Source organism: Symphalangus syndactylus, chromosome 5 (genome assembly GCF_028878055.3).
Source record: "Symphalangus syndactylus isolate Jambi chromosome 5, NHGRI_mSymSyn1-v2.1_pri, whole genome shotgun sequence".
NCBI lineage: Eukaryota > Metazoa > Chordata > Mammalia > Primates > Hylobatidae > Symphalangus > Symphalangus syndactylus.
The window spans coordinates 30788789-30930044 of record NC_072427.2 but is presented as its reverse complement, the minus strand read 5'-3'; the positions used below and the strand labels follow the sequence as shown (position 1 = coordinate 30930044).

General features: G+C 49.4%; 3 protein-coding genes and 1 pseudogene across 13 annotated transcripts; 3 read left to right on the top strand and 1 right to left on the bottom strand.

The window, feature by feature from the left end:
- Positions 1 to 1585: 1585 nt before the first annotated feature.
- On the bottom strand, positions 1586 to 3418 carry RPP25 (ribonuclease P and MRP subunit p25). The gene has a single exon (XM_055277752.2). The coding sequence runs from the start codon at positions 2859 to 2861 to the stop codon at positions 2262 to 2264; it is 600 nt and encodes a 199-aa protein (XP_055133727.1). The 5' UTR covers positions 2862 to 3418; the 3' UTR covers positions 1586 to 2261.
- Positions 3419 to 40793: 37375 nt separating this feature from the next.
- On the top strand, positions 40794 to 67809 carry SCAMP5 (secretory carrier membrane protein 5). Of its 4 annotated transcripts, none has more exons than XM_055277750.2 (8): positions 40814 to 40949; positions 55821 to 55870; positions 58024 to 58078; positions 58906 to 59034; positions 62881 to 63037; positions 64161 to 64262; positions 64711 to 64828; positions 65082 to 67809. In XM_055277750.2, the coding sequence occupies exons 3-8, from the start codon at positions 58072 to 58074 to the stop codon at positions 65274 to 65276; spliced, it is 708 nt and encodes a 235-aa protein (XP_055133725.1). In that variant the 5' UTR covers positions 40814 to 40949; positions 55821 to 55870; positions 58024 to 58071; the 3' UTR covers positions 65277 to 67809. The 4 variants fall into 4 exon arrangements, with proteins under 4 accessions (XP_055133724.1, XP_055133725.1, XP_055133726.1 ...); XM_055277751.2 differs by lacking the exon at positions 55821 to 55870 and adding an exon at positions 53301 to 53368 and having other exon boundaries at positions 40832 to 40949; XM_055277749.2 differs by lacking the exon at positions 55821 to 55870 and having other exon boundaries at positions 40794 to 40949.
- Positions 67810 to 68431: 622 nt separating this feature from the next.
- LOC134736592 (small ribosomal subunit protein eS17-like) lies at positions 68432 to 69583 on the top strand (annotated as a pseudogene).
- Positions 69584 to 69671: 88 nt separating this feature from the next.
- PPCDC (phosphopantothenoylcysteine decarboxylase) lies at positions 69672 to 105409 on the top strand. 8 transcript variants are annotated; one of them, XM_055277741.2, is made up of 6 exons: positions 69808 to 69923; positions 74571 to 74777; positions 92234 to 92329; positions 93179 to 93307; positions 97298 to 97466; positions 97873 to 98475. In XM_055277741.2, exons 2-6 carry the CDS (start codon positions 74592 to 74594, stop codon positions 97956 to 97958), a joined length of 666 nt encoding a protein of 221 aa, XP_055133716.1. In that variant the 5' UTR covers positions 69808 to 69923; positions 74571 to 74591; the 3' UTR covers positions 97959 to 98475. The 8 variants fall into 8 exon arrangements, with proteins under 8 accessions (XP_063494801.1, XP_055133716.1, XP_055133717.1 ...); XM_055277740.2 differs by lacking the exon at positions 97873 to 98475 and adding an exon at positions 104479 to 104728 and having other exon boundaries at positions 69842 to 69923; XM_063638730.1 differs by having other exon boundaries at positions 69842 to 69923; positions 97856 to 98475.
- The last annotated feature ends 35847 nt before the right edge of the window (positions 105410 to 141256 follow it).

Genomic DNA, 141256 nt, shown 5'->3' with positions numbered 1-141256 from the left:
GAGACGGAGTCTCACACTGTCGCCCAGGTTGGAGTGCAGTGGTGCAATCTCGGCTCACTGCAACCTCCTCTGCCTCCCGGATTCAAGCGATTCTCCTGCCTCAGCCTCCCAAGTAGCTGGGATTACAGGCGCCCGCCACCACGCCTGGCTAATTTTTTGTATTTTTAGTAGAGATGGGGTTTCACCATGTTGGCCAGGCTGGTCTCAAACTCCTGACCTCGTGATTCGCCTGCCTTGGCCCCCCAAAGTGCTGGGATTACAGGATTACAGGCATGAACCACCACGCCCGGCCTCAGGCTCTGCTTTCATAGTCCCGGTAACCTGGCAATCAGTCACTTGTTGTCTTGGAAAGTTGGCCCCTTTTCAGAACCAAGATCAGTCTCCCTTAAGCTTCTACCATGCAGGACCTTGTCCAAGTTTGATCACTGCCTTTAGATGTTGAAGTCCAGGAGAAGCTAGGGCATCTTGTCAGGACAGTTTACATTCTTTCCATGCTTCTTGGGCCACCCCTGAGAGGGTCAGACAAGCAAACCCAAACCCCTTGGCCCTCTCCAGGGACTCATCAAGAGCAGGAATTTGGGGAGAGCAACGAGGGACAAAGTCTGGATGACAAAGCTCACTGATCCAAAGCTCAAGCAGAGATACTGCGGGGGAGGGAAACCTCCCTAAAGAGCCCCTCCAGTCAGCCACAGAACGTATCTCTTGTCACCAGCAGGATTTATTTCAGGGTTCTGCTAGCAAAATGACTTATAAACACATTCTTCCGCATCTCCCCCTTTCCAGGGGTGCTGCTGAGTTGCATGGGATGAGATCTGCTTCTGAGATCCTGGGGCTGTATGCCACCCCCAACTCACCAGAGCTCTTCCAGCACACAGCAGCACCCCCACCCCCCAGCTGGCTTGGAGTTGGGCAGAGAAGCTAATGAGGCTGTTATCTCTCAACAGACAGCTGTGCAGGGCTGGAGGCAGCAGCTTATCAGGAGGCCTGCAGTGATTCACAGCCCAAGTCCCAGCTTCTCTGCTGAATTGTAATTTCCAGCAGTGGATTTGTGCTTAGTCTCTCTCCTCCCCCTTTCCCAAGGGTGTGCTGTCCTTTCTCAGAGAGAGGGCAGTGAAGGGGAGATCCTACCCACAGAGCTGGGGGCTTTGTGCCAGCCTTCTGGGTAAGGTTCAGTTTATTGTCTGGAGGCTGCAGGTTCAGGGACCTCAGCAGGGTCTGCCACCCTTTGCAATGACCTCCAGGAGAGTTCATCGATGCTCTCCTTCCACTCCTTCCTTCCCCTCCCAGAAAAACAATGTGCCGCTCCCTTTCCCTTAGTGGCGATGTACAGGGGGACATGGGCCCCCATTTGCAACAGCCCCTGAGGCCAGGGCCAGCCCGAGAGGGCGGAGTGGGGGAGGAGAGAGGAAGAAGCCAGGGACTGGGCAGTGCCTTGCACCATTTTGAAGCTGTTCTGTCTCTGTGCCTGACCCTGAAGACTCCAAAGGCTCAGGACGCAAGGCTGGAGGGGAGGGGAGACACAAGGGGCCAGGCGAGAGCTGTCTCTGCACAGGCGGGTGGTTAGAAAAAAAGTGGGAAACAGAGACATTTTTGTGCTTGTTTTATTGGAAGCAAGACTCCAGCTGCAGGGCTCAGGGGAGGAGGCCTGGAGAGTTCAGTCCTGGGTCTCCCTCTGGGCCAGCAGGGGGAAAAGGGGTGTTAAAAGAGCTAGAACCCTCAGAGATGCTCCTCTGAAGCAGGGGAAGGAAAACTAGAAAGGAAAACTGTCCCAGGGCGGGGAGCGGCATAGGGCCCCCACATCTCAGACTCTCCTACCCTCAAGCAGTCAATTCTCACCCCCTGCCTTCCTCTGTCAACGGTGGGGGTGATTCCAATAACTCTTCTCAGCTTCCATACTTCAGGTGCCCTTCGGGAATGCTGGGTGGCTTTAACCTTTGGGGTCCCAAACAAGTTTCCAGAATCCCACTGTCCACCATTCTCCCCAAAAGAAGGTCCCAGAAAAGGTGAAGTTCCGTGTCTTCAAGCAACACGGACATAAGCAGCAATCATCACACGAAGTTTCCCTAGGGTGGTCGGGGATCCTCTCTTGCCACTCCTGAGGCCCCTCTCTTGTCGCCTTAAGGTCCATGCTACCTGTCTTGAGGAGCTGTGTCCAGGTTGTGGGCTCTGGAGGACCGAGGAGTGAAAGGCTGGAGGTGCATCTGAAGGTGGAGGCGCTGGCGGAAGATGCTGCCGGACTTGGTGGCCTACAGTCCGGAGTTTCAGGCCGTCTGATCCTCGTCCGCAGCCCCTGGCTCGGGCTGCGATCGCTTCGCGGAGCCTTCTCCAGCTGCGGGTTCCCCTAGGCTCCTCTTGGACGTTGGCGCGGCTGGCGGGGACGAGGGACCAGGATGGGGGTTCGGGGGCTGGTAGCCGGGCTGTCGCGGATCCAGCGCGTCCTTGGAAAGTAGGATGGCTAGGCCGGGCACGTTCTTAAGTACGCTGAGACTAGCGGCCGGCTCGCCAGGCGTCTGACCCTGCGTGGGCCCAGGCGGGAGGCTCTGCCACACCTCGCGCACGCTCCGGTAGCGCAGCCGCGTGACCTGGTGCAGGCCCGCCAGGCGGCGCTTGAGGATCTCGGCGCACGTGACGGTTTTGGTGGTGGCCCGGCCGCAGCCGCTGAAGACGATGGCGCGCGTGGCTGGCTGCGCCATGCTGGCGGTGGCGAAGGCCATCAGGTTCCGGATCTTGCTGCCTTCCTTGACCCGCATGTGCACCGCGCCCGGCGCCAGGTCTGCGAAGGGGCCGGAGCCCGGGCAGCCCCCCTCGGCCCCGCCCCCCGCTGGCGCCTCTTCGGAGCGCACCTTACGGAAGTTCTCCATACGCCGTCGTCGCCGGGACCGCCGGCTTTGCCATGGGGCGGCCTCAGCCCCGGGGCTGCATGGCCGCCGGTCGCACCCTTCAAGGGCCGGCAGGGGTAAGGGCGTGGGAGCAGCGCGGACGCCGGCGGGCGGGCTGTGACGGCGCGATCTCGGCCCCGCTTCTCTCGAGCCGGCGCCGCTCTACTCAGCGCTCTCGGCGCCCGGTGCTCCGCGCCTTTAGCTGAGGCCCCGCCCCTGCCGCCAGGCCCCTCCCCTGACCCGGCCCGGCCGGCCCCGCCCGGGCCCCAGCCTCACCAGCCTTTCCTGGCGAGTCCGGATCCTCAGCTACGCGGGCGTGGGAGCGGGCGCGGGAGCGGGAGCGGACGCGCTGCGGGGCGCATAGGCAGGTGAAGGTGAAGTTCCACTATAATCGCCATCAGCGCTTTGCGAGCCAACCCTCACAAACCGGCAGTCTAAATAAAAGCTGCGCTTGCGGTGCAAACACCGCTTCAAATCCGGTATCCGAGCCCTTCCCAGTTACAACTGAAGGCCGCCCCTCGTCCCCTCCCAGGGAGAGATTTCCAAGAGGCTTGCTGGGGCCTCGCCCCTCCTCCCCCGTCCCGGGGAACACCCCCACCTTTTTTCTGCTCCGAAGTATTCTTGCCTCAAGGACAGCTAGTGCGCGGTCAGCAGAGTGCGGGAGGAGCTGGCTGCGGCTCCACTCCGCGCCTCCCCTCGGGCGACTACGTCGCGGCGTGGTCCTCGCCGGGCGCGGGAGACCCAGACTTCAGCCTCGCCACGCCTGCCCAGAGCTCGAGGCTCCCGGACCCCCGTCCACCCCTGGGACGTGAGGAGTGAGGCTTTGGGCCAGGCTGTTCCCCGAGGCGCGTGGGGAAGCGGGCGAGACCTCTTCTGAAAAGGCGGTAGGCTCGCTCCACCCATGCCCAAGAGCCCACCCTTAGAGCTGCGCGCTTTAGGGTGAGCCAGGCACGATGCCTTGCCAACGTGGCCGCCCCCTTCCTCCCAGGCGGAATTCGCTCAGGCAACATTGGCCCCTTAAGATCCAGTGGGGTCCTTTTCGAAAGGAGGCTGGGTGAATGCAGGTTTTAAAAAAGAGAAGGGAGGGGCCGGGCGCGGTGTCTCACGCTTTTAATCCCAGCACTTTGGGAGGCAGAGGCGGGCGGATTACTTGAGGTCAGGAGTTCGAGACCAGCCTGGCCAACATGGTGAAACCCCGTCTCCATTAAACATACAAAAATCAGCTGGGCATTGTGGCGCGCTCCTGTAATCCTGGCTGCTTGGGAGGCTGAGGCAGGAGAAGCCCTTGAACCCGGGAGCTGAAGGCTGCAGTGAGCCGAGATCACGCCACTGCACTCCAGCCGGGGCGACAGAGCAAAACTCTGTCTCAATAAATAAATAAATTAATTAAAATACAAAAGAGAAGGGATACCCCATTCTCCATGATGTGATTATTATGCATTGCATGCCTGTATCAAAACATCTCATGTACCCTCTAAATATAGACACCTATTATGTACCCACAAAAATTAAAAAGAAAGACTTTAAAAACAGTAAAAGAGAGAAAGAAGGGAGGAAGGTGGGGAGTTATATAATGCCCTGGGGGCATTATGGAGCTACTGGATGCCTCTCCGTCGGAAACACCACGGAACCGGGACCGAAGGAGAGGCCCGGGGTCTCCTGCCGGGTGAGAGAAGCATTACAGAAAGATGAGATTGGGGCTGTCAGGACTACTGATGGAAGGGAGGGGGTCTGAGAAGGGGCCCGACCCTCCCTAAAACTGCTCTCGGGCTTCGCGCGTCCTCCTTCCACCCGCCCTACGCAGTCAGGACTGAGGGACGGCGGCAGATCTGGTCCTAGCCAGGGGACTGTGACGGGGCGTGGCGGGGAGGGACACAGAGCGCTGGGGTGGGCGGGCAACCCGGAAAGTGCTGGGGGCATGACGGTGCCTAGGATTGCAGGGCCTCAGTTGGAAATGGGGCTGCCAGACGCTCTTATCCCTCCTCCCGCTGTTCTTGCCTCCTGGGCATCTGCAGCAGCTCTCGGTCCCTGATGTTCAAAACCAGGGTTTACCCCCTTACCACTTCTTGGGAGCGGTTCTCGGTCCCTGCTGTTCAGAACCGGGGTTTACCCTCTTACCACTTCTTGGGAGGGGCTGCGGCGCCTAGACCTTGGCACTCCAATGTGTGAATGGCTGACCCCCTCCCCATCTCCTGGTGGGGTCAGAAACCCTCGGGGTATGCTCCGAACCGGGATTTTGGTCTCGCTCCAGTCTCCGTGGGCCCCACACAGCGGTGGGGGCTACAGGCACAGCAGCCTTGGGACGATACAAAGACTGTCCGCAGCGCGTAGCGGGGCGTGGACGACCGAGGGCTGTGTAAGGTCAGGCCCTGAGAAAAAGCCCCCGAAAGGCTGGAAGTTACGTTGGAACGGGCTGGTTGTGGAAGGAGCGAGCTCTCCGTCCCCGGGAGTATGCAAGTTTGGGCTGCACGATCACTTGGAAGGGATTGGGCGGAGTTCTGTCATTTGGAGGAAGGGTCCTGGGAGCTTCAGATTTGTGTAGGGCGAGGACGGGGCGGTTCTGCGTCCGGCCAGGTTGGCCCTCGAGGACCCCGCCGTCCCCAACCTCCTAAACTGCTGTGGGCTGTAGAAGACTCGCATTCACTGCTCTCCACAATCGGTGAAGGGAGAACGCCGAAAAGGCCCGCATCCCCTCCTGCCGGTCCCCTCCCCTTCCCCCGCTCCCTCTGCAGCACTTAAAATGTAAATGTACATCGTGATTAGCCGCGGGGTCGCTAATTACAGCTGAAGCCATTCATTACACTGTCAGCGCGCGTCGCAGCCCGCCGGCTGGGCGCTCCCTCCTGGCCGCGGAGGGGCCGTGGGGGCGGGAGATGCGGGGAGTGAGGGCGGAAGGATGGGGTGCTGTGAATTAGGGTAATGTAACAGGCCCGGAGGAAGCTGGAGTGGGAGTGAGCGAGCAGCGAGCGAGGAAAACAGGGTGGGCAGTGAAGGACGGGGCGGGGTGGCGAGGAGAGAGGAGAAACGCGGGAGGCAGGAAGGAATTGGGGCATGAAGTAGTGAAGACACAGGAAAAGGGGCTGTATGAGGGGGGATACAGCGTAGGGGACAGGGCGAAGGGAGAAAAAGCTGCGAAGAGGGTGGGAACCCCAGGGAGGGGCCAGAGTCAGAGGAGGGGAGCACGGGGCTCAACTTCAGAAAGGCTGGTAAATAAAGTAGAGCATCAGTGGTGCACACCACACCATGGTTAGAAAAGTGGAATCAGTGAAGACGTTGTGTTAAAGGAGCTGGGTGCCAGCCATACACACAGTAGGGGAGCATTTATTTCCGTGTGTGTTTATAGATGTAAATGTATTTTTAAAATATCTGCAAGAAAACAGCACACTGACCTCTTGTTACCGCATCAAGTTTTCATTACCTTCTTTAAGAAAAAGACAATTAAATATGAATACAGAGTCTTGGAGCAGCTTGTATAAATGAGCTACTGACCCTGAAGCTTCAGCTTCTATTAGCTTCTTTCTGCCTGTGTGTGACCTTGGACAATTTACTTAACCCATTTGCCTTGGCTTTGTCATCTGTAAAATGGGGCTAATTATAGTACTCTACCTCACAGAGTGATTATGAGACACAGCCATCTTGGAACCTTGGCTGCTAAGTTCTCAGGAAATGTTGGCTGTTATTATTTTTCATATATTATTTGTGAATTTAAAAAAATTTTAAAGGGATTAGGGGAAAGAAAACTGGTGAAAAGGAAAAGAAATTGGGAAAGCCTCAGAAATAATAGCAGTTTTCACTCACAGTGAACTGGTGAGTGGCAAGCTAGACTCCTTTCACCCTGGGAGGAGGTGGTGGCGTAGCTGGGCTAGAGCCCAAGCCTAGCCAATACATATCTGTTAAGGTTCCCTGGGACCTTTCCAGCAGCACACCCTACTTCCTGTGGACAAATCTCTCATGTTCACACTGGAGGGGTATCCCTGGTACAGCCCCTCTCCTCTGTCTCCTGTTGCAGGAAGAGGATGAGGAGCTCTTAAAACCCCTGACCCAGGCCGGGCGCGGTGGCTCACGCTTGTAATCCCAGCACTTTGGGAGGCCAAGGCGGGCGGATCACGAGGTCAGGAGATCGAGACCACGGTGAAACCCCGTCTCTACTAAAAATACAAAAAAATTAGCCGGGCGTGGTGGCGGGCGCCTGTAGTCCCAGCTACTCGGAGAGGCTGAGGCAGGAGAATGGCGTGAACCCAGGAGGCGGAGCTTGCAGTGAGCCGAGATTGTGCCAGTTCACTCCAGCCTGGGCGACAGAGCAAGACTCCGTCTCAAAAAAAAAAAAAAAAAAAACCCTGACCCTAATCCCAGCCTCTTTGGGCAGGGGCTTGGGAGCATGCAAGTAGAGTCAGGAATTAGAAAGTTAGCAGGGCCAGAGGGAACTCAGATTTAGCAGGCACCCACCGAGTGCCCAGCATTGGGTCAGATGTGTTTAATCTCCATACTCTTCCTTTCCAGGAAGGTATCATCATTGTTTGACAGATGTGAAACTGAGACCCAGAGAGGTTAAATAACTTGCCCTACGTACCACAGCTAGAAAGCAGTAACCACAGATGTTTGAACCCAGAATTCTGACTCCCTTTACTATCTCAGCTGAATATAAGAGAAAAATAAACTTTTAAATGACTCAAACTGCCCAAAGGGGTTAGCTTTGGGAGATGAGGGTGTTTCCACAGTGGAAAAGATGTGTTGGTGATCTATTGCTGCATAAAAATTACCCCACAGCTCAGCAGCTTAAAACAGCAAACATTTGGCCAGGTGCAGTGGCTCACACCTGTAATCCCAACACTTTGGGAGGCCGAGGCTGGAGGATCGCTAGAGACCAGGAAGTTGAGACTGCAGTAAGCTGTAATTGCACCACTGCATTCCAGCCTGGGCAACAGAGCGAGACACTGTCTCAAAACAAACAAACAAACAAACAAAACCCCAACAACAATCATTTATTATTGTGAGATCGCACAATTTCTGAGGGTCAGAAATCCAAGAACAGCTTAAAGAGGTCTCATCTAGCTCGGGGTCTGTCATGAGGCTGCAGTCAAGATGTCAGCTGGACATGGAGGATCTACTCCCAAACTTACTTCACATGTCTGTTGGTCAGAGGCCTCTGTTTCTCCACTGGTCTGATCATGACCTGGCAGCTGGCTTCCCCTAGAACAAGTGATCAGAGAGAGACAAATAAAGAGAGGGACAGAGAAAATAAGCAGGAAGCTGCAGTGCCTGTTATGGGCCAGCCTCCTCTGAAGTTGCACACCATTTCCAGTTTATCATATTAGTTGAAGGTAGCCCAGCCTACATTCAAAGGGAGGGGTTTTAGACTCCATTTCCTGAAGGGAAGGGTATCCAAGAACTGTAGGCATTTCAAAAATCACAACAGAGCTGGGCACGGTGGCTCGCGCCTGTAATCCCAGAACTTTGGGAGGCGGAGGCGGGCGGATCACAAGGTCATGAGATCAAGACCATCCTGGCTAACACGGTGAAACCCCGTCTCTACTAAAAATATAAAAAATTAGCCGGGCATGGTGGCGGGTGCCTGTAGTCCCAGCTACTCGGGAGGCTGAGGCGGGAGAATGGTGTGAACCCAGGAAGCAGAGGTTGCAGTGAGCCGAGATTTCGCCACTGCACTCTAGCCTGGGCTACAGAACGAGACTCCGTGTCAAAAAAAAAAAAAAAATCACAACAGAAGGGGAGTGTTTGGGAGGCAAATTTAGGAGGAGACGGAAGAAGGAATCAACATATTGAAGCAAATACATGGAAAGAACAGTGGCCTTGAATCAGGAGAGCTAGGTTTATTTCCTGGCATACAGCAAGCACTTAATAGATGTTTAAGTGAATGCATGATTGACAACTTTTCTGAGATTGTTTTCACAGACATAATAGCAGTTACCACCCCACATGCTCTCCTGAGGATTGAGTGCGATTATGGGTATCAGAGCTCTCTGTAAATGTTAGTGCTGGGTGATGATGCCTGGAAGTGGATGTGGTCTGGGAGACAGGGAGAGGGCTCTGCCATACAAGAGCCTCTGCCCAGGCCAGGCATCTCTTCTGTCAGACCGAGTCCCAGGCCCTGGGATAGTGCTCTGATTCCAGCTCTCCTTCTCAGCTCTCTATCTCAGCTCCAGTCCAACCTCCTCACCATGGCTCAGCTCTAGGTATTGCTTTTCTCCTTCAGCCAGTCAGGACAGGACCCAGGAGCCTTACCATTGGCCAAGACTCTCGCCTTCAGGCCACTCTTCCTCTTGTGCTGGCTCTGGCCCCACAGATGGGGAACTGGGGTTTGCATTGCAGACCCAGTGAGCTATGCCATTTGAGGACAAGAACCATTAATCTTGCATGAAATTCAATTGCTCTCCTAGCAGATAGGCCAAGTCATCCGAGTCCTGAGAGGAAGAGGGGTGTGTGGGGCCTAGAATGAATGAGGAGAGGTGTCTGTGGAAGGGGAAAGGAGAGGAGGGGCAAAAGCATCCATGGGACCTCCTTTTCATTCTCCGCAAGATGGGATGCTGCCACTAGTTCCCTTATCTTCCTTCCAGACTCTAGAGGCAAGTGCAGCAAGAAGCCACTCACCTGGGCAACATTAGTGTTCCCAGGAGAGCTCCTATTCCTGAAAGACTTCCCCAGAGCCTGCTGTGATGCCCCAAATCCTCCATTATTGCTTCCCTCCTTAGGATCAGTTTTGTCCTCTGAAGATAAGGTCCCTCCAAAATGGGAATTGGTCAAAACGGAATAATCAGGATGCTTGAGAACCTTGGGATGGGAGGGAGATATAGAGCTGATAAAGTGAGGAATCATTATCAATTACAGCTGACATTTAGTTAGCATGTACTATGTGCCAGACACTATACTAAGCACTTTACATGTACAAACTCATCACATGCAACAAGGACTATGAGGTAGCTGCTACCCACTTCATACGTAAAGTAGAGCCATATCCAGAGACAGATGGTCTGGCTCCAGTGTCTGCTCTTAACCATGGCACTAGACCATTGCAGGAGGAAGGGAAGGCAGGGCAGAAAGCCACCAGCTATCATCAAGACCTCCCTGGCTGTCCATAACGAAGGGCACAGGACTCCAGGGCAAGTTCTGCTTTGCATTTGCCTGGTGTGGAAGGCATCAGGGCTGGTCCTTCTCCAGTACTGACCTGGGGCAGAGATAGGGAGCTTGGTTGGGTCTGCTTCCCTAGAAATATATCATATGCCCTTCAGGGTGCACTGAAGTTTGTTTGTTTGTTTGTTTGTTTGTTTTGAGACGGAGTCTTGCTCTGTCACCAGGCTGGAGTGCAGTGGCGTGATCTCGGCTCACTGCAACCTCCACCTCCTGGGTTCAAGTGATTCTCCTGCCTCAGCCTCCCCAGTAGCTGGGACTACAGGCACGTGCCACCACGCCCAGCTAATATTTGTATTTTTAGTAGAGACGGAGTTTCACCATGTTGGCCAGGATGGTCTCCATCTCTTGATCTCGTGATCCAGCTGCCTCGGCCTCCCAAAATGCTGGGATTACAGGTGTGAGCTACTTCGCCCAACTGAGGTTTTTGTTTACAACTCAGAAAATGCTTTCCCATCTGACACCCAGAAGCAGCTAATGGGGTGGTTACGAGTTTGGACTCTAGAGCGCCACTGCCTGTGTTGGAATCCCAGCTCTGCCACTTACTAGCTGTGCCCTTGGTCAAGCTATGGAACGTCTCTGTGCCTTGATTTCTTTCCCTGTGAAATAGAAACAATGACAATAGTACTTATCTCTTAGAATTGGCTCAGGTTAGGCTGGACATGGTGGCTCATGCCTGTAATCCCAGCACTTCGGGTAGCCGAGGCGGACAGATCACTTGAGGTCAGAAGTTTGAGACTGGTCTGGCCAACATGGTGAAACCCCATCTCTACTAAAAATATAAAAATTAGCTGGGCATGATGGCACACACCTGTAATCCCAGCTACTCAGGAGGCTGAGACAGGAGAATCACTTAAACCTGGGAGGCGGAGTTTGCAGTGAGCCGAGATTGGGCCACTGCACTCCAGCCTGGGTGATAGAGCGAGACAGAGCACAACAAAACAAAACAAAACAAAAAAAATGAAAAACAAAAAACAAAAAAAGATTGTCTTAGGTTATACCCCAGTACTTCCATGGGGTTGTCACCCCAGTTTTCAGAGATAGGCTAAATCCCTTGTCTATAGACTCAGCTACTGAGCATTAAAGCTTGTAGGGAAACCCGTGGTGGTGGGGGAATGGGATAAAAAAATAGAGGAAGGCAGAAGGGGGATGTTGATTTCCATGTGGCAGCCAGCACTGTTGGGCCTCAGCTGTTCGTTGACAGGCAGGACTGCAGGCCCAGTGGTTTTATTTTGATTGTGTGTGATTGAACATTTTCTGTTTCATTTCAATGAGAGTTGGCTCTATCAGCTTTTCTGAGGGTTACATACATAGAACACTTCTTCCTTCACATCTGGTTGAGTCAGGCTCATGACAAACAATGTAATTTCCTTGCTGTAGAGTCCCCTAGGGTCTGGAGTACTGAGAAGAAGCCAGGAAATTTTTCCCTTTTTCCTGGGTCACCTCTCTTCCTGACAGTTGTTCCTTTCCCACTTTCCCATGGTGGTGAGAGTGGAAACAGCATTTTTCACATGCTACGCTTGACACCTCCATCCACCAGCCTGCCAGCCTGGAACAGAGACCCCAAATCAAGCTGGATGAATTGGGGTTCCTCTCAATTCCAGGAAACACTTGGTCAAATTCCCTTTATGGCCATGAGGATAATTACAACCAGATAATTGTCTTCCTTCTCTTGAACCAATGATGAGGTAAATCAAGTGTGCCTGCCTTCTACTCTGAAGTAAATCACAAAGCACCCTGTATGTATTCTCCCAGAAGATAAATTTTATACATTTCAACAAGGAAAAAGAACATATTTTGTTTGCAAAATTCCCAGGAGAACTCTCTATCTCTCTCTGCCCAGCAATCATGTGTACCTGTTGATGAATGACCTGCCTGGTGAACCTGCTTTGGGAGAGATAATAGAGTTGTGATTGGATGTCACCAGCTCTCATCATTTCTGCCCTGGGAGAAGTCACGGGAGCAGGCAGAACTCTTCCCTCCAATGAAGCAGTTGTCTTGTTGTAACGACAGATCTTCTTCCTTCACTGGGGTTGTGGGCACATGTTTAAGATTCTGCCCTGCACCGGGCACGGTGGCTCATGCCTGTAATCCCAGCACTTTGGGAGGCCGAGGTGGGTGGATCACAAGGTCAGGAGATCAAGACCATCCTGGCTAACATGGTGAAACCCCGTCTCTACTAAAAATACAAAAAATTAGCGAGGCGTACTGACGCGCGCCTGTAGTCCCAGCTACTCGGGAGGCTGAGGCAGGAGAATGGCGTGAACCTGGGAGGCGGAGCTAGCAGTGAGCCGAGATTGCGCCACTGCACTCCAGCCTGGGCGACAGAGTGAGACTCCGTCTCAAAAAAAAAAAAAAAAAAAAGAAAAAGATTCTGCCCTGAAGTCCAAGTGAGCTACACAGGTCCAGTGTTTTCCAAAAAGAAGCCCCCAAACTCATGTTTTTATGTGACAGTTTCAGGTTTTTATTTTTTATTTTTTTATTTTTAATTTTTTTTTAGATGGGGTCTCACTCTGTTGCCCAGGCTGGAGGGCAGTGGCACGACCTTGGCTCACTGCAACCTCTCCACCTTCTGGGTTCAAGCGATTCTCCTGCCTCAGCCTCCCGAGTAGCTGGGACTACAGGCATGTGCCACCATGCCCTGCTAATTTTTGTGTTTTTAGTAAAGATGCAGTTTCACCAGGATGATCTCCATCTCTTGACCTCGTGATCCGCCCACCTTGGCCTCCCAAAGTGCTGGGATTACAGGAGTGAGCCACTGCACCCGGCCTATTTTTTATTTTTAAATTTCTTTTAGAGACAAGGTCTCATTCTGTTGCCCAGAGCTGGAGTGCAGTGGTGCGGTCATAGCTCACCGCAGCCCTGAACCCCTGGGCACAAGGGATTTGCAGGCACATGCCATGTGGGCCAGTTTCAGGTTTTTAAATGTTGTCGACTGTTTCAGTTATCTATTGCTGAGTAACAAATCACCTTAAAATCACAAATCACCAGGCCAGGCGCGGTGGCTCACGTCTGCAATCCCAGCACTTTGGGAGGCTGAGGCGGGCGGATCACGAGGTCAGGAGATTGAGACCATCCTGGCTAACACGGTGAAACCCCGTCTCTACTAAAAATACAAAAAATTAGCTGGGCGTGGTGGTGGCCGGTGCCTGTAGTCCCAGCTACTCAGGAGGCTGAGGCAGGAGAATGATGTGAACCTGGGAGGTGGAGCTTGCAGTGAGTGGAGATCGCGCCACTGCCCTCCAGCCTGGGCAACACAGCGAGATTCCATCTCACAAAAAAAAAAAAAAAAAAAAATCACAAATCACCTTATTTAGTGGCTAAAATAGCAATGATGTATTTTTTTTTTTACTATTATAATTTTTTTTTTTTTTTTAAATAGAGATGGGCTGGGTGCAGTGGCTCACGCCTATAATCCTAGCACTTTGGGAGGCCAAGGAGGATAGGTCTCCTAAGGTCAGGAGTTCTAGACCAGCCTGGCCAACATAGTGAAACCCTGTCTCTACTAAAAACACAAAATTAGCCAGGCATGGTGGTGGGCACCTGTAATCCCAGCTACTTGGGAGGCTGAGGCTGGAGAATTGCTTGAACCCAGGAGGTGGAGGTTGCAGTGAGCTGAGATCAGTGTAGCCTGGGCAACAGAGCAAGACTCCATCTCACAAAAAAAAGAGAGATGGGGTCTCACTATGTTGCCCAGGCTGGTCTTGAACTCCTGGGCTCAAGTGATCTGCCCACCTATGCTTCCCAAAGGGCTGAGATTATAGGCGTGACACACCATGTCCAGCCAATGATGTACTATTTCTAATGACTTTGTTTTGGCTGGGTTCAGCTGGGCAGTTAGTTCTTCTGCTCCACTTAATGCTGGCTGTGGTCACTCACATGGCTTCATTCAGCTGGGAGCTTGACAGAGGTCAGAACACTCAAGATGGCTTCATTCATATATCTAGTGCCTCTGCTGGGGTGCCTGGAATGCTGCGGGTGCTGGCTGGGCCTCTCTTTTCATGGACTCTAGCCTAAGCTTCTTTCTTGAGTGGCTTGATCCCAAAACAGTGAAAATGGGAGCTGTCAGGCCTTATAAGGCCTAGACCTAGATGTCACACGTTATCACGTCCTCTACATTCCATTGGTCAAACCAAGATACATGTCTAGACCAGATTCAAGGGATAAGGAAATAAACTGCACCTCTTGGTGAAAGGCCTGACATGTATATACAGGAATGGGAGGAACTGTTGACAGCCATCTCCGCAGACAATCTACCACATGAACTAACTCATGTTTTTTGTTTTTGAGATGGAGTCTCGCCCTGTCACCTAGGTTAGAGTGCAATGGCACGATCTCGGCTCACTGCAAGCTCCGCCTCCCAGGTTCAAGCGATTCTTCTTCCTCAGCCTCCCAAGGAGCTGAGATTACAGGTGCCCACCACCACGCCTGGCTAATTTTTTTTTTTTTTTTTTTTTTTTTTGAGGCAGAGTCTTGCTCTGTCTCCCAGGCTGGAGTGCCGTGGCGCAATCTTGGCTCACTGCAAGCTCCGCCTCCTGGGTTCATGCCATTCTCCTGCCTCAGCCTCCCAAGTAGCTAGGATTACAGGTGCCCACCACCATGCCTGGCTAATTTTTGTATTTTTTTTTTTTTTTAGTGAGACAGGGTTTCACCATGTTGGCCAGGCTGGTCTTGAACTCCTGACCTTGTGATCCACCCGCCTCAGCCTCCCAAAGTGCTGGGATTACAGGCATGAGCCACCGCGCCCAGCCTCCTTTTATTTTTTTAATTTAAATTTTATTTTTTTGAGACAGAATCTTGCTGTGACGCCCAGGCTGGAGTGTAGTGGAGCAATCAGGGCTCACTGCAAACTCTGCCTCCTGAGTTCAAGCAATTCTCCTGTCTCAGCCTCCCGAGTAACTGGGATTGCAGGTGCCCACCACCACACCGGCTAATTTTTTGTATTTTTTTGTATTTTTTTTTTTTTTTTTTTAGTAGAGTAGGGGTTTTATCATGTTGGCCAGGCTGGTCTTGAACTCCTGACCTCAGGAGATTTGCCCACCTTGGCCTCTCAAAGTGCTGGGATTACAGGTGTGAGCCACCGTGTCCGGCCACGCCCAACTAATTTTTGTGTTTTGTTTGTAGAGACGGGGTTTTGCCATGTTGACCAGTCTGGTCACAAACTCCTGGCCTCAAGTGATCCACCTGCCTCAGCCTCTGAAAGTGCTGGGATTACAGGCATGAGTAACCATGCCCAGCACAACTTTTATTTTTTTTTTTAAGACAAGGTCTCACTGCTGTCACCCAGGCAGGTGTGCAGTGGCACTATCACAGCTCATTGCAGCCTCAGCCTCTCAGGCTCAGGTGATCCTCCCACCTCATTTTTAGATTTTTTTTTTTTTTTGTAGGGATAGGGGTCTTACTATGTTGCCCAGGCTGGTCTGGAACTCCTGGGCTCAAGCAATACTCCTGCCTCGGTCTCTTAAAGTGTTGGGATTATAGACGTGAGCCATTGCTCTGGGCCAAGGTTGCAACTTCTACTTGAAACTTTCAGGGAATTCACCTGGAAATGCAGGGGCTTTTTTTTTTTTGAGACAGAGTCTCACTTTGCTGCCCAGGCTGAAGTGCGGTGGTGCAATCTCGGCTCACTGAAACCTCTGCCTCCCAGGTTCAAGCAATTCTCCTGCCTCAGCCTCTCAAGTAGCTGGGACTACAGGTGTGCACCACCATGCCTGGCTAATTTTGTATTTTTAATAGAGACGAGGTTTCACCATGTTGGCCAGGCTGGTCTCGACCTCTTGACCTCAGGTGATCCTACTTTGGGATTGTTTCTACCCATCAGCCTGAATCCCAAAGCTGCCTAGTTCCTAACCTGAAGGGAAGAAGGCCAGGTGATTGGCCAGGCGCAGTGGCTCACACCTGTAATCCCAGCACTTTGGGAGGCCAAGTCAGGCAGATCACCTGAGGTCAGGAGTTCGAGACCAGCCTGGCCAACATGGTGAAACCCCCATCTCTACTACTAATAAAAAAAAAAAAATTAGCCGGGCATGGTGGCACATGCCTGTAGTCCCAGTTACTTGGGAGGCTGAGGCAGGAGAATTGCTGGAACCTGGGAGGCAGAGGTTGCAGTGAGCGAAGATTGCACCACTGCACTCCAGCCTGGGCAACAAAGTGAGACTCCGTCTCAAAAAAAAAAAAAAAAAGAAGACCAGGTGATTAATGAAATCTATTTATTTTATTTTATTTTTAGAGGGAGTCTCACTTTGTCACACAGGCTGGAGTGCAGAGGTGCAATCTTGACTCACTGCAACCTCTGCCTCCTGGGTTCAAGTGATTCTTCTGCCACAGCCTCCCTAGTAGCTGGGATTACAGCCTCGTGCCACCACACCCTTTTAGTAGAGACAGGGTTTCCCCATGTTGGCCAGGCTGGTCTCGAACTTCTGACCTCAAGTGATCTGCCCTCCTCAGCCTCCCAAAGTGCTGGGATTACAGGCGTGAGCACCACGCCTGGCCTATTTTATTTTATTTTATTTTTTGAGACAGAGTCTTGCTCAGTTGCCCAGGCTGGAGTACAGTGGCACGATCTCAGCTCACTGCAACCTCCACCTCCCTGGTTCAAGCAATTCCCCTGCCTCAGCTTCCCAAGTAGCTGGGATTACAGGCGCATGCTGCCACGCGTGGCTACTTTTTTTGTATTTTTAGTAGAGACAGGGTTTCACCATGTTGGCCAGACTGGTCTTGAACTCCTAACCTCAAGTGATCTGCTCTCCTCAGCCTCCCAAAGTGCTGGGATTACAGGCATGACCCACCATGCCCCGCCTATTTTATTTTTTGGAGACAGTCTCACTCTGTTGCCCATGCTGGTGTGCAGTGGTACAGTCATAGCTCACTGCAGCCTTGATCGCCTGGGCTCAAGGGATCCTCCTGACTCAGCCTCCTGAGTAACTGGGACTACAAATGCTGGCTAATTTTTGAATTTTTTTGTAGAGACAGGGGCTTGCTATGTTGCCCAGGCTGGTCTCGAACTTTTGGCCTCAAGTGATTCTTCCACCTTGGCCTCCTAAAGCTCTGGAATTATAGCTGTGAGGCACTATGCCTGGCCTGAAATCTCTTTTATTTATTTATTTATTATTTTTTTGAGACAGAGTCTTGCTCTGTTGCCCAGGCTGGAGTGCAGTGGTACAATCTTAGCTCACTGCAACCTCCGCTTCCTGGGTTCAAGTGATTCTCCTGCCTCAGCCCTCCGAGTAGCTGGGATTACAGGCGTGTGCCACCACGTCCAGCTGGCTTATTTTTGTATTTTTGGTAGAGATGGGGTTTCACCATGTTGGCCAGGCTAGTCTCGAACTGCTGACCTCAGGTGATCTGCCCACCTCGGCCTCCCAAAGTTATGGGATTACCGGCGTGACTCACCACACCTGGCCCTGAGAGCTCTTTTTTCTTTTTTGAGACGGAGTCTCACTCTGTCGCCCAGGCTGAAGTGCAGTGGCACCATCTCGGCTCACTGCAAGCTCCACCTCCCGGGTTCATGCCATTCTCCTGCCTCAGCCTCCCTAGTAGCTGGGACTACAGGCGCTTGCCACCACGCCCAGCTAATTTTTTTTATATTTCTTTAGTAGAGATGGTTTCACCGTGTTAGCCAGGATGGTCTTGATCTCCTGACCTCGTGATCCACCCGCCTCGGCCTCCCAAAGTGCTGGGATTACAGGCGTGAGCTACCACACCCGGCCCCTGAGATCTCTTTTAATATCCTGTAGTGCTCACCAGTTTTGACTTTAGCCTGAGGAGTCATTGCAGGATTTTAATCAGGCCTGTCTTGATTAGATTAGTACTTTAGAATGTTCACATAGGATGCTAAGAGGCCTTTGTTCCAGTTATCAACTGCTGCATAACAAATTGTCAAAAATCTAGTTGTGTAAAACATTTATTTATTTATTGAGACAGAGTTTCGCTCTTGTTGCGCAGGCTGAAGTGCAATGACACGATCTCGGCTCACTGCACCCTCCACCTCCCAGGTTCAAGCAATTCTGCTGCCTCGGCCTCCCACGTAGCTGGGATTACAGGTGTGTGCCAGAACGCCTGGTTAATTTTTTTTGTATTTTTGGTAGAAATGGAGTTTCACTATGTTGGCCAGGCTAGTCTCGAGCTCCTGACCTCAGGTAATCCACCCACCTTGGCCTCCCAAGTGCTGGGATTACAGGTGTGAGCCACGGCGCCTGGCCAAAGCAATTATTTATTATGTTCACAGATTCTGTGGGTCAGGAATTTAGGCAGGGCACATTGGAGATGGCTTTGTTTCTTCTCCATAATGTCTGAGGTTTCAGCTTGAATGCTGGGGCTGAATTAATGGCAAAACCTTATCTCTAAAAAAAAAAAGTTAAAAAAACTTTTAAAAAAATGACCACAGCAGTGGTCCCAACTGCTAGGATTACAGCTGTGAGCCACCACACTCGGCCTATTATTATTATTTATTTATTTTTTTAATGATTTAGTGCCAGGCATGGTAGCTCATGCCTGCAATCCCAGCATTTGGGAGGCCAAAGTGGGCAGATTACTTGAGCTCAGTTTAAGACTAGCCTGGGCAACATGGTGAAGCCCCATCTCTATAAAAAAATACAAAAACTAGCCAGGTGTGGTGGTGTATGCCTATAATCCCAGCTACTCAGGAGGCTAAGGTGGGAGAATCACTTGAATCCAAGAGACAGAGGTTGCAGTTAGCCAAGATCATGCCACTGCACTCTAGCCTGGGTGACAGAGCAAGACTCTGTCTCAAAAAAAAAAAAAAAAAAAGTAATAATAAAGAGAAGCATTAATTCAATGAAATCATCAATAGCCTTTCAAAGTATACCCAGAACTTGAGCACTCCTCCCTCCTCTGGCCCCATTCCCCACACCTTTCCCCTCATCCATTCTGCCTGAGCCGCACCAGCTTCCTTGGGTTTCCTCAAACGTGATGAACACGCTTCTGCAGGGCCTTTGCGCTGCCTGCTCCTTCCACTAGGAATGTGGGTCCCCCTGGTATTTCCCTGACTGTCTCCCTTGTAGCCTTCAGTCTCTGCTCAGATGTCTCCTCCTCAGAGAGCCCACCCGACCATCCTAATATAATAGTCCCCTCCTTCCATCTCTTTTCCTTTCTTTGGTTTTCCTTTTCTTCATGGCATTTACCATAATCTGGCATAACTGTAATTGCTTATTGTTTATTATCTGTCGCCTCCCACTAGAATGTCAGCTCTCCAGGAGGATAGGGACCTTGTTTTGTTACTAGCTTCATTTCCAGCACCCAGAACGTGTCTGGTACTCAGTAAGTGCTCAAATCAACGTTTGTGGAGTGAATGAAGGGTAGGCTTCTTTGGGTGAGAAAAGTCAGCAACCCATGCCTAGGACATGATCTAGAACAGTGGTTATAAAGTGTGGTCCTTCAAGTGTGATCCAGGATCTTTGAGGGTCCCCAAGACCCTTTTGTGTGAGAGGATCTGCAAGGTCAAAACTATTTTTTTTTTTTTTTTTGAGACGGGGTCTTGCTCTTCTTGCCCAGCCTGGAGTGCAATGGCACCATCTTGGCTCACCGCAACCTCCGCCTCCTGGGTTCAAGCAATTCTCCTGCCTCAGACTCCCGAGTAGCTGGGACTACAGGCATGTACCACCACCCCCGGCTAATTCTGTATTTTTAGTAGAGATGGGGTTTCTCCATGTTGGTCAGGCTGATCTTGAACTCCTGACCTCAGGTGATCCACCTGCCTCAGCCTCCCAAAGTGGGTCAAAACTATTTTTATAAATATACGGAAATATCATTTGCCTTTTTCATTCTTACTTTTTCATGAGTGTACTGTGGAGTTTTTCAAAGGCTGTAGAGCATGTGATGTTTCAACAGATTGAATGCAGAAGCAGATATGGTCCAGGCACAGTGGTTCATGCCTATAATCCCAGCACTTTGGGAGGCTGAGATGGGAGGATTGCTTGAGTCCAGGAGTTCAATTCAGTCTGGGCAACATAGCAGAACTTCATCTCTTTTATTTTTATTTTTATTTTTTGAGATGAAGTCTCACTCTATCGCCCAGGCTGGAGCGCAGTGTTGTGATCTCGCCTCACTGCAACTTCCGCCTCCCGGGTTTAAGCAATTCTTCAGTTTCAGCCTTCCGAGTAGCTGGGACTACAGGTGCCTGCCACCACCCCCAGCTAATTTTTATATTTTTAGTAGAGACAGGGTTTCACCTTGTTGGTCAGGCTGGTCTCGAAGTCCTGACCTCAGGTGATCCACTCGGCTTGGCCTCCCAAAGTGCTGGGATTACAGGCATGAGCCACTGCGCCCCGGCTCATCTCTTTTATTAAACAAAGAAAGGAAAAGAAAAGGAAGGGAGGGGAGGGGAGGAGAAGAAGGGAGGGAGAAGAGGAGAGGCAGAAAGGAAAGGAGGGAAAGGAAAGGAGCAGATATGGGAATCCAGCTGTCTTCTATTAAGCCAGACATTAAAGAGATCTGCAAAATTATTAAATGATGCTACTCTTCTCACTGTTTTTTTTTAATGCAACTAATTTAAATAAAATGTTTTTTATGTTAACGTGTAATGAGTTTATTAATTTTTTTTTTTTTTTTTGGAGACAGAGTCTTACCCTGTTGCCTAGGCTAGAGTGCAGTGGCACGATCTCAGCTCACTGCAACCTCCACCTCCTTGGTTCAACCGATTCTCCTGCCTTAGCCTCCCGAGTAACTGGGCTTATAGGCGCACACCACCACACCCAGCTAATTTTTGTATTTTTAGTAGAGATAGGGTTTTGCCATGTTGCCCAGGCTGGTCTCAAGCTGCTGACATCAAGTGATCCGCCTGCCTCGGTCTCCCAAAGTGCTGGGATTACAGGCCACCTCACCTGGCCAAGTTTATTAATTTTAAAAAATGAATTAATAATAAATGTTTTCTCTGGATGTGGTGGCTCACGCTTGTAATCCTAGCACTTTGGGAGGCTGAGGCAGGCAGATGCTTGAGGCCAGGAGTTAAAGAGCAGCCTGGGCAACAAAGTAAGACCTCGTCTCAACAAAAAAATACAAAAATTAACCGGGTGTGGTGGTACATGCCTGTGGTCCAAGCTACTAGGAAGGCTGAAGTGGGAGGTTGCTTGAACCCAGAAGATCAAGGCTGCAGTGAGCCATGATCATGCCACTGTACTCCAGCCAGCCTGGGCAACAGAGCAAGACCCTGTCTCAAAAAAAAAAAAAAAAAGAAAGAAAGAAAGAAAAGAAAAGAAAAAACCTCCAAAACAAAACAAAATTGAATGAATTAATAATAAATATTTCTGCTGGGTGGTGGCTCACACCTGTAGTCCTAGCACTTTGGGAGGCCGAGGCAGGAGGATTGATTGAAGCCAGGAGTTCAAGATCAGCCAGGCAGCATAGTGAGACTCCCTGTCTATAAAGAATAAAAAAATTGGCCAGGCACAGTGGTTCATGCCTGTAATCCCAGCACTTTGGGAGACTGAGGTAGGTGGATTGCTTGAGCCCAGGGGTTCAAGACCAGCCTGGGCAACATGGTGAAACCCTGTCTCTATAAAAAATGCAAAAATTAGCTGGGTATGTTGGCGCGTGCCTATAGTTCCCAGCTGCTTAGAAGGCTGAAGCCTGAGAATCACTTTAACTCTGGAGGCAGAGGTTGCAGTGAGCCGAGATCACGCCACTGCACTCCAACCTGGGTGACAGAGCAAGACCCTGTCTCAAAAAAAAAAAAAAAAAATTTGCCAGGCACAGTGATATGGGTCTATAGTCCTAGGTACTCAGGAGGCTGACGTGGGAGGATCGTTTGAGCCCCAGAGTTCGAGACCAGCCTGGGCAACATGGTAAGACCCCATCTCTACAAAAAATCAGAAATTAGCTGATATGGTGGCATGTGCCTGTGGTCCCAGCTACTTGGAAGGCTGAAGTGGGAGAATCGCTTGAACCTGGGAGGCAGAGGTTGCAGTGAGCTCAGATCATGCTATTCCAGCCTGGGCAACAGAGTGGGACTCTGTCTAAAAAAAATAAAAAAGCGATGAGAATTGGAAGGAGGCTGAGAGACCTGGACCCAGGGAAGAGTTGATGTGTGCAAAGGAGTCCAACAACATGATGCCTGTGCACTCATCAAGGAATAATCTCAGTGCAGCAATCTCTGGGTTCAGAGATGACCAAAAATGCTCTAGGAATAGTCATGTTTAATATTGACTGTTGTTTTATTTTATTTTTATTTTTTGACTGTCCTAGATTGTTTATTAGGTATGAATTTTATAAACTTTATTTATACCAGTGGTAACGTTGGAGCTGGAGAGTATTGTGCCTTCTTCAAGCTGCAGGGGAAGTGTGGTGGAACTTACGGCCCTTTCCAAGGCCACGGCTCTTTCAGCCTGCAGGTGTCAGCCTACGCATTTCCCTGTGCTTGTGGACTGGTTTGGTGATCCACTGGGTGTCAAGATTTCTTCTGATAGCTTTATGGAATGGATCAATGAGGATAACATCAAAAAATTTTTATGTGGAATCTTCATCAACCCAGTAAGAATTCGGGACTCTTAGAGCCCCACAATGGCATCCAGCTTGCTCCTCTGGAAAGGATTGAAGGCTTTGAGCAAACTTTATATATATAAAATATATATAATATTATATCTAACATATATAATATATAAAATATATATAATATATTTAATATATATAATATATAATATACATTATATATAATATTATATCTAACATATATAATATATAATATATTATATATATATTTCTCCCCCACAAGGACACATATTCAAAGAGTCAGTTGCGTGTAATAGTAATAGAATACAGCATCCAGATCCTTGAAATAAAAAAATGAAAAACATAACACTGGTGAATATTAGCTTCAGTTTCTAAAATTGAAAGCCAAGCAGGGAAAGTAATTCTTTTTTCTTATTAAAGTATGAAGATCACAAAATTAACAACTCACAAAAGAGAGGCTGATGTATAGCCAATTAGTGCACAAGAGACGGATGGATAAACCAGACACAAACTGTTAAAGGGCCTGGCAATCACATCCTCTGAGTGATTACAGACCTAGGCAAGGGCCATGGGAGGCCAGGTAATGACCAGAGTTATGACTAATGGATCTTGAGTCAGAATGAGAGAGCTAGTTTTATATTTTCTAAATACCATTTCTGCTCATGTTAGCTAGAGGTGGCTTCTTCACATTTAATAACCAAGAACTCTGATTGATCAATCTTTAGCACATGGTGGGTACTTACTGCCTTGGGAATGGCTGAAATATTCCAGGTGTAGGAGTTAAAGAATGACTTGGGTGAACAGAGGGATAACAGTTTTTTGTTGTTTCTATTGGGAGATGCTTGAAGGATAAATAAAAGAAACAAGGAGAAGTTGACAGTGCTGAGGAAAAAGGGTAATTGACAGATCAAAACCCCTGAGGAGATAAGTGATGAGAATCAGAGCACAGTTGTGGGGCTGGCCTGAGCCTGTGAGGAGGGAGGGGAGACATGTCTTCCTCTGAGACAGGTAGGAAGGAGGAAGGGATACAGGAGTACATTAGTAAATGCATCTCCCTGAAGAGGTTCAGGTTGCCTGCAGAGAGTGAACAGAATGGGCAATACTGGGGAAGAATTATCCCTAGTGGGCTTTTTGCAGGTTCCACATTGAAGGACAATAGGTGATAGGAGTTTATTAAGAGGATGCATAGGATACAATGTGGAATACAATAATGAATCATTATTCATTTATTTTGTTTGTTTTAAAGCCCTGAACTTAATTTTCTATATTAATTCATTCAAAATATTAATTGTCTGTATCACATGACAGGCACTGTTGTGCGTGCTAGGGATATGGCAGTGAACAGCACAAAAGTTGTTTCTGCTCATGGAGGCCACATTTTTGTGAGATGAAAACAACCAAGTGTGTGTGTGCATCCTTGCTCCCCGCCGCCCCCAACCATGGCACTGAGTCACCAGGAGAGCTGAACTCTCCGTTGCCTCTGCAGCCAGCACATGAAATGCAGCTCAAAGCCACCTGAAAACACTCACTTGGTAACAGGCCTCTCCCTAGTGTGGCAGACACAACTGGTGCCCTACTCAGCATCCATTCTCCTTTTCTTCCTTACTAATACAACCCTGATTTTATTGGCAGAGGCAATGTGCCCAGCTAAAAGGTATTTTCCAGCCTTCCATGCCAAATAGGAGTGACTGTATGACAGTTTAGGCCAATGGGAGATAAACAGAAATGGTTGGATAGGGCTTTTTGGAGCTAATTAAATGGGGACGCAGGCTTGGCTGGCATGCCCATTGTCCCTTTGCCCTTCCTTCTTCCAGCTTCTTGCAATGCAGCCATGATGGCTGGAGTTGAGAAGCCCTCTCAAAACTCTGAGGGCAGCTGGGCACAGTGGCTCACACCTGTAATCCCAGTGCTTTGGGAGGCCGAGGCAAGCTGATTGCTTGAGCTCAGGAGTCTGAGACCATCCTGGGAAAAATGGCAAAACCCAGTCTCTACAAAAAATACAAAAATTAGCTGAGGTTGGTGGCATGCGCACATAGTCCCAGCTACTTGGGTTGTTGAGGTGGAAGAATCGCTTGATGCCTGGGAGGTGGAGGTTGCAGTGAGCCAAGATCACGCCACTGCACTCCAGCCTGGATGACAGAGTGAGACCCTGTCTCCCTGCGCCCCCACCCCCCCCAAAAAAAAACTTCTCAGGGAAAGGCCAAGAGAATTTCAGAGACCTCTACCCTGTATCTTAAAGTCACTGAGTCAAGTCACCTATTTGGATTTCTCATTATGTGAGAACAAGAAGAGGTATCTCGTTTAAGGCATTGCTATTTAATATTTGCATTTTCTGTTATATGCAGCCAAGCTTAAGCCATACTTGATATGCAAAGAATCAGCCGTGTTACCTGTGGCAGCCATGAGAATGGCTTCTCAAATCTCTGACTGCAGGAAGTATAATTAACTAAGGACTCCAGCTGCTGGCTCTGAAATGCATCACTGCATTTATGCCAACGCCAGATTTTCCATGGACTGCTCCCGGCTAATGACTGAGCATGGATGGGATGCTAAGGCAGTCTCATTCTTGGGAGAAGGGTGAAATATGGGTGACTTTAAGTGAAGGATGCCGCAGTGGACTTGCTGAAAACTTTCCTTAGAGCTGCACTGCAGTTTAAGGGGTGTCCATTAACTTCTTTCCTTCCCTCTCTTCTGCACTCAAGAGTCAGACTTCTATCATGCTCTGATGTTTCTCCCAACCTTTCTTAGCTCCCTCCTCATTCTTTCTCTCTCTCTTTTTAAAATAGAGATGGGCACTTTGGGAAGCCGAGTTGGGTGGATCACTTAAAGCCCGGAGTTCAAGACCAGCCTGGCCAACATGGCAAAACCCCATCTCTACTAAAAATACAAAAATTGGCCGGGCGCGGTGGCTCACGTCTGTAATCCCAGTACTTTGGGAGGCCGAGGCGGGTGGATCACGAGGTCAGGAGATCGAGACCATCCTGGCTAAAACGATGAAACCCCATCTCTACTAAAAATACAAAAAATTAGCCAGGCATAGTGGCGGGCACCTCTAGACCCAGCTACTCCGGAGGCTGAGGCAGGAGAATGGCGTGAACCCGGGAGGCGGAGCTTGCAGTGAGCCGAGAGCGCGCCACTGCACTCCAGCCTGGGCGACAGAGCGAGACTCTGTCTCAAAAAAAAAAAAAAAAAATTAGCTGGGCATGGTGGGGCTCACCTGTAATCCCAGCAATGTGGGAGGCTGGAGAATGAGAATCGCTTGAACCCAAAAGGCGGAGGTTGCAGTGAGCTGAGATCACGCCAGTGCACTCTAGCCTGGATGAGAGAGTGAGACTTTGTCTCAAAATAAATAAAATACAATACAATAAAATAAAATAAATAAAATAGAGATTGGATCTTGCCATGGCTAAATAGAGATTGGATCTTGCCCAGGCTAATGTGGAACTCCTGCCTCAAGCAATCCTGCCTCAGCCTCTCAGTGTTGGCAATACAGGTATGAGCCACCATGCCCAGCCCCTCCTCATTTTCTCTAACAGTTGGTTTCCTAATAAATATCTTGCATATTTAATTTTATCTTGGGATCCCACCTTCTCTGAGGACCTGGACTAACACATCCCCAAATCTGTTTATGCCTGTTGCAGGTGCTATTGTAATTACATAATTTAACTAAGCCCTAACTAAACCATAGAAATATGGATACAGAAGGAAAGTGAGTTGTTATTTCTATGAAAACCAAGTTGACTACTTTAGAAAGTTTTGAAAAGGGTATTTGCTTAAAAGAAAAAAAAAAGCTGTTCACAAAAAGACAAATAAGGTCTTTTTACAAAAAGACAAATAAGGGTGTTGTGGCTCATGCCTGTAATCCTAAGACTTTGGGAGGCTGAGGCGGGCAGATCATTTAAGCTAAGGAGTTTAAGACCAGCCTGGGCAACATGGCGAAACCCCATCTCGACAAAAATACAAAAATTTGCTGGGTGTGGTGGAGCAAGCATGTAGTTCCAGCTACTCAGGAGGCTGGGGTGTGAGGATCGCTTGAGCCCAGGAGATTTCAGCTGCAGTGAGCCGTGATTGTGCTACTGCACTCCAGCCTGGGCGACAGTGCAAGGGACTGGAGGGAGGGAGAAATGGGAGTTGTTTAATGGATATGGAGTTTCAGTTTTGCAGGATGAAAAAGCTGTGGAAATCTGTTGTAAAACAATGTGAATATACTTAATACTACTGAACCATACACTTAAAAATGGTTAAGATGGTACATTTGGCACACCTGTAATCTCAGCACTTTGGAAGGCTAAGGCAGGAACTCAGGAGTTTGAGTCCAGCCTGGGCAACCTGCAGTGAGCCATGATAATGCCTCTACACTCCAGCCTAGGCAACAAGAGCGAGACCCTGTCTTGAAAATAAAATACAATAAAAATAGGCCAGGCATGGTGGCTCACTCCTGTAATCCCAACACTTTGGGAGGCCAAGGCAGGCAGATCACCTGAGGTCAGGAGTTTGAGACCAGCCTGGCCAACACGGTGAAACCCCATCTCTACTGAAAATACAAAAATTTGCCAGGTGTGGTGGTGGGTGCCTGTAATCCCAGCTACTTGGGAGGCTGAGGCTGGAGAATCACTTGAACCCAGGAGGTGGAGGTTGCAGTGAGCGAAGATGGCGCCACTGCACTCCAGCCTGGGCAACAGAGCAAGACTCCATCTCAAAAAACAAAAACAGGCTGGGTGCGGTGGCTCACACCTGTAATCCTGGCACTTTGGGAGGCCGAGGCAGGCAGATCACGAGGTCAGGAGATCAAGACCATCCTGGCTAACATGTTGAAACCCCGTCTCCACGAAAAATACAAAAATTTAGCCGGGCGTGGTGGTGGGTGCCTGTAGTCCAGCTACTCGGGAGGCTGTGGCAGGAGAATGGTGTGAACCCGGGAGGCTGAGCTTGCAGTGAGCTGAGATAGCGCCACTGCACTCCAGCCTGGATGACAGAACGAGACCCCATTTCAAGAAAAAAAAAAAAAAAAAAAAAAAAAAAAGGGCCAGATGAGGTGGCTCACGCTTGTAATCCCAGCACTTTGGGAGGCCGAGGCGGGTGGATCACCTGAGGTCGGGAGTTCGAGACCAGCCTGACCAACATGGAGAAACCCTGTCTCTACTAAAAATACAAAATTAGCCGGGCATAGTGCCGCATGCCTGTAATCCCAGCCACTCAGGAGGCTGAGGCAGGAGAATCACTTGAACCTGGGAGGTGGAGACTCCAGCCTGGGCAACAAGAGCGAAACTCCGTCTCAAAAAAAAAAGACAAGTGCAGTGGCTCATGTCTGTAATTTCAGCACTTTGGGAGGCCAAGGCCGTAGAATTGCTTGAGCCCAGTAGTTCAAGATGCTGGGGTGAGACCCCATCTCTATAAAAAATAAAAACTTGGTCAGGCATGGTGGCGGCACCCCTAGGCTCAGCTGAGGTGGGAGGATTGCTTGAGCCTGGGAGTTCGAGGCTCCAGTGGTCCTGCCACTCCAGCCTGGGCAACAGAGGGAGACCCTCTCAAAAAAAAAAAAAAAAAAGAAATATGGAATTCCAATCAACAAACCCATACTCAAAGAAAAAGCCTTGGCGTTACATCAAAAGATTGGCGAGTTAGTATATATTTATATGTTTTACCTTAAAGCAAAATGTACAAATACATATCACTTTTTTTTAGGCCAGTCAACTGAGGCAGTGGGAGTGGAGAAGGAAACAAAGAAACCTGTAACTAGTTATAATCAAATACTTGTAAACACCACTGCACTCGGACCAGCCCACATATCTTTTGTTTTTTGTTTTTTTTTGAGACAGAGTCTCGCTCTGTCACCCAGGCTGGAGTTCAGTGGCTTGATCTCTGCTCACTGCAAGCTCCGCCTCCCGGGTTCTGCTGCCTCAGCCTCCCAAGTAGCTGGGACTACAGGCGCCCGCCACCATGCCCCGCTAATTTTTTGTATTTTTAGTAGAGACAGAGTTTCACTGTGTTAGCCAGGATGGTCTCGCTCTCCTGACCTCGTGATCCGCCTGCCTCGGACTCACATATCATTTTTAATGATCCTTTTAAACTTACTGGTTTTTTTTGTTTAATTGACCAACTTCTGGTCTCAATTGCATCAAATAAGAAAGCTTCTACTGAAATAATAGTAAGTGTGAATTGCTTTATTGTGTAATTACTATACACCTGGGTGAAAGTCTCGAGTGTCAAGTGTCGATCCAGTAGAAGAAAGGCAGGGAGGAGGGACGTCCCAGGGATCAGGAGGAAGTCACTAATAAACAGAGACTAAGTGAGGGGTTGGAGAGCGGTATTCTTCAAGGTGGAAGGACATGCATGGGGGTATTGAGAGGGCTGGAACAAGAGGAGGCTGTAGTCAAGAAGCAAGAGAGGAAACTGTGATTCAGTGGGTGAAACAGTTTTTGATGATGACAAAACCTCTGGTGAGGCCAGGGGAGCAGGTGGGTGACTGAAGGAGAGACAAAGGTCACCAGAGTTGAGGAGGAATCACAAACCCCGGGTATTGGGTGAGTCATCCTATGAACTCAGAAGTCTACTAGACTGGCATCAAGATTGGGCTTGGAGAGGAAATTGGGGGCAGGTGTCCAAGCAGTAGTGTGCTAGAAGCAGCTCGTATCGGCTCAGGAAAACCAATTGTTAAATTTTCAATTTTGTGGGCTGGTTGTTACACATTGCCATTATTAAAATGTAATTATAAAGGCCAGATGCAGTGGTTCATGCCTGTAATCCCAGCACTTTGAGAGGCCAAGGCAAGCAGATCGCTTGAGCCCACGAGTTTGAGACCAGCCTGGGCAACATGGTGAAACCCCACCTCTACAACAACAACAACAACCAAAACAAAAAAAAACAAAATTAGCCAAATGTGGTGGTGGGCACTGTAATCCCAGCTACTCAGGAGGTTGAGGTGGGAGGATCGCTTTAGCCTGGGAGGCGGAGGTTGCAGTGAACTGAGATCACGTCACTGCCCTCCAGCTTGGGTAACAAAGTGAGACCCTGTCTCAAAAAAAAAAAAAAAGTAATTATATAAACTTACAATTAAGTAAAGTATATTAAAACAAAGGTAATGAATGTTCAAAACTCATTACTTTCTAATAACTTTCCTACATCTTACTACTATTCATGCTCTTGGAGTTAATTTCTGCTTCTTGCATCTGTATGGTGGAAATACTATATAATGGTGTGCTATGGTGCATCTCTGCCCAACTCTGCATTCAGTGGCATCATGTTATTAACTCAAAATCAGCTGTGGTGGAAATATTTACACCATGGAAATTAGCCAACACTACAGATACAGAGCTTAAGTTACTGAGTTTTTTTTTTTTTTTTTTTTTTTTTTTGTATTTTTAGTAGAGACGGGGTTTCACCGTGGTCTCGATCTCCTGACCTCGTGATCCGCCTGCCTCGGCCTCCCAAAGTGCTGGGATTACAAGCGTGAGCCACCACGCCCGGCCTTTTTTTTTTTATTTTTTATTTGAGACAGAGTCTCGCTCTGTCGAGGTTGGAGTGCAGTGGCGCGATCTCAGCTCGCTGAAACCTCCACCTCCTGGGTTCAAGTGATTCTCCTGCCTCAGCTTCCTGAGTAGCTGGGACTACAGGCATGCACCACCACGCCCGGCTAATTTTTTTGTATTTTTAGTAGAGACGGGGTTTCACCGTGTTAGCCAGGATGGTCTCGATCTCCTGACCTCGTGATCCACCCGCCTCGGCCACCCATAGTGCTGGGATTACAGGCCTGAGCCACTGTGCCCGGCCCACTGAGTTATTGTTTTGTGAAATACCTATACTCATTCATCAACTGCAATCATAGATATGAGTTCAGCAAAAAACGACAGCATTCTGTGAGAATCAATTGGTTATATGGAATTTACAATAAAGGGAGTTGTATATTATGTGTAAGTTCTGTGTTAAGCATCCTTTCTATCAGTAAAATTTATAGTAAATATATTTGCACATTATATATATATACACACATATATGTAAATACACACGCACACATACACACACACATTTTTCCCTAAAGAGCTGGTTGTTAAACATTTATGAACACATCACTGAGCCAAGGACTCCTTTCCCTGAGACTGGCATTGGGGTGATGGTAAACAATACCATCATGGTGGGGCTGACCCTCCCTCCTGCCCCCGAGCTCGAGGTCTCATGGGGAGTCAGGAACCGAGGTAACAATACAGCACTGGGTGGCAGGGAGGGAAGGAACTGAGACCAAGTAGAGGTAGGGAGATGTTCAAAGCAAGTGAGATTTATGTAGGCCCTCAAAGGATGAGTAGGAATCAGCCAGCCAAAGGAAAAACATGAGCAAAGGCCCAGCTGTTGTCAGAAACAATGGGAGGCAGGCCGGGTGTGGTGGCTCACACCTGTAATCCCAGCACTTTGGGAACTGAGGCAGGTGGATCACCTAAGGTCAGGAGTTCAAGACAAGCCTGGTCAACATGGCAAAACACTGTCTCTACTATTAAAACAAAAATTAGCCAGGCATGGTAGTGCACGCCTGTAATTCCATCTACTCGGGAGGCTGAGGCACGAGATTCACTTGAACCCAGGAGGCAGAGGCTGCAATGAGCCAAGATCACATCACTGCACTCCAGTCTGGGCAACAGAGCGAGCCTCCATCTCAAAAACAAAAACAAAAACAAACCAAAAGCAAAACCAAAAAAAACCCACAACAGGTTATGATGTGCCTGAGGGCAGTGGCCATGGGGTGCTCCTCCTGGAGCACCTGGAGAGTGGAGAAAGAGCAGCCTGTACTGGAAAGGGTTTTCTGAACCCTCGACCTAAGAAGAGTAAACATTTCTGGACAAAGGGACAAAGATGGGAGTCAGGTGATGGGAAGAGAGGGTATTCTAGACAGAAGGAACCGCATGAGCAAAAGCAAGGAGGTGAAAGAGAATCTGAATACATAGATCTGCAGGCAGTTCTGGGTGGCTGGAGTGCCTGTCGGAGAGAGTGTGCAAAAGATGAGGCTGGAGAAGTGGCTGTGGCTGAGGCCAGGAGGGCTGAGAGCCAAGCCCAGGAGAGGGTGTGAGTTCTTAGGAGCTGTGGGGAGCCTTAGGAGGGGACTGAGTAGGGAGTGACATGATTAAGATCCCCTCGGCTGCTTGAAGGAGAATGGCTTCAGTGGGTGGCAGGTAGGGAAAGACTGGAGGATGTGATACTTTTGGGAAGATACTGTAGTCACGTAGGTGAGAGATGATGAAATAGGGTAGTGGATGTGGAGAGGGAAAAAAGGAAAATTGATTCCAAAGATATGGGGGAACGGAATTGAAAGGACTTAACTTCCAGGAGTCTGGCATGGGTGATTGAGGGCTGATACAGTCGTTTTCGAAGAGAACTGATCCGTTATTTCGTAGAATGTCCCTCCACTGGAGTTTGTCTGATGTTTTCTCATGATTAGACTGAGGTTGGCTGGGCACGGTGGCTCATGCCTTTAATCCCAGCACTGTGGGAGGCCAAGGTGGGCAGATCACTTGAGGTCAGGAGTTCAAGACCAGCCTGGCCAACATGGTGAAACCCCATCTCTACTAAAAATACAAAAATTAGCTGGGCATGGTGGTGGGCTCCTATAATCCCAGCTACTTGGGGGGCTGAGGCAGGAGAATCACTTGAACCCGGGAGGTGGAGGTTGCGGTGAGCCAAGATTATGCCACTGCACTCCAGTCTGATGACAAAGTGAGACTCTGTCAAAAAAAAAAAAAAAAGATTGAGGTTACACATTTTATGCACAAATATCACACAGATCAGTGAATCCTATCAGGAGGTATATGATATACCCATGTCTTATTACTGATGATAGAGCCATCTTTGGGGGCAGGGTCACAGAAGGAGGTACACTTACAGGGAAAAGAGCTAGCGTTCTGGTTTGGGATGGGGCTGGAGTGCAGAAGAGAATCAAGATCAGAGACACAGCTTTGGGAACACTCAGCACCACGGAGGTAGCTGAGGACTGGGGAGGGGGCAAGGTTGCCAGGGCAGAGGGTGTCAGAAGGAAGAGAAACAGTGGAAGTGGAAGCAAGACTGGCTTTGCATTGTATCCAAGTGGTCAGGTGGGCGAGAACTGGAACGTGTCCTGTGGATTTGGTATCCAGGGGCTTGGCCAGTGCTGGGCTTAGTGCTCACCAGGGCCAGGCCCAGGCTGGGACTTGTGGAGGGCGTTTTTTCTTTCTGGGCAGTTAATCGGAGCAGATTTGGATGGGCACTCCTGGCCGCACTGTTCCTGTGTGTGTGTGTGTGTGTGTTTGTGTTTGCTTTGTTTGTTTGTTTGTTTAAGACAGGGTCTTACTCTGTTGCCCAGGCTTGAGTGCAGTGGCACGATCATGGCTCACTGCACCCTTGACCTCCCTGGCTCAAGTGATCCTCCCCCTTCAGCCTCCCGAGTAGCTGGGACTACAGGTGTGCACCACCACACCCAGCTAATTTTTGTATTTTTAGTAGAGATGGGGTTTGCCATGTTGCCCAGGCTGGTCTCAAACTCCTGGGCTCAAGTGATCCACCCACCTAGGCCTCCCAAAGTCCTGGGATTACAGGTGTGAGCCACTGAGCCCAGCTCACTACTTCTGATTTAACTCAACCAGTGAGAAGTGGGCAGTGTTCTGGATTCCATGTTAAGAACTCCTGGCTAAGCTGCAAGAGGTGACAATGAAATTGGCTCGTGTGGAGGCCAGCGGGCTGCCTAGCCCCCAGCACTTCCAGCTGTGGACAGAGCCACCTAGCTGGTGGAGAACTAACTCTGTGGGCGTGGGTGCCCCCAAGTGGTCAATTGGAGGCCCTGCTGTTGGAAGGGAAGCAGTGAAGGGTGGCCATTTGTAAATCTTTGGAGAAATTTCCATTCAGATCCTTTGTGCATTTTTAAGTAGATTATTTGTCTTTTTATTATTGAGTTGTAAGAATTCTTCATATATTATAAATGCAAGTCTTTTTTTAGATATATTGCAAGAGGTAGAAGGTGGAGTCCTTATTCCCTAGACTCAGGCTGCCCCAGGGATCCGTATATATATATTTTGAGACAGGGTCACACTTTGTCACCCAGGCTGGAGTGCAGTGGTGTCATCACAGCTCACTGCAGCCTTGACTGCTGGGGCTCAAGCGATCCTGCCACCTCAGCTTCCCAGTAGCTGGGATTACCGGCATGTGCCGCCATGCCAGAGTGTTTTTTTTTTTTTTTTTTTGTAGAGACGGGGTTTCACCATGTTGCCCAGGCTGGTCTTGAATTCTTGGGCTCAAGTGATCTGCTTGCCTCAACCTCCCAAAGTGCTGGGGTTTCAGGCATGAGCCACATCGCCTGGCCTCACCCTGACTTTTAAAAATGACATTACTTTACTGAGTTCTAGTTCACATACAATAAATTGCACCTATCTTAAGTTTTCAGTTTGATGAGTTCTGATTTTTTCTTTTTTTTTTTTTTTGAGCCGTCTTGCTCTGTCGCCTAGGCTGGAGTGCAGTTGTACGATCTTGGCCCACCACAACCTCCGCCTCCTGGGTTCAAACAATTCTCTTGCCTCAGCCTCCCAAATAGCTGGGATTACAGGTGCCCGCCACCACAGCCAGCTAATTTTTGTATTTGTAGTAGAGATAGGGTTTCACCATGTTGGTCAAGCTGCTCTCGAACTCCTGACCTCAGGTGATCCACCTGCCTCGGCCTCCCAAAGTGCTGGGATTACAGGCATGAGCCACCATGCCCGGCTGAGTTCTGATAATTTTATACACTTGTAACTATCACCCTAAACAAGATCTAGAATTTTTTTTTTTTTTTGAGACGGAGTCTTGCTCTGTCACCCAGGCTGGAGTGCAGTGGTGCGATCTCAGCTCACTGCGACCTCTGCCTCCCAGGTTCAAGTGGTCCTCCTGTCTCAGTCTCCCAAGTAGCTGGGAGTACAGGTGCATGTCACCACACCTGGCTAATTTTTGTATTTTCAGTAGAGATGGGGTTTCACCATGTTAGCCAGGCTGGTCTCAAATTCCTAGCCTCCAGCAATCAGCCTGCCTCGGCCTCCCAAAGTGTTGGGATTACAGGCGTGAGCCACCGCACCCGGCCAAGATCTAGAATATTTCTATCACCCCCCCACCCCCCACAACTTTTATTTTTTATTTATTTTTTTAATTTTTAATTTTTTTTTTTGAGACAGAGTCTCACTCTTTCGCCCAGGCTGGAGTGCAGTGGCGCGATCTCGGCTCACTGCAAGCTCCGCCTCCCGGGTTCACGCCATTCTCCTGCCTCAGCCTCCCAAGTAGCTGGGACTACAGGTGCCCGCCACCTCGCCCAGCTAATTTTTTGTATTTTTAGTAGAGACGGGGTTTCACCATGTTAACCAGGATGGTCTCGATCTCCTGACCTTGTGATCTGCCTGCCTCGGCCCCCCAAAGTGCTGGGATTACAGGCGTGAGCCACTGCGCCCGGCCCACGACTTTTATTTTTGCCCCTTTCCATTCAATCCACACACCTCCCCAACCAGCACCCACTATTCTGACTTCCATCACATTAATTTTCCTGTTCTTGAACTTTATATAAGTGGAATCATATAGTTTGCATTTTTTTGGTCTGGCTTATTTTGCTCAACATAATATTTTTGAGATTTATCCATGTGCTGCATCAGCAGTTTATTCATTTTAATTAAGTCATATTCCATTGTATGAATATGCAATGATTTGTCTATTCATTCTCTTGTTGATGGTTGTTTCCAGTTTTTAGCTACTAGGAATAAAATCATAATAAATATTCTTGGCCATTTTGTGAATATGTTTTCGTTTCTCTTGGGTATATACCTAGGAGTAGAATTGCAGGGTCAAGTGATAACTTGTTTAAAAATGCTTAAATTTTGGCCAGGCGTGGTGGCTCACACCTGTAATCCCAGCCCTTTGGGAGGCTGAGGCGGGTGGATCACGAGGTCAGGAGATCGAGACCATCCTGGCTAACACGGTGAAACCCCGTCTCTACTAAAATACAAAAAATTAGCCGGGCATGGTGATGGGCGCCTGTAGTCCTAGCTACTCAGGAGGCTGAGGCAAGAGAATGGCGTGAACCCGGGAGGCGTAAGTTGCAGTGAGCCAAGATCGCGCCACCGCATTGCAGCCTGGGCGATAGAGCAAGACTCCACCTCAAAAAAAAAAAAAAAAAGTTTAAATTTTTTAGCAACTGCCAAACTGTTTTCCTAAGTGGCTGCACTATCTTACTTTCTACCAGCAGTGTATGAAAGTTCTGATTTCCCTACATCCCTGCAAATATTTATTATTATCTATCTTTTAAATTATAGTAATCCTAGTACATATAGAGTGGTATCTCATTGTGGTTTTGATTTGCATTTCCCTGATGACTAATAATGTTCAACATATTTTCACGTGATTATTGGCCATTTGTAAATCTTCTTTGGAGAAATTTCTTTTCAGATCTTTTGTATATTTTTAAGTGGGTTATTTGTCTTTTTATTATTGAGTTGTAAGAATTCTTCATATATTCTGGGTGCAAGTCTCTTTTCATATGTATGATTTGCAGGTATCTTCTTGCAATCTTTGGATTGTCTTGGGAAGCTTCCAGTCTGTTTGGGCGAGAAGGGACAAACACACAGATAGGGCAGTGTGGAGCAGTGTAAGGAGAAGAAGCACTGTTCAGGGAGATCGAGGGTGAGCTCTCTGAGCCTCAGGGTTGCTCACTGCTGGAGGAGCTGATCTGACATTTCTGAGGCTCTGTAGCAAGAATGTGTGTCCCCGTATGCTTGGTGCTGTGTAATCAGGCATACATGCTAAGTGTCAGGGAGGTGGCATCTCACAAGACCAGGAGCATGGGGGAGACTGGGGGAAGCAGGAAGTTCTTTCTCTTCTTTCTTTCCCCTTCCGTCCTTCCTTCCTTCCTTCCTTCCTTCCTTCTTTCCTTCCTTCCTTCCTCCCTCCCTCCCTCCCTCCCTCCCTCCCTCCCTTCCTTCTCTCTCTTTCTCTCTTTCTTTCCTTCTGAGACAGGGTCTCGCTTTGTTGCCCAGGCTGGAGTGCAGTGGTTGAAGAACATGGCTTACTGTAGCCTCAATATCTCAGGCTTAATGTGCTCCTTCCACCTCAGCCTCCCAAGTAACCAAGACTACAGGAGCATGCTACCATGTCCAGCTAATTTAAAAAACTTTTTTTTTTTTTTTTTTTTGAGATGAAGTCTCACTCTTGTCCCCCAGGCTGGAGTGCAATGGCACAATCTCGGCTCACTGCAACCTCTGCTTTCTGGGTTCAAGCAATTTCCCTGCTTCAGCCTCCCAAGTAGCTGGGATTATGGGCACCTGCCACCACACCCGGCTAATTTTTGTATCTTTAGTAGAGATGGGGTTTCACCATGTTGGCCAGGCTGGTCTCAAACTCCTGACTTCAGGTGATCCACCCACCTTGGCTTCCCAAACTGTTGAGATTACAGGCGTGAGCCACCGCGCCAGTCAGGGGAGGCTCTCTGTTAAGAAAGAAGACTCCATATTGTAAACTTCCACAGGACTAACAGCATGGATAATAACGTGATTAACGGGATTATCATGGAGGTGACATAACATGGCTCAGGAGCCAGGCTGATGGGTTTAGGTCCTGGCTGTAGTAGATGTCACGACACAGTGCCCTTCCCATACCCCCTTAGCCACTCCTGATTTTTTTTACTATAAGCCCCTGGGATTTTCTGCCTGAAGGTGCTCTCTGCTCAGAAGGCACACCGGCAGGCTGGAGGTGCCAGGAACAGCTCTCAACTAATGAAGAAACCATCAGTGTCATCACTCCTTCAGTGGGATGAGTACATTGTCTTCTTCACTCTCCCAGAGATGCCCAATACAATCAAGCTCCATTTGTCCACAGTGGTAACCTGCTAATTATTGCACCCTATATTGCTTTTCTTCATTTGTTTCACTCCCCCTCTCTCCTACGAGTGCTCCACGGAATCATCTCTCAAATGGACCATTTATATGAACATCCTTATCTCAGAGTCTGCCTCTAGGGAAACCCAGCCTAAAGATAGTGGTTCTTTTATTTCTTGGATCTATCCATCCAATTTCCTTGGGCAGATCACTTTACCTCTCTGAATTTCACTTGGCTCATCTATAGAATATGGATAATATCACTTATTCCTTTTTTTTTTTTTTTTTTTTGAGACCGAATCTCGCTCTATCGCCCAGGCTGGAGTGCAGTGGCGGGATCTCGGCTCACTGCAAGCTCCACCTCCTGGGTTCACTCCATTCTCCTGCCTCAGCCTCCCAGCAGCTGGGACTACAGGCGCACGCCGCCACGCTCGGCTAATTTTTTGTATTTTTAGTAGAGACCGGGTTTCACTGTATTAGCCAGGATGGTCTCGATCTCCTGACCTTGTGATCCACCCTCCTTGGCCTTCCAAAGTGCTGGGATTACAGGCATGAGCCACTGCGCCCGGCCCAATAGCACTTATTTCTTGGGATGGTCATGCAGTTTAGCATCTCACTCAGACATTAAAAGTTCAGTAAATACTTCTATTCTTTTTATTTGTTTACTGGCCTGTAACATAAATATTCTCCCGGAGACTCTTGGATGGACATGCCTCATTCAGGCATAGCTAGGCAGGGAAAGATAAGCAGCCTGGAGCTGGCCCTGTGGGACACTGATTGATTGGGTTCCTGTTCCCAGTTACTTGCTCCCTCTGCAATGGGATTAAATGTCCCCACCATTTGTCATGTGACTTACCTGACGTCCTGTCTGGGTAGCATACCTCCCTGACCCCCATGAATTAATTTTGGGCTTGCCCATGTGACTTGCTTTGAGTAATGGCATATGAGCAGATGTGACATTCTCCACATCTGCAAAGAAGCTTGAAATGTGTTACTGCATGGTTTGGCACAGGCTCTCTCACTCCTGCCCTCCACTACAACAAAGACATGTCTCCAGTGCCTGCCACACAGTTTGAGCTAGCATCTTTAAATACTTTATTTATTTTTTTGAGAGGAAGTCTTGGTCTGTCACCTAGGCTGGAGTGCAGTGGTGTGATCTCAGCTCACTGCAACCTCTATATCTCCTGGGTTCAAGGGATTCTCGTGCATCAGCCTCCTGAGTAGCTGGGATTACAGGCGCACGCCACCATGCCTGGCTATTTCTGTATTTTTAGCAGAGATGAAGTTTCGCCATGTTGGCCTGGCTGGTCTCGAACTCCTGACCTCAAGTGATTCGCCTGCCTCAGCCTCCCAAAGTGCTGGGATTATAGGCGTGAGCCACTGCGCCTGGCTTAAATACTTTATTTTTAATTTTTAAAAATTGTTTTATCCATCCATTTACAGATCATTACTTACTGTGTACCAGGCAGTCCCATATGTTACATGTGTCTGCATGTATTAATTCATTTCATCCTTGCAGGAACCCTAAGACACAGGTCCCATTACCACCATCCTTATTTTACATATGTGGAAAACTAAGGTTCAGTGAGGATTAATACCTTGCTCAAATTCACACTGCAGGGAAGGGGCAAGGTCTGCCTTCTAGGTTCATATTCTTAACCACTGCTGTATCCTTCTTCTCATGGTAGGCAATCAGCAAATGCCTATTAAGTAAACGTTTGTTTAAATGATCATTGTTCCCTTCCATTTACCTAAATAGGGAAGGTACAATCTACTGGGAGAGAGGTGGGCTTCTGACTTTGGACCTGCTCGCTCTTCCTACGTTAGTTGTTTGTCAAATAGGAGACCCTTCTGATTCTTCTGAGTGGAGAAAAATTGTCCGTGGTCATCAGATGGGAACCCCACTATTTCCCTTGTAGGACCTACATGAGCCACAAGATATCTCCTATAAATTCCATGTGGTTCCCAGACATCTTCCTTGTGGATCCCAGTGTGGACCTCAGATCTCTCTCCTAAAGGCCTATGTGAAACCCTATATCTTTCCTGAGGCCCACATGGACTCCCAACATTTTCCCTGTAGCAGCCACGCTTGATAACTTCAACAGGTTCCCAGTTGTCATCTCATTGGCTCCTCTCCACAGCTCTGTAAATCAGCCTTGGCTTGCATTATAGCAGGGATAGAGAGCATGTGGGTCAACCAGCGACAGGACTGACACAGAACCCAGTTGTCCTGCCCTGAAGCCCAGGACCCTTCCTTCCTGATTGGCCTGGTGGCGGGATGATGCTTTCTGCTCAGCCCTTCCCAGGCACTGAGGCTCTCTCCCTCCTTTTCCTCTCTGCCACACTAGTTCTTGTCTGCCTTTTTTCACTGCCACCCCCTTTTCATACCAGCTGTGGGAGTGAGGCCCCACTCCTGGCAGGCTGGAGCCAGACAATGGGCCCTTATTCTAGGCAAAGAATCCCTGCAGTGTCTCCCACCCACTAGGGCCCCCTTCCAGGCCTAGGATGGTGTGGGTGGGGGGTGGAGGGTGGGGGTATGGTGTGGGGGAAGGAGCAATTGGCTGGCAGGACAGAGAGTGGCCCTGGCTGTAGAGATCCCACGGAGGTTTACTATGTAAACACCAATCACAGTAAAATCCTGTCTTCACTCCCAGCCCATCTCTCCAAGTGGGTGTCTCTCAAACCTCCAAAGCTCTGGGTTTTTAAACATTTACCCTGACCTCTACTCTCTCTTGGTGTTCATCTCTGCATATCACTGTCTTTTTCATTCCTTTTTCTGAGTCCCTTTCTTTTTCTAAGCCTCTCCTCTCTCTCCCTCTCTCTCTCTCTCCCCGCTCCTTTGCGTAATTTGTCTCTATTTCTTGCCTCTTTCTTGCTTCATTGTGCTCCCTTACCTATCTTATCTTTCCATGTCTTTTTTCTCTCCAGGCCTTTATCTCTCATCCCAGTCTCTCTCTCCGTGTGTCTCTGTTTCTGTTTGCAGCTCTTCTTTCTCGTCCTCTTATGTCTTCTTTCCGTGGATCTGTGTCCTTGCCTCTCTGAATATCATCTCCGACCTTCTGTCCTCTGTTCTCTGTTTCCCCCTGCGCCTGCAGATCTGAAGGACCTTCCGCAGTCACCACACTCAACTGCTCACCTGCTCTCAGCTCTTTCTCACTCCTTTCTGGCACGTCCCAGAGGCTCCTGGCATTGGCATGGGAGGTTATTCTTCCCAGTTTACAGATATGGAAGCTAAGGCTCTGGCTGCTGGTGCCAGGCTCCCATCTCTGGGTCTCTTCCTTCCACCTATTCGCCATGCTCTTGTCCCTGAGGTGCCCGCCAACCACCTGATCCGGCCGGGGCCCGGGAACTAGCACCTCGGACAGCTCCTGGAAGATGCCGGGGCGGCCGGGTCTTCCTTCTCGCGAGCTCAGGAGCAGCAGCCTTAGGAGTAGAGCGAAGTCTCGCGAGAGTGACTGCTGCAGGCAGTGGCGGCACGGGCGCGCGCAGAGACGGCCTCGGGCCGCGCGCGCGCGCTCCCTGCCCCCAGTCCCGGAGCGGCTCGCGGCCGGCTCCGCGCCGCATCGCTCGGGTGCAGCGCAGCTCAGCACAGCGCGGCGGCCTTTCGGTAGCCGAACGGCCGCGGCAGGTGAGTCTGGGCATGAAGGCTGGGAGGAGAGCTTTGCAGGGAAGCTGGGCGCGGGGCGAGAGGGGTGGGGGTCGCTGGCTGCAGCTTTGTTCCCCCTACACTTCACCTTTGGATGCAGGAAGCAGGCCGAACTGCTGGAGAGGTGGGAGTGGAGGTGACCTTTACTGTTTGGGGCTGGAGGAGAGCGCTCAGGGTGTACCCAGGTCCCCCAAGCCCCCCAAGCCCCCCCATTCCCATCTGTGGCTCCCGCAGAGGGAACTGGGCCTTTGGGTGACGTCAGACCCTGGATCTGGAGCCTGAGCTTTGGGCCCTCCATCCCCCCCCAGCCCCACCTGGCGTTCCCTGGAAACCGGCCTTCTGGAGATGGCGCGCGCGGCCGAGGATGGGGGCGCCTGGAAGGGGGTGCCCGTGGCTTCCTTTGGGCCTTTCCTTCCAACTAGCGCCTGCAGGTGGACCCGGGTTGACTTCCCTCACCTCCCTCGGGCGGCCAACCTTTGGATGGCGGACCTCAGCCGCCCCAGGGTTGCGAGGCAACGGGCGCTCTGGCCCAGGCCACCAGGCGGGCTCCATCAGGGCTTTGGGTGGTGAGTTGGGGGCGCCGGATTTGGCTCATTTCAACGCTGGCTGGAGTCGGTCACGAGGATGGAGGTGAGGTGTTTGGGAACCGATCCTTGTACCCCGCCTCGGGGAGCTCCTGGTCTGGGGGTTGGGGGAATCAAGTAGAGACTGGGACTGAGCATTCACTGTCACAGGCGGCTTAAACCGGTAATGTCCCAGCTTCCCGATGGGGAGATCAGTGAGGGCCTGACAGACTTTCCCAGGGACACAGAGAGAAAGGGAGGCGACAGCCAGCGAATAGGAGACTTCCAAAGGTGATGGGATTTGGGTGGGAGGAGAGGCAAGAGAGGGCATTCCAGGAGAATGTATGGGCAAAGGCACAGGGATGAAAACGAGCACAGTTGTTGGGGGCTGAGCCTGGGAGCTCAGCCATGTGACCGCCCATGGGGTGGTGGAATCTGGAGAAATTTGCAACCTGTCCCCTACACGTTCTGCCTCAAGGAGCAGGGCTCTGAAAGAGGGAGATGGTTCTTGCAGGGGCATGATTGGCAGAGAGATTTTGTTTGGGGCTACACAGGTCTTGCTAACTTAAGTTTGTTCTGGGCTTGGTGAGCCTTAGGGCAGTCTCTAGAGCTGGGAGGGGGCTGTCTCTGGTGAATGGGCCCCTGAAAGAGGGTCTTAGGTTTAGCAAACCCCTTGGAGAGTTAGTGGGGTCCCAGGAGGGGAGTTCTGGAGAGAGACCTTGGGCTCTGTGGCTGTTTCTTTAACCGTTTCCTGAGTGGCCACCTCCAAGCAAGTTCCTCAAGTCAACTCCCCTCTCTGGGCGTCTCTTTGCTAGCACCTTTCTCTAGGGATGAAATAATGGGACTAAGTAGTGACCTCCCTTGAGGATGCTCCTTGTTCTAGTTTAGAGCATCCCCTCGTTCTTCTCCCTCTTCCATTTCCTTTCCTCCCCCATCCCTCTGCCTCCCTGTCCCTGTCCCCACCCGTTGCCCCCCACAGCATTTCCTTTACAGGCTGCACTTCCTTCCCTGCTGCCAGCTGGGAGTTTCGGAAGGTTTCCCTGAGGAAGTGTGATACAGCAGGTTTGACAGCAGCTTTTGGCTTAGCCTGATTGGGGGAGGGCGTTAATTGCCTCCCTCCCACCCATTGGGAGAGTGTCCAAGTCTTAAGCAAGTATATGGATTGACTGTGCTCTGTGCTGGGTCCCTCCTGGAAACTCCATCCAGGAGGGAGTGAGGAAGAGATTATGGGAGAAGACGTGAACACTTAGTGCCCAATGACTGACTCAAAATGTATGCAGTGGGATGCAGAGCAGCGATTTTTGGAAAGACTTCCCAGAAGGGGTGGGATGTGAGAAGGTAGCAGGACTTAGAGGAGCTGATAGTGCTGCCAGTTTAGGGGCACTGGAAGCAGAGGGGGAGGCTAGAGATGATCTCCTGCATGAGGCTGGGAGTGTAGGAGGCAGGTCAGCCTGTGAGCAGCCAAAGGTGGTGGGGAGGGAGGTTTGTAGCTGACTGGCACAAAGACTTGAATGCCAGGCAAAGATCTGTAGGAGGCTACTGAACAGTCATCAGTAGGACAGGGATAGCATGGCCAGGAGACTGCTGTTTTCTGAGGATTATTCATAGTTCTGGGATTTCAGGGCAGAAGATGGGGCTAGGAGTGGGATGAGGGGATTGGAGGGAGAAACTTCCATCTTAGCAGATTGGCTCTGGGCAGCAGAAAGGAATCACCATTTCTGTGCCAGGGATGAGGGGCCCATACTGGTGAGCAGGGAGCCCTGGAGTTAGCCCTAGGGCTCTGGCCTGATCTGAAGCCAGGCTTGACCCTCTTCTGCTGCCAGGGGCCTCAGTCTCCCCACTGTGGGGGCTTCTGTCCTAGCTTCACAATAAGGAATGGAATACATTATAATCAGGGTTTCTTGAACAAAATTCAGGTAGTATTTGCTGTCTTATTGATAATTAAGGAGGCGTTTCCCTAGGCCTACATCTTTGGAGAGATATGTAGCCCCCATCCCCATTATAAAAGATTATCAGTTGAGCAGATTGCTAATTCTTCTGTTTTGTAGTCTAAGAACTTTGGTTTGGCCAGCGCGGTGGCTCATGCCTGTAATCCCAGCACTTCGGGAGGCCGAGGCGGGTGGATCACCTGAGGTCAGGAGTTCGAGACCAGCCTGGCCAACATGGTGAAACCGTGTCTCTAGTAAAAATACAAAAATTAGCCAGGCATGGTGGTCCACGCCTATAATCCCAGTTACTAGGGAAGCCGAGGCAGGAGAATCGTTTGAACCTGGTGGCAGAGGTTGTAGTGAGCTGAGATTGTGCCACTGCACTCTAGCCTGGGCAACAGAGTGAAACTCCATCTCAAAAAAAAGAACTTTGGTTTGCAGAGGCCAGTGATTGCTGTCTTCCCCTCCAACCCCCCACCCCCCCATTTCAAAAGCTTCCCTGAAACAAGGGCAGCGAAGCCTGGAGCCTTCCATTTCTGTGACCCTAGTCTTCTACTGCCCTCTCAAGCCCCATATTCTCTCTGCCCTAACCTTTATATACAAACAAGGCAGCTTTGCCCTGTGCTCTGGTTTCTGCTCTGAATTATTCATACTTTGCTGCACTGACTTCTCGGGAACTGTAAGCAGACTTTTGGGAGATTGTCTGGGACCAGGGACAGGGGTTAGGCTGGAGCCCGGTTAGGGAGGAGACTCCTCCTTTGAGGCCCCTACGTTCTAGTTGTTTTCTCCTCTCCCTCTGCTTCCTTGTTTTCCTGGAGGTCTTTAGTGCTGGACCACGGTCTCCCACTCCACATCCCATTGTCTCAGGGGAGGTAGTGCCTCTTTCAGTCACCATTTTAACCAACTACATCTGAATGTGGTCCTCACTGGCGTGTGGCCACCTTTGAAATCTTAAACTCTAGTATTTCTCTCTGACCACAGTCCAGCTAATGCTTTATGTGCTCTGACCTCAAGGAGACCTCTAGTTCTCAGACACCTCCATTTTCTCCGTCTCATGAATTGCCTCGTCTGTGTTCTTTCTGAACTCCATGCCCTCAACCACGGTGCCACTTTGCCTGTGTGTCACCCAAGCTGCCAGGAAGGGTCTCCAGTCTCAGCCATCCCTCCATCACTTATAGAAACCCCTGTCCTCATTCCCATCAGTTCTCCTTTCTATTCCATGGGAGGAGTATTCCAAACTGGACTACTCTCCCCAGGCCCTTTGCTCATGTAGAGGGTGGTTGGGGTGTGTGTGGGGGAGGTGGAACCACCCCCATGTTTTCCCGAGGTGGAGCTTGCAGTGAGCCAAGATCGCGCCACTGCCCTCCAGCCTGGGCGACAGAGCGAGACTCCATCGCAAAACAAAAACAAAAACAAACCAAACAAAAACAAAAATAAAAAAACACAAAAATTAGCCGGGCATGGTGGTGCGCACCTGTAGTCCCAGCTACTCAGGAGGCTGAGGCAGGGGAATCGCTTGAACCCAGGAGACGGAGGTTACAGTGGGCCGAGAGCGCGCCACTGCACTCCAGCCTGCTGACAGAGAGAGACGCTGTCTCAAAAATAAATAAATAAAATAAAACACTTCCTGATTGCCATATCAACTTGTCACCTGACTGCTTCATGGCCATGGACATTGTTGACCCAGTCGACCAGTCATTAAAAAGATTGAGATAGATCTGTATTCATTAACATGAAAAACTTTCATGAGATATTGTTGAGTGGAAAAAAACAGGTTATAAAACAATCTGTGGAATGATCTCATTTTTGTCATATATGATTCTACATATGTTAAAAATGAAAGCCGTCCAGGCGCGGTGGCTCACGCTTGTAATCCCAGCACTTTGGGAGGCCGAGGCGGGCGGATCACGAGGTCAGGAGATCGAGACCATCCTGGCTAACACGGTGAAACCCCGTCTCTACTAAAAATACAAAAAATTAGCCGGGCGTGGTGGCGGGCGCCTGTAGTCCCAGCTACTCGGAGAGGCTGAGGCAGGAGAATGGCGTGAACCCGGGAGGTGGAGCTTGCCGTGAGCCGAGATCGCGCCACTGCACTCCAGCCTGGGTGACAGAGCGAGACTCTGTCTCAAAAAAAAAAAATAATAAAAATAAATAAATAAATAAATAAATAAATAAAAATGAAAGCCAACAAAATCCACCAAACCTAAAGATCAGACTGTTAAAGGGGTGGCATCTGAGAAGGTGGATTTTGGGAAGACTTTTCTAATTTATGCACTTAGATTTTTTTTTAATTGCATATATTTTTACACATAGCTAAAAAGCAACATATTAATTAACTAATTAGTTTAGAGATGAGGTCTCACTATGTTGCCCAGGCTGTAGTGCAGTGACTATTCACAGGTGCAATCATAGCTCACTGTAGCATCCAACTCCTGGGCTCACACAATCCTCCCACCTCAGCCTCCTGAGCAGCTGGGACTACAGGCACACGCCACCACGCTAGGCATATTTAAAAAACCTTTAAGGCCATTTTTTTTTTTTTTTTTTGAGAGGGAGTCTTGTTCTGTCCCCCAGGCTGGAGTGCAGTGGCACGATCTCAGCTCACTGCAAGCTCTGCCTCCCGGGTTCATCCCATTCTCCTGCCTCAGCCTCCCGAGTAGCTGGGACTACAGGCCCGCCACCATGCCCGGCTAATTTTTTGTATTTTTTTTTAGTAGAGACGAGGTTTCACCGTGTTAGCCAGGATGGTCTCAATTTTCTGACCTCGTGATCCGCCCGCCTCGGCCTCCCAGAGTGCTGGGATTACAGGCGTGAGCCACCGCGCCCAGCCTTTTTTTTTTTTTTTTTTTTTTTTTTAAGGAGAAGAATAAAATCCTTCAGTGGCTCCCATGATGCTGAGGACAAAGTCCAAATACTGCCCATGGCCTTCAAGGCCAGGATGACCTAGCCCCATTTACCTTTCAACTCCATTTTGCCTTTCCTTTGCTCCCTTCACTTTGAGATTCATCCTCCCTCTGCCTCTTTCGTTCCTTAAGTATGCCGTGCTATTGCTCTTCTGACCTTCACACCTGCTTTCCTGATTCTCTTTCCCTGGCCAACTCCCTTTTCCTTGTTAAAAATTCAGCTCCAGGCTGGGCACAGTGGCTCACGCCTGTAATCCCAGCACTTTGGGAGACTGAGGCGGGCGGATCACGAGGTCAGGAGATCGATACTAGCCGAGACCATCCTGGCTAACACGGTGAAACCCCGTCCCTACTAAAAATACAAAAACAAAATTAGCTGGTGGTGGTGGCTGGTGCTTGTAGTCCCAGCTACTCGGGAGGCTGAGGCGGGAGAATGGCGTGAACCCGGGAGGCGGAGCTTGCAGTGAGCCGAGATCGCGTCACTGCACTCCAGCCTGGGCGACACAGAGAGACTCCAAAAAAAAAATTCAGCTCCAATATCTATGAAGCCATCCTTGACTCCTGTAAGACAGACCAGGGAGGTGTTCTGTGTTACCACAGCTTTCTGAGTCTGCTCTCCCAGAGTGCTCAGGCTGTGTCAGAATTGCTCCTTGATTTAGCTGGGTCCTATATGCTTATCTCCTCCCTCTCACCCTCATCTTGTCTCCTTTATCACAGAGAAAATTGGGCTAGGTGCAGTGGCTCATATCTGTAATCCCAGCACTTTGGGAGGCTGAGGCGGGTGGATCTCTTGAGTCCAGGAGTTCAAGACTAACCTAGGCGGCCAGGCACCTTGGCTCATGCCTGCAATCCCAGCACTTTGGGAGGTTGAGGTGGGTGGATCACGAGGTCAGGAGTTCGACACCAGCCTGGCCAACGTGGTGAAACCCTGTCTCTACTAAAGATACAAAAAATTTGCCAGGTGCGATGCCACGTGCCTGTAATTCCAGCTACTCAGGAGGCTGAGGCAGAATCGCTTGAACCCAGGAGGCGGAGGTTGCAGTGAGCCGAGATCATGCCATTGCACTCCAGCCTGGGCGATAGGGCAAGACTTGGTCTCAAAAAAAAAAAAAAAAAAAAGACTAACCTGGGCAACATGGCAAAACCCCATCTCTACCAATAAACAAAACAAAAAAATTAGCTAGGCGTGGTGGCACACACCTGTAGTCCCAGCTACTTGGGAGGCTGAGGTTTAAGGATGGATTGAGTGTAGGAGGTTGAGGCTGCAGTGAGCTATGATTGCACCACTGCACTCCAGCCTGGGCAATAGAGCGAGACCCTGTCTCAAATAAAAAATAAAACAAAATTGAACGCCTGTGAAAATAAAATAATAAAACAGAGTATTGAAGCAGACATCCAGGACACTCTCGCTGCCCATCTAAGACCTCAAACCTGCCTGCATCTGCTTGGATCCTGTTTGGCTTCCCACCGGTTAGGATCAAGGCTTGTCCACCTCCTTGCACTGGTGCCCCTGTGTCTCCCTCTTCACAGGCTTTGCCTATCAGGTAACATCTGTCTCTACTGTAATTGCAACCTTTCTATGTATCCTACACATCTCTGGCTTATTTCCATCTTAAATGACTCCCTGCTGCAGCCCTCCCTGGGCCCTCTCCCTACCCCCATATCCTACCCAGGTAGTACCCTATCTCTATTCTCTCTGTATATTCTCAGCCAGGCTTCTCTACCACTACCGTCACCACCAAAACGATTCTTGCTGGATTCACAGCTGACTCGATGCTGTTAGTGTCATGAACACGTTAGTCCCGGTAGTGCCATCCTTTCACATGGGAGCCCTCAGTGGCATTGTCACATTTGTCCAATCTCTGCCCCTGGCTATGGAGACTCCACGCTCTCTGGGCTTTCCTCATGCCTCATCAGCTGCTCCTTCTCATTCTTCCCCAACTATCCTATTCTGCTTGACTTTTTTTTTTTTCTGCTTAACTTTCTTGACTTTTTATTTTTTTGAATAGGTAATGCATTTCTATGATTTACAGTTCACAAAGATGTTCCAAATTTTGTCAGTTCTAAGATGAACATTTTGATATTTCTGAAAACATTTTCATGTCTGTGTTTTAAAATTTCTGGCATCTTACAGTTACAAATTGGCATTTTTTTTTTTTTTTTTTTTTTTTGGAGATGGAGTCTGGCTCTGTCACTCAGGCTGGAGTGCAGTGTGGCATGATCTCAGCTCACTACAACCTCTGCCTCCTGGGCTCAAGCGATTCTGCTGCCTCAGCCTCCTGTGTAGCTGGGATTACAGGCGCACGCCATCACACCCGGCTAATTTTTATATTTTTAGTAGAGACAGAATTTCACCGTGTTGGCCAGGCTGGTCTCGAACTCCTGACCTCAAGTGATCCACCCGCCTCAGCCTCTCAAAGTGCTGGGATTACAGGCATGAGCCATGGTACCTGGCCTGCAAATTGGCAATGTTTTTTCTTACTTTTGGTCAATAAAATAATGGTCTGTCTTAAAATTGATGATGTCATCAATTATATGGAAATGGTATAAAGTTATATAGTAAATATTCTGCTTCCCACCTACTCTATATCCATTCAGTTTCTTTGTTCCCCAGAGAGCCACAATTACCATATTTTTTTCTTGATATCCTTCCAGAGATTCTTTGTGCATATATTGTCAGATACAGATATGTATATTTCCCCCCACTTTTTATTTTGAAAAATTTCAAAGCTACAAAAAAGTTTAAAGAATAGGGCAATGAGCTGGGCACAGTGGCCTCATGCCTGTAATCCCAGCATGTTGGGAAGCCAGGGCAGGTAGATCGCTTGAGCCCGGGGGTTTGAGACCAGCTTGGGCAATGTAGTGAGACCTCGTCTCTACAAAAAATAAAAAAATTAGCTGGGCATGGTGGCTCACACCTGTATTCCCAGCTACTTGGGAAGCTGAGGTGGGAGGATTGCTTGAGCCCAGGAGTTCGAGGCTGCAGTGAGCTATGATTGCACCGCTGCACTCCAGCCTGGGTGACAAAGTGAGACCCTATCTAAAATAAATAAATAAATAAAATAATGCAGTGAACAACTGTATACCCTTCTCCCATCAATTACTAACATTTTGCAACATTTGCTTTATCTTTTATTTTTACGTTTTTTTTTTTTTTTTGAGATGGAGTTTTGCTCTTGTTGCCCAGGCTGCAGTGCAATGGCGTGATCTCTGCTCACTGCAACCTCCACTTCTGGGGTTCAAGCGATTCTCCTGCCTCAGCCTCTTGAGTAGCTGGGATTACAGGCATGTACCACCATGCCCGGCTAATTTTCTATTTTTAGTAGAGATAGGGTTTCTCCATGTTGGTCAGGCTGGTCTTGAACTCCCGACCTCAGGTGATCCGCTTGCCTCGGTCTCCCAAAGTGCTGAGATTACAGGTGTGAGCCACCACGTCTGGCCTATTTTTACTTTTTAGAGACAGGATCTTGCTTTATTGCTCACTGAAGGCTCGAACACCTGGGCACAAGTGATCATCTTGCCTTAGCTCCTCATGTAGCTGAGACTACAGGCACACACCACCACGCCTGTTTCTGCTTTATATATGTGTATAAAATTTTTTTGCAGAACCGTTTGAAAGGAAGTTACAGACCAGACACTGCTTCCAAAGACCAGCGTGTGTCTTCTAAGAACAAAGATGTTCTACAGGCTGGCATGGTGGCTCACGCCTGTAATCCCAGCACTTACTTAAGAGTAAGCCCAGAACTTCAAGATCAGCCTAGGCAACATGACGAAACCTTCTCTCTGCAAAAAATACAAAAATTAGCTGGGCATGATGGCACGTACCTGCAGTCCCAGCTACTAAGGAGACTGAGACTGGAGGATCTTTTGAGCCTGGGAGATTGAGACTGCAGTGAGCTGTGATTATGCTGCTGCACTCCTCCAGCCTGGGTGACAGAGTGAGACCCTGTTTCAAAAGAAAGAAAGAAACAAACAAACAAAAACATGCACACACACAATACCCAAGAAATTTAATAGTGAATAGTAGTATCTACTGTGCAGCCTATATTCAAGTTTCTCTAGTTGTCCTAAAAATGTCCTTTATAGCTGTGATTTTAAAATCCAGGACCTGGCTGGGCACAGTGGCTCACTGAGTGCTTGTAATCCCAGTACTTTGGAAGGCCGAGTTGGGCAGATCACGAAGTCAAGAGATGGAGACCATCCTGCCCAACATGGTGAAACCCAGTCTCTACTAAAAATACAAAAATTAGCTGGGCGTGGTGGTGTGCACCTATAGTCCCAGCTACTTGGGTGGCTGAGGCAGGAGAATCGCTTGAACCTGGGAGGCAGAGCTTGCAGTGAGCCGAGATCGCGCCACTGCACTCCAGCCTGGGTGACAGAGCGAGACTCTGTCTCCAAAAAAAAAAATCCAAGATCCGGGCTGGTGCGGTGGCTCATGCCTGTAATCCCAGCACTTTGGGAGGCCAACGTGGGCAGATCACCTGAGGTCGGGAGTTCGAAACCAGCCTGACCAATATGGAGAAACGCCATCTCTACTAAAACTACAAAATTAGCTGGGCGTGGTGGCGCATGCCTGTAATCCCAGCTACTCCAGAGGCTGAGGCAGGAGAATTGCTTGAAACCGGGAGGCGGAGGTTGCAGCGAGCCATGATTGCACCATTGCACTCCAGCCTAGGCAATAAGAGGGAAACTCTGTCTCAAAAAAAAAAAAAAAAAAAAAAAAAATCTGACAGGCTTCCCCATTGCATTTGGTTGCATGCCTCTTTTGCCTCCATTAATTTAGATAAATTCCCCCTGCCAATTTCTGTCTTTCATGACATTAACATTTATCTTGTAGAATTTCCCACAATCTGAATTTGTCGGATTGTTTTTTCATAATTATTTTCAGATTAAACATTTTTTTGGCAACAGTATTCATACATGACCTTGAGTCCTTCTGTGCACAGCATAGCAGGAGGCACATGATGTTCTTTCTTTCTTTCTTTTTTTGAGACAGGGTCTCACTCTGTCGTGCAGGCTGGAGTGCAGTGGCACGATCTCGTCTTACTGCAACCTCTGCCTCCTGGGTTCAAGCTATTCTCCTGCCCCAGCCTCCGGAGTAGCTGGGATTACAGGCACCCGCCACCACGCCCACTTAATTTTTTGTATTTTTAGTAGAGACAGGGTTTCACTGTGTTGGCCAGGCTGGTCTCGAACTCCTGACCTTGTGATCCTCCTGCCTCGGCCTCCCAAAGTGCTAGGATTACAGACATGAGCCACTGAGCCAGGCCCTCCCTCTCTTTTAAAAAATAAAATAATAATGTCACTTTGGACTCATGGATTTAAAAAAAAAAATAATCCATGTGGGCCGGGCACCGTGGCTTATGCCTGTAATCCCAGCACTTTGAGAGGCTGAGGTGGCTGGATGGCTTGAGGCCAGGAGTTCAAGACCAGCCTGGCCAACATGGTGAAACCCTGTCTCTACTAAAAATACAACAATTGGCCGGGTGCGGTGGATCATGCCTGTAATCCCAGCACTTTGGGAGGCCGAGGCGGGCGGATCACGAGGTCAAGAGATGGAGACTATCCTGGCTGACACGGTGAAACCCCGTTTCTACTAAAAAAAATACAAAAAAATTAGCCAGGTGTGGTGGCGGGCACCTGTAGTCCCAGCTACTCAGGAGGCTGAGACAGGAGAGAGGCAGAGCTTGCAGTGAGCTGAGATCACACCACTGCACTCCAGCCTGGGCAACAGAGCAAGACTCCATCTCAAAAAAAAAAAAAAAAAAACAATTAGCTGGGTGTGGTGGCGGGTGCCTGTAATCCCAGCTACTCGGGAAGCTGAAGCAGGAGAATCACTTGAACCCAGGAGGTGGAGGTTGCAGTGAGCTGAGATCATACTGCTGCACTCCAGCCTGGGCAACAGAGCACGACTCTGTCTCAAGAAAAAAAAAAAAAAGGAGAAAAAAATCCACTTGGTTATTACTTTTGATACTCTAATTGTCCCAAATTTGGTTGGTGGTAGCCCTTTCAGACTGGTTCTTGTGTCCTTTTGACTTGCCTCCATTAGTTATTGAGTACTTTCTTCTTTATGATACCACAAGATGTTCCAGGCTAACCTTGTATTTCCTTTTCCTGGCTTGGGACCAGCCATATATATTTTTAAAATTCTGTGTTCATACTGATACCTCCGCTTTGAATCCAACACCACAAGGCTCTTTCTTACCATTCTGCGGTCCGTATTCTGTCTCCTCCTACAGTGAGAACCCACCTTCCCCAAATAATCAGCACACTGACTCATTTGCCCTCTCCTGTAGTATACAGGCAAAGCTTTAGAGTCATCACAGCAGTACCAGCAGTAAGAGTAAACCTGCTAAAATTCATGACTTGTTTGCAGTTTCTTTTTCTTTTTTTGAGACAGGGTCTTGCTCTGTCTCCCAGGCTGGAGTGCAGTGGCGCAATCACACCTCACTGCAGCCTTGACTTCCTGAGCTCAAGTGATCCTCCCACCTCAGCCTCAGCCTCATGAGAAGCTGGGACTACAGGCACACAACATCACCATGTCCCGCTAATGTTTGTATTTTTTTTTTTTTTTTTTTTGAGACGGAGTCTCGCTCTGTCGCCCAGGCTGGAGTGCAGTGGCGCGATCTCGGCTCACTGCAAGCTCCGCCTCCCGGGTTCACGCCATTCTCCTGCCTCAGCCTCTCCGAGTAGCTGGGACTACAGGCGCCCGCCACCACGCCCGGCTAATTTTTTTTTTTGTATTTTAAGTAGAGACGGGGTTTCACTGTGGTCTCGATCTCCTGACCTCGTGATCCGCCCGCCTCGGCCTCCCAAAGTGCTGGGATTACAAGCGTGAGCCACCGCGCCCGGCCTTTTTTTTTGAGACGAAGTCTTGCCCTGTCACCGGGCTGGAGGGCAGTGGCACGATCTCGGCTCACTGCAACCTCTGCCTCCCAGGTTCAATCAGTTCTCCTGCTTCAACCTCCCGAGTAGCTGGGACTACAGGCACGTGCCACCACGCCCAGGTAATTTTTGTATTTTTAGTAGAGAACGGGGTTTCACCATATTGGCCAGGGTGGTCTTGGTCTCTTGACCTTGTGATCCACCCACCTCGGCCTCCCAAAGTGCTGGGATTACAGGCGTGAGCCACCATGCCTGGCCATGTTTGTATTTTTTGTAGAGACAGGGTCTTGCTGTGTTACCCAGGCTGGTCTCGAACTCCTGGGCTCAAGCGATCCACCTGCCTTGGTGTCTCGAAGTGCTGGAATTCCAGTCATGAGCCACTGCACCCGGCCTGTTTGCAGTTATTTTTGCCCTTGAGGTTTATCTTTCTAAGAGAACACAGAATTACTGTGATCAAAAGTTACTTGGGCTCTTTTTGTTTTTTGTCTGTGAGATTGTTATCAATTTAAAGTATAGTTAGCTTGATTTGTTTTTGTTTCAGTTTTAGAGTTTGCTTTTCTTTTTGGTTTAAGTTTTTGAAATATGGAAGTCACTTTATGTGTCCAAGTATATTTAAAAAGCTTATTAATAAGTATGTAAAGAATGGAAGTCTCTCTACTCATCCTAGCCCTTCCGTTATGTAGGTGACTATTTCATTACTTTCTGGTTGATTCTTCCTGTGTTTCTTTTGCAAAAATAAGCAAATTCATATGTGCATTCTTACTTCCCCTTTCTTACATAAGGGGTAGCATATGATTTACACTTTTTGTGCTCTGCTTTTTTTTTTTTTTTTACTTAATATATCCTGGAAAGCATTCCACAGCAGTTTACTGAGCTCATCTTTATTCTTTTTTTTTTTTTTTTTTGAGACATGGTTTCACTCTGTCACCCAGGCTGGAGTGCAGCAACGCAATCTTGGCTCACTGCAACCTCCACCTCTTGGGTTCAAGTGATTCTCTCACCTCAGCCTCCTGAGTAGTTGGGATTACAGGCTCATGCCATCATGCCTGGCTAATTTTTGTATTTTTTTGGTAGAGATGAGGTTTCACCATGTTGGCCAGCTGGTCTCAAACTCCTGACCTCAAGTGATCCTCCTGCCTTTGCTTCTGAAGTGAGTCACCGTGGCTGGCCTCTTTTTTACATCTGTATAATACTCTATTGTATGATGCACCTCGTATATTCAAATAGTCACATTTAGGTTGCTTTTAGCATTTTGCTAATGCAAATAGTGTCATGTTGAATAACGTGTGTTTGTCATTTCTTTTTTTTTTTTTTTTTTTTTGAGACAGAGTCTCGCTCTGTCGCCCAGGCTGGAGTGCAGTGGCGCAATCTCGGCTCACTGCAAGCTCCACCTCCCGGGTTCATGCCATTCTCCTGCCTCAGCCTCTCCGAGTAGCTGGGACTACAGGCGCCCGCCACCACGCCCGGCTAATTTTTTGTATTTTTAGTAGAGACGGGGTTTCACCGTGGTCTCGATCTCCTGACCTCATGATTCGCCCGCCTCGGCCTCCCAAAGTGCTGGGATTACAAGCGTGAGCCACTGCGCCCGGCCGTGTTTGTCATTTCTTATATCTGGGTAAATGACTAACAGGAGCAGCATTATTAAGTTAAAAGGAAAATATATTCTTATTATCTTTTCTTCCTTGTTTTTTAATATGAAAGGTATAACATACAGACTGTTGTACATCTTGCTTTTTTTTAACTACTCATGTTTTTGGAGATTTTTGCATATCAGTACCCAGAGAACCGCTTCCTCTTTTTAAAATTTTTAACAGCTGCAAAGCATTTTTAAAAATAGCTGCGGAACAGTCCATTGTGTGACTGTACCATTGGTTTAATCAGTCCCCTATTGATGGTTTCTAATCCTTTGTTATTCAAAACAGTGCCGCAATTAATGCACCTGTGTATGGGTATCATTTCCTGATTGTCTCTATCATACCCTTCTCTTTTCTTTTTGTGGTAGATGTCACTGGGTTTTTATATCTGTATTTGATCCCATATCACAAAAGAGCCCGAAGATTGTAATTGCCCGATCTTTTAATAAGGTCCAGAAGAATTTGACTGGAATGCTAGTTAAGTTGTGTGTGTGTGTGTGTGTGTGTGTGTGTGTGTGTGTGTGTGTGTGTGTGCTTTTTTCCTTTGAGACAGTCTTGCTCTGTTGCCCAGGCTGGAGTGCAGTGGTGCAATCATGGCTCACTGCAGCCTCTACCTCCTGGACTCAAGCAATCCTCCTACTTCAGCCTCCTGAGGAACTGGGACTACAGGCATGCACCACCGTGCCTGCCTAATTTTTTATTTTTTGTACAGATGGAGTCTCACTGTGTTGGCCAGACTGGTCTTGAACTACTGGGCTCAAGTGATCCTCCTGCCTCGGACTCCCAAAATGCTGGGATTACAGGTGTAAGCCACTACGCCCAGCCTGAAGTTTTTATTTTAAAGCAAACTTCTCATGGAAGTCTAACACACAGGAGATTGCACAATTTGTAACTGTATGCTTGGAGAATGTTCACAAAATCCATACCTTTGTGTATCCAGCACCCCGACCAGGAACAGATGCCGGGCCCCCAGTCACTGCCCCATCAAGGGTAATACTATCTTGACTTCTAACACTATAGATTTAGTTTTTCCTGTTCCAAAACTTTAAGCAAATTTCTGCCCAGCTTTTAAATGTTGCATTGCCTTAGCACTTGGTTGTGGACCATTTTCTGCTGTTGACTATATAAATGTCCACCAAAGTTACTGTTCTAACAAGGTGATTGCTGCTTGGTTTCCTTGGCCTTAACTTGCCAATGATTACTTAGCATGGGTCAGCCAGGCCTCCTGCTGAACTCCCAGGAGCAGAGCATGTTTGTACCCTCCAGATTCCTATAACACTCCCTGTCCAGGTGTCCCCCAGCGTCTCTACCCTGCATGTCCCTAGCACAGCTGCTTGTCCTCCCCTGGAACCTCCACCTCGTGTCACACAGGCTTGTCATGATGGGTCTCCACCATCCATTCGGGGTTAAGTGGGCAGGGAGTCTTCCATTTGCTCCCTTTTCCCTACTCCTTAAAACCAAGACCCCTTCAAACTTGTCTCCTAAGGGTCTCAGGAAGCACATCCTGCCCACCTTGCCTCTCCAGCCTCATCTGCTGCCCCGTCATTTGCACTCTGCTTTGGCCATAGTGGCTTTCTTTCCCTTCTGATGGGTGGCTCATGCCTATAATCCCAGCACTTTGGGAGTCCAAAGCGGGAGGATTGCTTGAGGCCAGGAATTTGAGACCAGCTGTGCAACACAGCAAGACCTCCTCTCTACAAAATATTAAAAAATTAGCGTGGTAATCTGTCCCTGTAGTCTAGCTACTCAAGAGGCTGAGGCAGAAGGATGGCTTGAGCCCAGGAGTGCCACTTTACTCCAGCCTGGATGACAGAGTGAGACCCTGTCTAAGAAAAAAAAAAAAAGTGTGAAACTCCTTCCTAGTGAGGAACTGTCCCTGTAGGATGCTTTCCCATCTGCCTGGAAGGCTGTTTTGCCCGGGGAACTCCTCTTCATTCTTCAGGTTTTTACTACCACTTGTATTTAATTTCCCTGAGGCTGGGTGCAGTGGCTCATGCCTGTGATCCTAGCACTTTGGGAGGCTGAGGTAGGTGGATTGCTTGAGCCTAGGAATTCAAATTAGCCTGGGCAATATGGCGAAACGCAATCTCTACAAAAAAATATAAAAATTAGCTGGGCATGGTGCATGCCTGTAGTTCCAGCTACTCAGGAGGCTGAGCTTGGAGGATCACCTGAGCCTGGGGAGGCAGAGGCTGCTGTGAGCTGGGATTGTACCACTGCACTCCAGCCTGGGCAACAGAGACAGACCCCGTCTCAAAAAAAGTTTTTTTAATTAAAAAAATTTCATTTCCCTGGCCGGGCGCCGTGGCTCTTGCTTGTAATCCCAGCACTTTGGGAGGCCGAGGCGGGTGGATCACGAGGTCAGGAGATCGAGACCACGGTGAAACCCCGTCTCTACTAAAAATACAAAAAAATTAGCCGGGCATGGTGGCGGGCGCCTGTAGTCCCAGGTACTCGGAGAGGCTGAGGCAGGAGAATGGCATGAACCCAGGAGGCGGAGCTTGCAGTGAGCCGAGATCGTGCCACTGCACTCCAGCCTTGGTGACAGAGCGAGACTCCGTCTCAAAAAAAAAAAAAATTTCATTTCCCTGACTCCCTAGACCAGATTAGATCACTGTGACATGCTATGTATGTTTTCACGGTGGCTGTGCTTGCCTTTTGTATGATTTACTGCAGAGGTGATTGACTGTTCCATGAGGAGAGCAGGGACCACATCTGTCTTGCTCATTCTCTCTTCCAGCACCATATACGTGTCCTAATAAATGAACAAAGGCAAAAGGAGCAAAGGGAGGCTAGCCTGTGACCATGGCCGAGGCTCAGTCTGTAATTCAAGGTCAAGGAATGGAATGTCACTTGGCTTTCCCTGTATGGGATCCCCTCCCAGGTTCCTTTTCCACCCTTGGATGGAGTTTTCAGAGGGTAGATTTTGTGCCTTGAAGCAGAGGGCAGGAGCAGCTGGGAAGATGCAGCTGGTGAAAGGGTGGCTCTGGGAGGAGGGGAGCTGCCTCCATTGCATTCACAGCACTGTGGGAGTATGTACTGGGTCCTGTCCTGGGGAGTTTGCAGCCCAGATGGGGAGTAGAGAGGGACTGGGTTGGGTGCGGCCCTGATCTCATCCTTCTCTGGCTTTTCTTTCCTTCCAGTTCAGGACAAAGAGGTGTGGGCAGGCCACTGGGCCGGCTGGTACCATCATGGCAGGTAAGGAGAGGGGCAGGCTGTGTGGGTAGGACATGACAGTGAGCATAGCGTGGATGGCCCTCTTCCTGGTCCCCTTATCTCCCGTAGTCTTTGGAGGCCAGGTTCTTTCCATCTTATTGTCCCCAAGCTTTCCCCACTCTCTCCACTGAGGCCTGTCTGAGAACCTCAACATGACATTGTCTAGCCCTCTGTCAGATCTTTGGTCCTATGGACCAGGAATTGAGCACCTTGATGTCCTTGTCTTACTGTCCATCTGCCTGATGAGCCGCATGGGTGGCTCAGCCCTCCTCCCCTCTGTATTGCTTTCTAATACTCTGAGGCCTTTTTTATCTGGTTCAGAAGGCTCAGAGGTATAGAATGCCAGAGCTGGAGGGAATTTTAGGGACCTACACGGTTCCAGCCCCCACTCCAGCAAATAAACTGAGGTCTAGAGAAGGGCGATGTTTGCCCCAGAGCACAAATGCTGAGTGGAGGCTGGAACCCACGTCTGTAGATTCTCACGCATCCCGCTTCCTCTGGCTGGAGCTGCCCCCGCTGAGAGGGTGGTACCTTGAGGCCCTGAGACAGTGTCACTCAGAGTTAAAAAACAATAAATGCTGTCTGTCAAGGTGACATTTTTTTTATTCTGAGTGACACTGTCTCAGGGCCTTTGGCTACTGTGGGATCATCACAGCTGACCCAGGGAGGTAGGGAAGGCTGGGTGGGGAAAGCAGAGTGGCCAGTGGCCACAGGGGCCAATGGGGTAGCACAGCCAGGGTAAGGATGGGCGTCTTGGATTGTCGGGTGGAAGACTGGAGGTGATGTTGTGCAACGTGTCTCATCCACAGAGAAAGTGAACAACTTCCCACCATTGCCCAAATTCATCCCGCTGAAGCCATGTTTCTACCAAGACTTTGAGGCAGATATTCCTCCCCAGCATCTCAGCATGACCAAGCGCCTCTACTACCTCTGGATGTGTGAGTGCCATGGGATGGGGGTGGGTCAGGGTGGCTGGAGGAGGGAGGAAGACTGGGTGTGCGGGGCAGCGGGGTGGGGTGCCCACAGGCCTGACTGTCCTTCAGTCCCACTTGTGGCATATGCATGGACCGTAAGTTTTCCCTTGCCAGGCTCCCAGAGGCTTCTTCCATGGGCCACCTCCCCGACTGGGCCTCAGTTTCCCTCAACCTCCCCCATCTAGGCCTCTCCTCCCTTCCTTCCCCTCCACCCTCCTTTCACAGAGCATCTGGATGGGGGTCCCTCTCTGCAGTGTAATCCCTGTCTTCTTGCTTCGCCTTTCCCTTCCACTGCAGTAACTTTCCAGGGAACCTCTGGGGACTGTCAGGACCTCAGGATTCTGGATTGGGAGAGGAATCCTTCCCTCAAAGCCTTATTTGTCTTGCTTTCTCTGGAAGAGTGCTCAAAGAGAGGAAGATTCAACTGGGAGTTGGGAGCTGTGGGATCAAGTTTGCTTGGTCACTGTGCTTCCCAAGCAGCAGGTTCCTCATTTGTAGGAAGAGAGTATTGGCTTGGCGATTGCTGTGGTTCCATGCAGCTCTGTGTTGGGTGGTCTATACCTGTAAGAGTCTAATGTCAGGCACAGTGGTTCACGCCTGTGATCCCAGCACTTTGGGAGGCTGAGCCAGGAGGATCACTTGAGGTAAGGAGTTTAAGACCAGCCTAGGCAACACAGCAAGACCCCTGTCTCTACAGAAAATAAAAAAATTAGGCCTGTGTGGTGGCTCACACTTGTAGTTCCAGCTACTCAGGAGGCCAAGGCAGGAGGATCCAATGAGCTTAGGAGTTTGAGACCAGTGTGGGCAACATAGCAAGACCCCATCTCTTTAAAAAAACTAGCTGGGAATAGTGGCACATGCCTGTAGTCCTGGCTACTCAGGGGACTAAGGTGGGAGGATCACTTAAGCCCAGGAGTTCAAGGCTGCAGTGAGCTATGATCATGCTACTGCACTCCACCTTGGGTGACAGAGTAAGAGCCTGCCTCTTAAAAAAAATTAAATAATATAGAATTCTTTATTTAGAAAACCTTAGCATCAATGTTCTAAGGTTTTAAGGTTGAGAGTGTAAAGGCCTCATTTCTGGTGATCTGTAGCAGGTGGTGGGAAAGGTGTCTTCTTGGGGGGATGGGACTTGGCTGTGCTGAGGCTAGTTAGAAGGTACTTCTTAGGCATGTGAGGGGAAGGCAAGCTGGCTATCCTGTGCTGGGTGTGAGCCCCAGGAGCCCAGGATACCCGCAATGTGACTGCAGTTGGGTTCTGCAACGTGTGACATTGCCCTGAGTGAGGCCTGCACTTAGCTGCCTACCTGGGCAGATGCTTGCACGTGCCAGGAAGGTGGTAAAATATGCTGTCTTTGCAGCAGGTCCCTCATGGCATGGTAGGAAGAGGATGGGGCAGACAGACTCAGTTTCAAGGCCTGGCTTGGCCTTTGAGTGAAGAAGGGATCTCCCACCATGTAACCTGAGAGAAGGGGGGATGGGACAGGTGTGGGTAAGTCTGTAGATGTTGGGAAGCAAATGAGGAAGTTACCTCTGGCTTCCATTTTTTCCATCAAATATGATGTAGTGGGGAGAGTGAGCTCACAACGAGGCCATGTTTGTCGACAGAGAGTGAGGACACTCTCCAAAGAAACCCGGCCCCTAAGATTTCTGGGCCACACACAAGGTTCATTTGACATTGGCTGATGTGAATTTATAGTCTTCCTCATGGGGTCCCCTCTTTTCTTAGCAACATTCAGCTCAGGTACAGATGAGAATTATGTTCATCTAGGGTGACTGTGACCAGAAGACAGGGCAGGGGAGGGAATAAGAAAATGAGTAATGAATTATGGAATCTAAGCTGGATAAGGAGAAGAGTGAAGACGGAAAGAAGCTGATGGCTAGAGAGAGGGGCTGAGCCCATGGGTATCCATTCCAGAGAGGAAGCAGAATAATTGCAGCAGAGGTGTTTGAGCAAAGGAGCTGGGGACAGGTTGGACTAGGGAGAGATGTTAACCAATATAATAGGTTAGTGTCTTTTCTATATAAACAGCAAATAAAATCAGTTTTTAACACCAAGCCTCCAGGAGATTTTGGGGCAATGAACAGGGATAGAGGAAATACAGCTGAAATGTACAGGAAGAAATGCCCACTCATTATGAGGGGCCCTGAGATGGGTGACACGGTGGTCAGGCCAGGCTTGTAGGTCACTCTGTCTGACCTGGGCTCTGGGAATTCGGCTCCTGGGAACATCTCATCCAGAAGCTGGATTTAAGGGCTATAAATATCTCCTTAAGTCCTCACTAGGCACCCGCAGGTGCTTTACTCCCAAGGAAATGTATATAACCCTTGAAGTGCTTAAGGGTTCTATTCAGAAGACAGGACCACAGATACCTGGCTGTTTGAGGCCATGATTGAGCCCTCCTTCCCTTGTTTATTCAGCAGGTCTTTGTGGACTTAGCTTTGTTTTCAAGGAAGGGAGTGCCCTGATGTTAGATAATGATGTGCTGCACAGACCTGCGTGTGTATTAGTACCAGCATCACTTTTATCTGTAAATCTTTGAGGTCCCTGCTGGCCGTGACTCAGTGACACTGTACCTCCTAGTTCAGCTAGATGGGGACAGAGGAGGGGGAGCCTGGGTCCTTTTCTTGGGGAACTTTTAGTCTGGTTGTTGGGCTGGGATTTATATCTGGGGAACCTTGAGAGCAGCCCAGGTCTGTGGAAGGTCAGAGGGATGGGAGATGATGAGGTTGTAGTACCAAAGGAAGACTTCTTCAAGGAGCTGGCATGAGAGTTATCTAAGAAATAGATTAGATAGCTGGGCACAGTGACTCACACCTATAATCCGGCACTGTGGGAGGCCGAGGCAGGTGGATCACCTGAGGTCAGGAGTTCAAGACCAGCCTGGCCAACTTGGCGAAAACCCGTCTCTGCTAAAAATACAAAAATTAGCTGGGCGTGATGGCGGGCGCCTGTAATCCCAGCTACTCGGGAGGCTGAAGCAGGAGAATCGCTTGAACCTGAGAAGTGGAGGTTGCAGTGAGCTGAGATGGCACCACTGCACTCCAGCCTGGGCGACAGAGTGAGATTCCATCTCAAAAAAAAAAAAAAGAAATAGATTAGATAAAGACTGAGATTCCAGCCGCCAATGCCTGCCCCATTTAAGTGCAAGGTAGATGGCACAATGGCTAGAAGAGATGTTTCCACAAGGCCTTTTATTTTTCCCTTTCCATGCCCCTATCTTGAAAGAGAAAGTGTAAGGTCGGTTTTCCATGTCTTGGGCTTGGTGATTGCGGTGAGTCTGGGAGGGTCAGGGGCTGAAGCCATTCTTATAAGGACAAGAGCATTTCTTTTTTTTTTTTTTGTATTGATTTTTTTTGCATACAAAAACAATAAACATTTTCTAAAAAGGACAAGAGCATTTCTACCACCCTGAGGCTTTGGGGCCCTTCAAAGGGGCTTGCTGGGCAGAAGCTCTGGGTTCTGGAGGCTGTGCTCTCCAGATTTCTCAGGAGTGGGTGCTGGGGTTGGGGGGTGGGGGTTAGTTCGAGCTCCCAGCTTGCATTCTTACAGTCTTTACTCCTCTGTATGTGTATGTGTGTCTTATGTGTCTCTGTATGTGTTTGTTGGTACGGGTTGTGGGTCTTTTGTGTGGGTGTGAATCTGTGAATGTGTCTGCATCCCTCTGTGCTTGTCTGCACTGTTGGCCTGGCTTGATTGTGGGTCTCTGTTGCGTTATTGGTGTGTGTGTGCCCATGTCCGGGTGCTCATGTGTCTCTCTATGGGCCTGGGTGTCTGTCTCTATGTGTGCATGTGCTCCTGGGCCTGCAGTGAACAGCGTCACGCTGGCCGTGAACCTGGTGGGCTGTCTCGCGTGGCTGATCGGAGGCGGGGGAGCCACCAACTTTGGCCTCGCCTTTCTCTGGCTCATCCTCTTCACACCCTGCTCCTACGTCTGCTGGTTTCGGCCCATTTACAAGGCCTTCAAGTAAGTGGTTGGTGCTATCCGCAGTGCCTAGCCGTCTCTGCCTGTCTCCCGTCTCTTCTCCATATCTTTTCTCACTTCTTTTTTTTTTTTTTTTTTACCCTCCCCCAACCTCATTTTCCCTTGTTCACCTTTGGCTCAGATTGCTAGGTAGGGCTTGGGCTTTCTGGGGGTGCCAGGTTGAGGTGAGAGGGCTGAGAGTTAGTTCCTTTCCTCCTCACTTTACCCTTGGGTAGGGGAAATATAGAGAGCCCAGGCCTATTTTTTCTTCTGTCATCCCCTTCCTCGGGCAGCTGCATGTTAAATTTTGCCTGTGGGGCTGCCTGTCTTGGTGGAGCTGCCCATCCTAGTACCTGTGGGGCTAGCCGACTTGATGCCAAGGACACCATCTATCCATGTGCCAATGGGACCAGCCAGCCATGTACCATTGACACCGTTCATGTGCAATGAGGTCATCCAACTGTGTGCCAAAGGGAACAACCCATCCACGTATCAGTGGGGCTTGCTGTCTTGGTGCCAGTGGGTGTCTACCTAGTTCCAAATGGCATTTTCAATCTTTGTGCCAATGTGACTATTCATCAATGTACCAAGGCTATCTGTCTTGGTGCCAGTAGAATATCCATCTCAATGCTAATGAGGCCTTAAATCTCTTTGTGCCAATCAGCCCATCCATCTAAGTGCCAACTAGCTACTATTTTGGTGCCAATAGGGTGTCCATTCTAGTGCCAGTGAGACTTTCTATCTCTGAGCCAACGGGACCATCCATCCATGTACTAGTGGAGCTAGCTGTCTTGGTGCCGGTGTCCATCCCCTTGACAATGAGACTGTTTATTCCTGCCTCAATGGAGCCATCTATTTCTATGCCAATGAGGCCGTCCATCCATGTACCAGTGGGCGGTCTGTTCATGAGGAAATCCCTCCATGTGTAATGTTGCAACACACAGGTCTACCACGTGGAAACTTGCAAAGATGTATGGGTAAAACTATCCCATTCTGACCTCTCAATTAAGGCCTTTAAATGTCTTCTGTCCATTATGCACTTAAACTTGGAAGGGCTTGGGGGCCTTGAAGGCAGGGAAGCCCTAGCCCTCTGCCCAGGTGACGGGAGCCACCTCCTCTGCTGCAGGACTGACAGCTCCTTCAGTTTCATGGCATTCTTCTTTACCTTCATGGCTCAGTTGGTCATCAGCATCATCCAGGCCGTGGGCATCCCAGGCTGGGGCGTCTGGTAAGAGGCAGGGGTGTGGCCTGGGGCTGGCAGGGGTGGCGTCGTGGGTATATCTTTTGCTTACCTTTGTGTGCTAAGCTGCCTAGCCTATGGGGCCTGAGTGATGGGTTGTTGGGAGAGTGAGAGGATTCGGGATAGTGTAGTAGTACAGCCATAGCATCAGAGGGAAGGAGAACCTGGCAATGGTTTCTTGGGGGGTGAGGGGTGTCAGGGATTATGGGAAAACCTGGGGGAAGAAAGTGTTGTATCTGAAGAGCACCTCTGAGCTACAGGGAAGTGGTCTTCTTGAGCCACTGGCACAGGCTCTTTGGGTATCAGTAAGATGGTCCCTCTGCATCCAGTGATATGTTTCCTCCCTGTGGCAATGAGATGGTCCCTTCCTCGGCGGCGGGGGGGGCCTGGGCACCTCTCATCCTGCCCACAACCCCACACTGGCCTCTTCCTGCAGCGGCTGGATTGCTACCATCTCCTTCTTCGGAACGAACATTGGCTCGGCGGTGGTGATGCTAATTCCTACTGTCATGTTCACAGTGATGGCCGTCTTTTCCTTCATCGCCCTCAGCATGGTACGTGGTCCCCTCAAGGGTGAGAAGGTGGCTTTGGGAAGGGGCCCTGTTCTGAAACAAGTCCTCCTCCAAGTTACAAGAGGATCCCGAGGTCTTCCAAGGGACTCACTCTGGAATGGTCTGTAGGACTCTCCTACAGAGGCATTCATGGGGAGGGAGCACTGTTTGTTTTTTACAGATGGGTCCCATCTGTTTCCTGGATGGGCTGCATTTTCTCTTTGATTAACCCTTCTTTACGCTCTTTTTCCTACAGGTTCATAAATTTTACCGGGGAAGTGGGGGGAGTTTCAGCAAAGCTCAGGAGGAGTGGACCACAGGGGCATGGAAGAATCCACATGTGCAGCAGGCGGCCCAGAACGCAGCCATGGGGGCAGCCCAGGGTGCCATGAATCAGCCTCAGACTCAGTATTCCGCCACCCCCAACTACACGTACTCCAATGAGATGTGAACCAGCCACACCTACCAGGTGGCAGAGCTGGGGCCATTGGGAGAGGGGGCTCAAGCCACATCATCATTTGTGGTTACCAAGCAGGGTTCCCCCTTCCCTTTTCTCCTTCCCTACTTTGTACAAAGGACCAGAGTTATATATATATATATATATGTATATGTCTGTCCCCAGCCCCCACCTTTCAGATTCTGCTCTTGGCACTCAGCTGTGGGCTGCACGTGGAGCTGTCCCGTGGAGCTGTCCCATGCGGTAGTAGCTGTGTTTGTGTCCCCTCATGAAATAGTGTGCAGTGGAGGTCTCTTGTTGTGGTGCTAGATGTGTGTTTAGAGCTAAACCAGCCCCCACCCCCACCCTCCACCTGCCCCTCTTGCCTCTGGCCCCTCTGACCCTGGTCCAGGGACCCCTCACGGGGCCAGGGGATGCTTAGCAGAAAGACTGGCCCCTTCTTAGGGTTATGAGCTGGAACTGTTTCTACTTTCAGTCTTCCTGGGAAGTAACAGTACTTAGCACTCTTGGTGGTGGGTGGGAGGGTGGGTACAGGCCAGGGATATTCCCTTGCTCTTTTCATCCCTCCAGGCCTCCCCTCCTTCAGCCTCCTCCTCCCTCATCTGTTCCCTGATGTCACATTCCCTGTGCTATCTTCCCTTGCCCATGGTCTGTCTGTCTCTTTCCTATGTGGCTTTTCTTTGTCTTCCCCAAGGCTGAGTGTCCCAGTTTTATCTGCTCCTGAGACTGAGCCCAGATCCCCAAATCTAATCAGATTTACAGTTCAAGGAAGCTGATGGGGAGCTGGGCCTTACCCCTGATGTAGGAGGGGCACACAGCTAGGGGTGCAGAGCCCACCTGGGTACCTGACCCCCAGGGGATGAAAATGCAGGGGTGAGTCTGCTTGGGCCTGAGAGTTTGATCTGCAGGGGCAGGCTCGTCTTTTCTCTCCCCTGCCTTCTCCTCCTTCTCTCCCCAGAGCCCCCTTGAGCCCCTCTGCCTATGTCTCTCTGCCTCCTCCCCATGCCCCCAGCTGCTGTGGCTTGATTCTCCTACCCTGACCCCACCATGTGCCAGGTGGCATCTGCCTTACTGCCTTCCCTGAGGAGTTGGGACATGTTGGGCAGTTGTCAGATGTAAAGGCACAGCTGGAGCAGAGGGCATGTCAGTAATGATTGGTCCCTGGGGAAGGTCTGGCTGGCTCCAGTACACTGGGGCATCTAGGTATCTCTCGGTGACCATTGGATTCCTGGGAGCAGTAGCTGTTCTGTTTGGATCTGGTAGAAGGGACAGGGCTCAGAGGGCTAGGCACGGAGGGAAGGTCAGAGGAGAAGGCAGGCAGGGCCCAGTGAGAGGGGAGCACGCCTTCCCCCACCCTGGCTTGCTTTTGGTCACAGGGCAGTTCTGGGCACTTGAACTCAGGGCCCAAGCAGAAGCACAGGCCCAGTCCTGGCTGCAAGCACAATAGCCTGAATGGGATTTCAGGTTAGGCAGGTGGGAGGGGAGGCTCTCTGGCTTTAGTTTTGTTTTGTTTTCCAAATCAAGGTAACTTGCTCCCTTCTGCCTACAGACCTTGGTCTTGGCTTGTCCTCACCCAGTCGGAGCTCCCTACCACTTTCAGGAGAGTGGTTTTAGGCCTGTGGGGCTGTTCTGTTCCAAGTGGTGTGAGAACATGACTGGTAGAGGCTCTAGCTGTGTGCGGGGCCTGAAGGGGAGTGGGTTCTCACCCAAAGAGCATCTGCCCATTTCCCACCTTCCCTTCTCCCACCAGAAGCTTGCCTGAGCTGTTTGGACAAAAATCTAAACCCCACTTGGCTACTCTGGCCTGGCTTCAGCTTGGAACACAATAACTAGGCTTCCAGGCCTTCCTGAGCCAGGGGCCTCTGGAAGTTCTCTTCCTGATGGTCCTTTAGGTTTGGGCACAAAATATAATTGCCTCTCCCCTCTCCCATTTTCCCTCTAGGGAGCAATGGTCACAGTCCCTGGTACCTGAAAAGGTACCTAGGTCTAGGCCCTTCTTCCCTTTCTCTTCCTCTCCCCTACCCCAGACCTTTGGCTCCCTTTCCCTTCTCTCTCTGGTAGCTCCAGGAGGCCTGTGATCCAGCTCCCTGCCTAGCACCCATGACCTGTTGGATGTTACCTCCAATCAGTTTCCTGTCCTACCTGCCTCTTTGGCTCGGACCTATATGGCCACGCTCTGGCTCTACCCTTGGGAAAGCCTGATCTCAGTGTGTGGTCCAGCTTGTTCAGGCCCTGGGATGCTGCATCTCCAGGCAACTATGCACTTTCCTGGGGAGAGAACCAGTATGAGAAGCGGGGGCAGGGCACACATTCATCTTCGTAGGAAGGTCTGGCTTGGGGTCGGGTGAAGGAGGGCCCAGGTCAGTTCTGGGGTCCCAGTGACCTGCTTTGCCATTCTCCTGGTGCCGCTGCTGCTCCCTATTTCTGGAGCTGGACGTTCCCCAGCTGGCAGTTGAGCTGCCTGAGCCAATATGTCTGTCTTTGGTAACTGAGTGAACCATAATAAAGGGGAACATTTGGCCCTGTGTGTTCTGCTGTGTATGTGTCTTCCTGTGGGCTTGCGTGGAGCCTCACAGCGGGCTGTGGGGCAGGGGCATGAAAGTATGGGGGCCGGGTGGATCTGTGGTCTGTCATTCCCCGAGACCTAGAGCCATACGACCCTGTGTGGCTCTTTCTCTGAGGCAGTAGGTGGTGAAATTGCCACCTAGGCCCCCTGCCTTGGGAGGAGGAAGTGGAAGAAACAGGCTGGATCGGCCGGGCGCAGTGGCTCAGGCCTGTAATCCCAGCACTTTGGGAGGCCAAGGCAGGCGGATCACGAGGTCAGGAGATCGAGACCATCCTGGCTAACACGGTGAAACTCCGTCTCTACTAAAAATACAAAAAATTAGCCGGGCAAGGTGACAGGCGCCTGTAGTCCCAGCTACTTGGGAGGCTGAGGCGGGAGAATGGCATGAACACAGGAGGCGGAGCTTGCAGTGAGCCAAGATCGTGCCGCTGCACTCCAGCCTGGGTGACACAGCAAGATTCCATCTAAAAAAAGAAAAGACACAGGTTGGATCCCTGCGTAAGGGATGGTTTGGCCCAGATGGTCCGCTGCGGCCAAGGGCAGGGGTAGAGCAGAGGCCCCACCTCAGCTCAGGGCGGGGGACCCGCAGCTGGTTCAGCCACCTCAATGAATACAGAGGTTCCTGGGGCCTGTGAAGGCTAGAAAATGAAGGGGGCAGGAAAGCATGCCAGTGTGTGTTCTCCTGCTGCCTTCCCTTTGCCCATTTGATGCTCTCCACCTGGATCACTATTGGGATCCTGTATCTAACCTCCTCGCTGTCCTTCAAGACTCATTTCAAGTCACTCCTTCAAGAAGGCTTTCCTGCCTAGAGGTGTTGCTTCCTCATGGAGGATCTTACCCTGTCATTTTCTGTGTCCCTGTTTGTCTCAAGAACAAGGACCCATCTGATTTATCTCTGTATCCTGTGCATCTAAAATAGAAGAGGCTTGGTAAATATTAAGTATTAAGTGCCCCGAGCCCTCTTTTACTAAGGACCTGCCAACATGGGCCCCATTCGCACTAATACTATGAAGATAGCCCTTTTCTATACTTCGTCATAAAAAAGTACTACACTCACCTGGGTAGCAACTTCCACACAAACAAGCACATGTGCAAGGAGATCACCATTATTTCCAGCAAAAACTCCCCAGGGCCGGGCGTGGTGGCTCACTCCTGTGATCCCAGGACTTTGGGAAGCCAAGGTGGGCGGGTTGCTTGAGCCTAGGAGTTTGAGACCAGCCTGGGCAATACAGTGAGAACCCGTCTCTACAAAAAATACAAACATTAGTCTGGCATGATGGTGCACCCCTGTAGTCCCGGCTACTCCATAGGCTGAGATAGGAGGATGGCTTGAGCCCAAAAATTGGAGGTTGCAGTGAGTGGAGATAGCACCACTGCACACTCCAGTCTGGGTGACAGAGCCAGACCCTGTCTCAAAAAACAAACAAACAAACAAAAAAACTCCCCAACAAGATAGCAGGCTACAACATGCATGTGATGAAGCTGATTTGAAGCGCTCAGTGAAAGGTGTCTCCATCAAGTTGCAGGAGGAGAAGAGAGAAAGGAGAGATAATCATGTTCCTGAGGTCTCAGCCCTGGATCAGGAGATCATTGAAGTATTAACAGATCCTGACATTAAGGCTGACGTTTTTGGACTTTGGCAGTCTGTCCAACCTGCAGGTCACTCAGTCGACAGTGGGGATGAATTTCAAAACGCCACGTGGAAGCTGTTTGAATCTTTTTGAGATACTGTAATATTTTCAATAAACCTAGGACAACAGCAAAAAAAAAAAAAAAGCCTCAAGCAACGAGCAGTGTGTGTGGGGCTGATAGGAGTGAGGAGAAGAGGTCGGACAGTTATGCCAGCGCCTATCGAGAGTCCCAGCAATACAAAGAACAGGGAGCCAGGGTTTGCTCCAGGATCTCGCCAGTGGACTACAACTCCCGGAAGGCAGAGAAGTGGACTACAGCTCCCAGAAGGCTGCGCGACACACAGCCAGCCAGGTGCTCTCGTGAGGCGTGCCAGTCAGATTCCGCGGGAGGGCGGCAGAGATACCGCGATATTTGGGAGCGGCCCCGAGACGCGCCTGGCGCGGGTGAGCAGTGGAAGGGGGCTGGGAAGCTGGGTTCTGGCGGCGGCGCGGGAGGGGAGGTTCGGGGAATTGTGTCTGCGAGCGTGGGTCCGCGGCTGTCTGTGTGTGTCCTTACTTTCCCCTCTGTGCCCATGAAGCTCTGCTTGAGACTGTGCGTGGGTAGGCGGCCGTGCATTTGTGCGACCTCACTTTCCCGGCTGTACGGGTGGGGCCGCCTGGAGCAGGAGGGACCCCCGAGTCCTGAGTGGAGGGTTTGCATCTGTGCCCGTCCAGCCCGACTTTGTGCTGCTCTGCGATTATTTGTCCAGTGTCGTTTAATCTAGTTTAAATGATGGCCGTGTCAGCTTCTCACACTGAGCGCTTACCCGGGCTGCCTAAAGTACAAAGTGTATTTAAAAAGTTGGTAAAATTAAAAAAGGAAAGCCATGGGATGTTGGAGGTAGCCCTAGGCCTGCCAAAAAGTGCTGAGTGCTATTTAAAAATTAGGCCAAATCTTGTCAGAAAAGAACTTCCTGCTGTCCTTGAAGTATTTGGAAGCAGGTGCTAGATGGTGAGCAGGAGAGATTGCCAAGTTGGGGAAGTGGTGGGTGTCCTGGAGCAGGGGTTTCCACATCTCTCACAGTGGCTGGGAAGTAGCAATACGCAGTCACTGCCTTCCTAGTAGCCCACGTGTGTGAGTGTGTGTTAGATACATGCATCCCTCTATCCGCAGGGGATTGCTGTATACTTTTTTTTTTTTTTTGAGACAAGGTCTCATTCTGTGACCCAGGCTGGAGTGCAGTGGTAGGAACATGGCTCACTGCAGCCTCGACCTCCTGGGCTCAAGGTATCCTCCCGTCTCAGCCTCCTGTGTAGCTGGAACCACAGGCATAAGCCACCACACCCGGCTATTTTTTATTTTATTTTATTTTTGTAGAGACAGGGTCTCACCATGTTGCCCAGGCTGGTCTCAAACTCCTGGCTCAAGCAATCCTCCTTCCTCGGCCTCTCAAAATGCTGGGATTACTGGTGTGAGCCACCACATCAGCCCTCCCGTATATCGTTTTTCTTTTCTTTTCTTTTTTTTTTTTTTTTTTTTTTTGAGTCAGGGTCTCACTGTGTCTCCCAGGCTGGAGTGTAGTGGTGCAATCATAGCTCACTGCCTCCTCGAACTTCCTGGGCTCAGATAATCCTCCCACCTCAGCCTCCCAAGTAGCTGGGACTGCAGGCACGTGCCACCACGCCCTCTGTATAATTTAAATAATCTCTAGATTACTTATAAAACCTGATACAGTGTAAATGCTATGTAAATAGTTATACACTTTTTTTTATTGTGGTACTATTATTATATTTTGAAATGGTCTCTCTCTGTCACCTAGGCTGGAGTGCAGTGGCACAAACATGGCTCACTGCAGCCTTCTAGGCTCAAGCGATCCTTCTGCCTCAGCCTCCCAAGTAGCTGAGACCACAGGCATGTGCCACCACACCTGACTAATTTTTAAATTTTTTGTAGAGCTGGGGTCTTGCTATGTTGCCCAGGCTAGTCTCGAGTGCCTGGGCTCACGCAATCCTCCCACCTTGCCCTCTTAAATTGCTGGGATTACAAGTGTAAGCTGGAGCAGAAGCCTGGGCAGCCGGTAGTGAGGGGATTTGATGTTAGGCTAAAGGATTCAGGCTCATAATGGATCTTGGATCCCTGCCTACCCACCACCCACTTCCCTTGTTTGGTTCTGCTTTGTCTTAGGTCAGTTCTCATCCTTCCTGTATTGAGCTTGAACCGATACCCTGTCTGGCCTTGCTTTCCTTGCTCTGTCTTTAGTCTGGTTCTGTGCCAGCTCCACCTTTGCCCATATAGGGACTGGCAGGTATCCCTGAAACCTAAAACTCTGCCCTGAATTAAACTCATCAGAGGAGACTTAGACATCACAAGCTGAGGCTCTTTGCTCTGTCTGTCCTTGTCTTTCTAGAGGATAGAGAAGCTGCCATTTTTCTGGCTGTGGCTTACCTGCTTGGCTAGTGCCCTGGGATCTTGAGGCTCAGTAATCAAAGCCTGTAGCCCTATAACCTGCCTGCTTGCCAACTCTTTTTGCTGCTCAGGAGTTCCTGTGAGTTCAGCAGAGCCCGGGGAAGTCAGGTACTGTCTGCAGCTACCCTTCCTGTGCAAATAGGTGACTCCAACAGGTTCTGGTTAGAGTAATAGACTTACTGGTTTGGAATTTGATCCTCTTTGCAAGCAAACAAAGGAATCCTGCCAGCTGTCACCCTTCCTGGAATTCTCAGGTTGAACTGATTGGACCTCGCCTCCAAATGTTGGTTAAATGATCCACTTTCTATTCCTCAAGTATATTAAGCACACACATACACACACACACCCTCTTTTTTAGGAAGGTAGGTAAGTTTGATCCTTAGCACAGCTTTGCTAAGCAGGCTAAGTACTGTATTTCGGACTATAGTGCCTGCTGTGGGGAAGCAGTTGAAGTCACTAATACAGATTCCTGCCCCAAGTTTAACTGATTGCTTTCTGTAACCTGTGTCCTAGGAGTGAGATCAGCTTGATGTGGAGGAGGTTCAGGGGCCTCAGAGATAAAATTTGGCTTCTGGTTTTGCAGGAATCTACCTATCCTAGCACCAGTTGGCTAGGGTGGGATAGGGTCAGGGTTTGAGATCTGGCAGGTAGGTTTCCCTGGAGAATAAATAATGTGCCTCCATCACCTACCGATGATGCGTTCTGGGAAGAAGCTGGCTAGTAGGCCCTCTGTACCTTGTCAGATTCTAACAGGGCTCCCCACTCCCTGGGATAAACTCAGTTCTCCAACTCTGGCCAAGCATTGCCCTGGTTGGGGCCCTGCAGTGGAGCAGACATTGAGATTACTGGCAAATCAAACTTTAGGTGATCTTGCCCTAGGGAACCAGCCTGTGCTTAACCCCTGCTGAGAAGTGGGATAATGCAGCCAAACATGATCCTCAGCCCACGTGGGTTGTGCCCAAGTGCTGAAGGCAAATCCTGGGCAGAGAGGCTAGAGAGCCAGGGGGCCTGTGAGTGAAGAGGAGACAGGCCCCTGTGGATGCTCAGCCATGGAGGTAGCCATTGGATGACTCACCAGCACTGCTTCCTGGGCAGCTGCCTGAGTTTCCCTTGCCCTGCTGATTGTTTTTTGAGTGCATCTTCTAGGACCTTCTGTCTTGTACGGAGAGCCCCTTGCTGCTCTCTTTCATGTATTGACTCAAAGTTTCTGCTGGAAGGAGCTTCAGAAATCATCTGGTCCTACCTCTGCATTTTTCAGATGAAGGGACAGGTCCAGGGAGGGAATGACCCTGGACCAGGGTCACTCCAGGTCAGGAGCACACCATGGTCAGGGCCCAGGGCTTCTGATTCACAGGCTGGGTATCTGTCTTCTGCCCCACGCTGCCTTGGAGGGTATAGTTATTCATTCAGCACATGTTCAGGACCGCCGGCTAGTGGACTGCTGTTTGGCCGTTGGACCCGGTCACACATTCAGGGAGCTTGCTGGTGGAGGGAGAGGCAAGGAAACTGATGTGTTAATTGAGTCTGTGATCACCAAAAAGGTGCATCCCAGGGAAGGACTGATCTCAAATAATTTCAGACAGGTGTCATTCCTGTCTTCTCAAACTCAACCTACAGATTCCCCAGAGGCAGCTACTGTGTTTTCCACAATTCCTTTGCATAGTGTTCAATGTGATCGGTCCTCAGCGATGGTTGCTGATGAAGCACGTTCTGCTGGCCCAACCTGCCACATGTAGGGTTTGGTGTCCATGAGCCATATTATCACGAGCACTCACTTCTAGCAACGTCTGAGAGCCAGAGGAAGAAGCAAACCAGCTAATCTCCTGGGGTGGCCCGCATCCCCTTTATGCTGGTTTCTTCCTGGGCTTTGATTTGTACGGTGGTGCCCATCTTGATTAACAGGGACAGGGACAGAGAGGCAAATCTCTTGGCTCCCTGGAGCACCCAAACCTCCTTGTTGCCCAGGGTTCCACCTCACGAGCATCTTTGGAACCCATCCCTTCCTGCCACTTCCTTTCACCAGTCAGCCCAGTCCACCGCAGCCGCTCCTCTCGCCCTCCAGTCTCTCCACTAGCAGGGTCCCTTTGACAGTATCACCAGGTGTCAGCACCATCTTTCTAAAACCAAAACTCCTCACCCTGGCCCTCGCTGCCCATGGCATTCTGGCCTCACCCTGACTTTCAGCCTCACTTCCTGCCCCTCCACTACCCCCCATCACACTCTGGCTTCACTAGTAAGCCACTCCCTGTTCCCCAACCTGCCACCCTCCTTCAGGACCTTCACCTTTGCAAGATTGTTCTTTCCTTTGAAGTGATTTCTTCCTGTCTCTGAAAAACTAACTCGTCCTTCAGGACTCAACCCCAACGTCATCTTTTCTGGGATGCAGTCTCTGACTTCTAGAGATGGTCACCCTGATCAGCCACGCACCCGGTACAGCCCTTCCCCACAGCACTGCATCATTATCTTGTGACTGGCCCGTGTGTAGGGAAGGTGTCTCACTTTCTTATCAAACTGTGTGCTCCGTGAAGCCAGGACTGCTGATCCCTTCCGCTGCCTCAGCCTCTGGCCTGGGGCCTAATACATGGTGCTCCATACATTCTGGTCGACTGTATGAATGAAGGAGGTGGCCCTTGTTCTGCTTTTAGATCCTAAATCCCGACAGCTTTATGGAGCCCAGGCCTGGCAGGCTCCCAGAACTTGAAGCCACCAGACCCCACATGGAACCAAAGGCCTCCTGTCCAGCTGCTGCACCCTTGATGGAGAGAAAATTCCATGTTCTTGTGGGTGTCACAGGGAGTGTCGCGGCCCTGAAGTTGCCTCTTCTGTTGTCAAAGCTTTTGGACATTCCTGGGGTGAGTATCCTCACCAGATAAGCATGGCAGCCTCTGGCATGGGAGTCCAGTGCTCCCGGGGACGGCCCATTGCTCTGCAGTACACGCAATTTTCTTTTTCTTTATCATGTTAATCCTGCTTGTGGAGGTCCTGTGTGTGTGGTGCTCTGTGGAGGATTCAGGAGACAGAGACCAGTGCCCAGTGTAACCAGGGGCTAGATTAGATAGTACAGACAGAGCATGAGGGGAGGCTGGGAAAGGACCCGGTGAATGGAGGGTTTGGGCTCCCATACATTGACCCTGAGAATCTGTGAAGTCCTGTGTGGGAGGAGGGCTGGCTGGAGAAGTGCAGCAAGTTCTCAGTACCCCCTCCTGCCTTGGGCTCCCATACCCCTGCTTTCATTCCACCTTGAACACTGCGGCTGTGTTCTCCCTCCTCGTGAGACCCCATGGTTATCTTGTCAGTCAAATGCTCTGAAGCCCCATTGCCTGAAGCTCTAGGTTCAAACTTTGCTTCTTCAGGTATTCAGAGCCGCCCCAGGGGCCCCTGACTGTGTGCTGGGGTCAGGGACTATAGCCCCCATCCTTGGCCAGATCATCAACTTAGATCTATTTTCTATATTGGGGTTCTGGTGCAGAAGTTCAAGGCTTTAAACAGCCTGCAATCTAACAGGCAGTGGCCCCACTTCCTAGTTCCGCCTCCGGGGCCCTTTGTTGGTCTGTCTTATCCCCCTTGGTCTTTGCGTGGCTGGGCCCTGCTGGGCTGGCTGTCCTCTCTGCTCCTCTCTTGCCTTTTCACATTCTGTGCAAAACCTTCCCTGTCTGCCCCAGCCCAGCCCCTATGGTTTTGGCCCCTTCTTTTAAACTTATTTGACATAGAACTATAGGTTGCCTTAGACACTGCTGGTGTTACTGGCCCCTAGTTTTGGTGGGGTCTTGTGAAGTTGCTGGGCCCCAGGCCTGGATTTTGCCTCTCTTGTATCAGCTGAGCACCCAAGGTGCGGTGGCCCCGGCAGCCGTATCTGGCATGTCCAGCAGGGGGCGGTGCTTACTCACAGATGATCACGTGGTCCCATCAGCTGGGGCTGGGCTGGGAAGTGTTTCACTTTTTTACTTTCCACCAACTTCCACCCAGAAAGTCACCCCATCACCCCACCCCCAGGGCTGGGATAAGCCATGAAGCTGCCAGCCAGGGATGACAGCCAGGCCGGAGTGGGGGAGCGGGGAGAGTCTCGTGGCACTCTGAGACTGGGTGCTAGACTTTTACGGCAGTGCTGTTTAGGCCCAGCCACCCACTGTGTACCCAGAAGCATTGGTAGGAGCTGGCCAGCTAGAGCCATGAGGGTGGGAGGCCTCTGCCACCACCCCCTGGGGAGGGAGGGAGCCATGCAGTTCCCTTTTCCCATAGCCCCAGAGCAAGTGAGTTTCCGGACTAGGGGTGGATAGGGGCGGGGAGTCCTATCCCAGGAAACAGATGGGCAGCCTCAGAGCGGAGGGAAATGGCAACCCTACTGCTTCCTCCCATCCCACGCAGCCAGCGTTTGGCGGGGGTGGGGGCGGGGGGTGAGGAAAGGGTTGCCTGGAGCAGGCAGGCGCTCCAGCCCACCCCAGGGCCTTTTAGCCTGGGCCTCATGGGATGGCAGGCCATGTCTGGAACAGGACTTGGCTTCCCCTCTCTGGTTGGAGTTGATGCCAAAAGTGAGGCAGCCAGAGGGCACTGAACTGGGAGGGAGGGCTCCCCGACTCAGCCTCTTGGAGCCTGCCTTTCCCATTTGAAAATACGGCTGATTCCTGCTGCCCATCCCCCAGACTCTTGTCAGGCTCCCTGAGATGTTGGCTGGGGTGGGAGGGGTCACAGATGAAAATGGTCTTGTGCCAGTGACTCAGCACAGAGCCTGGCATGTTGAAGCACTCGGTTGTGTGTGTTTCCTGGCCATCACCCTGTCCTTTCCCCTTGTTCATATCCTTTGGGCCAGCCACATGGTGTGGGGCAACCCCACTGGGAAGAGCCACGGACGCCACAGTTCACCTGCTCTTGTGGGTGGCCCATGCCTTTCATCTGCAGGGAGACAGCTCTCCAAGCCTGGCCTTGCTTATTAGGGCCCTCGTGAGGTGTTGGGATCCAGAGGTAATCCCTGGATTGCCTTGTGTTGGCCCCAGTAGTGGCGTCTATCCCTGCACACTCCCCTTCACTCCCTGATGGCCCTGATCTCCGCATTGCCTCCTGCTGGATCTCCTGCAGGAGCATCATTGTCCCTTGCAGCAGTCACTTTCAGCTCTCCGCCTGCTGAGTCGTGGGTTCATGTGCTCAAGGCTTTCCGGAACTTCCTTAGGTACATCCAGATTTTGTCTAGCACATGAACAGCTGGGGTGTGGGCTGCAGGGAGCTGGGGGATTCTACAGATCTGGCCCATCACTGTTCCTGATTGACCAGTATGTCCAGACATCCCAGGAAAGCCGCTAACATCAAGGTAGCCAAATCAGGGAGACTGTGAGGGGTGGTGGAGAGACATGGATTAGCCACAAGCCACACACACCAGCAGTCGGGGAGAATAGTCACTAGCAGAGATGACCTTGAGTATGTTGGGGCAGGTGGGCAACCGTGTCACAAGAGAGGCAGCTGAGCACATTTCTGATGCTGGGACCCTGGGCAAGTCAGTTCTTTTTGGCCATAATTTTCTTATCCACACAGTGAAGGAGGGGCAGGTTCTCAAATGATCCATCTCCAGGGCCTCTTCTGGTACTGGTGTTAGAAGATTCTAGATGTGAGGGCAAAAAGGACTAGGACCCAAAGGCAGCCTGAGAGAAGGTCCTGGGGCTCAGGAGCTTCAGGGAGCCAGGGGGTTTTGTAGTTCCATAGTTGTCATGTAATTGAGTGGCAGTAAAATCCGGGTTGTCAGCTCAGGCAGTTTCTTCCCTGGGGTTGGCAGCCTGGCCCATGCAGGGGAGCAAAAATGGCTTTCCTCCATCTTGCTAGGCTGCTTGGCTGGGCTATGAGTTCAACTGACTTATAAACAAAATTAACAGGGCCGGGCACGGTGGCTCACTTTGGGAGGCTGAGGCGGGCGGATCACTTGAGGCCAGTTCGAGACCAGCCTAGCCAACATGGTAAAACCCCAGCTCTACTAAAAATACAAAAATTACCCGGGTGTGGTGGGCGCCTGTAATCCCAGCTACTCAGGAGGCGGAGGCATGAGAATCGCTTGAACCGGGAAGGCAGAGGTTGCAGTGAGCTGAGATCGTGCCACTGCACTCCAGTCTGGGTCACAGAGCAAGACTCCATCTCAAAACAATAACAACAACAAAAAACAAGATCAACAGGAGAAAACCATATTTAGTTACATATCTGCACATGGGTGTACCATAAAATGTGAGATTCCCAGAAGGGTGAGATGGCTGAAGCCTGTATAGCAGCCTGAGCTACAGAAGGAAATAGGGGCTTGGGGCTTCTGGGGGTGGTGGCGACACAAGTTATGGGAGGGTGAGGGGAGGAATTATACGGTGAATAAACGTTGTCTTGTTAGGCAGATTAAAACTTCTCAGATAATAAAAGATGCCTCAGCAGATTGTCAATAACTCAGCCTTCCTTTCTCAGGGTGGGGGACTCAGGATAAGGGGAATCCCTCTTTACGCAGATAAGAGAAGTTCAGAGAAAGTTCCTCCCTGCATTTGTTTTTTCCCCAGTGCCTTCAGGTTTGAAATAATCAGCATACCAAAGCCGCATATTATGGGGTGGCATTTCCTGAACTCCTTTGTCCACACCCTTCAAACTTGGGAGGAGAAGACAGACATCGCCCTAGCTTTTGCCAGGGCAGGTGTCAGCAGAATTCAGAGCCAAAAGGGGATTTCTAAAGATAGAGAAAACCCCCGACTCAGGGAGTCAGCAGGCCTCGGGCTCAGAGAAGGATACATTTCTAGGGTGTCCATCAGGACATCCAGGTCTGTCGAGGGTGAGGAAAAGAAGACTCTGCTCATATGTAGTGTGGAGTAAATTCTGACTTTCTGGAGGACCACTTGACAATACTGAGAGAAATTAAAACATGTTCATAGCCCTTGATTTACCCACAGGATTAAACTCTGTGGGGTGTATTTACAAAGTAAAAGGATGTCCACTATAACATTATTTATAATTTCAAAGCACAACTGGAAGCAAACAAAATATCCAGCAGTAGAGAGCTGTGGTGCCCTTAGGATTTATGGGACAATCTCTCAGTGGATTACTTGGCAATGATTCAGAAAAATGGGGTGGCTCTCTCTGTGCGGAAGGGAGCAGTCATCAAGATGGAAGCAGAATAAGCAAGGTTTAGGAGCTAGCAAACTGGACCCCCCAGGCCAAATTCGGCTCAGTGCCTGTTTTTGTATAGCCTACAGCTAAGAATGATTTTTACATTTTAACTTTTATTATTTATTTTTGAGACAGGGTCTTGTTCTGTTGCTCAGGCTGGAGTGCAGTGGTGTGATCACCGCTCACTGCAGCCTCGACCTCCCAGGCTTAAGCAGTCCTCCCACCTCAGCCTCCCAAATAGCTGGGACTGCAGGCGTGCCATCACACTCTGCTAATTTTTTTGCATTTTTTTTTGTAGATACAGGATTTCGCTATGTTGCCCAGGCTGGTCTCAAACTCCTGGGCTCAAGTGATCTGTCTACCTCCACCTCCCAAAGTGCTGGGATTACAAGCATGTGCCACTGTGCCTGGCTTGATGTTTACATTTTTTTTTTTTTTTTTTTTTTTTTTTTTTTTTTGAGACGGAGTCTTTCTTTGTCCCCCAGGCTGGAGTGCAGTGGCGCGATCTCGGCTCACTGCAAGCTCCGCCTCCCGGGTTCACGCCATTCTCCCGCCTCAGCCTCCCGAGTAGCTGGGACTACAGGCGCCCGCCAACACGCCCGGCTAATTTTTTGTATTTTTAGTAGAGACGGGGTTTCACCGTGTTAGCCAGGAGGGTCTCGATCTCCTGACCTCGTGATCCGCCCGCCTCGGCCTCCCAAAGTGCTGGGATTACAGGCTTGAGCCACCGCGCCCGGCCTGATGTTTACATTTTTAAATGGTTAAATCAAAAGAAAAATAGTATTTTGTCACTCATAAAAAAAGTGATATGAAATTGAGATTTCAGATCCAAGACGATTTATTGGAACACAGCCATACCCATTCATTTACGTATTGCCTATGGCTGCATTTGTGCTACTACAGAGTTGAATCATTACGACAAAGCCTAAAATATCATCTGGCCCTTTATAGAGAAGGTTTGCCGACCCCTGGTATGCAGTCTGATTCCTTCTGTGTGTTCTTATACTGAGTTACTGTGCACAGTTTTTTCCTCTGGTGGTGGAGGGACCGGTGGAGGAAGGGAAACTTGCGTTTTTCATTTTTGTATCATTCTGTTCAGTTTTAATTTTCTAACCTATGTGTATATTTGTATTTTTTTTTTAAGTCAGTCGGGCTTTTGGTGGGAATATTGTGGAACATTCTTGGTAACTTTGTGCTTTTTTTTTTTTTTTTTTTTTTGAAGTGCTCACTGAGGAAAGAGGAGAAGACATAAGGCCCGGTTTGAAGATTTCCTTTTTTTTCTGGGTGGGGGCCACCTGCCCACTCTGTGTCCTGATGTGGAAACTCTGAGACCTTTATTTGTGCCTCTGCCTGCTTGGCTGGCCCCTTCCTCCTCTGGCCTGCAGCCCTGTTGCCTGCTCCCCTAGGGACAGAGCTCTGTCGGCCCCTGGTCAGAGGGTCCCGCACCCCAGGGTCCTTCCCTCATTGCCCAGAACAATGTTCCTGTGCAGAGCCTCCATAGACCACCTCCCTGGTTTCCTTCTTGAGAATTTTCTGAAGTTGGGGAAGCACACAGAAGGGTTGGCATAAGGAGCTGACACAACCAAACACCAGCTCCCCCAGGGGCAGATGAGAGCGCGACTGTTTCCTGCAGAGCCAGGTGGGAAAGGGTCAGGGTCACAGAAGGGCTGGGGTGGCATGGTGAGCTGGATGGACCCCTACCATGTGGTCTGAATGGCCCATGCGTGGGTCATACGGGGAAACCAGGGACAGAGGAAGAGGGGCTTGCCCACGGCCTTCCAGGGAGTGAGTGAGTTAGCAGAACTGGGGGCTTGACGCCAGGTTTCCTGGGTCCTATCAGTGAGTGAATTGAAGAGCTCAGACCTGGAGCTCATTCTCTGCTCAAGCTCGCCAGTGCTTGAGGATGGTGGAATTTGTGGATTCCTATCTTGGTCTGCCTTGCAGTTAGGGGTTACCTGTACCCCACCTATCTGTTAGACTGAGCCCTAGCAGAGGGCAGAGCTTGGATCTTATCAGCCGTGCCCCCACCATGTAAGAGGCTTAGTAAATGTTTGCCGAATAGAGGCATCATCATGAGCCATGGAACCCACTGAGCCAACCGGAACTCCCTTGGGGGTTTTGTTAAGGAGGCCACCTCCTTCATAGCTCCTGCGCCTCATGTGCCAACCGCACTGGGCCCCAAGAATCCTTTGTCCTAGAATGTACCCACCACTCCCCTGCTCAGGTTAGTGTCAGCTTCTTAGCTGGCTGCTAGGACCTGGGCACAGATCTGGAGCATGCCAGCGTCAACACTGGTAGACCCAACGTCAGGGTCCTCTGCTGTGCGTCCTGGCCCAGAGGACTGGGCCACCAAAGCCCTGGGTTCCTTGTCTTGTCACAGGTTAAGTGCAGGGCTACCACTTCCTCTTTAGAATCCTCCTTGGTCTCCAGTGGAGGCATCATCACGCCCTGCTAGAAACACCTGCTCTCCAGCCACTTAGCTGCTAGTTCCAGCTGGGCTCTTCTCCTTTTCTTCTATATGCCAGAGCTGTGCTATCTGATATATTTAAATTTTCTTGTATATTCCAGAGCTGTGCTATCCGATAAATGTAAATTTGCATGTGGCAGCCGCTTGCCACATTCAAATTTAAATTTAAATTAATTAGAATTTAATAAAAAATTCAGTTCTTCAGTCACAGCAGTCACACCTCAGATGCTCAGTGGCCACATGTGGCCAGTGCTGCCACACCCTACGGCACAGGTAGGGCCGTTCCTATCATTGCAGAGATGGAAATGCTCTTCACGGATAATGCTGTAGAGTTGTGGTTCTCAACGGGGGCGATTTTCCCTCCCAGGGGACATTGGATAATGTCCAGAGACGTTTTTGGTTGTCCTAACTTAGGGGTGGTGGTGCTACTGGCTCTTGGTTCTGGTAGGTAGAGGCCAGGAATGGGCTTGGCAGTGGAGACTCAGACCATGGGATTTGTTTCATCCTGTGGCTGCGAAGTGCCTCTTCACGGGTTCCTTTGATAATCTGCCCCAGAAGTAGCCTGGCCACACTAGGGGCCTGAAGTAGAAACGGGAGGTATCACCCTGATGTCTCTTCAGCAAAGAAAAGGAAACTAGACTTGCCAACTGGTTTCAGGAAGGAATCTCTATACATGCTAGATAAAATGCAGGCAGCTTATGTAATGGGGTCTGTCCATGCCTCAGTCACATACACAAAGAGATTCAGCTTAAAAATATTAGCTGTAAAAACTTTTCTCAGGTAGGCCGAGCGTGGTGGTTCACACCTGTAATCCCAGCACTTTGGGAGGCTGAGGTGGGCGGATCACCTGAGGCCAGGACTTTGAGACCAGCCTGGCCAACATGGTGAAGCACTGTTTCTACTAGAAATACAAAAATTAGCTGGGCATGGTGGCGCACAACTGTAATCCCAGCTACTCTGGAGGCTAAGGCAGGAGAATCTCTGGAACCCAGGAGGCGAAGGCTGCAGTGAGCCGAGATAGTGCCATTGCACTCCAGCCTGGGCAACAGAGCAAGACTCTGTCTCAAGAAAAAAAAAAAAAAAAAAAGGAAAAAAATTTTTTTCTAAGTGGTGTCAGCAGGGGACCAAGCCTAGCCGGGAGCTGCCTTTCAGGAATTCGGTAGCATATGGGAAATTCTTTTTTAATGCCCAGCGCTGCTTCTACCAACCCACAAAGGTGTAAGAGAAAGCCAAGGAAGGCTCTTGCCCTCAGGGAGTTTCTGCCCTGCCAGGGCTCCTTGGCATTTGCTGGGAAAAGGTCAAGGTAAATGAGTAAATGGTCAGAATTATTTAGTATCACAGAAGATAACAGATGCTTTTTTTTTTTTTTTTTTTTAATGTGTACAGACCCAGGGCCTAGCCCTTGGCTCCCACGACCTTTTGGTGGAGTGAATGAAAATAAAAGAACAAAGCCCATAGGGCTGATGAATCACATCAAGTGACATCCCTCTAAAACCAGAAAAACTAGTCTGGGCCTGCTAGACAGCACTAGGGTCAGTCAGGGTCACCTCCAAGGAGAGTCAGCTGCTTCAGTGGGTCAGAGGTGGGGCATCAGGAAGGACCCGCCTATCACATACTCTTTGCATTACTTCTTAGTGAAGACCTTGACCCCAGGAGGCTCCCTAAGAATGTGACTGTAACCTGGGAGGGTGGCTAGAGAGTGGAGCCTCTGAGAGGTTAGGCAGAGAGCTTAGAGGGAAGATCTCAAGCAGGGTGAGAGGCTTAACAGGACCCCGGTTGGAGCTCCCCAGGGGACAGTGGGGGCCTAAAGGCTCTGAGACCTTGAGTAACGGTGTAGGGAAGGAAGAAAGAGTAGAGCTGAGAGGGAGGAGAGAACCCCTGAGTCAAGGGCATTACCAATTTGGGGACAATTCTTTTTATTTTTTTATTGATTGATGATTGATTATTTTTGTTTGTAGAGGAGTTTTGCCCTGTTGCCCAGGCTCATCCCAAACTTCTGAGCTCAAGCAGTCCGCCCGTCTCTACCTCCTAAAGTGCTGGGATGACAGGCATGAGCCACCATGCCTGGCGCCCAATTTGGGGCTGATTCTGAAGGCCAGCACTAGGCAAGGTCCTCCGCTTTGCAAACTGGAAGATGGTTTTGGGAGCTGGGGAGAGTGGAGGACCTAGACCTTCAGGAAGTAGCTTTCCAAATTTCAGAATAGAGGTGATGAACCTAGGACATTTTTTTTTTTTTTAATTAATTTTTTTTTGCACACAAAACAATAAACATTTTCTAAAAATACATACAAACAAAAAGATGCATATCAAACATATTAGGAAGGTTGCACATGGGAAGACAGGGAATAGAAATGGGGAGTGGGAATTAAAATGAATGAGAGAGGGACTTTGTATGGATCAATGATAATAACTCAATCCTCTATTTGACAAAGAAGAAGGAGAAGGAAGAGGAAGAAAAAGAAAGTGGGATAAAGGATCAGAAAGGGAGGAAAATAGAAAAAATTAGAGTATGACTCCAGGGTAGACCTGTTTTGTTGTTGCTGGGTTGGTTGGTTGGTTTGTCTGTTGTATTTTTCATGTTTCGCCATGTTGGCCAGGCTGGTCTCGAACTCCTAGCCTGAAGTGATCAACCCGCCTCGGCCTCCCAGAGCGCTGGGACTACAGGCGTGAGCCACCACGTCCAGCCCCCACATTGCTTCTGGCCTCCGTGGTAGACCTCCCAGACGGGGCGGTCGGGCAGAGGCGCTCCTCACTTCCCAGACGGGGCGGCTGGGCAGGGGCGATCCTCGCTTCTTCCCAGATGGGGCGGCCGGGCAGAGGCACTCCTCACTTCGAACCTGGGACATTCTTAATTAGCAAATGGTTCAGGATGGTTGGGAGGCTCTTAGAAATGAAAGATGGTGGTCCCATGAGCAGAAGTAGGCAGTGTATCAGCAGAGATGTGGTCTCTGGCTACCTGAAGCCTTCTGTTGAAGGAGCTGGAAAACACTTAAGTGGAAGGGAGGACATGTAACCAGAGATGAAACAATGAAGCAGTGTCTGGTGCTGGAGGCCAGTGGTAACAATAGCAGAAGATAAGAAGAAATGGGAGGGCCTGGACGCGCTGGCTCACGCCTGTAATCCCAGGCATGTGGATTGCCCTGGCTCAGGAGTTCGAGACCAGCATGGCCAACATGGTGAAATCCTGTCTCTAGTAAAAATACAAAAATTATTCGGGCATGGTGGTGCATGCCTGTAATCCCAGCTACTTGGGAGGCTGAAGCAGGAGAATCCCTTGAACCTGGGAGGTTGCAGTGAGCCGAGATTGTACTACTGCACTCCAGCCTAGATGACAAAGTGAGACTCTGTTTTTTTGTTTTTTTTTTTTTTAACAAAGAAATGGGGGGATTCTTTGATCTCATTTTGTTCATCTTCTCTTTGGAGCTTGTGGTGGTAGGAGGGACCTGAACCGAGGCTGGGTGATTCATCTCCTGTCCTGAGAAAGTTCTCTCCTGGGGCGCTAGGGTACTGTGGTTGGTGACCTACAGGAATTGTGGGAAACGTCAAAGGGGCCAGGGGCAGGAGATGGCTAATGTCCATTGATCAAAAAGGTAAAGGAGGTGAGCTCCACAAATTGCTACAGATGAGGCTTGTAAGTGCTAAGAAAAGCTAGATTGGGATAACTAGGAACAAGGCATATTGATTTTAGTTCATGTTTTGGATAGTAGACAAAGTATTTTTCGATTTAGATGAGGCCTTTGATGGAATCGTAGGACCTCTCCCTAGACCACCTGGGGATGTTGTCAGCATGTTATAACCAGTGAAAGATCCAACTTGGAAAGAGTTTCTTCTTGGTTCTTTCTCACCCCTTGCTCTGCTGCCACACCCACGCCTGTGGACCTTGTGGGTGACCTCTGCCCTTGACTTTGTTCTGTTCATAATTTGGATTAGTGTCTCTGGGGGCTACTGATGGTGCTGGCTGAGAGGAGGAGCAACAGGATTGAGCTCTCAGGAGTTCTCCGTAGGCTGAGCAAACAGCAGACCAACTCTGGTGAGGGGAAGTTTACCAGGGACATGTGAGGGACTGCATTTGGGACCAGAAAAATAACTACTCAGATACAGCCTGGCGCTTGTGGCTTAGTAGCAGCATGAATGAGAAGAATTTTTTTGAGTTTTTGCTGATTGCAAACTCCATACATCAGCAGAGGGATGTGGCCACCAGAAGAGCTGCTATGGGCTCAGGCTGCACCGATAGACATGATGCTCTGGTTTCTTCATGAAACTAACAGTGGGGATGCCTTCTCCGACCCCTGGAGGCAGAGTAAATGGCTCTCACCTGTGGGTTCTTCACTTCTGGGAAATTTAATTTTTTTTTTTGTAGTTTTCTCCTCTCTATTTTTCTGTTCTCTCTGGAACTCTTTAATCGTCAGATTTTTTTTTTTTAATTTTTTTTGCATACAAAAACAATAAACATTTTCTAAAAATACATACAAACAAAAAGATGCGTATCAAACATATTAGGAAGGTTGCACATGGGAAGTTGGGGAATAGAAATGGGGGGTGGGAGTTAAAATAAATGAGAGAGGGACTTTATATGGATCAGTGATAATAACTCAATCCTCTATTTGACAAAGAAGAGGGAGAAGGAAGAGGAAGAAAAAGAAAGTGGGATAAAGGATCAGAAAGGGAGGAAAATAGAAAAAATTAGAGTATGACTCCAGGGAAGACCTGTTTTGTTGTCACTGAGTTGGTTGGTTGGTTTGTCTGTTGTATTCTTCATGTTTCGCCAAGTTGGCCAGACTGGTCTTGAACTCCTAGCCCGAAGTGATCAACCCGCCTCGCCCCCCAGAGTGCCGGGACCACAGGCGTGAGCCACCACGTCCAGCCCCCACATTGCTTCTGGCCTCCGTGGTAGACCTCCCAGACGGAGTGGCCAGGCAGAGGAGCTCCTCACTTCTACCCAGACACGGGGCGGCCGGGCAGAGGAGCTCCTCACTTCCCAGACGGGGCGGCCAGGCAGAGACGCTCCTCACTTCTTCCCAGACGATAGGTGGCCGGGCAGAGGCGCTCCTCACTTCCCAGACGATGGGTGGCCGGGCAGAGGCGCTCCTCACTTCTTCCCGGACGGGGCGGCCGGGCAGAGGCGCTCCTCACTTCCCAGACGGGGCGGCCGGGCAGAGGCGCTCCTCACTTCCCAGACGATGGGTGGCCGGGCAGAGGCGCTCCTCACTTCCCAGATGGGGCAGCCGGGCAGAGGCTCTCCTCACTTTCCAGACGATGGGTGGCCGGGCATAGGCGCTCCTCACCTCCCAGACGATGGGTGGCCGGGCAGAGGCGCTCCTCACCTCCCAGACGATGGGTAGCTGGGCAGAGGCGCTCCTCACCTCCCAGATGGGGCGGCCGGGCAGAGGCGCTCCTCACTTCTTCCCGGACGGGGCGCCCGGGCAGAGGCGCTCCTCACTTCTTCCCGGACGGGGCGGCCGGGCAGAGGCGCTCCTCACTTCTTCCCGGACGGGGCGGCCGGGCAGAGGCGCTCCTCACTTCTTCCCGGACGGGGCGGCCGGGCAGAGGCGCTCCTCACTTCTTCCCGGACGGGGCGCCCGGGCAGAGGCGCTCCTCACTTCTTCCCGGACGGGGCGCCCGGGCAGAGGCGCTCCTCACTTCTTCCCGGACGGGGCGCCCCGGCAGAGGCGCTCCTCACTTCTTTCCGGACGGGGCGCCCCGGCAGAGGCGCTCCTCACTTCTTTCCGGACGGGGCGGCCGGGCAGAGGCGCTCCTCACTTCTTCCCGGACGGGGCGGCCGGGCAGAGGCGCTGCTCACTTCCCAGACGATGGGTGGCCGGGCAGAGGCACTCCTCACTTCCCAGACGGGGCGGCCGGGCAGAGGCGCTCCTCACTTCCCAGACGGGGCGGCCGGGCAGAGGCGCTCCTCACTTCCCAGACGGTGGGTGGCCGGGCAGAGGCGCTCCTCACTTCCCAGACGATGGGTGGCCGGGCAGAGGCGCTCCTCACCTCCCAGATGGGGCGGCCGGGCAGAGGCGCTCCTCATTTCTTCCCGGACGGAGCGGCCGGGCAGAGGCGCTCCTCACTTCCCAATTCGTCAGATTTTTTAACTTACTGAATTGATTCGATTTTCTCATCCTTTTCTACTATTATCCATTTCTTTATCTTTTTTTTTTTCTCGTTTCTGGAAGATTTAAACTTGTGTTGAATTTTTTTATTTCACTGTTTATAATGTTAATTTCTAAGAGTTCTTTTTTGTTCCTTGAATACTCATTTTAAAAAGTGTTATGTTCTTGTTTCTTGGGTGTAATCTCTCGTCTTTAAGTTTTCTTCTCCCTCCATTGCCACTGGGTTTCTATTTTCTGTTTGTTTGCGTAATCTCTTTCTTGCTAGAGGACTCTCCTCAAATATCTGATACCCCTTGGCTGTTCTTATTTGGGTGCCAAAAGCTGATTGGAAACTCTGTCTTCACTGCCAGGGACTTGGTACTCATCTGGTACTGAAATGTTTTGTTCGTGGACCTCTGAATTCCATATCTGAAGGTTTCCTTCCCTACCACATCTCCCTACTCCCAGGGTTATTTGGTTTTTCCAGAAAGACCCTATCAGTAGTCTCCTGCCTGGTTGACCTTGCGTTCTTAGGGTCAAGTAGGGGAAGCAGGCCTGGGTCTCCCTGTTTGGTCTGTAGATACTCACTTCTGCTCCAGGACTCCTTTGACTTCTGTTGTGCTAACTCTGCAAGGGTAGTATGTCTGGCTGCCTGGGGTGGGAAGAAGACCTGGGGGGACTTTAGCTGTTCCTTCTACAGGTCAGGAACCAGTCCTCCTGTATTCAGCTGTCTGCCTCACGCTCACCTTTGTGGTACTCACTGCCTCAAGTCCTAGGCTCCTGGGCTCTAATTGGCTTGTGTCTCAGTTACTGTGTAGGCTTTGGATATTTTCTTTTCTCATCTAATCTAATCTGATCTTGCAGGATCCGCTCTGCTAGTGCTTCCTTTCGCTTCCATCTTCTGAAAGCGCATTGGCACGTCTTAACTGCTGTTGGTGGTTGTTCCTCTTCTTTTTGTTCTTGAGAATTTACTTCTTTTTTTCTTTCTTTTTTTTTTGAGATGGAGTTTCACTTTTGTTGTCCAGGCCAGAGTGCAATGGTGCAATCTCAGCTCACTGCAACCTCCACCTCCCAGGTTCAAGTGATTCTCCTGCCTCAGCCCTCCGAGTAGCTGGGATTACAGGCATGCGCCACCACACCCGGCTAATTTTGTATTTTTAGTAGAGATGGAGTTTCTCCTTGTTGGTCAGGCTGATCTCGACCTCCCCACCTCAGGTGATCTGCCCACCTCGGCCTCCCAAAGTGGGATTACAGGCGTGAGACACCGTGCCCGGCTCTTCTCTTCTCTTCCCTTCTCTTCTCTTCTCTGACAAGGTCTCACTTTGTCACCCAGGCTGGAGTGCAGTGGCGTGATCTTGGCTCACTGCAGCCTTGACTTCCTGGGCTCAACTGATCCTCCCACCTTGGACTCCAGAGTAGCTGGGACTATAGGTGTGTGCCATGATGCCAGCTAATTTTTCTGTATTAGAGATGTGGTTTCACCATGTTGCCCAGGCTGGTCTTGAACTCCTGGCCTCAAGCAATCTGCCTGCCTCAGTCTCCCAAAGTGCTGGGATTACAGGCGTCAGCCACTGAGTTTAGATCTTTTTAAAAAAATTACTTTACTTTTATTTTAGTGAGCTTCTGGGAGGGAGCAGAGTTTACCTTATTTAACTAAAAGCTTTTTCTTCTATTTAATCTTTATGTGTTCTTTTGCTTTAAATGTATCTTTTTATACAACATATTGATGGGTTAAACAACATCCGAGATGAGAATCTGAATTTTAATCAAGAAGATGAGCCTGTTATATATTTACTATAATTATTATTATATTAGGATTTACCTATGCTGTCTTATTTAATGCTTGCTTGCTTTTTATTTTTTTATCTTTTTTTGGAGATAGGGTCTCACCCTGTCACCCAGGCTGGAGTGCAGTAACTTGATCTCTGCTCACTGCAGCCTCTGCCTTCCCGGGCTCAAGGGCTCTGCCCACTTCAGCTTCCCCAGTGTAGCTGGGACTACAGGCGCACACCACCATGCCTGGCTAATTTTTGTATTTTTTGTAGAGATGGGGGTCTCACCATGTTGCCCAGGCTGGTGTTGAACTCCTGGGCTCAAGCAGTCTGCCTGTCTCTGCCTTCCAAAGTGCTGGGATTACAGGCATGTGCGTAATCCCATTACTGCTCCCGGCCAAATGCTTTATCATATGTTCTCTCTGCTTCTTTTTCTCCTTTCGTATCCTTTATGTGTAGATTGAATTTCCTTCTGTGGGTTTGAAAGGTAAAGGTTATTCTTCTTATGGTTACCCTAACTTATTATGCCCTCTCCTTTACCTTATCACTATCTTGTGTCTTCCCCACAAAAGAGACAGGGCCTTCAGCATGGCCCCACCCTGCCCTGCTCTCCCAACCTGTGCTGGCCCAGTGGCATCTCCAGGACTGGGTTCCAGGGAGGGATAATGCAGCCCTGCTCATTTGCCATCTTACTCAGAACGGGGCAAGGCTTATTCAGGGCCATCCTAGGGAGACTCCAGCATTCAGTGGGGGTTTGGTTTAAATGACCTCTAGGCGGGGCATGGTGGTTCATGCTTGTAATCCTAGCACTTTGAGAGGCCAAGGTGGGTGGATTGCTTGAGCCTAGGAGTTTGAGATAATTCTGGGCAACATGGTGAAACACTGTCTCTACCGAAAATATAAAAAATTAGCTGGGCATGGTGACATGCACCTGTAGTCCCAGCTACTCAAGAGGCTGAGATGGGAGGATCACCTGAGCCCAGGGAGATTGAGGCTGCAATGAGCCATGATCATGCAACTGCACTCTATCCTGGGCAATGGAGTAAGACCTTGTCTGTAAATAAATAAATAAGTGACGGACCTCTGAAAAGGTCCCTGAGGTTTTTTAGCAGGTTCTGGGCATGGTAGATCCTAAGGGGGAGTGAGATGGAGAATGGACAAGTCAATAGAACTCGGAACCCCAGACTTTCTGAAGTTCTTCCTCAGTCTTCTTCTCTGAGACTTCTACTCCTTGGTCCTAGCTTTGTTCCTAGGTGCTGTGCCGCTGTGTCACCCACTCTGCCCTGTACAATATGCAGGAAGCAAGCGAGGAGGGGGTGCCTCAGAGAGACAGTAGGGAGGAATGAGGACAAGGTGGAATTGGCATGGGCACGTCCTACAGAGTGAGAGGCAGGCCTTAGGGCACCACGTCACTGTCACGTAGGAATGTGTGTCCAGCAGCACCGAGCCTTCAGCGTTTCACAAGAACTCAGAAAATTGAATTTTCTATGTGAAATCTTCCAACTTGCACATGTTGGCTCAAGAATGTTAATAATCTTGTGTAGGCCAAACAGCGTGTCTATAGGCTGGATCTGGCCTAGACATGGCCCATGACTATAGCTCTGGCTGGTTGATGGTGCTGTCCTTGTCACCCTTGACTTTTCTTTCTTCTGGATAAATGTCCAGAGAAACAAATGTCCTCTTCCGACTCATTGGTTTCCCCCAAAGATGTGGTTCCCTACACCCCCCTCTCCCCACCAGCTACTTCCTCTGGGCACGTGTACTTTGCCAGTTTGTTAGTCTAAAATCTTGTTTTACAGGCTGGGTGCGGTGGCTCACACCTGTAATCCTAGCACTTTGGGAGACTGGGATGGGTGGATCACCTGAGGTCAGGAGTTTGAGACCAGCTTGGCCAACATGGTGAAAAACCTCGTCTCTACTAAAAACACAAAAATTAGCCAGGTGTGGTGGCGTGCACCTGTAATCCCAGCTACTTGGGAGGCTGAGGCAGGAGAATTGCTTGAACCTGGGAGGCGGAGGTTGCGGTGAGCTGAGATCATACCACTGCACTCCAGCCTGGGCAACAGAGTGAGACTCCATCTCAAAAAAAAAAAAAAAAAATCTTGTTTTACAAATGATAGCCAACCCATCTAGTGCCCTTCACACTCCTGGGTGCTGTTTCTCACAGCCATGTGTTCTGTTAAGCAGATTGCAGGCAGCCCTGGTTTGCATTAGTAATTTCTTAGTGAATGGGTAGTGTGCGGGTAAACCTCATTCTCACCCCATGAGTGTGGGGCACACACAGGCTGGGTTTTCCAGGAGCCTGTCTGCAGCCTGTGCCCACGAGGCCTCGTTCCTAGAAGTACGTGAAAGGATACTGTCTGCTTTCTCTTGGAGGCATGCATGCACAGAGGACATGCCGCACCCCAGCCCCCAGCACCTTGGCCTGCAGAGGGCAGAGCTGCTGTGTGGCACAGAACTCAGGACCTATGAGCCTCCTTGGGTGGCCCCTCCTGCCTGCTGTGGCCTCTGCGGCCCTGGCCTTGACTTCCTTTCCTGTCGCTTGCATGCCTCTCCCACTGGGCCTACCTCTGCCCAAGTGGCAGAAGCTTGCAGCTTTGTATATACGGGCAGTTGGTGACTCATTCCTCAGCAGCCCCTCAGATAGGGAAGTGAAACAGCCACACCTGGTAGGGCCTGACGTTTGGGTGACAGCAGAAGTAGCTAAGCAGACATGGGGCTTGCAGCTAAGGAGGGAAGTCCTCTCTAAAGCCAGCCTGTGAAGACAGCACTTGCCTGCCCTGACCCTCCTGTGGCCTCTAGGCCTGTGGCTCTGGTAACAGTTTCTTCCTGCCTCCCCGCCACCCCCTTTTTCTTGGTGACAGCTGGAAGTAGCAGTGGTCACAACTGAGAGAGCCAAACATTTCTACAGCCCCCAGGACATTCCTGTCACCCTCTACAGCGACGCTGATGAATGGGAGGTCAGTGCTGGGGCCCCCTGGGCTGAGTTCCATTGAGTTTCCACCAGCAGGACAGAGCAGTCCTTCCTGCGGTCTGTGTCTGGCAGCTGGAACAGACAGGCTGGGCTCAAGTCCGTGGTCAGGGCCCTCTGGGCAGAGGCAATGAAGAAAACATCTGTCTAGCTTCTGGCCTGCAGGAGGCCTTAGTCTCCTCCCGGCCCAGGCGGAGCTGAGCTTTGGCCTGGTGCCTGAGGTTGAGTGTCCTTGTACTTATCTGGGCTGATGAAACCACAGAGGAGCTCTGTTCCCACCACCCTTGTCCACGTGGCTCCTGGCGTCAGGGCTGAAGAGAACGCCTCACTTCCCACGGCCACCAGGCTCTGCTGCATCTCCCCTGCGGATGGGTGGGCAGTGGCTGATTCACCAGACACTGAGTGTGGGCCTCACAGGGGTTCCCTGCCAGACATTTTCAAACATTCTTAGCCTAGAACATTTCCGGCTGGCCTGTCTTCCCCTCCCCCACCCCCTCCATTTCTCACTGCCTCGGAGCCTTCCACTGGCTTGGACAACCCAAGCATCCGCCTCAAGCAGACAGGCCAGGAGCTCCCTGCCAGATGTCAGTTCTCTTGAAAGCCAAACCATGAAGGGAATAGCTCAGAGAGACAAGGGGCACTTGTTTCCTCAGGCCTGGTTCTCTCGGCTGCTGGCTCCATGGCTAGCGCTCACCAGCTTAGCTGCAGGAGGGAACGGCGGTTGGCCTGGGCAGGGCAGGTCAGTGGGCTCCTTAGTCTCCTGACTTACCGTACCTGGCCTGCCTTGGTGCTGCATCCCACTTCCTCCACACTGACCCCTTTTTCTTCCCTCTGCCAGATGTGGAAGAGCCGCTCTGACCCAGTTCTGCACATTGACCTGCGGAGGTGGGCAGACCTCCTGCTGGTGGCTCCTCTTGATGCCAACACTCTGGGGAAGGTGGCCAGTGGCATCTGTGACAACTTGATTGTGAGTGATGTCCTGGGGCCCTCGTCCCTCCCTGGGCCTCACACCCAGTTTGCTGAGCTGCAGATATCCTTGTATAAGGAGACCTGCTGCTGTGGGTCCCCGGTCTGCCCAGGGAGATCGTGCTCCACCATTCCCCCCATCGCCCCCAGTGCTCTCACCTTCTCTCTAGCACATGGGCACAGCCCTGGTCCTGATGGGTCAGCATGACCTGCCACTGCTCCCCAGGAGTATCCCCCTCTCCCCTGCCCTTGGCACCCAGCCAGGTGCCCACAGGTGGACCCTTGTTCCTTGCTCTTTGTCCCTCCCTGTGGGCTGCCTGGTGTGCCCTTCCACTGTCCCTGCTCAGCCCCATCGCCGCCTGCTTCAGCTCTGCCTACTCCGCAGATCTGGGCAATGTGATTGGGGGTTAACTTCTTCATAGATGGCTCATATACACTTTATCACCCTTGTAGCTTTCCTATATATTAGGGGAAGCTTAGAGGGGAAGAGGGGAGAAAGACAAGGCAGTGGCAAGGGCCGATGGGTGGTAGGGAGAAATGGAAGTCCAGCTGTCCAAAGTGGGCACTGTCCTAGGCCTAAGATGCCTCCAGGGAGCTGTTGCCATTAAAGGGGAGCTGCCTTTGTTTATATGATTGTCCTAGGAAGATTTGGGTGTGATTTCTCTCCTCCCTCTCCCTAATTGCCACCCCCCACCTCATTTATTGAGCTTTCGCCTACCACATACTGGGTGTATGCTGAGAGCCTCACAGGACACAGGGGGTGCCAGGCTTGATCACCCATGCCGTTGGGAAGGGAGTATCCTCTGGTGAGGGGTACAGTCCTGAATGACCCCAGTCAGTCCTTTGACTATGGAGTCACCACCTTGCATAGTCCTGGGCCTGTGGTAGATAGACATCCAATAAATACTTACTGCATGTATGCGGTAACTAGCAGTTTTACTTTTGCGAGTAGCTGGGAGTTTTTCAGTTTCGTGTGGTGAAGAAGGTGGATGATGAAGCTGGGACAGGATGTTTTTTGGGGTCACAGATTAGTGTTCTTGTATACTTGTCAATGGGCTCCTAAGGCACTCCTCAAAGAATCTGCCAGTGATTTAAGCATAATTTGAATAAGAGCACAGGGTGAGCAGAAGAACAACTTGCATGGCCAGGAGCAGGGCTAGGGAGTGCAGAGAAGAGAGAGCCTGGGCGCAATGTCATCAAGCAGGCTTTCCCTATAGTCCCAGCTACTTGGGAGGCCAAGGTGGGAGGGTCGCTTAAGCCCAGGAGTTCTAGGCTGCAGTGCCCCTTGATCATGCCTGTGAGTAGCCAGAATAGCCAGTGTGCTCCAGCCTGGGCAACATAGCAAGACCCTGTCTCTATTTAAAAAAAAAAAAAAAAAAAAAAGGAAAAGGCCAGATGTGGTGGCTCATGCCTATAACCCCAGCACTTTGGGAGGCTGAGGCAGGAAAATTGCTTGAGCCCAGGAGTTTGAGACCAGCCTGAGCAACATGGTGAAACTCCATCTCTATAAAACATACAAAAAAATTAGCCAGGTGTGGTAGTGCATGCCTGTGATCCCCAGCTACTTGGGAGGCTGAGGTGGGAGGATTGCTTGAGCCCAGGAGGTCAAGGCTGCAGTGAGCTGTGATTGTGCCAGTGTACTCCAGCCTGTGCTACAGAGGTGAGACGCTGTCTCAAACAAACAAACAAAAAGGCTTCCCAGCAGCACTGGTGCCACAACTGACATGGCAGCTGCAGCTAGAATAGTTGAGTTTCCTGGCTGCTCTCATCAAATTGGGTCAGAGTTGTGTGTGGCCAGCACCATCTCACCAAATCTCCAGGCTCCCCGCTGGCGGGTCAGCAGCAGCTGATGTGACAAAGTACTGGCCTCTGGGAGCTAAGCCCCGGCCTGGGCCAGCTCTGCAAGGGTGCTTTCCTTCTTCCTGCAAGCTCTGCTTCCCCTTTTCCTTCTAAGCTGCCATCACGTCATGAAATCCCTGGGCTTCCCTCCTCCAGAGTTGGCTGGGAAGTGAAACATGTTCCCAAGACCAGCCCCCAGATCATTTGTCTCAAAGGTTTTCCCTCGAAGTCACAAACGTTTCAAGGAATCTCAAATTTTACAAAGTTTGAAGTGTGGGCATTGGTGGCCTGTGGCTGTGTCCTCTCTCTCCAGCTATTTTCTCCCTACATCCCTGAAAAGAAGTTGAGCCTGCTCCTCCCTCCACAGACCTCCTTTTCCAGCGCCCAGGGCATGGAGTGCTGTGAGGGCAGCATGCTAGGTGTGACCGTGCTTCTGGCCTCCAGGCCCATCTCCCTCTGTCCTCTAGCCCACTGAGGCACTGGCCTATTTGTGCTAAACAGGCAGTCAGACCTAGAAAAAACAGACAATCTCTCTGGGTCACCAGTCTGGCTAGGAGCCGGTCTCCTGACTGGGATCCAGGCCTTCTACCCTGCCCACGTGAATTCCCAGGGGCAGAGCCTGAAATGTTGAACACAGCACTGGCCAAAGAGATGTCACCGTGGGAACCGAGGCCCTCTTCTCCTCCTGCCTGCTTTCATGGGTTCAGAGGAGCTGAGGCTTGTCTGAGAGGAGGTGGAGTGCTGGTTTTCACCCTGGTTGGTGTGCTTTGCTTTGAGGGCACTTAGAAAGCCCAGCCCAGCCCAGCCCTTGCTCCCGCCCTGCACACAGTGGAGCGACTCTTCTAGGTATGCTCTTGATTTCTGCAGAAGCAGCAGGTGGCATGGAGCCAAGAGGAAGTGTGACTGAAACTGTCCACTCATAGCCCAGCTGTGGTATTGAGAGAGCTTGGTGGGAAACTAATGCTGGTGGCTGATGCAAGCAGCCAGGTCCCAGGGCTGTTTGCTGTCCTGCTTCCTCCCTGTCCCTGGGACATGGGGGAGGTGCTGGTCCTGGCCTGTCGGGGCATTGTTCTCTGGACTCCTTTGCTCTTTTCCCAGATGAGCTTCCCTTCAGGGCAGGGGTTTCCAGCCTGTTACCCTGAGGGGCTCACAGCCCTGGAAGAGGTGTCTGGAGCAGTCAGAGCCCTGGGAGCTTCTCTGTCCTCCAGGCGGCCCCCAGCCCAGGGAGCCTACGCCTGTGGGAAGCCCAGGAGTCACTACCCTGGAGCTTGTGCTTTGTGCCTGGCCCTGCACTCAGAGCTTTGTAGCTATTCTCACCTCAGTCCTCACAGCTGCCCAGGGAGGGACCTTTCTAGAGAGGAAGCCAGGCCCTGGCCTTCAGTCCCATGTCCAGGTTCTCAAACAGCTAGTAATACAGAGCACAGCCAGGATTTGAACTCAGGGCTACGTAATTTCAAAGTCTGTGGCACAAAGGACTCTGTGAGCTGGATGGCTCCTTTCACAACTGCTCAGGTCTGTGGCTTGGTGGGGTGGCCTGGATTTGGGAGATGGTGAGGCTGTGCAGTGGAACATTGCCTGGGTGGCGCCCATTGTCCGGGTGTGGGCTTGAATGACTGCTTACCTTTCAGGGAGCAGCTCCCACTCTGAAATGGGACAGCACCTTCTTTATAAGGTCTCAGTGAGGGTTAATGAGATCCTATACGTGAGAAGGTTTTGGTAACGGCAGATGTTTTCATTGCCAGACTTTAGTTGGCCTCGGAGAGCTGATGTCAGGTAGATGGGCCCCACCTGAGGAGCAGCCTGGTCCTTTGCTTTCTGGTGTAACCAAAAAAGCCTGCCTTCTGCTCCCCAGGGTTGCTTTTCCCAGGAGGTGTGAGCCTACCTGGGGGAGGCTGAGGCACAGGGATACCTGCTGGAGGTCTGAGCATTGGTTGAGTACCTCCTGTTTGTAGGATCCTGTGCCAGAGCCTGTGGGGAGGTGGAGAGAGGCGAGGAGACACAGCCCCCACCCCTGAGGGATGAGACAGCTCCCTGCAGGCAGGCAGGCTGTGCCCAGTCATCTCAAGCCTACGGCTGGGCTGCTGGCTACAGGGTCTGGAGGGTGGCGGGGAAGGTGGCAGACAGAGTAGCAAGACCCCGGCCTTCTTCACAGACCTGCATCATCCGGGCCTGGGACTGCAGCAAGCCCCTGCTCTTCTGCCCGGCCATGAACACCGCCATGTGGGAGCACCCGATCACAGGGCAGCAGGTAGACCAGCTCAAGGCCTTCGGCTATGTTGAGATCCCCTGTGTGGCCAAGAAGCTGGTGTGCGGAGACGAAGGTGGGTGTCTTGCCAGGCTTATAGCCCAGGGCTGTAGAAAGGGCTTAGCTTCCTGGTCTGTTATGACCTTAGCAAACCATTCTCTGAGCTTAGCTTTTTCAGCTGGAAAATGGGAATCATAATTCTTGCCTCCAGATGGGTAGGGTAAAATGGGATGGCATGTGTAAAGTACCTGGTAGAGTCCCTGGCACGCAGCCCACATGCAGTTAAGGATGGCTACTGGAACAATTCCCAGGGTCTCGCCAGGGGTCTTGGGAGAGATATGATGTGTCTGGCTCAGGCAAAGACAGACCTTGCCCTCTCAGGCCTTGGGCTCTGGGTGGAGCACTCAGGGAGCAATGGGCAGGGGTCTGCAGGCCTACAGGCACTGTTGGCCTTTCTGGCCACAGCGGAATTTTGCTCCCAGGTCTGGGGGCCATGGCTGAAGTGGGGACCATCGTGGACAAAGTGAAAGAAGTCCTCTTCCAGCATAGTGGCTTCCAGCAGAGTTGACCTGGGATTTCTGCCATGGGTGTCCCTCTGTACTCAGAATGGGTTCAGGCCAAGTCGGTGAAGATGGATGTTGGCAAAATAGGAGGATACCCTCATTTGCTGAATAGGGGGCCTGCTCTGAGCCTGCCCAGGGGCCGGTCCTGCTCCAGGTTAAACTGGACGGTAAACTGGACGGAAGGCCCAGGTCTCAGCTTCTTTCAACCAGGAGAGGCCGCTGCCTGGAGCCCCTCCCCACCTTTTCCTGGATGGGCGAAGCAAGCCAGGAGAGCAAGCAGTGTTGTCCTCACGGGAGGAGGACCGAGTGACTGGGAAAACTCGGCTCTACATCTCACCCAGAACGACTTTTAGAAACACCACAGCTGGAGAGTCCTGGCTGAGCCTTGGGAGTTTCAGCTCTTTGGCGGGGTGCCCAGGTGCCATGCGATCAGCGAAGCCTGCGAGTTGGCAGGACTCTGAGGTTTCCTGCAGACCATGCCATGAGATTGAAGGTGTGGGGAAATAAAGAAAAATCACCATTTAGGAGACTCCATTCTTTCCCTACAACCCAACTGTGGTCCCAGAGATCAGGGGGTGTTGCCAGGTATGGCTAGGGAAGGGTCTGGGTTGACAACTCACCGGCGCTGTTTAGTCCCTGTATAACATGGTGGTTAAGGATAAAGATCTGAAGCCAGACAGCCCCTAGTTCCAATCCTGGCTTTGCCGCTTACTAGCAATGGCAGTTTGGTTCAGGACTTAGCCTTCCTGACTTTCACTTTCCTCAGCTATCTTTTTATCCTACCCTCAGGGAGTTGTTGAGAGGATTCAATGAAATTATGTGTGCAAAATACCCATGCCACTGAGTGCCTGGAACATAGTAAATGTCAAATCAATGGAAGTTAAAACTAGGCACGCATATATGCCAGAGAGCTTTCCTAGCATTTGCTGCAATGCCCCGTCTCATTTTGGGAAAAAGGAAATCCTGGATGCTAAGTTGACACGTCCCTTTATGCAAGTGACAGGTAAGCAGCCAGGAGGGTTGACCCTGCCCTGGGTCCCAGGCCTCTTGCCTGCTTCTTGGTTTTCTCTGTTCTCAGCCTTTCAGCTTTGCTGGACCTGAGGCAGGGGCCTGGGTGTCTGTGCCTCCCCAACCCCCAGTACACATGAGCAAGGGAAGTAGATCCAGGGACACCATGCACTCTGGCCCAGAAACCCTCTGCTACCCAGCTTTTGACCTAATTGCCATTTGGTGTGGCTGCAGCGGGGAGGGCTTGTCTGTGTATTTGGAGCTGAGGCTGAGGCTGGCTTCCTGCCGTCTGGCTTCCAGGCCAGGTGTGAGGGACATCCCATGTGGGCTCTGAGAGCACTGAGAGTAGAGGTGCCTTGAGGGGACCACGAAGCCTGCTGGCTGGAATCAATGCTCCAGCAGCCTCTACAGCCTTTATCTCAACAGCACTTGACTTCACCAGGTGACCCTTTGGGATAAAATTGCCTTAGGGCACGAGATAAACTATAACTAAAATGGTAGCATCAAGAACCAACTTCTTTGGCTGGTTTGGGGATGAGGCTTGGGGAGAACCTGGGTAACTGAAACCCGGAGACAGTCCCAAAAGTCCATTTCCAGGGTTTCCAACTTCCTTCTTGTCCACATTGCCCTTCCTCTCCCTCAGCAACCCACTAGTAAATGGTGAGGCTTCCCAATTTTATTTTTATTTATTTTTTGAGACGGAGTCTCGCTCTGCCCCCTAGGCTGGAGTGCAGTGGTGTGATCATGGCTCAAGCCATTCTCCCTCCTCAGCCTCCTGAGTAGCTGGAATTACAGGTGCCCGCCACCACGCCCAGCTTATTTTTGTATTATTTGTAGAGATGGGTTTTGCCATGTTGGTCAGACTGATGTCGAACTCCTGACCTCAAGTGATCCATTGGCCATGGCCTTCCAAAGTGCTGGGATTACAGGCGTGAGCCACCGTGCCCAGCCGATTCTCAATTTTAACAGAAACTGATACCACTTTCTGAGTATTCATCATGTGTGAGGATCTATGTCAGGCATTTTAGGGAAGGCAGCCATCCAGGGAGATCAACCACAAAGTGCCTGTGTGAAAAGGCCATGGGAGCAGGGAAGTTCATAGGCCACTGTCCCAGAGTTCTGAAAACAGCTGTGGCTGCTCAGCAGGACTGCGCCTTGTTGGCTAGAAGGGAACATATATCCCTGTGGACTCAGGCCAGCTGGAGGCCCCTGTCCCTGGGGGTTCGCCTCTCCATCTCCCACCCACAGCAGTCCTGCATCCCTGCTGCCCATTTTGAAGGGGGGTTCTGGATGAATGGGTCTGGGCTGGGCCTAAAGAGCCCAGCTGTTCCCTGAGCCAGACTGGAGCTAAGAGGAGCAGGTGCTGCATTTAGCTGGCCCCATCTGCCAAGGAGGTGCTGAGTGGGGAGTGACAATCATTGCTTTCCCCACGAGGGGTCCAAGCACTTGAAGTTACCTTCATCTTGGGGAGAAATGTTTCTCAGAGAAGATTCTAGCCTCCCTGATGATTTTTTGTAGAATTCTGGAAGTTTCAGAGAATAGAACATTTGGGTCTGAAATGTGTACTCTTTTGTGGCAGCCATGAGCCCTTCAAGGCTGCTGTGGATGCTGCTGGGTGGGAGGCAGAAGCCTCCAAACCAAGGCCCAGCTTCTGCCCTGGGCCGCCTCCAGCTCTTCCTGCACCCCGCTGGTCAGGTCCCGCTGCTGCCTCCCCACTGCCTCAGATCAGGCCCAGACTCCTGGGCAGTACACACCTGGCCCTTTGTGATCTGGCTCCTGCCTACCCTTCTAGCCCTGCCCTTTACCACATGCCAACCCTAAAGGGCTCCCTATTCTCTTGCCAGACTGGACAACCTTGAACTGGTGAGGCCTCTTGCCTGTATACATGCTGCTGCTTTTACTGGGACAAGACTGACTCCCACACATGCCTGTGGATGTACCTGGGTGCTACCTCCTTTGGAAAGCCTTCCCTGGCCAACTGCAAACTCCTTGCCCAGGTTGCCATGGTGCTTCCCACTTATTTTTTATTTTTTTATTTTTTTTTTGAGATGGAGTCTCATTCTGTGGCCAGACTGGAGTGCAGTAGTGCGATCTCGGCTCACTGTAACCTCTGCCTCCCAGGTTCAAGCAATTCTTCTGCCTCAGCCTCCTGAAAAGCTGAGATTACAGGTGTGCATCACCACGCCCAGCTTTTTTTTTTTCTTTTTTTAAATTTTTAGACGGCATCTTGCTTGTCTCCCAGGCTGAAGTGCAGTGGCGGGATCTTGGCTCACTGCAAGCTCTGCCTCCCTGGTTCACGCCATTCTCCTGCCTCAGCCTCCCGAGTAGCTGGGACTACAGGCGCCCGCCACCATGCCTGGCTAATTTTTTTTGTATTTTTAGTAGAGACGGAGTTTCACCGTGTTAGCCAGGATGGTCTCAACCTCCTGACCTCGTGATTCACCCACCTTGGCCTCCCAAAGTGCTGGGATTACAGGCATGAGCCGCTATGCCCGGCCTGATTTTTTTTTTTTTTTTTTGTATTTTTAATAGAGACCATGTTGGCCAGGCTGGTCTCGAACTCCTGACCTTATGATCTTCCTGCCTCAGCCTCCCAAAGTGTTGGAATTACAGGATTAAGCCACCGTGTCCGGCCACCACTGTTTATTACAACAGAATTGTAATTGTCAGTTTACTTTGTGTCCTCCTAACATTGGGTTCTCTTGGAGAGCAGGAGTTGTCCTGTTCCTTACAGAACCCAGCAAGTCACTCCAAGCTTGTGCCAACCAAAAAAGTGTGCGTGTTGGGGCTATTGGTTCCTGCTCCTTTCTGTGCAAGAGACAAAATTTAGGAACCACAAAAGCAAAGATTGACAAATTTGACTATAGAAAAATAGGTTCACTGAGCAACAACCCAAAGTCAAGGTCAAAGGACAACATGCTGGGGAAATTATCTGCAGCTCATAAACAAAGGGTTGATTCTCCTAATATATAAAAAGCTCCTACGCATTGATGACAAAAAGACCAAGGGCCGGGCACAGTAGCTCACACCTGTAATCCTAGCCCTTTTGGAGGCCAAGGTGGGTAGATTGTCTGAGCTCAAGGAGTTTGAGACCAGCCTGGCCAACCTGGTGAAACACCGTCTCTACTAAAATACAAAAAACTAGCCAGACATGGTGGTGCATGCCTGTAGTCCCAGCTACTCGGGAGGCTCAGGCAGGAGAATTGCTTGAACCCGGGAGGCAGAGTTTGCAATAAGCTGAGATCATGCCACTGAACTCCAGCCTGGGTGACAGAGCAAGGCTCCGTCTCAAAACAAAAAAAGAAAAAGAAAAAGAAAAAAAAGACCAAGAACACGCATTAAAAAGTGAGCAGAAGATACAAAGAATTCACATTAAAAACAAAAAACAAAACCAAAAAACCCAGTCACACAAAGGGCCCTTAAACAGCTGCTCAGCCACATTCATGAGGAGAGTGGTGCAAATCAAGCTAGAGCTAAAGCTTTTGCCTGTTAGACTGGTGGGGGTGTGGGGAATTGGTGCCCTCATGCATTGCTAGTAGGAGCGTAAATTGATGGCAACTTCACTGGAGAACAATCTGGGAGTATCTGTCAAAACTACGTATGCACCCTACTCTTTGACCCAGCAATCCTACTTCTAGGGATTTGTCCCACAGATACACTCAATTCTATGACATTATGTCTAAACAGATTTATTGCAGTCTTGTATATGGTACTAAAAGACCAGGCCTGGCATGGTGGCTCATGCCTGTAATCCCAGCATTTTGGGAGGCCAAGGCGGGCAGATTGGCTGAGCTCAGGAGTTCGAGACCAGCCTGGCAACGTGGCGAAACCCCGTCTCTACTAAAAATACAAAAAGTCAGGTGTGATGGTGCACGCCTGTAATCCCAGCTACTTGGGAGGCTGAGGCAGGAGAATTGCTTCAATCCGGGAGGCGGAGGTTGCAGTGGGCCAAGATTGCACCACTGCACTTCAACCTAGGCGACAGAGCAAGACTCTGTCTCAAAAAAAAAAAAAAATTACATATGCACCTTACTCTTTGACCTAGCAATTCTGCTTCTAGGGTTTTGTCCCACAGATACACTCAGTTGTATGACATTATGTCTGAACAGGAGATTTATTGCAGCCTCATATATGGTACTAAAAGACCGGAAACACCCTCACTATCTAACAGCCAGGAGATTGGGTAAATAAATTAGTGTTCTTCATACACTGGAACTCTACACAACCATAAAACAAAGTGTTGAGGAAGCTGATTTGGGAAGATTGCTGAGGTACATTGTTAAACAGAAAAAGCAAGGTGCAGAAGAATGTGTGTCACATGCACGCTTGTGTAGAAAAAATGAGGATGGGGAAAGAAAAGGAGGATATATTCTTACTGGCTTGTGTATGCATCAAATGCCTTTAAAAAGATAAACAGAGAAAAAGCATTGTCTATTGTTTTTTCTCTTGGCAGGGGAACTAACTGAGTGGTTGAGAAACAAAGATAGGAGGCAGGCCAGGACTCTGTCTCAAAAAAAAAAAAAAAGATAGGAGGTGACTTCATTTTTAATTGTTGGGCCAGATGAATATACTGTCTACCACAAAATCAATAAATACATTTTAAAAAGAGTTCCTTCTGGTCAGTCACAGTGGCTCACACCTGTAATCCCAACACTTTGGGAGGCCAAGGCAGAGGGATCAGTTTAAGACCAGAAGTTTGAGACAGGCCTAGGCAACAAAGTGAGACTCCATCTCTACCAAAAGAAACACAACTAACTGGACATGGTGGCACACACCTGTATTCCCCGCTACTTAGGAGGCTGAGGTGGGAGGATTGCTTGAGCCCAGGAGTCCAAGGCTGCAGTGAGCTATGGTCATGCCAGTGCACTCCAGCCTGGGTGAGGAGTGAGACTCTCTCTAAAAAATTTAATAATAATAAATAAAAATATAAAAAGAGATTTTTCTGCTCTTTTTGTTTGTTTTTTGAGACTGGGCCTCACTCTGTCATCCAGGCTGGAGTGTAGTGGCACAATCACAGCTCACTGCAGCCTTGACTTTTGGGGGCTCAAGTGATCCTCCCATCTTAGACTCCCGAGTAACTGGGATTGCAGGCACCCGCCACCACGGCCCAGCTAATTTTTGTATTTTTGGTAGATACGGGGTTTCACCATGTTGGCCAGGCTAATCTTGAACTCCTGGCCTCAAGTGATCCGCCTGCCTCAGCCTCCCAAAGTGCTGGGATTACAGGTGTGAGCCTGGCTTCTTTCTGTTCTTTATCTGGAAGTTCTTAAAAATGATGGCAGGGAGTTATTGCAAACAAACAAACACAAAGACTTGGCAGAGGCATCTGGAAATTTTCTTTTTGTTTTTGAGACTGGGTTTCACTGTTACCTGGGCTGACTGCAGTGCAGCGGCACAATCACAGCTCACTGTAGCCTTGAACTCCAGGGCTCAATCGATCCTCCCACTTTAGCCTCCCCAGTAGCTGAGACTACAGGCACATGCCACCATGCCTGGCTAATTTTTTATTTTTTGCAGAGATGGGGTTTTACCATGTTGCCCAGGTTGGTCATGAACTCCTGGACTCAAGTGATGCTCCTGCCTTGGCCTCCCAAAGTGCTGTGATTACAGGCATGAGCCATGGTGCCTGACTTGAAGATATTCATCAAGGCCTTTGGAGTAGAAATAGGTCTGCTTTTCTTGTCACAAGCTAACAGAGGAAAATGAATTTTGAGTATCCTTGTGTGCTTTTAATAAACCTTTGAAATCCCTGATCTCAAGGAGCTTATGTTCTTATGGGAGAAAGACTCACAGTGATCAAATAATGGCAAACAGTGAAAGTGAGACTGTGTGGCATGGACTCTACTTCAGAATTGAGCAGTCAGGATGGGTCCCCTGAACAGACCAGAACTTGGGCTGGGGCTTGCAGGAGGACCAAGGATACAAAGGGTGAAGACATGCTGCCATGTGCTTGATGTAGGACACCCAGGGAGGAACTCAGGCTCCACGTGCTGGGAAGGTTGGGAGCTGTTCAGTAGGGGAGGCACATGGTGAGTGTGGCGTGCGGTGAAGATCAGCCAGGCTGTATGTGCAGAACAGATTGGGTCTGGATTGAGAAGCTGGAGTCTAGGAGGAAGCCAGGATGCTAAGAAGGGGAATCTAGGTTGTGCTGAAGGCCTTGACCACACTCCTAATTCTGGAAAAGGGGTGACAAAAGTGAGTAACAATGTGAAGAAAAATCAACACCATTAAAAACTGTAGAAACCACGGTCTTTTCCAAAGGTGGTGTGTACTAAAAACAAAACAAAACAAAAAATATCCAACAAACAAACAAAAAACAACCCACTATCCTTGTGGCCAGTGGAGGGAGGGAGACTAAATGACACTGTATGTGTGTGTTGGTACAAGATTTATAGCAATCTTCAGCCCCACCCGCGAAAAATAATTTTGCTTTGCTTATTATAGTATAGTTTTTTTCTCTCTCCTGACCTCATAGTGAGAGGTGACAGCGTGCTGGCAGTCCTCACAGCCCTCGCTCGCTCTCTGCGCCTCCTGCCTGGGCTCCCACTTCGGCGGCACTTGAGGAGCCCTTCAGCCCACCACTGCACTGTGGGAGTCCCTTTCTGGGCTGGCCAAGGCCAGAGCCGGCTCCCTCAGCTTGCAGGGAGGTGTGGAGGGAGAGGTGCAAGCGGGAACCGGGGCTGCATGCGGCGCTTGCAGGCCAGCTGGAGTTCCAGGTGGGCATGGGCTTGGCGGGCCCTGCACTCGAAGCAGCCGGCTGGCCCTGCTGGCCCCGGGCAATGAGGGGCTTAGCACGCGGGCCTGCGGCTGCGGAGGGTGTACTGGGTCCCCCAGCAGTGCCAGCCCACCGGCACTGCACTCAATTTCTCACCGGGTCTTAGCTGCCTTCCCGCGGGGCAGGGCTCAGGACCTGCAGCCCGCCATGCCTGAGCCTCCCACCCCCTCCATGGGCTCCTGTGTGGCCCGAGCCTCCCCGGCGAGCGCCACCCCCTGCTCCACCGCGCCCAGTCCCATTGACCACCCAAGGGCTGAGGAGTGCGAGCGCACGGCTCGGGACTGGCAGGCAGCTCCACCTGCAGCCCCGGTGCAGGATCCACTGGGTGAAGCCAGCTGGGCTCCTGAGTCTGGTGGAGATGTGGAGAACCTTTATGTCTAGCTCAGGGATTGTAAATACACCAAAGCACCCTGTGTCTAGCTCAGGGTCTGTGAATGCACCAATCGACACTCTATCTAGCTACTCTGGTGGGGCCTTGGAGAACCTTTATGTCTAGCTCAAGGATTGTAAATACACCAATCGGCACTCTGTATATAGCTCAAGGTTTGCAAACACACCAATCAGCACCCTGTGTCTAGCTCAGGGTTTGTGAGTGCACCAATCGACACTCTGTATCTAGCTGCTCTGGTGGGGCCTTGGAGAACCTCTGTGTCAATACTCTGTATCTAACTGATCTGATGGGGACGTGGAGAACCTTTATGTCTAGCTCAGGGATTGTAAACGCATCAATCAGCTTCCTGTCAAAACAGACCACTTGGCTCTACCAATCAGCAGGACGTGGGTGGGGCCAGAGATGAGAATAAAAGCAGGCTGCCCGAGCCAGCAGTGGCAACCTGCTGGGGTCCCCTTCCACACTGTGGAAGCTTTGTTCTTTCGCTCTTTGCAATAAATGTTGCTACTGCTCACTCTTTGGGTCCACACTGCTTTTATGAGCTGTAACACTCACCACGAAGGTCTGCAGCTTCACTCCTGAAGCCAGCGAGCCCACGAGTCCACCCGGAGGAACGAACAACTCCAGATGCGCCGCCTTAAGAGCTGTAACACTCACTGCGAAGGTCTGCAGCTTCACTCCTGAGCCAGCGAGACCACGAACCCACCAGAAGGAAGAAACTCCAAACACATCTGAACATCAGAAGGAACAAACTCCGGACACGCTGCCTTTAAGAACTGTAACACTCACCACGAGGGTCCGTGGCTTCATTCTTGAAGTCAGTGAGACCAAGAACCCACTAATTCCGGACACAACAGTATTGTTCAATCTGTCTTTGTGGTCAGGCGTAGTGGCTCATGCCTGTAATCCCAGCACTTTGGGAGGCCAAGGTGGGCAGATCAGTTAAGGTCAGGAGTTCAAGACCAGCCTGGCCAACATGGTGAAACTGTCTCTACTAAAAATACAAAATTAGCCAAGTGTGGTGGTGCATGCCTGTAATCCCAGCTACTCAGGAGGCTGAGGCAGCAGAATTGCTTGAACCCGGGAAGAAGAGGTTGCAGTGAGCTGAGATCGCACCACTGCACTCTGGCCTAGGCGGCAGAATGAGACTCCATCTCAAAAAAAACAAAACAAAAACAAAAACAATCTGTCCTGTGGTTCCTGGGCACTTTGTGGTGTGGGATTAGAAGAACAGATTGGCGGTGGCTCACGCCTGTAATCCCAGCACTTTGGGAGGCTGAGGCGGGTGGATCACGACGTCAGGAGTTTGAGACCAGCCTGGCCAACAGGGCAAAACCCTGTCTCTACTTAAAAAATACAAAAATTAGCTGGGTGGTGGCAGGCGCCTGTAATCCCAGCTACTCGGGAGGCCGAAGCAGGAGAATCACCTGAACCTGGGAGGCAGAGGTTACAGTGAACCGAGATCGTGCCATTGCACTCCAGCCTGGATGACAAGAGCAAGACTCCATTTCAAACAAACACACAAAAAAGAAAAACAGATTGAGATACAGAACTGGGAAGATGGGAACAAACGGAGGAGTGAAGGAGCCTTTTTTTTTTTTTTTTTTTTTTTGAGCTGGAGTCTTGCTCTGTCGCCCAGGCTGGAGTGCAGGGGCGTGATCTCGGCTCACTGCAAGCTCCGCCTCCCGGGTTCACACCATTCTCCTGTCTCAGCCTCCTGAGTAGCTGGGACTACAGGCACCCACCACCACACCCAGCTAATTTTTGGTATTTTTAGTAGAGATGGGGTTTCACCGTGTTAACCAGGATGGTCTCGATTTCCTGACCTTGTGATCTGCCCACCTCAGCCTCTCAAAGTGCTAGGATTACAGGCGTGAGCCACCGCACCCCGCCAAGGTGTTTTTTTTGTTTTTTTTTTTGAGATGGAATCTTGCACTGTCGCCAGGCTGGAGTGCAGTGGCTTGATCTCAGCTCACTGCAACAAGATCGAGGTTCTTTTTAAAGCCGTTTGCAATGTGTGATTCTCTGAGTGCAGCTGAGCAGGACGGAACTATGTGGAGCCCTAGGTAAGACTTGGGTTATGGGTACGTGTTACATGTTCTCCATATTGCCAAGTGTTTCTTTGATCTCATTTCACCCTCCTCACATAACAGCTTCACGATGGAGTCAATTAGCATATGTAGCTGTTTTATAGACAAGAAACTGAGGGCCACACAGCCAGTGCAGTGTGCTAGGGTTTTCTCTTTCTGCCCTACAGCTACCTGCAAACAGGCTCCTGCACAGGACTTCTACCCTCATTTGCATTTACCTCCTTGGGGTCAGTTGAAACACCCCTTCCACCACGCATCAACACCCCCAGATGCCTGCGCTTTCAGTCCCAACTGGACAGCTCCTTCATTACCTTTTTCTTCTCATGGCTTCCTTCCTTCATGTATTGTGGTTTCTAGGGCAGGATGAAAATCCTAAGTGTCACGCAACTGCCTCTGAGCAAAGAACCCCAATAACTGACAAGTCGTTTACACTGAGAGCTTCCTGGTGGAACCAAATACTCTACAATATTTAAGCCAGGTTTGGTACCCCCTGCGGCAAGGCAATGGGAATGATCAGGCCAGAAGAACTACCCGTTGTCTCATAGCAAAGGAATGTGGGGAGTGGGTGGGTGTGAGGGCAAGAGGCAGATATGTGAGCTTCAGGGCTTTTGGAGGACATGCAGCTAATCCAGGTGGAATCTGGGAGTATGTTATTCCCTTGCTGCAATGGGCTTATCTCATGGTGGCTTTATCTGCTGAGATTACATGGTGACCCTTTGCCTGCTAGCCCAGACAGCAGGTCCTTATGTGTCTGGAATTGGTGGGTTCTTGGTCTCACCGACTTCAAGAATGAGGCCGCGGACCCTCTCAGTGAGTGTTACAGTTCTTAAAGGCGGCGTGTCCAGAGTATTCCTTCTGGTGTTCAGATGTGTTCGGAGTTTCTTCCTTCTGGTGGGTTCGTGGTCTCGCCGGCTCAGGAGTGAAGCTGCGGACCTTAGCAGTGAGTGTTACAGCTCATAAAGGCAGTGTGGACCCAAAGAGTGAGCAGCAGCAAGATTTACTGCAAAGAGTGAAAGAACAGAGCTTCCACAGTGTGGAACAGGACCCTAGAGGGTTGCCACTGCTGGCTCTGGCAGCCTGCTTTTATTCTCTTATCTGGCCCTACCCACATCCTGCTGATTGGTAGAGCCCAGTGGTCTGTTTTGACAGGGCTCCGACTGGTGTATTTACAATCCCTGAGCTAGACATAAAGGTTCTCCAAGGCCCCACCAGAGTAGCTAGATACAGTGTCGATTGGTGCATTCACAGACCCTGAGCTAGACACAGGGTGCTTTGGTGTATTTACAATCCCTGAGCTAGACATAAAGGTTATCCACCTCCCCACCAGACTCAGGAGCCCAGCTGGCTTCATCCAGTGGATCCCGCACAGGCGCTGCAGGTGGAGCTGCCTGCCAGTCCCGCGCCGTGCGCCCACACTCCTCAGCCCTTGGGTGGTCGATGGGACTGGGTGCCGTGGAGCAGGGGGCGGCGCTCGTCGGGGAGGCTCCCGCCGGCACAGGAGCCCACGGAGGGGGTGGGAGGCTCAGGCATGGCGGGCTGCAGGTCCTGAGCCCTGCCCAGCGGGAAGGCAGCTAAGGCCCGGCGAGAAATCGAGCGCAGTGCCGGTGGGCTGGCACTGCTGGGAGACCCAGTACACCCTCCACAGCCGCTGGTCCAGGTGGCTGAGCCCCTAATTGCCAGGGCTGGCCGGCTGCTCGGAGTGCGGGGCCCGCCAAGCCCACGCCCACCCGGAACTCCAGCTGGCCCGCAAGCGCCGCGCGCAGCCCCGGTTCCCGCTTGCGCCTTTCCCTCCACACCTCCCTGCCAGCTGAGGGAGGCGGCTGCGGCCTTGGCCAGCCCAGAAAGGGGCTCCCACAGTGCAGCGATGGGCTGAAGGGCTCCTCAAGTGCCGCCAAAGTGGGAGCCCAGGCAGAGGAGGCCCTGAGAGCGAGCGAGGGCTGTAAGGACTGCCAGCACGCTGTCACCTCTCACTTAGGGACTGGAGGCCCAGCAGACTCCCTTTCAGGCCTCTGGATTCCTGGAAGAGGAAGGAGCGTTCAAAGGTGAGTTCAAAGGTGCCTTCCATCTGTGTAGGCAAAACAATGTTACCAGCCATAGCAATGGACTTGGAAGCAGCCAACATGGGTTGAACATGAATACGTGGATGCTGAAGATTCTCTATATTTTCTTTTCTTTTCTTTTCTTTTTTTTTTTTTGAGACGGAGTCTCGCTCTGTCACCCAGGCTGGAGTACAGTGGCGCTATCTCGGCTCACTGTGATCTCCTGACCTCGTGATCTGCCTGCCTCGGCCTCCCAAAGTGCTAGGATTACAGGCATGAGCCACTGCACCTGGCCCTCTCTTTAAAATTAAAAAAAAAAAAAAAAAATTTAACTTTAACTAGGTCCTGACCATACATACAAATTTTTTAATTAAAAAATTTTTTTGGTCAGGCGTGGTGGCTCACACCTGTAATCCCAGTACTTTGGGAGGCTGAGGCAGGTGAATCACGAGGTCAGGAGTTCAAGACCCCCCTGGCCAAGATGGCAAAACCCCGTCTCTACTAAAAATAAAAAATTAGCTGGGCGTGGTGGCGAGTGCCTGTAATCCCAGCTACTCAGGAGGCTGAGGCAGATAATTGCTTGAACCCGGGAGGCAGAGGTTGCAGTGAGCCGAGATCATGCCACTGCATTCTAGCCTGGGCGACAGAGACTCCATCTCAAAAAAAAAAAAAAAAAAAGTAAAGAAAAATTTTTTAAGAGACAGGGTCTTACTCTGTCATCCAGGTTGGAGTGCAGTGGTGCGATCATGGCTCACTGCAGCCTCGACTTCCCTGGGCTCAGGTGTTCCTCGCACCTCAGCCACCAGAGGAGTAGCCAGGACCACAGGTGAGAGCCACCACGCCCAAGCAATCTTCCTGCCTCAGCCTCTCAAATTGCTAGGATTACAGGTGTAAGCCACCGCTCTTGGCCCTGAAGATTTCCTGCTCTCAGAAGAGACCATGGCCTGGCCCTGGCTTGGGAGCTGTTATGTCACCTGAAACTTCTGGAAATTGCTCTCCTGGCAGGGGAGAAGTTGAGTTCTGGTGTGCGATGCTTGGGGGAAATTGGCATGATGGAGGGAAGAGAGAGAAGGCCATGGAAGGGAACTCAGGTTTATCTGGCTCCTGGCCTGTGCCAGACCCTGCATTTAAGCCTCCTAAACATCCTTCGAGATGGGCATTGTTATTCCTATTTAAGAAACAAGAGGCTGGGCAGCTGGGCGCAGTGGCTCACGCCTGTAATCCCAGCACTTTGGGAGGCCAAGGCGGGCGGATCACGAGGTCAGGAGATCGAGACCATCCTGGCGAACACCGTGAAACCCCGTCTCTACTAAAAATACAAAGTTAGCTGGGCGTGGTGGCGGGCGCGCCTGTAGTCCCAGCTACTCGGGAGGCTGAGGCAGGAGAATGGTGTGAACCCGGGAGGTGGAGCTTGCAGTAAGTGGAGATCCTGCCACCGCACTCTATCCTGGGTGACAGAGCGAGACTCCATCTCAAAAAAAAAAAAAAGAAAGAAGCGGCCGGGCACAGTGACTCACGCCTGTAATCCCAGCACTTTGGGAGGCCGAGGTGGGTGGATCACAAGGTCAGGAGTTCGAGACCAGCCTGACCAACATGGTGAAACCCCGTCTCTACTAAAAATACAAAGATTAGCCAGGTGTGGTGGTACGCACCTGTAATCCCAGCTACTCAGGAGGCTGAGGCCGGAGAATCGCTTGAACCCAGGAGGTGGAGGTTGCAGTGAGCTGAGATCGCGCCACTGCACTCCATCCTGGATGACAGAGCGAGACTCTGTCTCAAAAAAAAAAAAAAAAAAAAAAAAAAGAAATAAGAACCTGTGCTAGGTGTGGTGGTGTGCACGGGCAATCCTGGCTACTCAGAGGCTCAGGCAGGAAAATCGCTTTAGCCCAGGAGTTCGAGTCTATAGTGTGCCATGATTGCGCCTGTGAATAGCCACTGACTCCAGCCTAGGCAACGTAGGGAGACCCTATCTCTAAAAAATGATAATGATAAGAGGAACCTGAGGCCCAGAAAGAAGAATGTAACTGAAATTGACCCAATACTTCCATAGACAGCTTTTCCTGATAAACAGAAATTGACACATCTTGTCTTAAAGCTGGAAACTCACCAGATTCAGACAATGAGATACCAGGTCTCTCAAAATGTATCAAAGAATCTCATACACAGTTTTTCCTGATAAACAGAAATGGACACATCTGGTCTTAAAGCTTGAAACTCACCAGATTCAGACAGTGAGATACCAGGCCTCTCAAAAAGTATGAAAGAACTGAAACTCACAGAGCATAGCATCCAGACAATGAGACCCAGGCCCCTCATTATCATAATTGCTTCCTTACCCCTCAGGAGTTCCTGTTTCCCTTACATTGTTACGTTTCTTCCCTGCTGTACAAACCCCTAATTTTAGCCAGGGAGATGGATTTGGATTTGAGACTGAGCTCCCATCTCCTTGGCCACAGCACTCGATTAAAGCCTTCTTCCTTGGCAATCCTCTGTGTCTCAGTCATTGGCTTTTTGTGTGACCAACAGCAGGACCTAGACCAAACCCCTGGTGTGTCAGTAACCTAACCACAATCCAAACATGGCCTCTTAGAGGGGAAAGTAGAAATAGTGGTGCTGCTAACACAGGCTGGACCTGAGCTAGGAATAGAAAGAAATACAGATAGGCTGACTGTATTTTGTCTAAACTGGGTGCTTCTGAGAGTGAAAAGGGGCAATTAACATGCCAGGACAGCAGGCATCAATTGGACTGTTCTGGGCAAACCAGCATGTATAGTCACTACTCACAGAACACCAGAAAGAAGCCATGTTCTGTGAAGCAATGGCCACCATTTACAATTTAATTCTCACAGCAATCCTAAGGTGGATATTGTCCCCTGACTATTTCTCCTGAGAGCAAGAATTTGACAAATGAGGACGCTGAGGTTCAAATAAGTTACTTAACTTCTTTTTTTTGAGACACAGTCTCGCTCTGTTGCCCAGGCTGGGGGTGCAGTCTTGGCTTACTGCAGCCTCTACCTCACGGGTTCAACTGATTCTCCTGCCTCAGCCTCCTGAGTAGCTGGGACTACAGGTGCGCACAACCACGCCCAGCTAATTTTTTGTAGTTTTAGTAGAGATGGGGTTTCACCATGTTGACCAGGCTCGTCTCGAACTCCTGAACTCGTGATCCGCCTGCCTTGGCCTCCCAAAATGCTGGGATTACAGGCGTGAGCCACCACGCCCGACCGGTCACTTAACTTTCTCAAGGTCCCATAGCTAGTAAGTGAGGAAGCTCTGGCAGGCTCCAAGCCCTTGCTCTTTCTGTGAGTCATGTTGCCTCCAAGGCCCAGGGCCATTGGAGGAAGACCAGAGGAGGAGGCCAGCTGGAGAGAACAAAGCTTGGGTCTTGGAGGGTGACAGGCCAGTCACCAGGCCATCCCTAAAGTCTCTGTATGGCCTCTCCCAGGGCTGGCTTGCAAGAGAAGGTGAGTGTGTAGTGTGTAGTGGGGTGTGTAGTGGGGGTTTAGAGGCCCCCCAGACTTCCACAAGGATCATCCTGGGCTTCCAGGAAGGCGTGATCAAGGCAGAGGCTTGCCTGGGAATTTCCTAGGAAAGAAGTCATGGCCTGAGTTGCCCCATTTTTATGATTGGAGAACAGGAACACTGATACATCGAATTGCAGGTATCCCGGAGCCAGGACTGTCCCCTCTGGTCTATAGATTCTGCCATGGCCCTGGCTCAGTCTCTCTGGAACTCTGAGAGAATCGTGGTGGTCTGGGATGCAGGAATACTCCAGATTAGCAGCAGAAGGTGTGCAAGCATATGCATGCATGCAGAATTTGTAAGCCTCAGGGGTTCTTGCTCCGTTCACAAGCCAGCCTGACCCTCCAGGGTGGACCAGTGGCCATAGCATAGAAAATGGAGGGCACAGGCCAAAGCTCAGATGGCCTTTGGAATCACCTTGACTTATGACATCACAGGCAGATGGGTAGGAAATAGGCCACCAGTCATCCAGTCAGGTGGATCACAGCATCTCCTCGCACCCAGGCCTGGGCCAGTGCTGGCTCTTGGGGACAAGTCGGCCTGCGGTACTTCAGACAAGCACAATGGCCTGAGGCCTTTGCAAGCCAAAGTTGCATAAGCAAGGGCTGATCATATGTCTTTGTTCATTTATTAATTTTTTTAATTAGTAAAGTTATTTGAACTAGTTTTAGGTTCACGGCAAAACTGAGTGGAAAGTACAGGGAGTTTCCATATCCCACTGTCCCCACACATCCACAACCTCCTTTCATTCATTCATTTTTTTTTCTTTCTTTTTTTGAGATGGGATCTCACTCTGTCACCCAGGGTGGAGTGCAGTGGTGCGATCTTGGCTTACTGCAACCTTCGCCTCCCAGGCTCAAGTGATTCTCCCACCCCAGCCTCCCCCGTAGCTGGGACCACAGGTGCGTCCCACCATGCCCAGCTAATTTTTTTGTATTTTTGGTAGAGACAGGGTTTTGCCATGTTACCCAGTCTGGTCTCGAACTCCTGAGTTCAGACGATCCAACTTGGCCTTCCAAAGTGCTGGGATTACAGGCGTGAGCCACCATGCTTGGCCTGTGAGAAAACATTTCAAGTGGTCAGTTTTCAAGGCATGATAAATCTAAGTACTGGCAGCCAGCCTGAAAATGTAACAAACCGCAGGGCTCATGCATCTAGAAGGTCACAATGAACGAACAGAATGTAGAGGAGGGGTCAGCTCATAAAAGGGAAAAAAGTTTCATTATTGGGAAATCTAAACTTAAGTGGGGAAGGGGATGGGGTATAATCTCATAAGGGGGATAAGAAAACGTAGGCAATATCTGGGAAGATTGTAACCCCATCGTACTCAACCAATAAGGAACTGGGGGAGGGACCGCTGTGCTAAGGGATAAATTACCTGCTGTGACTGTCCCGGGCGTGCCTGCCTGCAAGACACCTGATCTTGCAAGACCACTATTAAAAGTCTCACTTTCACTGTTCTTCATGCTTCTAAGTCCATTCTTTGGGTTTGGACAGGTGAGCATGTTTCTCACAACCTGGGGGCCTGTCCGGGATCTCTGTGCCTGCATAGAGTGGGACTCTGGCCAAGAGGGGAGACATGTCCTACTCAATTTAGGTGGCCTGCTTTGTCAGGCATCCCAGCTCCCCACAGAAGCCATAGACAAACCCAAGACTTATTCAAGAGACAGTTGAGATGACACAGGGAGAAAAGTAGGCACCGTGGCAACAAGGCAACCTTGTGCGTGAGCCAAGGTGGAAAATTGGACTATAAGTACTGCCTTGGTGGTTTGGCATTTTCGGCGGTTGAGTGTGTGTGTGTGACTGAGACGTATCTTAGATACAAGTGAGTGCGGATTCCCAATCCGTGGTTCTGTTCTCCCGAGAGGGAAATGGCTGGACACGGATGAAGTGATTCTCGGGGTGTGCAAGAAACCTCCAGTAAGGGGGGGTTGAGTACACAGGGAAACTCAGACACAGAGACTGACTGAAAATGAGAAACAGGAATTCTAGGCCTAGGGGACAAAGGAAAGAGGGAGCCAAAGAGACTCCTCTGACATTGCCCCAGATAGTCCTTTGGGGAGAATGTGGCAGGTTTGGAGGGACAACCCTTGAACCAGGGACAAGGAAAAGCAAAAGATAATAAAGCATTGCTGTTTTATCTGGCCCAAAGACCCCATTTGTAAGCCTTCAGTCTTTTGGCCCAAGTTTGGCTCAGATGAGGATTGGGTGTGCCAAGTTTTAATTTTCTATGTGAATGTTAAAACCCCATCCTCACAAGAAGAGATGTTATGCTCTCTGCTGGATCAAGGAATTAGCCCCCATGTTCCCCTTCAAAGAAGAAGAAAAAGAGCCTAGTAAAAAGCCCTCACCCAGGGAAAAGCCCTGGGACCCCCTATCATGCGTGCCCCCTCCATACGTCTCACAAAATAGGGGACAGGAAGATCAAGGGGCAGCAGGAGGGTTACAGGAAGAAAGACCTGGAGACCATGGGGAAGCGGAACCAAATGCTTCTTTAAATCCTTATCCAAATTTAAAAAAAGAATTAGAACAGTGTAAGAGGGATATTGAGAACTTCCCTATCCCTTCCGCACAGCAGGCATCTAGCATGTTCCCTTTTAGGGAAGTTCTCATGGGACAGGGAGAGATTGGCTTTGTAAATGCTCCTCTTACAAGTACTAATGTTAGGAATTTCAAGAAGGAAATGAAACCACTCCTAGAAGATCCCCTCGGTTTAGCAGACCAGCTGGACAAATTCATAGGACCCAGCTTTTACACCTGGGCTGAAATGATGTCTATCTTAAATATCCTGTTCATAGGAGAAGAAAGGGGAATGATTAGGAGAGTGGCCATGACTATCTGGGAGAGGCAACACCCTCCCAGGCAAGAAGTCTTGACAGTCGAACAAAAAACTTACAAATGTCAATCCCAAATGGGATAATAATGATTCCAGGGACCAGGCCCAAATGCAGGACCTCAGATAACTGATAGTTAAAGGGGTCAAAGAATCCACTCCTAGGACACAAAATGTCTCAAAGGCATTCAAGATTCAACAAGAAAAAGAGAAAACTCCCTCTGCATTCCTGCAGAGGCCAGAGATCAGATGGAAAAAAAAAAGATACTCCAGATTAAGTACAGAGAACCCAGTAAGGCAAAGCCTTTTAAAAGTTAACTTTGTAACTAAGAGCTGGCCTTGTGGGCCAGGAAGTGCAGCTGCAGGTGTAGGGGTGGCAGGAGTCGCAGAGCGGGAGCAGACAGCTGAAATAAAGGTGGACAGTGTGAGAGAGCTAGTGTGAGTAAATCCCTGATAAAAGAACTAATGTCTATAGTACACAAAGGGAGTCACTGGGGACCCCAGCCTCTGTGTAATGCAATACTTAGTGAGGCAGCCTTGTTGGCTGGGGTGGAAGCCAGCATTCTTGGTCCTGCAGCTGGGGAGATCAGGGTTGCACAGGTGGAGTGGGTTTGGAGCAGGAATTTGGTGGCCAGAGGGAGGGAGCAGTTCTGCATTGAAGGGGGGGTCCTGAGCAGGTTGCCAAGTTGCAATAAAAATGTTTGAGTTTTCATAAATGGGCTAGTTAGGCCGGGCGCGGTGGCTCACGCTTGTAATCCCAGTACTTTGGGAGGCTGAGGCGGGCGGATCATGAGGTCAGGAGATCGAGACCACGATGAAACCCCGTCTCTACTAAAAATACAAAAAATTAGCCGGGCGTGGTGGCAGGCGCCTGTAGTCCCAGCTACTCGGAGAGGCTGAGGCAGGAGAATGGCCTGAACCCGGGAGGCGGAGCTTGCAGTGAGCCGAGATTGCGCCACTGCACTCCAGCCTGGGCGACAGAGCGAGACTCCATCTCAAAAAAAAAAAAAAAAAAAAAATGGGCTAGTGAGGAGGGGGCTAGTGAGGAGGAGATGTCTTATCCTCCTAGGGCCTGATGATTTAGTTGTGACCAGGTGTGCTATCTGTTTAGAGCAGAGTTTCTATCAGCCTTTACCCAATTGTGTCACTTATCTGGGAGGGAGAGTGTCTGTGTCTGTTCCAGGCATCTTGCAGCTTCAGGCACCCACCCCCACACCCCAGTCTGCTTTTAGCTTCCCTATCTTAGTGTGCCTAAAAGGAAAGGAATGTGCTTATTAAGGCCCACTGTTTTTACTGGGGCCCATTGTATGAGTGTGAAGTTTGGTGATTACCCAGGAGACTTACCCCCAATCTCAACCCGCCCCCCAACCCCCCTCCTGTGCTTGAGCTCTTTATCTGTGATTTACAGGCTGAGCTTTCGGGCTGCCCTTTGTTAGAAGAGAAGTAATTTCTTTGAACTGCATGAGGTTAGAAAGGGAGCTATTTCTGAGCTGCTTTTTGTTAGAAGGAAAGTTTTCTGCCAGGGACTCACTTTATCCTAAATTTCTTTCTGCCTCCTATAACATTAGGAATTATAGGTGTATAGGGACTGACTTATACCCTCGCTAAACAAGTATGTGGAAATTGTGTAACTTGTCAAAGGATAAACCAAAAGGTAATTAGAAAACAGGCCACAGGAGGAAGACCTCCCAGACTAAGACCATTTCAAAGCATTCAAGTATATTTTACAAAAATGCTCAAAGTAGAAAGATGAAGGTGTTTACTGGTGATCGTAGATTACCTTTCCAGCTGGGTGGAAGCCTTTTCCCTCCCAACAGCCACCACCAGGTATATGGTCAAAATAATATTAGAACAGATTGCATTTAGATTTGGCCTGGTGAAAAATATTGATTCAGACAATGAGAGCTACTTTACCTCAAAGGTGTTAAGGGGAATTATGGAAGGTTTACAAATTAGATGGGATTATCACACCCCTTGGCATCCCCCTTCCTCTAGAAAGGTAGAAAGAATGAATCAAACTCTCAAAAAATGCATATCACCAAACTAATCTTAGAAACTAAAATGCTTTGGACCAAATGTCTCCCAATAGCACTCTGCAGGATTAGGACAGCTCCAATAAAAGACTTGGGATTGTTCCCTTACAAGTTATTATATGGGCTCCTGTATTTAGGCAGAGCTACAGATCTCCCTACTATGGAAACCAAGGATCAATTCTTAAGAAATTATATACTGGCCATATCCTCCACCCTGTCATCCCTTAAGTTAAAAAGACTTCTAACTCGAACTCCACCCCTTAAGTTTGTGGTTCACCACTTCCAGCCTGGTGACTTGATGCTGATTAAGACTTGGAAATAAGACAAGCTCCACCCAAGCTGGGAAGGTCCCTATCAAGTGCTCCTGACCACTGAGATGGCCCTGCAAACAGGTGAATGGAGGTGGACCCACTATATTCGAGTCAAGGGACTGGTAAAAGAGACCCTGGAAGGGAGGGAAAAAGACCAGTGGAAAGTGCCTGAGTCTAACTTTAACTCTTAACTTTAAGGAATCCTTAAAGTTAACTCTTAAGAAAAATCTAAAAAGAAAACATGAGCTGGCCTCATTTCTGGAAATTAACATGGCTGGGATGGGCTAATATACAAAGAGTAGAAGATCAAAATGGAAACTGGCAGGGGACTCCTCTCTACCCAGTCAGGTTGGTGATTAATGTGACCAAGATGGTAGCACCCTGGACTATAAGATTTAATGCCTGCCAGGTTTTACCTTGTGGCAATTTAAAAAATCAGAGACAGATCTCACAAGCAGATAAATATCTTTGCCCTAAACCAAATACAGGTTACAGTAGGGCATCACCCTACCCCAGCTGGGATAATATGTGGTGGACTATCCAATTTCAGGGTTGGACAGTAAACATGGCGTGGGTAACTCCAAGCTGGAGACCCCTAAAGAATAAACTACATCTGTCCAAGGACTCCCTGCCAAATAACTGCCAGAATTTTTTTTTTCTTTTTTTTTGAGCTGGAGTCTCCCTTTGTCGCCCAGTCTGGAGTGCAGTGGCTGATCTTGGCTCACTCAAGCTCTGCCCCTCAGGTTCATACCATTCTCCTGCCTCAGCCTCCTGAGTAGCTGGGACTACAGGCATCTGCCACCATGCCCGGCTAATTTTTTGTATTTTTTAGTAGAGATGGGGTTTCACCATGTTAGCCAGGATGGTCTAGATCTCCTGACCTCATGATCTGCCCGCCTCAGCCTCCCAAAGTGCTGGGATTACAGGAGTGAGCCACCATGCCTGGCCATAACTGACAGAATTTAAAATGCAATCCTAGGCCAGGCGCCGTGGTTCATGCCTGTAATCCCAGCACTTTGGGAGGCTGAGGCGGGTGGATCACGAGGTCAGGAGATTGAGACCATCCTGGCTAACATGGTAAAACCCATCTCTACTAAAAATACAAAAAATTAGCTGGGTGTGGTGGCGGGCGCCTGCAGTCCCAGCTACTTGGGAGGCTGAGGCAGGAGAATGGCATGAACCTGGGGGGGGCACGGAGCTTGCAGTGAGCTGAGATCACGCCACTGCACTCCAGCCTGGGCGGCAGAGCAAGACTCCATCTCAAAAAAAAAAAAAAAATGCAATCCTATACTCATCATCATTTACAATCCAGCCTTTCTACACCAAAAACCAAAAGCAGCATCTGGGGTATATGGGTTAGGGACAGAGATCACAGGGAAAGACCCCTAGGGTGATTTGTTCCCAAACTAATCAAGAACCCACCTTCCCATTTGCTTGGGACTATTCCAACCCCAGACCCTAATAAAACACTTTAGTCCATCAAATAATAACCCTAAAAGGGTAAAAATAATTGAAGTAAAAGATTTAAGGCAAACCTTAGAAATTGAGACAGGGTACGAGGATATAAATGCCTGAGTCAAATGGGTCAAATTTTTGGTACAAGCCCTCAACAAGAGTAACTGCTATGCGTGTACTGTGGGACGACCTCAGGTTCAGGTGGGTCTGTTTCCCCTAAAATGGAATACTGATCCTAAAGGAACGTGTTGCTTGTTGGCTCTATATCAGGACAAGGATGCATGAGGAAATGAGACTTGTAGGAGTCTGTCATTGCTCTTTCCTGCGTTGTGGAGGTCAGATCCCAGAGCAATCCCCTCATTCTCTATAGGGAATATGAACCACTCCTCTTGCCTCTCTAGGCAGGGGGCAGGGTTCAATAAGCCTGTGGGAGAACTCTCAACTTGTACCCACACCCTAAACATCACTGGTGAGTCAAGCAGTGGCAGTTACTCAGCTCTCCATATACCCAGGCTAATGTCTGGCAGTATTATGGGAAAAGGAACCTCCGTAACCTGTTACTGTCCAACTGGACTGGGACTTGTGCTTTAGTCCAACTGGCCATTCCCTTCACCCTGGCATTCCATAAAATACCCGAAAATGCACATGGCCACCAAAACCAGAGATATTTGACAAATTCTTTTAATCTCAATATATAAGTTAACTCAATAGGAGTCCCTAGGGGGGTGCCTAATAAATCTAAGGCCCGAAACCAAATAGTTGCTGGGTTTGAGTCAGCACTTTTCTGGTGGTCACCCAATAATAAGAATGTGAATTAGATTAACTACATCTATTATAATCAGCAGACATTCATCAATTATACTCGGGACGCCCTCAAAGGAGTGGCTAGCCAGTTAGTTGCCGCCAGCTGAATGGTCTGAGAAAACAGGCTTGCGCTACACATAATACTAGCAGAAAAAGGGGGTGTATATGTTACGATGGGTGGGAAATGTACTTTCATGTCCAGCAATACTGCCCCAGATGGGACCATCGCAAAAGCTTTATAAGGACTAACAACTCTGGCCAATGAACTGGCAAAAAATGCTGGAATTAATGACCCATTTATGAGTTAGCTAGAAGGTTGGTTTGGAAAATGGGAAGGCATGGTAGCTTCAATCCTTCCATCTCTCATAATTGTGCAGGAGTCTTAACAGCAGTGAGATATTGTATTATCCCTTGTGTGAGGGGACTAGCACAGAGATGAATTGAAACAGCTATTAATAAGCAAATGCCCATGACTTACCAGCAAAATAACCTGCTACTATTAGAAACCAAATTAAACTCACTCTCCTATAAGGAAGAAAAAAAGTAAACAACTTCTAGAGCAATTCAAAGACCAAAAGGGTTTAAATGAAAATGAGACCAAAGGAAGTCAATAGAAAAGAGGAGGGAATTTGTGAAAAAACATTTTACATGGTCCATTTTCAAGGCATGATAAATCTAAGTATTGGCAGCCAGCCTGCAAATGTAACAAGCTGCATGGGCCATGCACCTAGAAGGTCACAATAAGCAAACAGAATGTAGAGGAGGGGTCAGCCCATAAAAGGGAAGCAAGTTTCGTTATTGGGAAATTGAAACTTAAGTGGGGAAAGGGACACGGTATAAACTTATAAGGGGGATAATGAAACTTAGGTGATGTCCGGAAAGATTGTAACTCCATAGTACTCAACCAGTGAGGAACTGGGGGAGGCACTTGCGTGCTAGGAGATAAATTACCTGCTGTGACTGTCCTGGGTGTGCCTGCCTGCTAGACACCTGACCTTGCAAGACCACTATTAAAAGTCTCACTTTTGCTGTTCTTCATGCTGCTAAGTCCATTGTTTGGATTTGGATGGGTGAGCGTGTTTCTTACCGTCTCATTCATTCATTTTTCAAACTCTGTTCCAGACACCGTTCTGGACCAAGGCCAGCCCTGCCCTCAAGGCACTTCTAGTTCAGTGAAGTTGGCAGACAAGCAGATACACCAGCTTGGGGGTGGGGGATACCTCAACAGAGATGAGTAAGCCCAGGTTAGACCAGGGTGCTGAGGCCTGCAGGGCACCCTCCAGCCTGCAGGTGAGGCCTGGGGAATGCAGAGGGGAGGCAGAGGGAATGCAGAGGAAGTTTTGCCTGGGCTGAATTCTAAGGGAGGTATAGGCGTTAGCAAAGAGGGTGATGAGGGCGGGAGTGGGGTGCCAGGTGTGCAAAGCCCTGGGGACCAGATAGCATGCCCGATCCAGATTCTCGGTCTGGCTTTAGGCTATCAGTAGGTGGAGGCAGTGATAGCCATATCTTACAGAGCCCAAAGCTGAAGGGTTCAGTTTGAGGGGGGAAGGGTCCAGATGGGCCACAGCAGGCATGGTGGGGATCTGGGAAGCTTCCCAAAGGGGTGGGGCCTGTATTGGCCCTTGAAAGGGACTGAGGTGGCTGGGGCACTGGATTGTGCCATTTGTGGCTTTACATTTGTCCTAAAGATGCTCCAGGGGTTTTCATTGATGCCTCAAGTGTCAGCCCCTTGAGAATGGGGTCATTTTTCTGATGGGCCAAGGGCTGACACCCCCTCCCCTTCTGCTCAGAAACGGCCTTGGCCAACAGTCTCACATGCCACAGAGAAGTAGCTGAGGTCCACCAGGGTGTGGGGTTTGGGCCTAGAGGGATTTCTCGGGTTATGTCAAGTTTTCTTATTTATCCCTAGAGGTGGTTCCAGGAAAGAGGGAATGAGAAAAAGCAACTCTTTCCTAATAGACTGAGCACGGGAGGCCAGGGACTTGGAACCCTCTCCTCAGCAAGTCTGCGGCAGACCAGACTCACCTGGCCTCCTGAGCCCCCTGGGAGGGGCAGTAGCCAGGCCTGGGGTAGACGGGGGCCAGGAACTGGGAGCCTGTGTAGCTGGGGCTTAGGCCTCTGCTTGATCAGTCAGAACATGAAGACAGTAAAGATGCCCTTTCCCTGTGGCTCTTACAGAGGGACAAAGATGATGGGGCTCTGAAGCCACCAGAGAGAACAAGGATGGCCCAGCTTGAGAAGGGAGTATCCCAAGAGCAAGCCACGCCTGAGAGGTGAGCCTGGTCACCACCCCGCTGCTCTAGATCTGCAGCAGAGCAAGCCCCGCCCTGCCCTGCTTGTTCGAGGTGGCCGGGACACACACACACCCTGCTCGCAAGTGCCCTGTAAAGGAGACTCCTGTCCTGAGCACCTCATGCTGGGCCCTTGCACGCGCGACTGTATCACATCCATCATTCCGTGAAGTGGGTACTGTCACCATCTCCATTTTACCGGTGAGTAGACTGAGGTTCCGAGACACGAAGTCACTACAGGTGCACGCTGGTAAGCGGCCGTGCTGCAACGTAGACCCAGATTTTTTTTTTTTTTTTTGAGTCGGAGTCTCCCTCTGTTGCCCAGGCTGGAGTGCAATGGCGCGATCTTGGCTCACTGCAACCTCTGCCTCCCGGGTTGACGCCATTCTCCTGCCTCAGCCTCCCGAGTAGCTGGGACTACAGGCGCCCGCCACCACGCCCGGCTAATTTTTTGTATTTTTAGTAGAGACGGGATTTCACCGTGTTAGCCAGGATGGTCTTGATCTCCTGACCTGGTGATCCGCCTGCCTTGGCCTCCCAAAGTGCTGGGATTACAGGCGTGAGCTGCCATGCCCGGCCCCAAAGCACACACTGTTGGCACTGCATCCTCTCGCTCAGCCTGGGGAGGATGGAGTGGTGTGGCAGTCGAGGGCTTTGCATAACCAGATCAACAAGGATGCCTCATTTACAAGTCCACTCAGTCCATCTTTACTGTATGTACATGTGCTCTGTGCTAGGCACTGTGCCCAGTGCTGGGGACACAGTGAGGAACAGAATCCACATGCTCCCTGCCCTCAGGGGCCTTTCTGAGATAGCTGCCCACAGGTAAGGAAGAGTAGACACCCCGATAAGCACCATCGGGGAAAAGTACAGGGTACTGAGAGGGGATAACCTTGGAGCCTAATTTAGGCAAGGGCAGGGGTTTTCAGGAAAGACTTCCTGGAGGAGGTGAGTGGAAGTAAGATGAGTGACCAGAAGTTAGCCAGGGGAAGATGAACCAGAGCATTTCAGACCCAGGCTATTACATGTGCAAACGTGGGAAGGGGAAGAGCTGGCTGGGGCACATAAAAGTTTTGTGAGTGGGGCAGAGTGCAGTGGGTGAAGGAAGGCAGATTGGGTAGGGGCCCAAAGAGGCAGGGACTGGGTAGGGATCATAGAGAGGCTCTGGGAAGCCAAGGTGGTACTTGTGAAACAAGAACTCCCTCTTTTTCCCATCAGCTAAATAATAACCACACACTGCCTGTAGCCTCCGTAGCTAATAGCTTGGGCTGCATTAATAGTGGTGTAGCATGCAGGTCAAAGGAGGTGATTTTTCCTCCTTCTGGCTCAGACTGCATCTGAAGGATTGCGGTCCTTTTGGGGCCCCTGCTGCCCAACATCTGCAGGAGAAAAGCCAGCATGCTGAAGGCTTTGCAAAAGCCAGGCTGTATGAGCAGGGAAGAGCAGCCTCAGGGGACAAGAGTCTGTCCTAGAACTCTGAGAAATGTCCTGGAGGCAAAGTTCAGCCCCAGAGAAGGAAAATGTCCTGGCTCCTAGAGCTTATGGAAATGGAGGGAGTGACTGAGGGAGTGAGCCTCCTGCTCTGGGGATGTTTGAGGAGACACGGGAGGACCAGAGGTGTGAAGAGGGCCCCTGCTTAGCTTCATGGGTGGCCTAGAATCAGTCCTTGCCATTGCTCGAGCATCTACTGTGTGCTCCCTCCCTTCCACCTTCGGGCTGAAGACTTACCACACATGTCCCCCAAACACAGGATTTTGGACCTCACAAATGGTGGGGCTGACCCAGGCTAGTCTGGGGTGGACTCAGGTCTTTTTTCTGCTCAGACTGCTTTGGGGGAAACCAGGGATTGGGGATGGTGGTGGTCTCAGGCCCATGGGCTGGCTGCTGCTAGTCACCTTCTGAAGTTATCTCCCAGGTCCTGACTTTCAGAGTCCTGAGTGTGTTCTGGTGCCCTGGACCCTCCAGCTGTCAGCCATACAGTCCTCACCTATTCAAAACCTAAGAGAAGTCAACACATCCCTCCTCCACTTCCCCTTCAACTGTGTGCATACTGGGACTTCCCAGTTGTCTCTGGGTGTTCCCCAAACAGAAGGCTGCCCTGGCTCTCATACCCCAGACCTCTCACTCTTGGCTGCCTCTGTCTCTGACCTTATGTTAGTCCCCAGGCCTTCACCTTCTTTCTTGGTAATGGCTCCAACCCATGCCCATGGCTCCTTCCAACTGCCATCACCGGGCCTCCAGACCTGGCTTCCCCGGAGGTCCTGCCACCTACCTTCCACTCCCTGCTTGGCCTGTCTACTCTCTGCTGAGTTCTGAGACCAGAGCCAGTTACAGTTTAAAAAAAAAACACTGAAGTATAACACATATGGTAAAGTGCACACATCTTAAGTGTACAGCATGATGGATTTTTTTTTTTTTTTGAGAAAGAGTCTCTGTCACCCAGGCTGGAGTGTAGTGGTGCAATCACTGCTCGCTGCAACCCAGCCTCGACCTCCTGGGCTCAGGTGATCCTCCCATCTCAGCCTCCTGAGTAGCTAGGATACAGGATTGTGCCACCATGACCAGTTAATTTTTGTAGAGACAGGGTTTTGTCATGTTACCCAGGCTTGTCTCGAACTTCTGGGCTCAAGAGATCTGCCCACCTCAGCCTCTCAAAGTGCTGGAATTACAGGTGAGAGCCACCACACCTGGCTGGTCTGCATGATGGATTTTTAGAGGTGCACACACCTGTGAACCACCACCCGGATCAAGCTCGAGAACTTTTTCGGGCCCATTCTCCCAAAAAACTCTGTCCTCTAGGCTCCCACAGCTTTACTGTGGGATACTTGGCAGAAGTTGCCTTACATTCCAACTAGCTGGAGGGCTGGGACCCCTCCTGTTCGCTGTTTTTGTTTCACCCTGCCAACCTAGCATGGTGCAATGCTCGTAGGAAGTGCCCCTGAGGCCCATTAGATGGAGAGGTTTAGAGTTCGCTCAGAGTGTTCCAGAATCTGTGCCCAGTTGTTCCTCAGAAATGTGGGAGAGGCGACACAGATGGAGGATGAGGTCACCACAGCGCACAGGATCCCTGAGCACCCAGTGTGCTGGTTCTGCTCAGGTGACCTGCCACCCCAGGGATTATATGCACAGGCCTGGAGGCAGACATTCTCAGCAGAGGGCTCAGGAGTGTGGAGCTCCTTGTATGGACGCCCTGCCCAGAGGACACAGGCTGCAGCATAGCTGTGCCTAAACTCCCACCCCAGACCCAGAGACACCTACCTTGAGTGCCCAGCATGGCAGCCTCAGCGATCTGAAGGAATAGGGCCAGGCTGTGCTTAGGGGAGCCTTTGAAGTCAGGTGCCTGGTGCAGAAAGCTCTGGGAGAGGTCAGAATGCATAGCTTCTCACCTAGAGGGTAAGACCTCCTTGGCTGGCTTCCCCCTTTCCCTGGAACCTGTCCCTTCCCTCTCCTTGGTGCAGGGCCCAGCTAGGGAGATGACACCACCAAAGGAACAGAGTCTCAGCCTAGACTTGAGCAGCAAGATGGGGATGGCAGGTGGCTGGAGGTGGGTGGGCAAGCAGGGCAGCGTGGGTGTATGGTGCATAATGTCCAACAGCTGTCTTGGAGAGCTAGGTCTCCAGGCTGCTAGAAGACTAGAAGATGCTTTCTTTGCTCTAAGGCACAACCCTCCAGATCTTTGAGGAGGAGAGAAAGAGCCCTTTTCTGGGGTCCAGATCCTAGTTGTCACTGGGAGTCTTTCCCTTGGGTGGACTCTTGAGTCCTGGAGACCATATTGTTCCTGTCTCCTCTTTGACTGTAGTAAATAGGGGTCTCATACCAGGCTTGGGGCTGCTAGGTAAATCTTTGTTTTTACATCACATCTGCTATTTCAGTGATCGATGCAGGCCTTGGATCCCAGACACCAACATATGTCTTCTTAACCACTTGCTTAAGGCAGCATCGTGGCAAAGTCTTATTATCAGAGATGGTCTGTCCCTCCATGATTGGTAGAGGCATGGCCTTGAGCATATGAGGCCAAAGAGGGAGGGAAAGAGAAGGAAGAGAAATGAACATCAATGGTCAATGCAGGTGGTAAGTACCTTAGATCAACTGAAGTACCTTAGATCAACTTCTGAAAGAGGAAGCCTGGCAAGTTAACATTTCTGGAGTGTCTATTCTGTGACAAGCGCTTGCTTGCTCTTGTGTGATCCACAGGATGTCTTACTATCTTCATTTTACTGAGAAGGAAATTGATGCTCAGGGGAGTTATCCAATCAGAATAAAAAAGCAGGCAGATATGGAGCTGGATTTTGAGCCAGGTGTATCCAACTCCAAGGCTGGCTCCTTCTCCATGGAATGTACTCTCTAGGGGCCATAAGCATGCTTTCATGGCGAGATGTTCTGTCCCACACCAAGGAGTCCCTCTCCAGAGACTTTTTTTTTTGAGATGGGGTCTGGCTATGTTGCCCAGGCTTGTCTTGAACTCCTGGCCTCAAGCGATCCTCCCACCTTAGCCTCTTGAGTAGCTGTGATTACAAGCACAAGCCATCATGCTCAGCTTCTCTAAAGATTTGAGCGAAGCTTCCAACATGTAAGAGAGAGGCCAAAACAGCAGAACAAATGGAACTCAGAGGAAACAAAGATGATGCAAAGAGCAGAAGAAGATGTTGAAGAAACTGCAATTGATCATCTCAGAGAGACTGGAAGATGTATTGCATCCACAAAACAGGAACTGGATGCCATAGAAGGGGGAGCAATCAGAGAACAAGAAATTTAAAATGTGAGAGAGTGGTAGAAAGATAAAATCAAGGAAACCTTTCAGAAAGTTACACAGAAAGACTCAGAGATGAACAACAGGATACAAAAAATAAGAAAATTAGATCAATCTGAGATTCAACATATGACTGATTCAACTTCCTGAAAAAGGGGACAGAGATAATAGGGGATAAAGAGTTAAAAACACAGTAAACATTTTTAGAAAAGACAAAAGTGCTTAATTCAGAGTCTACTGAGTGCCTAGCAAAATGAATGTATATAAACAAAGCAAAATCTCTCACCAAGCCTCATCATTGTGAAATCTTAGAACACTAGGATTAAAGAGAAGACTTTAGGGAGGGGACATCTGGAATGCTGGCAGGAGGAGCTCTGCAGACAAAACAACTATAACTGATGAAAAATAATTTTAAAAACAATCATTCGCATTCTCTGGAATTTTTCTTAAGGCCATATGGCAAATAAACATTTGTTGGCTAGATGCAGTGGCTCATACCTGTAATTCCAGCACTTTGGGAGGCCAAGGTGGGAGGATCACTTGAGGCCAGGAGTTTAAGACCAACTTGGGCAACAAAGTGAGACCCCATCTCAAAAAAAAAAAAAAAAATTAGCCAGACATGGCGGCACATACCTGTGGTCCCAGCTACACGGGAGGCTGAGGCAGGAGGATTGCTTGAGCCCAGGAGGTCGAGGCTGGAGTAAGCCACGTTCGTGCCACTGCACTCCAGCCTGGGCAACAGAGCAAAGGGGCTTGAATTTAATTTGATTGGACTGTGGAGAAATTTATGCCCAAGTGATTATAAAACAATAGAGGAACCAGTCAGCAGTTAGTAGAGGCTAACAGTTGTGTGATACTAATATACAGGTTAACAGAAAGCTCAAGAACAGACACAAAGAAAGCCATCTTAAAGCCATGGTCATTCCAGGGTGACAGTACACACGCACAAGCCTGTGGCTTCTTAGGCATGACGTCAGAAACTGCACACAGCCGGGAAATAAACTTCCCTAAAATGGTCCAGCCAGGCCACTAAATAAATAAGCAAACAACAAAAACAAGAAGCTGTGTGCATGTCGCAGAGGGGTAGTGGTTAGTATCCAGAGTTGCTGCAATTTATTATCTGAAACATTAATATATTTTATTTTATTTTTTTTGAAACAAAGTCTCACTCTGTTGCCTAGGCTGGGGTGCAGTAGCATGATCTCAGCTCACTGCAGCCCCCACCTCCTGGATTCAAGCAATTCTCCTGCCTCAGCCTCCCAAGTAGCTGGAATTACAAGTAGTGCCACCATGCCCAGATAATTTTTGTATTTTTAGTAGAGATGGGGTTTCACCATGTTGGCCAGTCTGGTCTTGAATTCCTGACCTCAGGTGATCCGCCCACCTTGACCTTCCAAAGTGCTGGGATTACAGGCCCAAGCCACCATGCCTGGCAAATGTTAATATATTTTATACTATAAATATGTATTATTTTAGCATAATATATAACTATGTATATACTATATATAAGTATATTATAAAATACAATTTTTAACAAAAAATTATGGGACATGCATAGAAACAGTAACATGTGAGCCATACACAGAGCTGCCTTTGAGAGGGTCCAAATGTCAGACTTAGCAGGCAAAGACTTCCAAGCAGCCATTAAACAACTAAAGGAAACCACACTTAAAGAAGTAAAGGAGGCCAGGTGTGGGGGCTCATGCCTGTAATCCCAGCACTTTGGGAGGCCGAGGTGGGCGGATCACAAGGTCAAGAGATCGAGACCATCCTAGCCAATATGGTGAAACCCTGCCTCTACTAAAAATATAAAGGTTAGCTGGGCATGGTGGTGTGTGCCTGTAGTCCCAGCTATTTGGGTGGCTGAGACAGGAGAATCGCTTGAACCCAGGAGGCAGAGGTCACAGTGAGTCAAGATCGCACCACCGCACTCCAGCCTGGCGACAGAGCAAGACTCTGTCTCAAAAAAAAAAAAAAAAAAGAAGTAAAGGAAGGAGGGGCATGGTGGCATGGTGGCTCATGCCTGTAATCCCAACACTTTGGGGGCTGAGCTGAGAGGATTGCCTGAGGCCAGGAGTCAAGACCAGCCTGGGCTACATAGAGAGGCCTCATCTCTACAAAAAATTTCAAAATTGGCTGGGCACGGTGGCTCATGCCTGTAAATCCCAGCACTTTGGGAGGCCAAGACGGGCGGATCACGAGGTCAGGAGATCGAGACCATCCTGGCTAACACAGTGAAACCCCATCTCTACTAAAAAATACAAAAAATTAGCTGGGTGTGGTGGCGGGCACCTGTAGTCCCAGCTACTTGGGAGGCTGAGGCAGGAGAATGGTGTGAACCTGGGAGGCAGAGCTTGCAGTGAGCCAAGATTGTGCCACTGCACTCTAGCCTGGGCGACAGAGCAAGACTCCATCTCAAAAAAAAAAAATTTTTTTTAATTACCCAGATGTGGTGGCACATGCCTGTAGTCTCAGCTACTTGGGAGGCTGAGGCAAGAGGAGTGCTTGAGCCAAGGGTTTTGAAGCTGCTATGAGCCATGATCTCACCATTGCACTCCACCCTGGGTGACAGAGTGAGACACTGTCTGAAAAAAAAAAAAAAAAAAAGCTAAGCACGGTGGCTCACTCCTATAATCCTGGCACTTTGGTAGGCTGAGGTGGGCAGAGTGCTTGAAGCCAGGAGTTCAAGACCAGCTTGCCTAACATGGCAAAAACCTATCTCTACTAAAAGTGTAAAAATTATGGGTGCACACAGTGGCTCGTGCCTGTAATCCCAGCACTTTGGGATACCAAGGCGGGCAGATCACTGAAGGTCAGGAGTTTGAGACCAGCCTGCCGAACATGGTGAAACTCCATTTCTACTAAAATAAAAAAATCATAATTAGCCAGGCATGGTGGTGCATGCCTGTAATCTCAGCTACTTGAGAGGCTGAGGCACAAGAATCGCTTGAACCTGGGAGGTGGAGGTTACAGTGAGCTGAGATGATGCCACTGCACTTAAACCTGAGTGACAGAGTGAGAATCTGTCTGAAAAAAAAGACAAAGAAGTAAAGTGTAATGACAGTGTCTCATAAAATAAAGCATATCAACAAAGAAATAGAAATTGTATAAGAAAAAATAAAATGGAAATTCCAAAGTTGAAAATTACAATAACTGAACTGAAAAATCCAGTAGAGGAGTTCAGTAATCAATTTGAACTGGCAAATGCAAGAATCAGTGAACTTAAAGGTAGACTGATAGAGAATATGCAACCTGAAGAACAAGGAGAAAAAGGAATGAAGAAAAATGAACAAAGCCTTAGAGAAATGTGGGCTATCATTAAATACACCAAAATATATATAATAGGAGTACCAGAAAGAGGAGAAAAAGAAAGGAAGACAACATATATTTGAAGATGTAATGGCTGAAAATTTCTCAAAATTGATGAAAACCACTCAGCTATACATCTAAGAATCTTAAGGAACTCCAAGTAGTAGAGAGCCACACTCAGATACACTCTATTAAAACTCTGGAAAGCTAAGGACAAAGAGAATACATTGAAAACAAGAGAAAAATGATTTGTCATGTCCAAGGGAATCCTAATAACAATAACAGCCGCCTTCTCATCAGAAAAAACGGAGGGAAGAAGGCAGTGGGATTACACATTCAAACTGCTGAAAATAACCTGTCAACCAACAGTCTTTTCCAGCAAAACTAGTGTTATGGGATATTTGGGGTTTCGATTTTATGGCCAGAAACCTGTGGTTCGTGGCACCTTTGCTCAAGTTCTTGTCCTGTGTCCAGGAAGAATGAGGAATGCAGACAAGTGAAGGGTGAACAAGTCAAAGAGGAACTTTATTAAGTGTCAGAACAGCTCAGAGGAGACCTGCAGTGGGTAGCTCCTCTCTGTAGGCAGGTCGTCCTGTTGAGTGTTCAACTCTCAGCAGAGAGGAGGCCCTGGAGAGGGTGGTTCCCCTCTGCAGGCAGGTCACTCTGATGTCTGCTTCTCTCAGCAGAGAGGAGGCCCTGGAACTTGGGAAGTTGCACGCCACCAGAATTGCTAAAACAATCTTGAAAAAGAAGAACAATATTGAAGGACTTACACTTCTTGATTTCAGAACTTCCTGCAATGCTGCAGCAATCAGCATTGTTTAGTACTGGCATAAGGACAGACATATAGATTAATGAAATAGAATTGAGAATCCAGAAGTAAACACATACGTTTATATTCCATTGATTTTTTAACAAGGGTGCCAAGATAATTTAATGGAGAAAAATATCAAATCACTGATGTTGGGACAACTGGATATCTACATGCAAAAGAATGAAGTTGATCCCTTCTTAGACCATATACAAAAATTAAGTCCGATCTGCAAATGGCTCAGATACCTAAATATGATAGCTGTAACTCTAAAACTCTTAGAGGAAAACATAATCATAAACTTTCATGACCTTAGGTTAGGCAAAGCCTTCTTACATGCAACAGAAAAAGCACAAGCCACAAAAGATGAAATAGATAAATTGTACTTCATCAAAATGGAAATCTTTTGGCTTCAAAGGACACTATCAAGAAAGTGAAAATACAACACAGAGAATGAGGTAAATTATTTGCAAATTATATATATGATCAGGGACTAGTATCCAGAATATAAAATAGCAACTACAACTTAAAAACACAAATACCTCAAAAATTGGGCAAAGGATTTAAACAGATATTTTTCCAAAGAAGATATACCAACGGACAACACCACATGAAAAGATTGTAAATATTATTATCCATCAGGGAAATGCAAGTCAAACCCACAAGGAGATGCCACATCACACATACTAGGATGGCTATAATAAAACAGATGGACAATAACAAGTGTTGGCAAGGATGTGGAGAAATTGGAACTCTCATACATTGCTGTGGGAATGTGAAATGGTGCAGCTGCTTTGGACAAGTCTGGCAACTCCTCAAAAAGCTAAATATAGTGTTACCATATGACCTAGCAATTTCATTCTTAGGTATATACTCCGCAAAATGGAAACATATTTACACAACAATTTGTACACAAATATTCATAGCGGTGTTATGCATAATAGCAAAAAAGCAGAAACAAGCCAATGTCCATCAGTTGATGAATGGCTAAATAAAATGTGATATACCCATACAATGGAATATTATTTGCCCATGAAAATGAATGAAGTACTGATAATGCTACAATTTGTATAAACCTTGAAAACATCATGCTAAGTGAAAGACGCCAAATACAAAAGGCCACATATTTTATAATTCCACTTATATGAAATGCCAAGAATAGGCAAATCTCTAGAGACTGAAAGTAGATTAGTGGCTGCTAGGGTATGAAGATAGGAGACAATGAAGACTGACTACTAATAGATATAGGTTTCTTTTGGTGTAATAAAAATATTCCAGAATCAGATAGTGGGGATGGTTACACAACTTTGTGACTATAGTAAAAAATACATAATTGTACATTTCTTTTTTTTGAGACGGAGTTTCACTCTGTCACCCGGGCTGGGGTGTAGTAGCACCATCTTGGCTCACTGCAACCTCTGCCTCCTGGGTTCCTGCAATTCTTCTGCCTCAGCTTCCCAAGTAGCTGGGACTACAGGCATGAGCAGCCACGCCTGGCTAATTTTTGTATTTTTAGTAGAGATGGGGTGTCACCATATTGGCCAGGCTGGTCTCGAACTCCTAGACCTTGTGATCTGCCTACCTCGGCCTCCCAAAGTGCTGGGATTACAGGCGTGAGCCACCACGCCCAGCCCATAATTGTACATTTTAAAAAAGTGAATTTTATGGTATGTGATTTATATACTCCTATCTTTTTTTTTTTTTTTTGAGATGGAGTCTCACTCTGTCGCCCAGGCTAGAGTGCAGTGGTGCGATCTCCGCTCACTACAAGCTCTGCCTCCCAGGTTCACGCCATTCTCCTGCCTCAGCCTTCCAAGTAGCTGGGACTACAGGCGTCTGCCACTAGGCCTGGCTAATGTTTTGTATTTTTTAGTAGAGACGGGGTTTCACTGTGTTAGCCAGGATGGTCTCCATCTCCTGACCTCGTGATCCGCCTGCCTCAGCCTCCCAAAGTGCTGGAATTACAGGCGTGAGCCACCACGCCTGGCCTATATACTCCTATCATTTAATAGTGAACATTCAAAAAGTAAATTTGTCCATAATAGCACATAAAGAATAAATTTAACAAAAAATAGCATAACATCTGTATACTGTTGACTGTCTTCTGTACACTGAAAACTACAAAGCACTGCTGAGAGAAAATTTAAAAATTTCCAATAAATGGAGAGATATAGGCTGGATGCAGTGGCTCATGACTGTAATCTCAGCACTTTGGGAGGTTGAGGTGGGAGTAACAAGGCTTCTCAAGGCTTGAGGAATTCAATGATTCAAGGCTGCAGTGAGCTATGACCACACCACTGCACTCCAGCCTGACCTACAGAACAAGACACCATCTCAAAAAAAAAAGTAAAATAAAATAAATGAAGAGATATATAATGTTCATGGATTCAAAGACTGAATATTGTTAAGATGGTATATCTGCAGATTTGATGCAATTGCTCTCAAAATCCCAGCAAGCTTTTTTTTTTTTTTTTTTTTGGGTAGAACTGACAAACTGATCCTAAAATTTACATGAAAATGTAATGAACCTAGAATAACCAAAACAATTTTGAATAAGAAAGGTAAAGTTTTAGGACATATACTACCTGATACAAAACTTTCTATAGAGCCACAATAATTAAGACAATGTGGTATTATTAAGCATACACATGTAGATTAATGGAACACAAAATAGATTTCAGTAATAAACTCTTGAATTAATTTTTAGCAAAGTTTCCAAGGCAATTCAATAGGGTAGAAGAAAATCTTTTCAACAAATAGTATTAGTACATCTCATCCAGGTACCAAAATAAATAAATAAGAAAAAAACAAGAAATTCTCCACAAATGTGGACTATTACTTTCTCACTATACCCCCAAAATAAGTCAAAATAGATCACAGATCTAAAGTTAATAACCAAAACATCTAGAAAAAAATAGAAGAAAATTGTGATCAAATATTTCTTAGCTTGACAGCAAAAATATGATCCACAAAAGACAAAATTCATAAAAGACAAAAATCATATACTGGACTTCATAAAAATTTTAAAGAACTTTTGCTCTTCAGAAGACACAAGTAAGAAAATGAAAATACAAACCATAAGCTAGTATAAAGTATCTGCAAATCATATCTCTGCTAAGGGACTTGTATTAAGAACAGATAAAGAGCTCTTACAACTCAGCAATTTAACAAACAACCCAATTTTAAAATGGGCTAAAAGTTAAATAGCTATTTCACCACAGAAACTTTCATAAAAAGTTAAACATGGCTGGGCGCGGTGGCTCATGCCTGTAATCCCAGCACTTTGGGAGGCTGAGGCGAGCAGATTGCCTGAGCTCAGGGGTTCAAGACCAGCCTGAGCAACACAGTGAAACCCCGTCTCTACTAAAAATACAAAAAAATTAGATGGGTGTGGTGGTGTGTGCCTGTAGTCCTAGGTACTTGAGAGGCTCAGGCACGAGAATTGCTTGAACCCGGGCAGCGGAGGTTTCAGTGAGCGGAGCTTGCACCACTGCACTCTAGACTGGGAGACAGAGCAAGACTCTGTCTCAGAAAAATAAATAAATAAACAAACAAATAAATAAAATGTGGTATATCCTTATAATGTAATACTATTCAGCAATTAAAAAGAACTATTAATGGCCGGGCACGGTGGCTCATGCCTGTAATCCCAGCACCTTGGGAGGCCGAGGTGGGCGGATCACGAGGTCAGGAGATCGAGACCATCCTGGCTAACATGGTGAAACCCCATCTCCACTAAAAATATAAAAAATTAGCCGAGCGTGGTAGCGGGCGCCTGTAGCCCCAGCTACTCAGGAGGCTGAGGCAGGAGAATGGCGTGAACCCGGGAGGCGGAGCTTGTAGTGAGTGGAGATCGCACCACTGCACTCCAGCCTGGGCGACAGAGCGAGAGATTCTGTCTCAAAAAAAAAAAAAAAAAAAAAAAAAAAAAAAAAAAAAAAACTATTCGTGAATGGTATAACACCAAAGAATCTCAAAAATATTATTTAAAAAAAACACCTGACACAGCCAGGCATGGTGGCTCATGCCTGTAATCCCAGCACTTTGGGAGGCCGAGGTGGGAGGATCACTAGGTCAGGAGTTTGAGACCAGCCTGGCCAACATGGTGAAACCCCATCTCTACTAAAAATACAAAAAATTAGCTGGGCGTAGTGCTGGGCACTTGTAATCCCAGCTACTCAGGAGTCTGAGGCAGAATCGCTTGAATCCAGGAAGCGGAGGTTGCAGTGAGCTGAGATTGTGCCACTGCACCACAGCCTGGGCGACACAGTGAGACTCAGTCTCAAAAAAAACAAAAACAAAAACAAAACACCTGACACAAAATACTACATATTTTATGATTTTATTTATTTCAAGTTCAAATAATGAGTCCATAAAGAGATAAAGCAGATCAATTGTTGCCTGGGCCTTGGGTAGGAGTAGGCATTGACACCAAATGGGCAGAAGGGAAGTTTTTGGGATGGTAAAATTTTCTTTCTTTTTTTCTGTTTTTTTGAGGCAGAGTCTCACTCTGTCACCCAGGCTGGAGTGCAGTGGCATGAGCTTGGTGTACTGCAACCTCTGTCTCCCAGGTTCAAGCGATTCTCCTGCCTCAGCCTCCTGAGTAGCTGGGACTACAGGTGCATGCCACTACGCTAATTTTTTGTATTTTAGTAGAGATGGGGTTTCACTGTGTTGCCCAGGCTGGTCGCAAACTCCTGAGCTTAGACAATCTGCCTGCCTCAGCCTCCCAAAGTGCTGGGATTACAGGTGTGAGCCACCACACCCAGCTGGGATGGTGAAATTTTCTAAAACTGTATTGTGATGATTCCACATGGGTGAATTTTATGGTATATAAATTATAACTTAAAACATCTGTTTTAAATTGTTTTCTCAATCATTAGACAAAAAACCAACTCGTTTTTAAAATACAAATATTTTAACACTAAAGTAGATTATAGATAGCAATAAGCACATTTAAAATGTTCAGTGTCATTAGCCATTAGGAAAATAAAAAAATAAAACCACAATGTGATACCATTACACAACTATTAGAAAGACTAAAGGAAGAATTCAGAAGATGGAAAGCATCTAGAATTCTTCTATGTTACTGGGTGAGATTATGAATGGTGTGGCCATTTTACTGGGTGGAATTGTACAATGGTACATCCTCTTTGGAAGAAAATCTAGAAGTTTCTTGTAAAGTAAAACACATACTTACTATATGAGTCAGCAGTCTGACTCCTAGGTATTTACCTATGAGAAAAGAAAATGTATAACTGCACAAAAAAACCTGTATTTTCATGTGCATACCAGAGTTGAGGAAACAAGCATTTGGGGAGGTGGCTAGAATTTTCAAGGCAGAGTACTGGAGAAGAGAAAGCTTCATAGAGAAAGAGAGTTCCAGTGATCTGCAGTCTTCAGCTGAGCACTGATCAATGTAGATGCATGGGGACACTACCACGGCTGGGGAAAGAGCCACTGGAAAGGACAGGCGGAGTCATCACCAGAACGTACAGAACTGGGAATACTTCATGTTCCCAGCAGCAGAGTAGAAAGACCTCCTAGTAAACCAGGTGTCAGACAGAGGTCTGAGAAAAGAGAGTATTGCCAAATGATCCCTAGACTAAAGGCGACTCTGGGCCCATGTTAAAAAACTTAAAGGCAAGCCTCAAAAAGGTCAAATTGTTTCCAAGTAACTTAGCTGCATCCAAGACCAAAGCTGAAAATTAAAAGGAAAAATCCCAGAATACAACGATTTAAAATTACAGCATCTGGCATCCAATTGAAAATGACCAGGTATATGAAAAAGTGGGAAAATGATAATAAAAATAAGTCAATACAGACTGAGAAATGACATAAATGACAGGCAGAATTAGTAGACAAGGACATTAAAACAGAAATTATAGACTTTGTTCAAGGTAGACAAATCCTGAGCATAAGAGACATGAAGTCTATATCTAAAAGTCCAAATTCAAAACTACTGGATAATGAATTTGCAATATGTGAGATTAAAAATACACTGCATGGGCTGGTCACGGTGGCTCACACCTGTAATCCCAGCACTTTGGGAGGCCGAGGCGGGCAGATCACCTGAAGTCAGGAGTTCAAGACCAGCCTGGCCAAGATGGAGAAACTCTGTCTCTACTAAAGAAAATACAAAATTAGCCGGGCATGGTGGTGCATGCCTGTAGTCCCAGCTACTCGGGAGGCTGAAGCAGGAGAATTGCTTGAACCTGGGAGGCGGAGGTTGTGGTGAGCCGAGATCGCGCCATTGCACCACTCCAGCCTGGGCAACAAGAGCAAAACTCCATCTCAAAAAAAAAAAAAAAAAAATACACTGGACGGGATTAGCAGCAGTCTAGGCACTGAAGAGCAGATTAGTGAATTTGAAGACATAGCAGTAGAAACTATGCAAAATGAAATACAGAGAGAACAAAGACTGGAGAAAATAAAAAATAAAAAAGGAGCAGAAGATCAATGAACTGTGGGACATCAAAGTCTAATTTATATGTAATTGAAGTCCTAGAAGAAGAAGAGTCGAAGGGGCTTAAACATTAAAAGAAATAATGGCATAAAATTTTCTAAATTTGATGAAAATTAACAATAATTACAAAAAAGCTCAATGAACCCCAAACAGAAAAAACCTGAAGAAAACTACATGAAGGTACATCATGATCAAATTGCTTAAAACCAATTATCTGTATTTTATTTTATTTTATTTTTATTTATTTATTTTTTTGAGGTGGAGTTTTGCTCTTGTTGCCCAGGCTGGAGTGCAATGGTGCGATCTCTGCTCACTACAACCTCCGACTCCCAGGTTCAAGCGATTCTCCTACCTCAGCCTCCTGAGTAGCTGGGATTACAGGTGCCTGCCACTATGCTTAGCTATTTTTTTTTACTTTTAGTAGAGATGGGGTTTCGCCATGTTGGCCAGGCTGGTCACCAACTCCTGATCTCAGGTGATCCGCTCACCTCGGCCTCCCAAAGTGCTGAGGTTACAGGGGTGAGCCACTGCTTCTGGCCCCAATTATCTTTAAAAGACAGTGTTTACAAAAATGAAAAGGCAACCCACAGCCTGGGAGAAAATATTCGCAAAACAGATCTCCAACAAAGAACTTGTATCTAGAATACATAAAAAACTCTTACATCTCAATAATAAGAATTCAAACAACCCAATAAAAAAAATGGACAAAAGGGCCGGGCGCGGTGGCTCACGCCTGAAATCCCAGCACTTTGGGAGGCCTAGGCGGGCGGATCACGAGGTCAGGATATGGAGACCATCCTGGCTAAGACGGTGAAACCCCGTCTCTACTAAAAAATACAAAGAATTAGCCGGGCGTCGTGGCGGGCGACTGTAGTCCCAGCTACTTGGGAGGCTGAGTCAGGAGAATGGCATGAACCCGGGAGGCGGAGCTTGCAGTGAGCCGAGATCGCAACACTGCACTCCAGTCTGGGCGACAGAGCAAGACTCCGTCCGCGCCCCCCACCTCGCCCAAAAAAAGGACAAAAGAGCAAAAGAGGCTGGGACAGTGGCTCACACCCATAATCTCAGCACTTTGGGGGTGGAGACAGGAGGATTGCTTGAGCCCAGGAGCTCAAGAGCAGCCTGAGCAACATAGTAAGACTCCCGTCTCTACCAAAAATGAGCTGGGTATGGTGGCACATGCCTGTGGTCCCAGCTACTCAGAGACTGAGGTGGGAGGATCCTTGAACACAGGAGGTTGAGGCTGCCGTGAGCATGACTGTGCAACTACACTCCAGCCTGGGTGACAAGCCCAACTACACCCCAGCTTGGGTGACAGAATAAGACCTTGTCTCAAAAAAAAAAGAAAAGAAAAGAAAAAGGACAAAAGATAGATCTAAACAGACATTTTGCTAAAGATGATATACAGATGGGAAAGAAATATATTAAGAAATGCTCGATGTCATAAGTCATTGGCTAAACGCAAATTAAAACCACAGAGACAGACCAATATGCCCCCGCTACAATGGTTGACATTTTATTTTATTATTATTATTATTATTTTTTATTTTGACACGGAGTCTCGCCCTTTCGCCCAGGCGGGAGTGCAGTGGCGCTATCTCCGCTCACTGCAAGCTCCGCCTCCCAGGTTCTCGCCATTCTCCTGCCTCAGCCTCCCGAGTAGCTGGGACTACAGGCGCCCACCACCGCACCCGGCTAATTTTTTGTATTTTTAGTAGAGACGGGGTTTCACCGTGTTAGCCAGGATGGTCTCAATCTCCTGACCTCATGATCCACCCGCCTCGGCCTCCCAAAGTGCTGGGATTACAGGCGTGAGCCACTGTGCCCGGCCGATGGTTGACATTTTAGAAGTTAGCTGTACTAAATGTTGTTGGGGATGTGCAGAAACTAAAACTCTCGTACACTGCTGGGAGAATGTAAAATAATGTAACCACTTTGGGACGGAGTAGGGAAGTATTTGTGTATGTTTTTAAATAGTTAATTATAGACACGGAAGGGTGGCTCATGCTTGTAATCCCAGCACAATGGGAGGCTGAGACAAGGGGTTAACTTGAACCTTGACAAGTGACCCAGACAAGTTCAAGACAAGTCTGGGCAACATAGGGAGACCCCATCTCTACAAGTAATTTTAAAAAAAATATTAGCTGGGCATAGTGTCACATACCTGTGGTCCCAGATATTGAGGAGGCTGAGGTAGGAGGATCGCTTGAGCCTGGGAGGTCAAGGCTGCAGTGAGCCATGATCACACCACTGCACTCCAGCCTGGGTGACAGGGCGAGATCCTGTGTTAGTCCATTTTCACACTGCAATAAAGATACTATCCGAAACTGGGTAATTTATAAAGGAAAGAGGTATAGTTGACTCACAATTCCAGATGGCTGGGGAGGCCTCAGGAAACTTATAATCATGGTGGAA

What these genes read in the sequence shown, in the direction of transcription:
- SCAMP5 (XM_063638734.1), top strand. An exon ending in CCTCTACTACCTCTGGATGT is followed by an intron (nt 59,035 to 62,880) that starts GTGAGTGCCATG and finishes CTGGGCCTGCAG; the next exon opens with TGAACAGCGTCACGCTGGCC. An exon ending in CCTTCATCGCCCTCAGCATG is followed by an intron (nt 64,829 to 65,081) that starts GTACGTGGTCCC and finishes TTTTTCCTACAG; the next exon opens with GTTCATAAATTTTACCGGGG.
- PPCDC (XM_063638731.1), top strand. Translation starts at nt 69,687, where the DNA reads ATGCCAGCGCCTATCGAGAGTCCCAGCAATACAAAGAACAGGGAGCCA. An exon ending in CCGAGACGCGCCTGGCGCGG is followed by an intron (nt 69,924 to 92,233) that starts GTGAGCAGTGGA and finishes TCTTGGTGACAG; the next exon opens with CTGGAAGTAGCAGTGGTCAC. An exon ending in GCGACGCTGATGAATGGGAG is followed by an intron (nt 92,330 to 93,178) that starts GTCAGTGCTGGG and finishes TCCCTCTGCCAG; the next exon opens with ATGTGGAAGAGCCGCTCTGA.
- RPP25 (XM_055277752.2), bottom strand. Translation starts at nt 2,861, where the DNA reads ATGGAGAACTTCCGTAAGGTGCGCTCCGAAGAGGCGCCAGCGGGGGGC.